This window comes from Maniola jurtina, chromosome 27, assembly GCF_905333055.1.
Source record: "Maniola jurtina chromosome 27, ilManJurt1.1, whole genome shotgun sequence".
In the NCBI taxonomy this organism is placed as follows: domain Eukaryota; kingdom Metazoa; phylum Arthropoda; class Insecta; order Lepidoptera; family Nymphalidae; genus Maniola; species Maniola jurtina.
The window spans coordinates 2,645,710-2,781,164 of record NC_060055.1 but is presented as its reverse complement, the minus strand read 5'-3'; the positions used below and the strand labels follow the sequence as shown (position 1 = coordinate 2,781,164).

The 135,455-nt window shown below is 37.2% G+C and overlaps 3 protein-coding genes and 1 non-coding gene across 7 annotated transcripts; 1 reads left to right on the top strand and 3 right to left on the bottom strand.

Annotated features, from left to right (window-relative positions):
- Positions 1 to 21,732: 21,732 nt before the first annotated feature.
- LOC123878937 lies at positions 21,733 to 22,584 on the bottom strand. The gene has a single exon (XM_045926314.1). The coding sequence runs from the start codon at positions 22,582 to 22,584 to the stop codon at positions 21,733 to 21,735; it is 852 nt and encodes a 283-aa protein (XP_045782270.1).
- Positions 22,585 to 54,970: 32,386 nt separating this feature from the next.
- LOC123878992 (ephrin-B2a) lies at positions 54,971 to 60,771 on the bottom strand. The gene has a single exon (XM_045926447.1). It carries the CDS (start codon positions 60,127 to 60,129, stop codon positions 59,347 to 59,349), a length of 783 nt encoding a protein of 260 aa, XP_045782403.1. The 5' UTR covers positions 60,130 to 60,771; the 3' UTR covers positions 54,971 to 59,346.
- Positions 60,772 to 78,054: 17,283 nt separating this feature from the next.
- On the bottom strand, positions 78,055 to 127,220 carry LOC123878978 (V-type proton ATPase subunit D-like). Of its 4 annotated transcripts, XR_006798918.1 has the most exons (7): positions 126,956 to 127,220; positions 125,831 to 126,002; positions 123,831 to 123,942; positions 119,191 to 119,262; positions 117,988 to 118,148; positions 78,152 to 78,464; positions 78,061 to 78,095 (listed from the first exon to the last, which is right to left on the bottom strand). XR_006798918.1 is itself a non-coding variant. In XM_045926391.1 (6 exons), the coding sequence occupies exons 1-6, from the start codon at positions 126,972 to 126,974 to the stop codon at positions 78,203 to 78,205; spliced, it is 798 nt and encodes a 265-aa protein (XP_045782347.1). In that variant the 5' UTR covers positions 126,975 to 127,220; the 3' UTR covers positions 78,055 to 78,202. The 4 variants fall into 4 exon arrangements, 3 of the variants coding, with proteins under 3 accessions (XP_045782347.1, XP_045782344.1, XP_045782346.1); XM_045926391.1 differs by having other exon boundaries at positions 78,055 to 78,464; XM_045926388.1 differs by lacking the exons at positions 78,061 to 78,095; positions 78,152 to 78,464 and adding an exon at positions 110,951 to 113,891.
- On the top strand, positions 120,861 to 120,934 carry Trnan-guu. The gene has a single exon. It is a non-coding gene; the product is annotated as a tRNA-Asn (tRNA).
- Positions 127,221 to 135,455: the final 8,235 nt, after the last annotated feature.

Here is a 135,455-nt window from a genome sequence, read left to right as displayed (position 1 = left end):
AGGGTGTTTGGTAATTAGTATATAATGACGACACGTACCCATGCTACTTTTATCTGATAAACACAATGCTGACGTAAAATGACGAAATAAAATTATAAAAATTTCCATACAAAATTTTAATTTTTTTTTATGACCAAGTTTTCATGACCCAATGTGCCCTAACTCACTGAGATCGTTGGCCTCGGCCTATCTAAAGAAGAAAACGATCAGTGAGTTAGGGCACGTTAGGGTCATAAAAACTTTGACATAATTTTATTTTTTTAATTTTGTATGGAAATTTTTATAATTTTGTTTTGTCATTATACTTCAGCATTGTGTTTATCAGATCAAAGTAGCATGGGTACGTGTCGTCATTATATACTAATTACCAAACACCCTGTATATTGTTAGGTACATGCATTTATGTAGATTTTGCATTTGACATAACGTCCGTGACTTTCCAGCAAGCTGAGATTAGGATGGATGTGTAGATGTATAAAAAAACCGGCCAAGTGCGAGTCAGACTCGCGCACTGAGGGTTCCGTACTCGGGTATTTTTTCCGACATTTTACACGATAAATCAAAAACTATAACACATAAAAATAAATAAAAATCTGTTTTAGAATTAACAGGTAAACCCCTTTCATAATATGATACCCCACTTTGTATAGTTATCTTATTTGAAAATTGAAAATACTAATAATTAATTATCTGTTCATGAACACATTTTTTTGTGACGTAACCACAAATTCAAGTCAAGGTTTTCTTGACAGACACGACAGACGGACAGACAGACAAGAAAGTGATCCTATACCTAAGGGTTCCGTTTTTCCTTTTGAGATACGGATCCCTAAAAAGGCGAGTAGGTACTGCTAAAAATATTTGTTTGTTTTTATCTCCAAAAAACTCGGCAGGTGTGCATTGCACGTAATGAAGACAAACCTGTAAAATAATTAGGTTTGAGTTATGACAGGTGTTAAAAACAGTACCTACCCTTTCTATTCTTCACTATGAATAGTCATAAATTAAGTCAACTATACAAGTTACTACAATAGATGTACAATCTATTGTAGGTATACTGATCTGAATTGAGAAGAAAATAGAAATCACCAAAAAGGGGCACCAAACTGGTTACCTGCGTTGTGAATGATAAATGGTGACCCTTGAAAAAGGTGTAACTAAAAAAATTTAGTTTCTTAGTTCATGTATAGTACGCGACAAGTCGAGTTGGCAATCGGGATTCGGGCTAGGGACGCTCTGCACACCCGCACAGCCCTCGCGCTAACCCAGGGGTTCCCCCGCCTCCATAGATAAAAAATACGGATTTTTGTGCCCGCCTCATAGGTTCTAATAGGTTCGAAATAGATGATATAGTTTTTTAGGGTTTCGTACCTCAAAAGGAAAAAACGGAACCCTTATAGGATAACTTTGTTGTCTGTCTGTCTGCCTGTCTATCTGTCCGTCCGTCCGTCCGTCGTGTCTGTCAAGAAACCTATAGGGTACTTCCCGTTGACCTAGAATTATGAATTTTGGCAGGTAGGTAGGTCTTATAGCACAAGTACAGGAATAAATCCAAAAACCGTGAATTTGTGGTTACATCACAGAAAAAAAAATTAAAATGTGTTTCTGTTTTCAAAGTAAGATAACTAAGTATACCAAGTGGGTAAAGGGCTTCATCTGTACATTCTAAAACAGATTTTTATTTATTTTTTATGTATAATAGTTTTTGAGATATAACTAGTAAACTAAATTTTTGTAGGTATCGAGATGATTGAGAACATAACATTTCAAATACAAAATAACATTTCAAAACCCCATGCTCTGACCAAAGTGAATCAGCACATTCGGCGAGTCACGAACATCGATACGGGATGACCGAATCGAATCAGAATCGATTTCTCAGATATAATCGAGTACATTGCCGATTTTATTAATATTGCAGGATTTTATGGAAATTATCTAAATATTCTTACCTAGATGATGCCCGCGACTCCGTCCGCGAGGATTTAGGTTTTTTTAATCCCATGGGAACTCTGCTTTTTCGGGATAAAGAGTGGCTCAAGTCAATTTCCGGGGCGTTAGCTACCTCTGTGCCTTTCATATAAATCGGTTAAACGGGTAGATCCTGAATCCCGTAGGAACTCTTCGATTCTCCGGAATAAAAAGTAACCTTTGTCCAACTCTGGGATATAAGCTAACTCTGCATCTTTCATTAAAATCGGTTCAGCGGCCGTGAAAACGTAGCAGACAGGCAGACAGACACACTTTCGCATTTATAATATGGAGTACTAGCTGATGCCCGCGACTTCGTTCGCGTGGATGTAGTTTTTTGAATATCCCGTGGGAACTCTTTGATTTTCCGGGATAAAAAGTAGCCTATGTGCTAATCCAGAGTATAATCTATCTCCATTCCTAATTTCAGCCCAATCCGTCCAGTAGTTTTTGCGTGAAGGAGTAACAAACATACACACACACACACACACACACACACACACACACACATACAAACTTTCGCCTTTATAATATTAAGTGTGATGGAGGATAAGTAATCACAGTAAGTGGTGGATAGCCAAGTGAACAAGACATCCGTGTCCTAGTCGAAAGGTCCAGAATTCGAGACCAGTCACGCACCTCTAATCTTTCGGAGTTACGTGCATTTTAAGCAAATAAATATCACTTGTTTGTAAAGTAAAACATTGTGAGGAAACCTGCATGCCTGAGAGTTCTAAAAAAAATTCTCAAAAGTGTTTGAAGTGTGCCAATCCAATGCCAGCGTGGTAGTCTATGGCCATGGCCCCACACTCTCATTGCCGAAACGATCAAAGGTTTGCTAAAAATACAGTTGACAAGTGTAAATTAAAAATTTATAACACCCCCGACAATCCAAAGTATTTGAGTTTTCCAAAACATTATTTTCAAATAAATAATTATGTATTTAGGCAACGTCCATCTTGACAGCTTGACATTTGTCAATTGACATAATATTATGAACCTAACGGTTATCTAACCTTCTTTTCTACAAGAAAACTAGAAAAGAGCTGATAACTCTTAAACGGCTGAACCAATTTTTTTAGATTATAGCTAAGAACACTCTCGATCAAGCCACCTTTCAAACAAAAAAAACTAAATTAAAATCGGTTCATTCGTTTAGGCGCTACGATGCCACAGACAGATACACAGATACACAGATACACAAACACACAGATACACAGATACACACGTCAAACTTATAACACCCCTCTTTTTGGGTCGGGGGTTAAAAATACCAATATTCATGAAATTTATAATTTAGGCTTTAACCAGCAATGTATAGCATACTGTAAAGTGATATGGATTAATAAGAATAGGCTTCGTTAGATTTTTTGTTAAGAAAGCCATAGACCGAGATGGTGATTCTATGTATAGAGTGGGATCGGTACCTATTATCGCAACCAGTGATTCTGCCGGGCAAAATGATCAAGTGATCAACTAGTAGTTTTAATTTTATTCTTCATCCAGGGTACATAGTGCTTTGTTGCTTAATATGTTACTTCTGGATGAAAAAGCTTTGATGAAATAATGATTAAAAACAGTGAATCACACTAATATTATAAAGGCGAAAGTTTGTATGTGTGTGTGTGTGTTTGTTACTCCTTCACGCAAAAACTACTGGATGGATTTGGCTGAAATTCGGAATGGAGATAGATAATATCCTGGATTAGCACATAGGCTACTTTTTATCCCGGAAAACCAAAGAGTTCCCACGGGGTTTTGAAAAACCTAAATCCACGCAGACGAAGTCGCGGGCGTCAGCTAGTCAATCATAAATAAACAAATCTTTCCTTTTTGTAATATTAGTATAGATACGCATGTTATGACCTTTTTGTAGTCAAACATTCACATGCGAGTGAGAGACAAAAATTATCCTGGAAAATCAAAGAGGGATGGGATGATAATATGATTTTACGTGAAACTTACGTGGTTGAAGTTGCGTAATTTGTGATATAAAACAAAAATTCGGTCAAGTGCGAGTCGGACTCGCCTCGTTATAGCGGCAATAAACACACACATATTCTATCAAAGTTTCAACGATCTACCTATCACGGTTCACGAGATGCCACTTGCTGACAGACAAACGACCAGATGGACAGCGGAGGCTCCGTTGGCACTCTTACAGACAGAATCTAACAAACCTAGAACAGCATTTGACGATGCCTCTAGATGGGTTGAGCCACTATATTGATGCTTAAAGGGAGAGATGGCTCAAAGGCGCTTAGAAGATGACTCATCTCAAGATTATGATCGTTATTATCTTCACCCACTCTCACTTTTGCGATTGAAAGCATTGTTTATTGTTTCAAAGAATTTTTTAATTAATATTTTTTTGTACTGAATGATACGGGAAATTATTTTAATAACCAACTGATATTAGGTTATGATTACAGAGAATTATTGATATTTTCTTGGGTTTCTTTGTAGGGTTCCGTATACCCGAAAAGTGCCAACGGGACCCTAATGCCTTCTGCTATCCTAAGCCTCTGCTGGCCGTTCATCCGTTCGTCTGTCAGCAGGCTGTATCTCATGAACCGAAAGAGGTAGAAAGTTGAGGTTTTTACTGAATGTGTAATTCTTTTCCCGTAATAACACCAAAAAAAAAAAAAAGGCTGCCATGAAAATTTAAAAAGGTAAATAGCCTATTTCTTGTGAGATGCTACGGAACCCTTCGTGTTTGAGTCCGACTCGCATTTGGCCGCTTTTTTTTAATTCGTCAACAAGTAAGCTAGTTTTTTCGAAAAGCGGTGAGTAGACCCGGGGTTCGACTTCGGGCTCGGGTTCTCGCACCACTAACTTAACCTGCATGTTTAGTAGTGGAAGGGCGGGCGGTTGCACGTAATTGAAAATGATTGCCACGACTTCGTCCGCATGGATTTAAAACTCTATTTAATTAAAATAAAGATGATTTGTAAAAAAAAAAATAAGTCGCCCTAATTACCTAAATCCGTCGGTTTCCCATTGATACGGAGTTATTTCCGCTACATTTGATTTCAAAGGGAATTCGACTCCGTTCGAAATATGGCCGCCGCCTGATGCTAACCCATTTTATATAATTTATAAATAAACAGCGTTTTGTTCGGGGAAATTATATTTAATTTATTCTCTTGCGTCTTCGTGAAATGGTTTCTCTCCTTTCCCTGTGTATTCTGTACCTATTTCTAAATTCTCTCATATCTTTATTTCATAGTAATGCTCTTGTCAAGTCAAGACTAAAAGGTATGGACTACTAGTCAAATCAGCGACTTTTTATCAAACGTCAAAATCGCTCGCCTACTATTATAAGGGAGCCTGTATGATGCACAGATGTGACGTCATAAACATTTGACGTAATTTGACGTAGCCTATGTAACCCGGACCATAATATCGAATTGAGTGACATCTCATTCATCAAAATCGGCCTAGTAATTTAGGCGCTACGGTGGAACACACAGAATCTGATACATACATAGACTGCTAAAATTACAACCCTTCCTTTTAGCTTTGACGTAGTCGGGTAAAAAGACTTTGACTTTACGTTATGAAGAAAACCTGCACACGAAATATCAAGTTTTAAGAAGGCTCTCTCCGTCACTCGTTTCATACAAATGTAGTTCCAATTTCATTTGAATACTACGCAACCAAAGTCCATGAAATTTTGCAGACATATTCTAGAAACTAATATCTATGTCTGTGGTTTTCCAGATTTCTGTTAAAATATTCGGTTTCACAGTTACGCGGTCTTAAAAATTTACATACAATTTCTTTGAGCCCCTGTTTAAAACTACATATTTTTAGAAAAATCTAAAACACCACAGACACAGATATTAGTTTCTAGAATATGTCTGCAAAATTTCATGGACTTTGGTTGCTTAATATTCAAATGAAATTGGAACTGCGATTGTATGAAACGAGTGACGGAGAGAGCCCTGTTAAGTTCTAAAAACTTGGGAATTTACGTTTTAGCTGTTTGAGTTTTCCGTTGATATCTCAGTCAGTTTTTCGTTTTACATGTAAAGATGCGCGCCCGGGATCGAACCCCCGATCTCCCGAAAAGATGGTGGACGTTTTAACCACTAAGTTATCACTGCTTAACTCTAACATATCATGGTTTATTTATAAATTACCAGGGCATGAACAGAAAGCCATGTTTTGGAAGCGTCGGTGTGGAACCTCTTTGAAATCAAATGTATCGGAAGAAAATACCTACCTACATAAATACCTATCTACCTACCCTATCAATGCGAGGAAAGCTGCCAGATTTAGGCAATTAGGGGTGGTTTATTTCGAAAATATTTCCTTTGTGTCCCATTAGATTAGATACTTTGTGATATTTTTTTTGTAGAAAATAATGAAGACGCTTTCCAAGCAACTTATTTTTTAACCCCGACCCAAAAAGAGGGGTTGTTATAAGTTTGACGTGTGTATCTGTGTATCTGTCTGTGGCATCGTAGCTCCTAAACGAATGAACCGATTTTAATTTAGTTTTTTTGTTTGTAAGGTGGCTTGATCGCACAGACCACCAGGGGGTTTTCTATGCTTGATCGAGAGTGTTCTTAGTCTGCTATAATCGCAGAAAATCGGTTCAGCCGTTTGAAAGTTATCAGCTCTTTTCTAGTTTTCTTGTAGAGGTTTTTGTGTCGGGGTTTCTTTTTTAATTTTGAGTTATATTAATTAATAAAATGTAAAACGTCATACACTTACGAACAAAGTAATGTATCTACCCTAGCTGAGTATTCTTAAAGATGTAGATAACTTTATGGTTCATATTCTAAAATAGGAAAATATTTAAGTGTCTACCTATACTCATAAAACTGTAACTAGTTCCGACAGGTACATAGTTTATGATTTAGGCTATAATATTTTACATCTTAAGAGGGCTCTCTCCGTCACTCGCTCCATACAAACGTAGTTCCAATTTCATTTGAATATAAGCAACCAAAGTCCATGCTAAAAACTAATATTTATGCCTGTGGTTTTCCAGATTTCTGTTAAAATATTCGGTTTCAAAGTTACGCGGTCTTAAAAATTCACATACAAATCTTTGAGCCCCTGTAATTTTAAAACTACATATTTTTAGAAAAATCTAAAACACCACAGACACAGATATTAGTTTCTAGAATATGTCTGCAAAATTTCATGGACTTTGGTTGCTTAATATTCAAATGAAATTGGAACTACGATTGTATGAAACAAGTGACGGGGAGAGCCCTGTTAATATTAAACGTAAAGCTTAGCTTAGACCATAGGATTTAAGACTTGAGACCTAAGATTTGGAATCTATAATTTTCGCATCCATACAGTACTTAATTTACCTTATTTTTAATTTTTAAGGTTTTTAGTTTTACGTTCATTGTTTTAATTTTTTTTTTTTTAATTTAAGTATATAAATTAATAATAATAAATTAACATTACTAATTATCGTCGTCAAAAAGACCACCACTGGTTGCCCCCAGTTTTTAATAATTTAGATTTTAAATGTTATATTTTTTAAGGTTTTACATAATTTTTAATAATTTAGATGTTCTGAAATTAAATGACATTAAAAAAAGATACGAGGATGTGTTAAAGCAAATCGAATTTCAGTACCTAAATAGGTAGACCTTAAGGTGATTGTAAAATTTGCTATTATTAAATTAAAAGCTTTAATTTACCATAAGGTACATTAAAAAAACTTAAAATCAAATCAATTGTTTTCAAATGCATAAAAGATCACTTTGTTGTCTGTCTGTCTGTCTTTCTGTCTGTCTGTCTGTCTGTCCGTCCGTTCGTCCGTCATGTCTGTCAAGAAACCTATAGGGTAGTTCCCGTTGACCTAGAATCATAAAAGGCAGGTACGTAGGTATTATAGCACAAGTAAAGTAATAAATCTGAAAACCGTTTTCTGAGTACATGATTAAAAAAAAAATTAAAATGTGTTTTAAGATAACTATTAACTATACCAAGTGGGGTATCATATGAAAGGGATTTTTATTTATTTTTATGCATAACAGTTTTTGATTTATCGTGCAAAATGTTGAAAAAAAAACCCGAGGACGGAACCCTCAGTGCGCGAGTCTGACACGCACTTGGTCGGTTTTTGTATTTAAATAATCATATTAAGTCGTCGTTAATTTAGACTTATTTCCAGGTACTTCGACTGTACCACAGGGCCTGAACAAGGATGAAGCTAACCAACCGCGCACAATAAACGAAACAAGAAACATTGAAAAAATGGATTCATAAAGTTCATTTCGGATCCGTTTTACGCTAAGAACGGTCTACTGACATCATTTTTAACCCCCGACCCAAAAAGAGGGGTGATATAAGTTTGACGTGTGTATCTGTCTGTGGCATCGTAGCTCCTAAAATAATGAACCGATTTTAATTTAGTTCTTTTCGTTTGAAAGGTGGTGGTGATCGAGAGTGTTCTTAGCTACAATCCAAGAGAATCTGTTCAGCCGTTTGAAAGTTATCAGCTCTTTTCTAGTTATTGTAACGTTCACTTGTCGGGGTGTTATAAATTTTTAATTTACACTTGTTCATTCTCTGAAAATGAGAAGGGTTTAAGCCACTTCGAGCCATGGTTTACCATGTAGCTAAGTGTGGATTGGCAGGCCTCACACAACTTATATGCTACAACCACTTACATGCTAGGCCTAAGAATATCCTACGGAACTCTCGTAAAACAACTATACAAGTGAAAATAAAAATTTATAACATCCCCGACAAGTGAAGGTTACAGTAACTAGAAAAGAGCTGATAACTTTCAAACGGCTGAACCGATATTCTTGAATTATGTACAGCTAAGAACACTCGATCGTGCCACCTTTCAAACAAAATAAACTAATTTAAAATCGGTTGATTAGTTTAGGAGCTACGATGCCACAGACAGATACACAGATACACACGTCAAACTTATAACACCCTCTATTTGGGTCGGGGGTTAAAAACATGCATACTTTATTCGTCATATTATCATCGGTCATTATCGATCACTAAGTATGGGATTGTGCGGCTGCCAGACGGCCCCCCGCTGCCATCAAAGCCTTTTCGTATAGGTACCCCTACAGGCTACAACCCTACTAAATTAAAACGACACAACACATACATGGTCTCTTCAATCTGTTAGGTTTCTCTGATCTTCATACCAAAAACTTTTTGACTTGTATTTTTTTTATTAAGTACTTTTTAGCTGTTAGCACTTATTTATCAATAGATATTCACTGACAATCACAACTCATATTATAATAAAAACGGTTCAAAAATCTCGGAGATTTCGGTGTACAAAATTAGAAAAACTCAAATCCATCTTTATTTAAAGTCGGTTAAAAAATTAGCCTATGTTAGGTATCCTCGGTTAATCCTCTACTTGACTGTGAAAGTCTCGTCAAAATAGGCTCAGCCGTTCTGAAGAACTGTCAAGCAGACAGACATACAGACAAAAATTTTAAAAACGTGTGATTCAGATAAGGTACAGTTAAAATAACCATATGAGCGGTAGTTATTTCGAAATTACAGACAGACACTTTGTTTGTCTTTCTTATTGGTTTCTCGTTCAATCACGTCGAAACCGACGACCGACCGCCCGCAACTTCGTCTGCGTCGATTCAGGTTTACAAAAATCCGTGGCAGCTCTTTGATTTTCCGGGATAAAAGTAGCCTGTGTCAATCTCCAGTTCTTTAACTATATCCGTGGCAAAAACCACGTCGATCCTCCGTTCTGACGTCATTGAAGGACAAACTAACAAACCAATAAACCAACAAACAAACACACTTTCGCATATGGGTAGTGATTCTTAACGGATAGTCTGGTAAAAAATATCATTTTATATTATATATATATATATATATATATATATATATATATATATATATATATATATATATATATATATATATATTAATATAATATATATATATATATATATTATATTTATTTTTCATGTACCAAAATTGTAGTTACAAAGTTAAGATAAATTAAGCTATGTACATAGGAAATGCTTATCTCTAAACAGAGATTTCTTCCAGCTTCCCCGTTTTACCATTTTTTTTAAAGATTTTTCAATATAATTTAGGACTATACCTACCGAAGAACTTAGTATAAGTATACCTAATATAAAATACCGGCCAAGTGCGAGTCACTCTCGCGCACCGAGGGTTCCGTACTCGAGTATGTTTTTTAGATTTTGCTTGATAAATCAAAATCTATTCTGCATTAAAATAAATAAAAATCTGTTTTAGAATGTACAGGTAAAGCTCTTTCATATGATATCCCACTTGGTATAGTTACCATACTTTGAATATTTAAACACATTTTTAATTTTATATAAAATGATGTAACCACAAATTCACAGTTTTCGGATTTATTCCTGTATTTGTGCTATAAGACCTGCCTACCTACTAAATTTCATGATTCTAGGTCAACGTTCTCGTTGGTCAAACCCAACAAGACAGACAGACAAACAGACAGACAGACAACAAAGTGATCCTATAAGGGTTCCGTTTTTCCTTTTGAGGTACGGAACCCTAAAAACCAAAAAGAGTTTCTTGCAAAATACAGATATAAACGTTGATCGCAATCGTAAATTATAAACCTTTGCCCGAAAACAGTTAGCAATGTTTAACCTCCATTTATGCAGATCTGATTCGATTGTTTCGAGAAATCGATTCCGTTTATCAATTTGATATCGATTTGAATAAAAACCTAATGAGGGGCTACCTGTTTTAGAGAAATTCGTAATTGCAATGGGATTATAATTTTTCGGAATTTTAATTTAGATATATCTTTAACAGAGCTCTTTCCGTCACTTACTCCATACAATGGTAGTTCCAATTTCATTTGAATATTATTAAGCAACCCAAGTCCATGAAATTTTGCAGACATATTCTAGAAACTAATATCTGTGCCTGTGGTGTTTTAGATTTTTCTAAAAATATGTAGTTTCAAAATTACAGGAGCTCAAAGATTTGTATGTGAATTTTTAAGACCGCGTAATTTTGAAACCGAATATTTTAACAGAAATCTGGAAAACCACAGACATAGATATTAAGTTCCCGGAACGTTTCTACAAAATTCCATTGAGTATGATTGGTTAGTATTCCAATGAGTGACGAGCTACGTTTGTATGGAGCGAGTGACGGAGAGACCCCTCTTAACGGGCATTCTCTCCGTCACTCTCTCCATACGAACGTAGTTTGGTCTTCATTTGAATATTAATCAATCACACTCGATGAAATTTTGTAGACACGCTAAAGAAACTAATATATTATGTACCAGGTGCCTAACTATGTATGCCAGATTTCCGTAAATTAACTAGCTTTAAAGTTAGGGCGTTTGTGCACTCATTCGTTTTCAATTCGTATTCGTTTTCGTAAAAATACGAATATCTATCAAATACGAATTGTAAAGTTACGAATGAGTGTACAGGCGTACAAACTCGATGAAATTTTATGGACACACTCAAGAAACTAATATATGTACCAGGTACCTACTATGTATGCCAGATTTCCGTAAATTAACTAGCTTTAAAGTTACGGCGTTTGTGCACTCATTCGTTTTCAATTCGTATTCGTTTTCGTAAAAATACGAATCCATCTACCAAATACGAATCGTAAAACTACGAATGAGTGTACAGGCTTACGTACGTAATGTATGGCGGCCACTTTGAATCGTATTTTTACGAAACGAATATAAAATGCCCTTGATGCTTAAAGATTTGTATGTAAATTCTTGAAACTGAATATTCTAACGATACTCGTATGTTAACGATAATGTTCTAGATAGACAGACAGACAAACAGACAGACACACTTTCGCATTCATATTAATCACACATTCACACTAATATTATAAAGGCGAAAGTTTGTGTGTATGTGTATATGTGCGTGTGTGTGTACGTTTGTTACTCCTTCACGCAAAAACTACTGGACGGATTTGGCTGAAATTTGGAATGGAGATAGAAAATATCCTGGACTAGCATATAGGCTACTTTTTATCCCGGAAAATCAAAGAGTTCCCACGGGATTTCGAAAAACCTAAATCCACGCGGGTGAAGTCGCGGGCATCGGCTAGTAGTATGTATTGTGGAAAAACTAAAAATAGGTACTGGAATGTTATATGCGCAGGATTTGAATTTTGAACCCGTGACGGTTTGGGTTCTAACCAAAAAACCATAGTGGTTCTAAAACTAAACAACAATAACAGACATAGACGTATCATTTGATGGTTATGTCCGTTTTTGGAGCGAAGAAATTGATGGCATTCTTTATGTTTAGGTACACTAATAGTATGGTATTTGATATTCAATAGCAAGGAGCTATGAACTTTTAGACAGGTTATTTTATATCAGCTTTTTCTTACAACTCCATTGAAATGAAATGAAATGAATTGAAAAATTATTAATCAAAAACTTTTACATGGAATCTGATTAAGATTTTTGAAAATTTCTTTGGAATTACTTGAAATCCTTTCTTAGTGGAAGTGTTTGTTCTAGAGAAAATCAAAATTCAAAACAAGTTTCTTCACCCAGTAGTGTATCGAGTTGAAAGTTGATACGCCAGTCAGTCGGAAACTTTTTTTTATACACTCGTATGTACAGATTTTAAAATCAGGTTAGGTGGGTGCCTATTTGAACAGATTTTTGCAAATTCGTAGTTTTACAAGTATTAAGGGATGAGGAAGGATGCCTTTGTCTCGTCCTGTGAATTATAGTAGCTGCAGTGTAACGTGCTTCATATAGTTCCTTTACCAACAGATAAGTCTAACGCACCCATGTATGGCAAATTATTGTAAATTGAATACTTGAAAAGAGCAACCGTCGAGTTTCTTGCTGGTTCTTCTCGGTAGGAACGGCATTCCGAACCAGTGGTAGATTATTTTGACGATTCAAAAGCACTTGTAAAAGTTTAATTGAATAAAAATATTTTGAATTGAATTGAATCAAGACTTTAAATATGCCTGCTCTGATAGATTCACAAGCCTATAGCGTATACGATACAAAACGAAATGCCCTGCGGATACATTTTCGAAATGAAACTATAAAATTAAAGAACGCATTGTCAATTAGACCGGCAAATTATATTATCAACAATTTAGGGTTAAGCAATCGAAAAAAGCAATGATAGCCTAGTGGTTAATTTAATTTATTATTTTATGGAAACATACAGGTACTTAAATTATACGCAATACATATACAAAACACTTAAACCTTAATTGTCTCCAATGAAAGACTTACACTTATTACATAGTTATCACATATAAAGGCGAAAGTTTGTATGTGTGTGTGTGTGTGTATGTTTGTTACTCTTTCACGCAATAACTACTGAATGGATTTGGCTGAAATTTGGAATGGAGATACATAATATCCTTTTTATCCCGGAAAATCAAAGAGTTCCTACGGGATTGTAAAAAACCGAAATCCACGCGGGCGAAGCCGCGGGCATCTTCTAGTATTCATTATGCCTATAACTAAATGGGTATAGCACGCGTACCATTGCGAAAACTCAACTCATCATAGCGCGCAGAAAAAGAGGGGTGTTATAAGTTTGACGTGTGTATCTGTCTGTGGCGTCGTAGCTCCTAAACTAATGAACCGATTTTAATTTAGTTTTTTTTTTTTTAGTTTGTGGACGAGCCCAACTGTCAGTGTCCACGTTTCCGCACGTAACTCCAAAAAGTTAGAGTCTCGGGATAGAACACCTGACCTCCGAATAGAAGACCTCTAACCAATAAGCTATCATACTTTACTAAGCCAGAACATCGAAGTATACAATCAAATAATCATAAATAATAAAGATAGTATTTCAGTTCAATTGTTATTGTACTAAAATATGCTTCGCCCGAGAATCGAACCGGTTCTCTATTGCTAAACGCGTAACTGGGTCACCACTGATTCATTCCCACTAAGTATTGACCGACCATTGCGTGCCCTGTTGTGGAAACATACGGGATGAAAATATAACGAGCAACCTAGCGGAGAGATGTGTATATCATGTTGTATTAGCTGATGCCCGCGACTTCGTTCCCGTGGGTATAAGTTTTTGAAAATCTCGTGGGAACTCATTGATTTTCCGGGATATAAAGTAGCCTATGTGTTAATCCAGGGTATAATCTATCTCCATTCCATATCCAAATCCGTTCAGTAGTTTTTGTGTGAAAGAATAAAAAACATCCATACATACAAACTTTCGCGTTTATAATATTAGTAGGATAGATGTAAGCGTTACTTTGTTGAATTCCATGACATACGAGGAACCAAAAGCTTGATTTGGTATGGAGATGTAAACCTCACAAAGCATATTATTTTGCAATTATGCATTGTAAGGTCTACATCACCTGAGGATATGCTTTGTTGTCGGGGCGAAACGTGGGTTGAGTGGTTTTGGGATTTGTGTGGTGCTGCATGGTGGTGGTGCGTATTGCTTGCTTGGTGGCTGGCTTTTCCTGCATGTTTAGCAGTGGTAGGGCGGGTGGTGCATATCGCATGCTGCACTATACAGATTTGTCTGTTTCGGCGGATACATATAGCAAAACCTATATTATAAAAAGCAACCGCCGAGTTTATTGCTGGTTTTTCTCGGTAGGAAGGGCATTCCGAACCAGTGGCAGATGCTCATTTTTATGGAAATCTAACAAACTACAGACATACATATTTTTTTTTTTCTAGTACCTGTCTACTTTCATAGAGTCTATATGGAAAGCTCTGTTACTTCTCTTAATAATGCTAGACGTAATTCTAACCCGTATTTTTCATCCACGCTCTCCATAAATGAATCACAAACAGACCGATTGTTACCACGACCTTGTATATTGATAGTCCGTAGTTTTCTTTTGAGATTGCGTTGCATTTTGATGAAATGCCTACTGCTTTGTTTTCAGTTCGACATGCAAATTAGTGCACAATTTACGCCTTAGTTATTTTACCCCACTATCTCAGAATCAGGGTCAAAGTATAAGGTTTTTTACGGTTCCAACTTCCAACGGGGCCCTATCAATCAATCAATCAATCATTTATTTTAGCTCTAAATGTAGTTTAACAATGGTATTACAATTATTATTAACCCCCGACCCAAAAAGAGGGGTGTTATAAGTTTGACGTGTGTATCTGTGTAGCTCTTAACAGGGCTCTCTCCGTCACTCGTTTTCACTCTTTTCATACAATCGTAGTTCCAATTTCATTTGAATATTAAGCAACCAAAGTCCATGAAATTTTGCAGACATATTCTAGAAACTAATATCTATGTCTGTGGTTTTCCAGATTTCTGTTAAAATATTCGGTTTCAAAGTTACGCGGTCTTAAAAAATTTACATACAAATCGTTGAGCCCCTGTAATTTTAAAACTACATATTTTTAGAAAAATCTAAAACACCACAGACGCAGATATTAGTTTCTAGAATATGTCTGCGAAATTTCATGGACTTTGGTTGCTTAATATTCAAATTAAATTGGAACTACGATTGTATGAAACGAGTGACGGAGAGAGCCCTGTTAAATGTTGTTTAACAATGGTATTACAATTATTATTCATATAGTATCAAAAATGATACATTTGCCATGCAATGACGTGCAACATTTCACATAGATACCTGATATAAAATTCAAGTAAAATTTACTATCTACATTATACTACTAATAAATAAAATTGAAGTGACTGTCTGTTTGAACGGGCTAATCTTCGGAATGGCTGAACCTATTTCGACGGGACTTTCACAGACAAGTAGAGGATTAACCAAGGAGTAAGCTACTTTTTTAACCGACTTTAAAATGGAGGAGTTGAGTTTTTCTACCTATGCACTGATATCTCCGAGATTTCTGAACCGATTTGCGTAATTATTTTTTTTGTTTTAATCGATTTACTTTGCGAAATTGTACCATAAAAAATTTAGATTCCAACTCCTCAATCCTGATGCTGCAGGGGATCTGATCAGAGGGTAGTCAAATAAGCCTGCGTCAAAAAAACAAGTCAAAAAAAGTACGGATCGTTGTACAACAATTACATAATCAAAAACACGTTATAAATTAAGTTAAAATCACCCCCTGTCTAACAGCCCCTCTCTTTGTGGCGTAAAACTCGAAAACTCACCCCTATTGTGTAGATAATAAAGTATTTTGGGTTAACAGGGCTCTCTCCGTCACTTACTCCATACAATCGTAGCCCCAATTTCATCTGAATATTAAGCAACCAAATCTATGAAATTTTGTAGACATATTCTACTAAACTAATATCTGTGCCTGTAGTGTTTTAGATTTTTCTATAAATATGTAGTTTTAAAATTACAGGGGCTCAAAGATTTGTATGTGAATTTTTAAGACCGCGTAACTTTGAAACCGAATATTTCAACGAAAATCTGGATAACCACAGGCATAGATATAAGTTCTCGGAACGTTTCTACAAAATTTCATTGAATGATTGGTTAGTATTCCAATGAGAGACGAACTACGTTTGTATGGAGCGAGTGACGGAGAGACCCCTCTTAATAGTGGAGAATGGGCCAATCCGTAAAATTCGAATAATCGAATCTACCCTGCACGGATTTTCTGACATTTATACCTTTATACCCATAATATGTAGGGTTGTCGCACATCGATTTAAAAATATTAAAACTATTTTTTTATGTTCATAATTTATTTATTTCTCTACTTTCTACTAGATAATACCCACCGTTTTTAACCCCCGACCCAAAAAGAGGGTGTTATAAGTTTGATGTGTGTATCTGTGTATCTGTCTGTGGCATCGTAGCTCCTAAACTAATGAACCGATTTTAATTTGTTTTTTTTTTTTTGTTTGAAAGGTGGCTTGATCGAGGGTGTTCCTAGCTATAATCCAAAAAAATCGGTTCCGCCGTTTGAAAGTTATCAGCTATTTTCTAGTTACTGTAACCTTCACTTGTCGGGGGTGTTGTAAATTTTTAATTTACACTTGTGTCTGCGTGAATTTAGGTTTTAAAAATCCCGTCATAAATCTTGGATTTTTCAGGATAAAAAGTCTATGTCCATCTCCGGGATACAAACTATCTCCATACTATGTTTTTTTCAAAATTAGTTAAATGGATTGGTCTTATAAAGGTAATAGATAGACAAACAGACACACTGTCGCATATACGTATAATATTAGTATGGATTTAGTATTATTTCCGTGCCGACCTAAACCGACGAATAGGTATTGAGTTGTAACGCAGTGTATTTGTTTATTCAACAAATAAAAAAATTAAATGCAAAAATACCAAACAATATTGTATTTTTACTTCAAATTAATTGTTTTATGTTTTACTAATAAAATAACATAAAGTATTAGTTATTACAAAAATGAAATTTTACTTTAAAAACCAGTTAAAAATTGCATATTTTTTTAATTGGTGATGACATTTTAAAAAAATCATTAGGTTAATCCATAATTCAATTAATAGAGTTTTTTTCTTCTAACTTCATGATATTTCTAACATGTAATTAGATATTTCATATGTTATTGTTTAAAAAAAAACTAATACATCACTAAAACATAATATTTACTTCAAAAACAAATAAATATCAGTATTATAACCAAAAATGCAGGCGTGTGGGAGTCGCAAATCGCTCGCAGATTTAGTTTTATTGCGTTCCATAAACTAAAATAAAATTAAATAAGTTATGGATACGAATATTTATGATATTTGATTATTGCTTTAATCCATACGAGATACTACTTTATACCTGCGACTTTACATACTACATGATGTCTGCGACTTCGTTCGCGTTGATTTAGGTTTTGATTATATGAGTTAAAAAACTGGCTGAGTGCGAGTCAGACTCGGGCACCGAGGGTTCCAGACTCGGGTATTTTTCCGACATTTTGCACGATAAATCAAAAACTATTATGCATAAAAATACATAAAAATCTGTTTTAGAATGTACAAGTAAAACCCTTTCATATGATACCCCACTTGGTCTAGTTATCTTACTTTGATAATTAAAACACATTTTTATTTTTTGTCTGTGATTTATCCACAGATTCACGGTTTTTAGATTTACTCCTTTACTTGTGCTATAAGACCTACCTACCTGCCAAATTTCGTGATTCTAGGTCAACGGAAAGTACCCTATAGGTTTCTTGACAGACACGACGGACGGACGGACAGGCAGCCAGACAGACAGACAGATAGACAACAAAGGGATCCTATAAGGGTTCCCTTTTGAGGTACGGAACCCTAAAAAGTAGTACTTACTATAAAAGCTTTATCTATAGCAAACGCGAAAATCGATTACGCACATGGGCTATGAAAAGGAAACAGACAGATAAACATACTTTCTCGTTTAAATCTGTATGGACTAGCTTATGCCCGCAAATACATCCGCGTGGACTATACAAATTTCAGACTCCCATTTTACCCCCTTAGGGGTTGAATTTTCAAAAAAAAAAAGGACGCGAGAGCCAAAAATAAATACTTTAAAGGAATCCTCCGTGCGTCGATGATAAAATAATTAAACGACACGAGTTCCTTCGTAAAATTTTGTTTTAATTTTTCTCACAACATAAATAAACAATGATAACAAAACAGTCTTGACATATATAATAATGAGTGAAGATTTTTTCTTTTTCTTTTTTTAAACATTTATTTTTAAATAAGTATGTGTGTAACCTACATCACTCCCCTCCAGAGGCCGTGTCTACGGACGATAATAATCTGGAAATCGTACTCGTCTACCGGAACGCGTGGTTCGCAATCCGGCTTGTTGCTGGGGAACATCTGGAGGTTTAGGTTGGGAAGGATTTGGTGGTTTGGGTAAGGTAGTATCGTCAGACAATATGTAGGCTGGCTTTAGTCGGTCGATTGATACAGTCACGTCTCGGCCCTTAACTTTTAATCTAAAGGTTTTAGCGCCTCTCTTTAAAACCTCGTATGGCCCTGTATAAGCTGGCTGCAAGGCACCATGTAGCGTGTCTTCCCTAAGGAATACGTGGCTGCAGGTGCTCAGCTCTTTAAATACGAAAGTTTTAGGTTTAGAGTGGTGCTGAGTTGGTACTGGTTGTAGCTTCTCGGCAAAGGATCTCAAGCGAGCTGAGAAGTCAGTGATGTCGGTGGTGTAGCTTGCGATATTTTGGCCAAAAAATTCGCCAGGTAAGCGCAGTGGCTCACCGTACACCAGCTCGGCTGATGAGGCATTAAGGTCCTCTTTGATTGCGCTTCTTATGCCAAGAAGTACAAGTGGTAGGGACTCGGTCCAATTCTCGTCGGCGTGACAAGTTATAGCTGCTTTCAGCTGTCGATGAAAGCGCTCGACTAAACCGTTGCACTGTGGGTGGTAAGCGGTTGTGCTGCGGTGCTGAAATCCAATAGATTTGGCCAACTGCTGGAAAAGTGCCGATTGAAACTGCATTCCACGATCCGTTATGACATCCACTGGACTTCCGTAGCGCGACACCCAACAGGAAACAAAGGCTTTGGCAACCGTCTCGGCGGTTATGTCGGTGATTGGGGCAGCTTCCGGCCATCGCGTGAAGCGATCGACGGCTGTCAAGCAATACCGAAAACCGTTTGAATATGGTAGTGGCCCGACCAGGTCTATGTGGACATGTTTGAATCGCGCTGAAGGTAAAGGAAGCGTACCCAAAGGTGACGACACGTGTCGGCTTACCTTAGTGCGCTGACAGTCCAAACATGCCTTAGCCCATTCACGGCAGTTTTTGCGCAAGAGGCCAAACAAAACGTTGTGCAACGAGCTTAGCTGTAGCGTTAGGACCAGGATGGCTAAGGGAGTGGAGGCAGTTGAAGATTTGCCTACGACAGCTCTCGGGGACGAAAGGTCTGGGAGTCGGGGTACTGACGTCGCAGTACAATTCGGTACGACTGCCAGGGATTGTCATTTTGGTGAGGCGAAGAGATGTTTCACCTTTAAGGTAGTTTGCAAGCTCGGAGTCTGTGGTTTGAGATTTGGCAAGGACTTCTAGATCGACTGGCATCTGTAGTTCGTATATGCGGGAAAGAGTGTCGGCCACGACATTGTCTTTGCCCGCGATATGTTGGATGTCCGTCGTGAACTGTGAGATGAAGTCCAAGTGTCTATACTGCCGTGGTGAACAGTTACTTTTCCGCTCATGGAAAGCGTAACATAGCGGTTTGTGATCAGTATAGACAGTGAAGTGGTTGGCCTCTAGCATGTGACGAAAGTATTTAATTCCTTCGTATATTGCAAGGAGCTCACGATCATATGGCGAGTATTTAACCTGCGATGGGCTCAACTTACGCGAGAAGAATGCTAGGGGCTGCCAAGCTCCATCCACGTATTGTTGTAGAGCTGCTGCGATGGCTCTGTCTGAAGCGTCCGTGACGACACCTAGTTTAGCATCGGGATGAGGATGCGCGCAGCCAGGGCTGCATTGCACAGACTTTTCTTGCAGTCCTCGAAAGCTTGCAGTGATCTTCCTTCTATAACGACCGGATGGGAAGCTTTTACAGATCCGGTTAGCAGAGCGTTCAGAGGGGCCTGGATTTGGGCAGCGTTGGGCAAAAATCGTCTGTAAAAATTAATCATGCCCAAGAATCGCCTCAGCTCTCTGACGGTTTTGGGAGCAGGGATATCCGCGATAGCCTTGACTTTGCTATCTAAGGGTTTCGTACCTTTTTCAGAAATTTGGTAACCCAGGAATGTTACTTCAGGTGCGCCAAAGACGCATTTGGCCGTGTTCACAAGTACACCGTATTCTTGCATACGTGTGAAGAGTTGGCGCAAATGTTCTTCGTGTTGTTCCTGAGTCCTGGAAAATACCAAAAAGTCATCGAGGTATGTGTAGCAAAAGTCAAATCCACGTGTCAGCTCATCCACGAATCTTTGAAAAGTCTGCCCTGCGTTCCGCAATCCGAACGTCATAAAAGGAAATTCGTATAATCCGAAGGGAGTTGTAATGGCAGTCTTCGGAATGTCTTCCTCAGCAACAGGGATTTGGTTGTAAGCCTTGACCAAATCTATAACTGAAAAGTACTTACAACCAGTTAAGCTGTGGGAAAAGTCATGTATGTGACGTATTGGGTATTTGTCTGGTATCGTCCTTGCGTTGAGTAACCTGTAATCACCACAAGGACGCCAGCCATTATCTTTTTTGGTCGCAAGGTGGAGAGGTGATGACCACGGACTGTCAGAAGGACGAGCGGTGCCATTAGCCAGCATCGCGTCAAACTCCTGTCTGGCGATTTTCAGTTTATCTGGAGCCAGCCTTCGGGGTGAACACGACACTGGGGGTCCTGGTGTAGTGCGGATATGGTGTTGTGTGGTGTGTTTCACTATACCTGGTGTATCGGCGGGGCGAGTGATATCCGGAAATTCAGATAAAATATTGTGATATCTGCTGTTGCCGCCGGTTGGAACCTTTACACTGGTTACAAGCATATCAGAAGTAGATATATTCTTACAGTTAGCCAATGTAGCCGCAGTTGCTATAGAAGTGAGATTATCTATTAAACGCTTGTTGCGACAATCTACTACAAGGTTGTAATAATTTAGAAAATCTACGCCTATTATTGGTTTTGTAACATCTGCTACAACGAAACGCCACACAAAAGTCCTACGAAGTCCGAAATCTAAAGCTAAATTCACAAAACCGTAAGTAGCTATCACAGAACCGTTAGCTGCACTCAAAGTATATTCAGTCCGAGTACGACGGTCACGTAGCGCTGATCGGGGGAAAACACACAGATCGCTACCGGTGTCGATCAGAAATTGTGTCTTCGACGATCGATCAGTGACGAACAGGCGACCAGTAGTTGTTGAAGGACGATCGTTTGTCGCCGTTACCGACCGCCCATCGAGTTTTCCGGCTTGAAGTCACAGGGGCGAATGCATGTGCGGGCCTTATCTCCATACTTGCTATGATACCAACACAGCGGAAACTTCTTGTAGTTGGATTGTGTTCGTTGCCTTGAGGAATTACGCTTGCCTTGGGGTGTGCGAGAACGTGATCTGCTGTTCCTCTGCGTCGCCATTTGTCGAACCTGCTTCCGTAGCTCATCTACTTCCTTAGTGAGGTCGCTGATGAGTGAGCTAGGGACCTCGTTAGCTAGGGAAGCTACCTTGGGTGTTGAAGAAGCCAGGTCGTTCACTCTATCCGCCAAGTCGGCTAAGTCTTCTAGCGCTGTTCCTGCAGGCTGACCGGCGAGCACCGTTTGGATGCCATGCGGGAGTCGGCTGATCCAAATCGTCTTCAGAAAGTCGTCTGGGACGTCAGCGCCTGCTAAACCTGTAAGGTGGCGTAGAAAGGCGGAAGGTTTGCGATCACCGAGCTCTTCGTGCATCAACAATTGTTTTATTTTTTTCTCGTTCGATGCAGTCAGTCTCCTTATCAGTTCGCCTTTGAGTTTGTCATATTTGTTGCTAGCGGGAGGGTTAATTATAATATCCTTAACTTCCTTGGAGTGTTGATTTTCAAGATGACCAATGACGTAATTGAACTTTGTGGCATCGCTGGTTATTCCAGATATGGCGAATTGACCTTCAACCTGCGCGAACCAAATCTCTGGCTCCTCGGGCCAGAACGGCGGTACCCGTACTCCAACTTTAAAAACATTGTTGTGATTTGTCGACTCGTTCCCGTCGCTATCGCCGGGCGGCGATGATGCCGACGTGCCTTGAACGTCCTTATTCATGTTCGTATATAGAGGTCACCAGTAAAGGAATCCTCCGTGCGTCGATGATAAAATAATTAAACGACACGAGTTCCTTCGTAAAATTTTGTTTTAATTTTTCTCACAACATAAATAAACAATGATAACAAAACAGTCTTGACATATATAATAATGAGTGAAGATTTTTTCTTTTTCTTTTTTTAAACATTTATTTTTAAATAATTATGTGTGTAACCTACAACTTCGTATGGTAGGTATGTAATGTAAGTAAAGTAAATGTAATTAAGTACATTTAATTTATTACTTGTTCATTAATTTTTACAATAATAACTTATATTTTTGTTTATAATATTCGCCATACTAGAGTTATCATAAATACATAATAATTATATAGCCTTTAACGCAAAGAACACTAATACAAAGTTAAAGACACCTCACTTATCTAAATCTGAAGAGGAATTAGAAATTATGAGGGAACCAATTAAGCAATAAACACACACAAACATACATAATAAAGCATGCAAATATCTCACTAGCACATAAATCTAGGTATCTTAGTTTATATTTTTTCAACAAACAGACAATTTTTTTACTCTTTTACATATATCTGTAAATTTTATAGCGGTCGGCACCGCTAATAAAGATGCGATTAATTTTATTGATCAAGACATTTATGAAAAATCTTTATTCATTTTCAATTTTTCATTATTAAGGTTTTGAATATTTTATTTTTTGAACTAGCTTTTCCCTGATAATACTTACATGCAAAACCTCAAGGTAAGGAGAAACTGCAGCGGCGATAGCTTAGTGGTGTCAGTCTCCCATTCGGTAGGATGGGGATACGATTCCAGGAAGATAAAAATCACTTGTTTTAACGCTGAAGGAAAAGGCGTGCTTCAAATGGTGCCATCATCATCATCATCATCAGCCTATGGAGTCCACTGTTGGACATAGGCCTTCCCTATAGAGCGCCGCCACACCCGGTCCTCAGCCTTCCTCATCCAGCCACTTCCCGCCAGCTGCTTTATATCGTCGTTCCATCGTGCTGGAGGGCATCCCACACTACGCTTGCTTAAACGCGGTTTCCACTCAAGGACTTTCCGGCTCCAACGGCCATGCCAAACCGCACTTGGCCAGCGTGGCAGACCTAAGCTCTTCTTATTATGAGAAGAGGCCTGTTCTCAGTAGTGATCCGGCGATGTGTAGTGATGATGATAATGATAGTTAAATCAAAGAGTTCCTTCGGGATTTTCAAAAAACCCAAATCCACGCGGACGAAGTGGTAGGCAACAAATACTCTGGAATAAACAAGATTAGTAGATATCGTAATTTCGAAAAAAATATATAATTTTTTTTATTAGTGACAACCCTAAGTCCACCCCTCGAATGTAAAGATTGAATCACTCAAAATACGATATGTTCAAACTTGTAATCTGATGTTGTGCCGATATGCCCGTTATCTGCAACATGTACCCGACATGTGTTCGACATCACACTACTAATATTATAAAGGCGAAAGTTTGTGTGTATGTGTGTCGGTATGTTTGTTACTCTTTCACGCAAAAACTACTGGACGGATTAGACTGAAATTTGGAATGGAGATAGATAACATCCAGGATTAGCACATTGGTTCACATTCAATCAAAGAGTTCCCACGGGATTTCGAAAAACCTAAATCCACGCGGATGAATTTGCGGGCTTCATCTAGTCTCTATTAAAAACTAGCTGATGCCCGCGTCTCCTTCCACGTGGATGTAGGTTTTTAAAAATCCTGTGCGAACTCTTTCATTTTTCGATGAAAAATAAACTTATGTTAGCCTCCAAGACCTTTTAACTATATCCATGCCAAAAATCAGGCCGATCCGTTGCTCTGTCGCGACGTGATTAAAGGACAAACCAATAAACCAACCAAACAAACGATGACTTCATTGGCGTGGTAACGGCTGTGGAGGTCCCGGGTTCGATTCCAGACTGGAGTTTGGAATTTTATAATCTCTAAATCTCTGGTCTAGTCTAGTAGGAGGCTTCGGTCGTGGCTAGTACCACCCTACCGGCAAAGCAGTGCCGCCAAGCGATTTAGCGATGCCGTGTAGTAACCAAAGGGATATGGCTTTAATAAAAACTTATCCCTTTCAGGTTTGCCCGCTTCCATGTTAGACTGCATCATCACTTACCACCAGGTGAGATTGCAGTCCAGGACTAACTTGTAAAAGAATGTTAAGTAGCGTGTGAAAGTCTCTACAAGAAACCTATATCCAGTTGTGGACGTCTATTGATTGATAATGATGACTTTTTTAATATTTCCCTATTCAGATACAAGATGGGCTATCTGCAATTTCACCTGGTGGTAAGTGATGATGCAGTCTATTAGACGGGAATCGAACCCGGGACCTGCCTGATAAGACCACAGCGCTCACCACTGCGCGTCGTCTAAAGATATTGAATAATGTGATTTCATTTCACTGAAGTCGGTTTTTTTTTGTTAAAATTATAAAGAGACAAGACGCTATCATCGCCATCTCATCAACTCAAGAGATTCTTCAGCCGATACTACGTGACGCCCGCTTCTATCGCACGATTTAGGGTTCCTTAGGCAAGTTAACAAAACCGTGTAGGTATAATGCGTAAAAATTATTACGTACTAATGCGTATTAGTTCTCACGCGCCAATTTAACTTTATGAGTCGCAACAGCTGATGCCCGCGACTTAGTCCGCGTGGATTTAAGTTTTTTGAAATCCCGTGGCAACTCTTTGATTTTCCGGGATAAAAAGTAACCTATGTGCTAATCCAGGACATTATCTATCTCCATTCCTAATTTCAGCCAGACCCATTAAGTAGTTTTAGTGTGAAGGAGTAACAAACATACACACACACACATACACAACACACACAAACTTCCGCCTTTATAAACTTAGTGTGATTAACATGTCAAAAGTTCGGTTCACCTTTAAAATAAGCACTAAAATCATACTATTGAAATGACATTTGACACAGAGTGACATATAAAATGTAGCTTGAGAAATAATTTTTTTCGCATTATATACTACCTCCTCGGTTATGAAACTAGCCATACACAAAAGAACAGTGAATGACGAATATAAATAGCATTATAAAAGTTAAAATTATTATTGTTTATTGATTTTTTTTTGGTACGGAACCATTGAATATGAACGGAACTCGCGCTTACCCTGTTTCAAAGTGGTAACAGCGGGTCATCACGATGTCAAAGATTCTCCCAGGTCGATCGAGGTCACTGTCACGACCGTGCCCAAGTAGATTTTGGGTCACAAATATAATTTTATGGGAAAAATGTATTGGAATGTTATTTAGTCGGACTGGATTTTGATTTTGATTTAATAATAATAATATAAATAAATAAATAAATAAATTGTTTATTGCAGCCAAAATTTTACAAAACTTACAACTTATTCAAGACAAAATTACAACAAAAACAACTAAAATATAATTTAAAATAATTTAGTATAACCTAATAAAACTGACAAAACTAGCACAAATTGTATTGTTGATCCACTGTCCCTAAACTCGGTAGAACCTGTATCTTAGGCGACAGTGCTCTCCTTTACTAATTGAGTCATAGTTAATAGTTAATATGTCATACATAATTTAGATGGACTAGCTTATTCCTAAGACTTTGCCCGCGTGAATTTACGTTTTTTAACCGACTTCCAAAAAAGGAGGAGGTTCTGAATTCGTCGGGATCTTTTATTTTCTAATTTTTAACGAGCTTCACTCTTGGATTTCTAATTTTGTTTTATAATATGCTCGCTCGACTTCATACCTAGGTACATTACATGTGTAGCTAAACAAAAATTATTTTCTACTTTTTAGTATTTTTGGTTTTTGAAGTCGGTTTTATTTTTCTTTTGAAAATTTTTGTTTTAATATGCTCGCTCGACTTCATACCTAGGTACATTAGACGTGTAGCTAAACAAAAATTATTTTCTACTTTTTAGTGTTTTTGGTTTTTGAAGTCGTTTTATTTTTCTTTTGAAAATTTTTAGTTGCCTACAAAATACCTAGTTAAGTAAATTCTTAGAGAGAATCACCACCACCATCATGATCATCTCATTTGATATCCAACCCTATACAATAGAAAAAAAAATATTTTTGAGACCCTTTTTTTGGATGTAACATCCGTCAGGTCGAATTTTTTCGTATATTTTTATTTTATTTAGATACAGCCCTTGACTGCAATCTCACCTGGTGGTAAGTGATGATGCAGTCTAAGATGGAAGCGGGCTAACCTGGAAGGAGTATGGCAGTTTTCTTTACCCATACTTTTTAGATACAATAACAAAAAATCCGTCAGGTCGATATGTCCGCGTCATAATAACGAATCGATTGACACCTCATTCATCACAAGTGTAAATTAAAAATTTATAACACCCTCGACAAGTGAAGGTTACAGTAACTAGAAAAGAGCTGATAACTTTCAAACGGCTGAACCGATTTTCTTGAATTATAGCTAAGAACACTCTCGATCAAGCCACCTATCAAACAAAAAAAACTAAATTAAAATCGGTTCATTAGTTTAGGAGCTACGATGCCACAGACAGATACACACGTCAAACTTATAACACCCCTCTTTTTGGGTCGGGGGTTAAAAATCGGCTCTATTGTTGAGGCTCTAAGGTGGAACACACATAAATACAAACCTACATACATACACACTTCAATAAAATCATAACCCTTCCTTTTGGCTTTGACGTAGTTAGGTAATGAAAGTAAAGTCAATAGCTAGTATGTATAATTTTATATGCATATTGTGAGTGACCCCATACCTAGGTTTCTAGGTCGACCTTTATAGCGCTAATATACCTACGCCGAACGAGAGTGCCAATTAGTCGCTACTACAATAGTTAAGAGGGCTATCTCCGTCACTCGCTTCATACAAACGTAGTTCCAATTTCATTTGAATATTAAGCAACCAAAGTCCATGAAATTTTGCAGACATATTCTAGGAACTAATATCTATGTTTGTGGTTTTCCAGATTTCTGTTAAAATATTCAATTTCAAAGTTACGCGGTCTTAAAAATTTACATACAAATCTTTGAGCCCCTGTAATTTTAAAACTAAGTACATATTTTTAGAAAAATCTAAAACACCACAGACACAGATATTAGTTTCTAGAATATGTCTGCAAAATTTCATGGACTTTGGTTGCTTAATATTCAAATGAAATTGGAACTACGATTGTATGAAGCGAGAGACGGAGAGAGCCCTGTTAATACTACAAGACTACAAGTGTTAAAATATAAAAATACAGGTTTTTTAGCGTTCTACATATTTTTTATCGAAAGTAAAGTACACCACCACCTACAGCTACAGGCGTTGAAAATATATATAACTAGCCGATGCCCGCGACTTCACCCGCGTGGATTTAGGTTTTTCGAAATCCTGTGGGGACTTTTTGATTTTCCGGGATAAAAAGTAGCCTATGTGCTATTCCAGGATATTATCTATTTCCAATCCAAACAGCCAAATCCGTCTAGTAGTTTTTGCGTGAAGGAGTAACAAACATACACACACATACACACAAACTTTCGCCTTTATAATATTAGTGTGAAGTGTAATAAAGGTTTTATAGTGTTCTACATTTAAGGTTCCGTACCTCAAAAAGAAAAAGTGTAAATTAAAAATTTATAACACCCCCCACAAGTGAAGGTTACAATAACTAGAAAAGAGCTGATAACTTTCAAACGGCTGAACCGATTTTCTTGGATTATAGCTAAGAACACTCGATCAAGCCACCTTTCAAACAAAAAGAACTAAAATAAAATCAGTTCATTAGTTTAGGAGCTACGATGCCACAGACAGATACACACGTCAAACTTATAACACCCCTCTTTTTCGGTCGGGGGTTAAAAAGAACTCTTATAGGATCACTTCGTTGTCTGTCTGCTATCTGTCTGCCTGTCGTGTCTGTCAAGAAACCTATAGGGTACTTTCCGCTAACCAAGAATCACCGCTAACCAATCTCACCTGGTGGTCAGTGCTGATGCAGTCTGTGATGGAAGCGGGTTACCCTGGAAAGGGTACAGCAGTTTTAAACCCATACTCATTTGATTACTACACGGCATCGCACCGGAACGCTGAATCGCTTGGCGGCACGGCTTTGCCCGTAGGGTGGTAACCAGCCACGGCCGAAGCCTCCCACCAGACCAGACCAGAGATTTAGAAATCATAAAATTCTAAACCCCTGCCGGGAATCAAACCTGGGACCTCCCACTAATAACACCATAGCGCTTAACACTACGCCAAGGAGGTCGTCTTACATAAAAAGGTCAATGTACTAAGATCCTAAAGGCAACGCCCCCTTTTAAAACTTGAGACCTCGGAACAAAAAATTAAAAAAACTTGATTTCGATGACCGTGAAAACCTGTGAAGTGTTATTAATCATTTATTTTGACGTGCGATGAAAAAAAATGTTATTAGGTGTTAAAAGTGGCGCATTAATTTTTTATGGGCAGACTAGTTTATGCCCACGACTTTGACTGGACTACACAAATTATAAACTCCTGTTTCATTCTCTTAGGGGTTGATTTTTCAAAAATCCTTTCTTAGCTGATGTTTATATCAAACGTTTTGTTCGTCCGTCTTCGTGTTACAACCATTTTAACAGGAGTAAATTAATTTATAACACTCCCGACAAGTGAAGGTTACAGTAACTAGAAAAGAGCTGATAACTTTCAAACAGCTGAACCGATTTTCTTGGATTATAGCTAAGAACACTCTCGATCAAGCCACCTTTCAAACAAAATACACTAAATTAAAATCGGTTCATTAGTTTAGGAGCTACGTTGCCACAGACAGATACACACGTTAAACTTATAACACCCCTCTTTTATGGGTTGGGGGTTAAAAATAAACAATGAGATTTATTCCTTTTCGATTCGAACTATGTAAAGCAAAGCGAAGCAAAGCAAAGGTTGCCTGGTAGAGATTGCTCCAAGCAATAAGGCCGCCTTTGCACACAATTGTTTTTTCTATTTTCTTCTTTCTGTGTTGTGATCCTTTACATGTGTTTTTGTGTGCAATAAAGTGTTTCTATCTATCTATGTAATTAACTAACCATACCGCCCTTTATAGGTATAGTTGGGTTATAGAGGTTTGCGCGCAAAAATACCATGATAAATAAACAGTATGCATTGTTTTATAACCATACAGTTCGTCATACAGTATTAGTCAGAATTCCTAGAATGAATAAGGTGATGCTTTGTATTTGCTTTGCATGAATAAACATATTGTGTACTGTGTGGGTACAGTCGTCTAAAATAATTCATAGTTATACTAATACTAGATGATGCCCGCGACTTCGCCCGCGTGGATTTAGGTTTTTCGAAATCCCGTGGGAACTCTTTGATTTTCCGGGATAAAAAGTAGCCTATGTGCTAATCCAGGATATTATCTATCTCCATTCCAAATTTCAGCCAAATCCGTCTAGTGGTTTTTGCGTGAACGAGTAACAAACATACACACACACACACACACACACACATACAAACTTTCGCCTTTATAATATTAGTGTGAAGTGTGACTAGATGATGCCCGCAGCTTCGCCCGCGTGGATTGGTCAGATTGTCTGCAGCATCAGGGTCGAGGAGTTGGAATCCAAATTGTTATGGAACAATGTCTCCGATAAAAAAAATACGCAAATCGATTCAGAAATCTCGGAGATATCAGTGTACATAGGTAGGTACAACTCCTCCATTTTTCAAAGTCGGTTAAAAAGTAGCCTATGTTATTCCTTGGTTAATCCTATACTTGTCTGTGAAAGTCCTGTCAAAATAGGTTTAACCATTCCGGAGATTAGCCCGTTCAAACAGACACGACACTTCAATTTTATTTATTAGTAAGTATAGGATATACTAATATCCATACAAATATTATAAATGCGAAAGTGTGTCTGTCTGTATATTTGCTGTTTTCAAGGCCCATCGTTGTAACAATTTTTGACCTTTGGTACAGATTTAGCTTGCAATCAGGAACATGGTATGCTCTGCTATGAATGTTTTTTGAAAATATGTTTGTGATTGGTTGGTGACTCAAAATGGTTAACGCCCACCGAGATTATTGGCTCTATCATTTGTATTTTGTCATACCTATAGCTGGTATATAAAAAAATGAATAAATCTTTATTATCTTGACAAATAGTGTTTACAAACTATAGTGTGAAACCCTGCCTCCTGATGAAGGGGCCTTAAATTTTTAATATTATAAACTAGAGGATGCCCGCAGCTTCGCCCGCGTGGATTGGTCAGATCCCCTGCAGCATTCGGATTGGAAGTTGGAATCCAAATTTTTTATGGAACAATGTCGCAAAGTTCCTCTATCGACTAAAAAAAAACGCAAATAAGTTCCGAAATTTCGGATATATCAGTGTAAATAGGTAGAAAAACACTCCTCCACTTGTTAAAGTCGGTTTATATAGGTATAATATTATTAAAATTACACCTATAATTACCCACTTTATTAAATTATTATAGCCGACTGTACTTTCCTGTGGTTTATGTCAAAAATACCCATTCATCCTTTCGTCACTGTTTCAGTTAATATGTATAGTACATAAACTGTTATTGTACTTAAGTACCTGTCAAATTATCACCTCACAAAAATCCGCAAGATTTCCTGTCACGTATTGTTGCGAATTTTTAACAGACTAATAAACATGCCATAGGTACGAGTACCTACATTACAAACTACCGGAAAGGCACAATATAATATTTATTGTAGTTAGATATTTATACTTAACTAGGGGATGCCCGCGGCTTCGCCCGCGTGGATTTCGATTTTTTAAATCCCGTAGGAACTGTTGGATTTTCCGGGATAAAAAGTAGTCTATGTCCTTCCCCGGGATGTATCCCAAGACTGTACCAAATTTCATTAAAGTCGGTTCAGCGGTTGGGCCTTGAAAACGTAGCAGACAGACAGACAGACAAACAGACAGACAAACAGACAGACAGACAGACAGACAGACAGACAGACAGACAGACAGACAGACGGTCAGACAGACGGACAGACAGACACACTTTCGCATTTATAATATTAGTATGGATATGGATTGCATACACAAAATAAGTATGTCGACTTACATGGATCTTATCCAATAGCTGCAGCGTGCAGAGGCGGTTGAGGAGCGGACTGAATTCCGAAAGGTCGGTGGTTCAAACTCCACCCGTTGCACTATTGTCGTACCCACTCCTAGCGCAAGCTTTACGCTTAGTTGGAGGGGCTATATTAGTCGTGAGTAGCATCACTCATATTCTTATTATCAAAAAAGCAATAAGCTAGACAACTTTTGACGAGTTAAGCAAGGTTGGTGTGGCAATCGAAATAATATGAGACCTTAGGTATATAATCCGGTCAAGTAAGCTCGAAAAAATTGAAGCCAGTTTACAATAATTCACATAGAGCTAAAAATTGGTACGAATGTTGGGAATACTATTATAATTAATGAATTGTAAAAAGTCCCCATCGATCCCACATTTGCAAAAAAAAATTGGTTGTCTGTAAAGTCAGTTTACTGACGATAGTTGAACGTGACAACAAAGGCCGATTGTGCTTCTTTGTCGCTCGTTCCGCGCTCTCGCTTGCACTTCAAGCCTTACATGGAACGCCTCAGAGCGAGGTAACGCCGCATGAGTCATGTTTTTTCGTGTGTGCAGCCGGCTCTATCGAATTATAAGACGTTGTCACGTCAAAAAAAAAAATATTATCAAAGTTCAAAAAAATAGGTTTTTTGCATTTTTCAGCTAAACTGTATGTTTCCACAAACCACAGATCCACGGCTTTTGGATTTTTTCCGTTACCTGTGCTATAAGACCTACCAACCTGCCATATTTCATGATTCTAGGTCAACGGGTAGTACCCTATAGGTTTTCTTGATAGACACGACAGCGGACAGACAAGAAAGTGATTCTAAAAAGGGTTCCTTTTTCCTTTTGAGGTACGGAACCCAAAAAATGCCCAGGATTGAACTAGGAGACTGAATTCTTTACCACTGGACTATCACGGCTTTTACATATAAATTAGTATTATTAAAATTGTCTGTTACAGCTCTTCGCCTCATACTCAACATTGAAAAAAAAAACCGGCCAAGTGCGAGTCAGACTCGCGCACTGAGGGTTCCGTACTCGGGTATTTCTTCCACCATTTTGTACGATAAATCAAAAATTATTATACATGAAAATAAATAAAAATCTGTTTTAGAATGAACAAATAAAGCCCTTTCATATTATGATACCCCACTTGGTATAAGTAGTTATCTTACTTTGAAAATTGAAACACGTTTAAATTTTTTTTAAATGACGTAACCACAAATACGCGGTTTTCAGATTTATTCCTGTACTTATGCTATAAGACTTACCAATTTCATGATTCTAGGTCAACGGGAAGTACCCTATAGGTTTCTTGACAGAACCAACGGACGGACGGACAGACAGACAACAAAGTGATCATATTAGGGTTCCGTTTTTCCTTTTGAGGTACGGAACCCTAAAAATGAAAAAAGTATCAAAACATCAAAGTTTGTAGCAATGCATAACCCAGCGGGCCGCTGTCATTTAGCGTTTTATTTTACTAAAATAACAACCGACAATATGGCCGCCGACTAATTTATTATTCGACTCAAACAAGTAATGATATGACAAATACAATTACGAAAATAAAAAATTAAATGACCATTAATGTGTGTGTGGTCTTAAGATGCATGCTTGTAATGTGAAACGGGGTGTGCGCTATGCTTTATGTACTAACTATACACCCCAGCTTTGCTCGATTGAAATTTTGAAAGGGTGGAATTTCCAAACATCCTGAACGGGAACGAAGTCGCGGGCATCAGCTTGTATTAGAAAAGCATATTATACAATCGAAGATTATGTAAATGGTTAACAGGGCTCTCTCCGTCACTCGTTTCATACAATCGTAGTTCCAATTTCATTTGAATATTAAGCAACCAAAGTCCATGAAATTTTGCAGACATATTCTAGAAACTAATATCTGTGTCTGTGGTGTTTTAGATTTTTCTAAAAATATGTAGTTTTACAATTACAGGGCCTCAAAGATTTGTATGTAAATTTTTAAGACCGCGTAACTTTGAAACCGAAAACCATACATACGAACATAGAAATTAGTTTCTAGAATATGTCTGCAAAATTTCATGGACTTTGGTTGCTTAATATTCAAATGAAATTGGAACTACGATTGTATGAAACGAGTGACGGAGAGAGCCCTCTTAAAGAGCGTGGATTTGACCTGCAGCTCGCTCCAGCAATGCGCGGGACTTCAATTACTTTTATACATGGCATAATATTGTATATCAAATCTTTGAAAAGAGCAACCGCCGAGTTTCTTGCTGGTTCATCTCGGTAGGAAAGGCATTCCGAACCAGTGGTAGATGCTTTTGACGATTCAAAAGAACTTGTAAAAGTCTAATTGAATAAAAATATTTTGAATTTTGAATTATTATATTTTTGCAAGTTTTGCAACACAAAAGGTATTTAAATATGTAACGTAAGACAATAAGTTTAAATCATAATCATTCTAAGAAATCCCTCACGCTTGTACGTGCCTTCGTGTGTCATTTAGGAGTGACCAGCAAAGTACTCGCGTGTAGGTCGCTGTATTTGATACAAAAAACCACGAGCTAAGCTTTGCTCTACTAAGTGCTGATTTTTCAATCGTCAAATAAATATCTGAGGAACATTTGACGTATTGACAAACTGTCAAACCCTCAAATTTATTATATATATTTATGAAGGGCTCATTTTTCAATCGTCAAATAATGTTATTTTAAAACTTTATCTGCAATAAAATATTTATTACTATTGACACCAGCGAATTCGTTCGCGTGCAATTAGGATTTTCAAAAATCCCGTGACAACTCTTTGTACTGTACTGTAACTGTCAAATATTGAGTTATTTATTTATCAAATGTTCCGCCCATTTAAAAACACCGCTCTGTGGGAAATACTTCGATACCAACTTAAATTTTTTCCTTTACTTGTGCCTACCTACCTAATTGTGTGTTTAGTGATTCTAGGTCAACGGGAAATACCCTATAGGTTTTCTTGACAGACACGACAACGAAGATGAACAGACAGACAGACAGACAGACAACGAAGTGATCCTATAAGGCTTCCTTTTGAGGCACGGAACCCTAAAAAATGAAAATGAAGTATCAAATGCAATGACGATACCCAGACTCAATGTTTCTCATGTGGTCTTTCCACGATTGGTCCGCGACGCGTGTACGAGGCATATCCTGTCAAATATTGAGTTATTTATTCAAACAATGTTGCGCCCATTCAAAAACACCGCCCTGTGGGAAATACTTCGATACCTACTTTAACAGGGCTCTCTCCGTCACTCGCTTCATACAATCGTAGTTCCAATTTCATTTGAATATTAAGCAACCAAAGTCCATGAAATTTTGCAGACATATTCTAGAAACTATTAGCTGTGTCTGTGGTGTTTTAGATTTTCCTAAAAATATGTAGTTTTAAAATTACAGGGGCTCAAAGATTTGTATGTAAATTTTTAAGACCGCGTTACTTTGAAAATGAATATTTTAACAGAAATCTGGAAAACCACAAACATAGATATTAGTTTCTAGAATATGTCTGCAAAATTTCATGGACTTTGGTTGCTTAATATTCAAATGATATTGGAACTACGTTTGTATGAAGCGAGTGACGGAGAGACCCCTCTTAACTAACGAAATAATTTTGGTTTTGGTTTTAAAAACTTACAAAAATTGATTATTGAGAAACCAAATGTGAGTCGGATTTGCACATGAAGAGTTCCGATTATGCCCCAAGACTTTGCCCGCGTGGACCTATTTTACCCCTTTGGGGATTAAATTTTCAAAAATCTGAGAATAATGAGATTCACAGACTCATTTTCCTTCGATTTAACTAAAATCCACAAAAAAACCGACCCTAAGTACCTACGGCAAAATATAACAAGAGCTAAACTAAAAAAAAAGACACAGAAATAAAAATGTATATTTTCCATTATATCGAGAATTTTCAGCACTGAATTTCCACCACAAACTAAGGCAATTTGTATGAAGGGAAATAGGAAGCTACGCCATGTTTTTTTAGAGTTCCCTACTCGAAGGTTGCTAACGGGGCATAATTAGGGTCCCGTAGGTACTAAACCTCCGCCATCCATGCGTCTGTCTGTCTGTCAGCGAGCTGTATGTCATGAACCCTAATAGGTAGAGAGTTGAAATTTTCAGAGTGTGTACTATTATTTATTATTGCCGATGTAACAATAAATTATTAAAAAAATCAATATAAATGAAAAAGAAATATACACAACTAGAGAATGCCCACGATTTCGTCCGCGTGGTTTTAGGTTTTTAAAGATCCCGTGGGAACTGTTTGATTTTCCGGGATAAAAAGTAGCTTACGTCCGCTTCCGGGATAAAAGTTAATCCTGTGCCTTTCGTAAGAATCTGTTAAACTGTTGGGCCGTTGGTAGCCGGCAGACAGACAGACAGACACACTTTCGCATTTATAATATTAGTATGGATCTTGTACGGTACGGAACACTTCATGTGCGAGTCCGATTCGTACTTGACCGGTTTTTTCAGGAATCGTCACCATTTTATTCAGATGCTGTTATTTACATGGGAATTATTTCGGCAAGGCATAATTTGGGCATTCGATTGAATAAATAATGGATTCAATCAAGTATTTTTTCTTGCCTTACGTCATTTTTCTTCCTATTTTTTGGTTGCCTAATTTAGGCTGAATTTACTAGCTGTATAGATGTACTTACTATATTATTTCTATCCTCTTTCATCGTGACATCCAAATGCAAAAATCCTTGGCCAATTAGTGTAGATCGATATATTTCACACGCCTTTGAGAACATAATGGAGAACTCTCAGGCATGCAGGTTTCCTCACGATGTTTTCCTTCACCGTTAAACCAAGTGATATTGATAACCAGACAAACACTTACGCATTTACAATATTATAATGCAAACCCAACCTAACCTAACACAAACCTGACCAAAACCTAACCTAACACAAACACAAACCTAACCTAACACAAACCCAAACCTAACCTAACACAAACCTGACCAAAACCTAACCTAACACAAACCCAAACCTAACCTAACACAAACCTGACCAAAACTTAACCTAACACAAACCTGACCAAAACCTAACCTAACACAAACCCAAACCTAACCTAACACAAACCTGACCAAAACCTAACCTAACACAAACCCAAACCTAACCTAACACAAACCCAAACCTAACCTAACACAAACCTGACCAAAACCTAACCTAACACAAACCCAAACCTAACCTAACACAAACCTGACCAAAACCTAACCTAACACAAACCTGACCAAAACCTAACCTAACACAAACCCAAACCTAACCTAACACAAACCTGACCAAAACTTAACCTAACACAAACCCAAACCTAACCTAACACAAACCTGACCAAGACCTAACCTAACACAAACCCAAACCTAACCTAACACAAACCTGACCAAAACTTAACCTAACACAAACCTGACCAAAACCTAACCTAACACAAACCTGACCAAAACCTAACCTAACACAAACCTGACCAAAACCTAACCTAACACAAACCCAAACCTAACCTAACACAAACCTGACCAAAACCTAACCTAACACAAACCCAAACCTAACCTAACACAAACCTGACCAAAACTTAACCTAACACAAACCTGACCAAAACCTAACCTAACACAAACCCAAACCTAACCTAACACAAACCTGACCAAAACTTAACCTAACACAAACCCAAACCTAACCTAACACAAACCTGACCAAAACTTAACCTAACACAAACCTGACCAAAACCTAACCTAACACAAACCTGACCAAAACCTAACCTAACACAAACCCAAACCTAACCTAACACAAACCTGACCAAAACCTAACCTAACACAAACCCAAACCTAACCTAACACAAACCTGACCAAAACTTAACCTAACACAAACCTGACCAAAACCTAACCTAACACAAACCCAAACCTAACCTAACACAAACCTGACCAAAACTTAACCTAACACAAACCCAAACCTAACCTAACACAAACCTGACCAAGACCTAACCTAACACAAACCCAAACCTAACCTAACACAAACCTGACCAAAACTTAACCTAACACAAACCTGACCAAAACCTAACCTAACACAAACCTGACCAAAACCTAACCTAACACAAACCCAAACCTAACCTAACACAAACCTGACCAAAACCTAACCTAACACAAACCCAAACCTAACCTAACACAAACCTGACCAAAACTTAACCTAACACAAACCTGACCAAAACCTAACCTAACACAAACCTGACCAAAACCTAACCTAACACAAACCCAAACCTAACCTAACACAAACCTGACCAAAACCTAACCTAACACAAACCCAAACCTAACCTAACACAAACCTGACCAAAACCTAACCTAACACAAACCTAACCTAACACAAACCTGACCAAAACCTAACCTAACACAAACCCAAACCTAACCTAACACAAACCCAAACCTAACCTAACACAAACCTGATCAAAATCTAACCTAACACAAACCCAAACCTAACCTAACACAAACCCAAACGTAACCTAACACAAACCTGGCCAAAACCTAACCTAACACAGACCCAAACCTAACCTAACACAAACCCAAACCTAACCTAACACAAACCCAAACACAACCTAACACAAACCTGACCAAAACCTAACCTAACACAAACCTGACCAAAACCTAACCTAACATAAACCTGACCAAAACCTAACCTAACACAAACCTGACCAAAACCTAACCTAACATAAACCTGACCAAAACCTAACCTAACACAAACCTGACCAAAACCTAACCTAACATAAACCTGACCAAAACCTAACCTAACACAAACCTGACCAAAACTTAACCTAACACAAACCCAAACCTAACCTGACATAAATATAAAAAAAAACTCTTATGTTGATGTCAATGTCAAATAAATGTTATTTATGCACGTATTCACAGAAAATAAAATTATATATTAGTGTACATGAATGTAGATAAAAAATTAGTTATTTCTTTTTAAAATAGACGACATCCCTGACAAAACGTTGCAACGTTGGAAACTGAAACCGGTATCTGCATGGGTGACCATCGAGGTTTTTTTTAAAGAATATTAGTCATTTTAATCATGACTAACATTCCCGTTTCCCCTCCAACTAAGCGTAAAGCTTGTGCTAGGAGTAATCAGTGGATATAATCGGGGATATAATTTTTATCTACTGCCCATGCTAGCCGGGCAGGAGTGGGTACGACAATAGTGCAACGGGTGGGGTTCGAACCACCGACCTTTCGGATTTCAGTCCGCTCCTATAACCGTTGAGCTATTGAGGGTTATAGTTGTTATCTAGTGTTGCCTGCATTAGAACGTAATCTGTATAGAACTAGAAGCGGCGCGGATTCGAGCCGGCGATCGATAGCCGCATTCCCGAAACATCGGGTTCCTTTTTTGTCTGATTCGTTTCCATTTGCCCTTTTATTTGCGGATTTTGAGTTATTACTGTGCGGCGTGGAGATATAGACAAAGAATAGATGAGCTGTACTATACATATTATTTACATAGTTAGCAGCCAGCCCAGCGATCCCAACGCCATCCGACCCAACAGTTTAACCGATTTTAATGAAATTAAGTACAGAAATAGCTTACATCCCGGGGAGGGAAGGCTACTTTTTATCCCGGAAAATCAAAGAGTTCCCACGGGGTTCTTAAAAGTCCATCGGTTTAGCCGATTTAAATATGAATTTTTCTACAGAGGTACCTTGCGTCCCGAAAATTTACATGGACAACTTTTATCCCGGAAAATCAAAGAGTTCCCACGGGATTTAATTAAAATGAAATTCCACGCAGGTAAAGTCACGAGCATCATACATAAGAGAAAAACTAACTGATTAAGATATGTACTTGTACCTACTGGGTCTATAATTTTGATACATGTAATTTCTCTCTATAACTAAGAAAATATATTCGTTCACCCTAGCAAAAGCCCGGTCAGATAGCACTAGATATTGAACGAAAAGTAGCCAAATATCTAGCAAGTATTTCCAGATACTTCGTCCTTTCTTCCGTCCGTTCCGTGGCTTTCGTCCTTTTGTCCTATCTGTGACTAATATAACATTCAAATATCTTCGGTATGCAGTCTTTATGCGATTTTCTAAAAACATAGTCGCTTTCGCGTCGTAGATCCGAATTTTCCTCTATGAACTAGCCATGAACGTTGCATTTTCCGAAAACGGAAGTTTTTGCTTTTCCCCCATTGTTCCAAAAAAGTTTTGCTGAACAGGCTTGCAACAAAGTATTGAGATGCAGGTATATACTTACATATATTATGTAAACTAGAGGATGCCCGCGACTTCGTCCGCGTGGATTTAGGTTTTTAAAGATCTCGTGGGAACTGTTTGATTTTCCGGGATCAAAAGTTGCCTATGTCAATAACAGGGACGCAAGCTACCTTGGTGCCAAATTTCATACAAATCAGTTAAGCGGATGGGTTTTTAGGAATCCCGTGGGAACTCTTTGATTTTCCGGGATAAAAAGTACCCCATGTCCGTCCCCGGGATATAAGCTAACCCTGTACCTTTCGTCAGAATCGGTTAAGCTGTTGGGCCGTGAAAAGGTAGCAGACAGACACACTTTCGCATTTATAATATTAAAAAAAATAGTATGGATGGATGATAATCCATATGTGTAGAATATACACACTATAATATTATTACCTATTCTTACCAATATTATAAGTAAACAGGTAAAGTTTATAAGTTTATTTATGGGAAGTAACCTCTGGAACTACTGACCATTTTTGAAAATTCTTTCAGGAGAAATTTGCATATTCCTATTATTACATTAATCATGAGTGGTATAGGTATATAGTATATTTATTTATTTTTAAATTAGAGATCCCTACGGAAATTGTAAAATTTTGTACTTTTTATTATTTTTTGTTATACAGGTACGTCAATAGAAATACACATTTAGTGAAAATTTTAACCCTCTACTTATTATGGTTCAAACAAGATACAACCCGCTCAGACAGACAGACGGACGGACGGACGGACGGACGGAGACTTAGATAATAAGTTCCCGTTTTCACCTTTCGGGTACGGATCCCTAAAAATTCACAATTCTGTACAGACTTCACAGCATAAAAAGGTTATTCAGTACTTAGCGTACTAAAAAGGATTAACATTTGAAAGTGAAACAAATGAGAATCGGAACCTTAGTTTAAACTCTTCAATTGAATTATTAATGAAAAAAAAACAGCATACCTTATTAAAATCCGTGCCTAAATTGCGAAATTATTTCACATAAATATCAACACTATTACAAAGTGTTAAGTTTTAATATCGCTTGCTCACTATTTTCATTATGCAAGAAACAGTGACGTACCTTGATAAAATAAACACCCAATTTTGTACTTTATTTACAAATAGTTTAAAGTTTAAATTAGCTTGAATAGTTTGCGGGATAGTATTATGCATACGGTTTTAAAGAAATTTTCGGCAAAGTTAAAAATTTAAATGCAATTCAAAATAATTCGGCTGAGCAAAAAGTGATTGGGTCAGCGGGGGTTGAAATCGTTTGAGAGATTTAAGAGGGGTCTCTCCGTCACTCGCTCCATACAAACGTAGTTCGTCTCTCATTGGAAATACTAACCTATCATACTCAATGGAATTTTGTAGAAACGTTCCGGGAACTAATATCTATGCTTGTGGTTTTCCAGATTTGTTAAAATATTCGGTTTCAAAGTTACGCAGTCTTAAAAATTCACATACAAATTGAGCCCCTGTAATTTTAAAACTACATATATTTAGAAAAATCTAAAACACCACAGGCACAGATATTAGTTTCTAGAATATGTCTGCAAAATTTCATGGACTTTGGTTGCTTATTTGGTTGGTTGCTTTGAATATCAAATGAAATTGGGGCTACGATTGTATGGAGTAAGTGACGCAAAAAGCCCTGTTAAGAGTTATTAACATACCTACAACTACTATACCCATCAACCCATCGCTGGCTCACTACAGAGCACGGGTATCCTCTCAGAGTGAGAAGGGTTTTGGCCATAGTTTACCACGCTGGCCGAGTGCAGTTTGGCAGACTTCATATACCTTTGAGAACATTAGGAATTGAGAGCTATGCTGCGAAAATATGTAACCGTTTCCACCAATACTAAGCTATGTAACTGTGCGAGGAGGATGCGCTATGAAGATGCGCCGCCGCAAAGTAGCTGCGCGAGAAAGATGCGCATACTGTAGGTATTCTGCTCTGCACCACTGTCGACGGCCCATAGCAGGCATCCATAGCACGCATCCTTCCATATAAAAACATATCTCAGTTGAATCCGTTTCCACAAGTGCTAAGCTGTGCACCAATGAATATGATTGGTGGATATCAAACGCATCCGAAGCAACGTAGCATAGCTCATCTCTGGTGGAAAAGCAGCCTTATGGAGAACTCTCAGGCATGCAGGTTTCCTCAAGAATGGCTTAATTTCCTTCTTATTATATTCTTTTAAAATTTATAACTTGGGTATTTTTTCATAGTCCTTAGGTTAGTTATTATATTATATTTTAGATTTTACTGTACGACTTATGTTTATGTTAATGCACGCTGTGACTGCCCGTAAGTGGAGTTGCATAAGAGCCATAGAACGTAAGGAACAACATGTACAATTTAAATGTGTAACTCTGTGGGCGGTACAATAGTAAATAAATAAATAAATATATAAATAAATGGCATGCAGGGATCTATATGTTAGTTCTATCTGTCAACTGTGATGTCAAAAGTACCTACGGTTCACCCATTGATGTTGAAAGAGCCACCTTCGATTCCTGGCACGCACCTCTAACTTTTCGGAGTTACATGCATTTTTACCCCTGACCCAAAAAGAGGGGTGTTATAAGTTTGACGTGTGTGTACCCCCGACAAGTGAAGGTTACAGTAACTAGAAAAGAGCTGATAACTTTCAAACGGCTGAACCGATTTTCTTGGATTATAGCTAAGAACACTCTCGATCAAGTCACCTTTCAAACACAATAAAACTAAATTGAAATCGGTTCATTAGTTTAGGAGCTACGATGCCATGTCAAACTTATAACACCCCTCTTTTTGGGTCAGTGGTTAAAAAGTTAATGAACCTATAAAAAGCTGTACATTATAAAAGTAGGCTTTCCGCACTTAAAAAACAAAATAGGTTAACACCTAGGAGTTTAAAAACATTACCTAACTACAACGAAATGGGTAAATAAAGTATTGCCAATAAAAAAAAACTTAATCGCAGTAATCGAAATCGGGTTCGCGGTAAATCGATTATAATATTGCGAAATGGCGATAACGATTCAGCCTAGGCGAGAAAAAGCGATTAGGGTCATGGAACTGTTAGGAATTACAGAGATTTACCTGAAAATTAGACTGGCTACGGGGAAAAAATTGTGCGAAAATAATGCTGCGCTTTCGGGTACAAGATGGTCATTCTAGCGCCTTGGGGTCCCAACATCTATCGGTTTTTTCGGGTTCCGTACCTCATAAGGAAAAACGGAACCCTTATAGGATCACTTTGCTGTCTGTCTGTCTTTCCGTCTGTCGTGTCTGTCAAGAAAACATATAGAGTTACTTCCCGTTGACCTAGAATCATGAAATTTGGCAGGTAGGTAAGTCTTATAGCACAAAATAAAGAAAAAACCGGAAACCGCGAATTTGTAGTTACATCATTTAAAAAAAATGTGTTTAAATTTTCAATATGATAACTATACAAAGTGGGGTATCATATGAAAGGGCTTTACCTGTACATTCTAAAACAGATTTTCATTTATTTTCATGCATAATAGTTTTTGATTTATCGTGCAAAATGTCGAAAAAAATACCCGAGTACGGAATCCTCGGTTAGCGAGTCTGACTCGCACTTGGCCGGTTTTTTATAGTTTGCTTCACAAGAGGAACTAGCAAATGCGAAAATTATGATCATATACATAAAGTGAATAAATCATGATTTATAATGCAAAATGTGTAAAAGTAATTAATTCACTAATGATTAATTTATAGATCGATCAATCAATCAGCCTGTTTGCGTCCACTGCTGTGCTGGACATAGGCCTTCCCAGGGCCGCGCCACCACATACGATCCTCCGCCTTCCTCATCCGCCCACTTCCCGCTATCCTTTTAAGGTCATCAGTCTAGCGGGTCGGAGGTCGTCACACACTGCGCTTGCTGATACGCGGTCTCCACTCCATAACACGATAGATAGGTAGGATTAAAAATATTCAGCGGTCAAGATTCGACCGTCATCTTCAGCGGTCCAAGATTCGAACGGCCCGCCTGTTGCCGACCGCTTCCGTAGAGCATAGTGTGGCAGGGCTTTTTGTTTGTTAGTTATAGGTATTATTATATTATAGTTTACTCCATGAAGTCTTCGCCGACCTGGGTGGCCTGCCAGGAGTGAGCTTCGGCTGGCAGGAGTGATCCTGTAAACTGGACGATTTTGGTCGTGGATGGCCAGCATAATATTATAATAGTATGAAAGTATGGATAACATTAGTATGGACTCACTTTTTAACTCCCGACCCAAAAAGAGGAGTGTTATAAGTTTGACGAGCTACGATGCCACAGACGTATCTGGCTGTGGCATCGTAGCTCCTAAACTAATGAACCGATTTTAATTTAGTTTTCTTTGTTTGTAAGGTGACTTAATCGAGAGTGTTCTTAGCTATACCTAATCCAAGAAAATTGGTTCAGCCGTTTGAAAGTTATCAGCTCTTTTCTAGTTACTGTAACCTTCACTAGTCGGGGGTGTTATAAATTTTTAATTTACTCTTGTCTCTTCGGTAATTTTGGTCACTATAAAGGTTTTGTTTAATACTAGCTGATGCCCGCGACTTCGTCCACGTGGATTTAGGTTTTAAAAATCCCGTGGGAACTCATTGATTTTCCGGGGAAAAAAGTAGCTTGTGTTAATCCAGGGCATAAAATATATCTCCATCCAAATCCGTCCAGTAGTTTTTGCGTGAAAGACTAACAAACATACACACAAACTTTCGCCTTTATAATATTAGTGTGATGTGATTTTATTTAATACTAGCTGATGCCCGCGATTTCGTCCGCGTAGATTTAGGTTTTTAAAAATCCCGCGCGAACTCGTGATTTTCCGGATTAAAAAGTAGCCTATGCCACTCTCCATGTCTTTACCCATGCAAAAATCACATCGATCCGTGGTGTCGTGATTGAAAAACCAACCAATACACTGTCGCATTTATATGGGTAGTGAAAATGCAAATGACATAGGTTAGTGACCTAAGTAAAAGGCACTTCAGACCTTATAGCCACTTTTTCTTGGCTCAAGAGTCATGAGTTATCGCTTTATCCTATCTATCACAAGCGTAAAGGTGTAAATATCTTAGTTGGAAATCCTAATACCGCGACGTCTGATAGAGGTGCCGATAGCCTTTTTGGATGAAATCACTCCATACAAATACAAATCCATGTATTTAAGATTCGAAGTTGGATAAGCGTCATACAATCTCGACCCACCCATATTAATGTGAAAGTGTGTTTTTTTGTTGCTTTATTGGTTTGTCCTTCAATACCAGCACGGAATCGGTGTGATTTTTTGCATGAATATAGTTGAAGACTTAAGAGTTTGGTGACCTTCTTGACGCAATGGTAAGCGTTGTGATCTTAGTGGGAGGTTGCAAGTTCGATTCTCGGCATGGGTGTGGAATTTTATCTGGTCTGATCTGGTGGGAGGCTTTGGTCGTGGCTAGTTACCACTCTACCGGCAAAGGCGTGCCGCCAAGCGATTAAGCGTTCGTAGTCGAAACCAAATGGGTATGGGTTTAATGAAAACCGCCATTTCAGGTTAACCCGCTTCCATCTTAGATTGCATCATCACTTGCCACCAGGTGAGATTGCAGTCAGGGGATACCTTATATCTGAATAAATAAATAAAAAAGAGTGACATAGGCTACTTTATATTCCGGGAAAAAATCTGGATTTGTATAACATCTATGACAGAAACATGAATATCAAAAAAAAAACAACAGATAGTTCTCTCCAACATTTATTGGTCGAAAAATAAATTAAAAACTTTGGATTTCAACAAAGGCCCGAAATCGTAAAAATAAATACCTACAGGGTCTACTCTTAATAACAACATATTTACATTCTTACCGAATTACTTAGTAGGTACAATTATTTACTTTTTTACCCCCCATAACCCCCCTTCTATTTTACAAATCAATCTTACCCCCCCCAAAATTCAATAACAATTTCGCTTTTTATTTCTATTTCTTCCCTTAATTTAGTCGGGGCAGAGACATTTTTTTACAAAATCTTAATTTTTTTTACACAATAATAATAATAATTTGTACAAAATAATAAACCAAAATATACAATAAATACAGTCAAATTAATAAAATAATTTCAAAATATAAATAGTAATACAAATCCATGTCCAATTAATTGAATAAAAATGTAATTTTTACAATTGCGTATATAACAATTTTTGTTTTTATATTACAAATATTGCCTCATAAGTTATAATAACTAAAAAGTAAAATTATGTTATTATGCTCATTTTATTGCATTATGCACATATTTGTTATATGCAAACGACATTATTCGCAGTTGGAATATCATTCAATTTTTACCTCTTGATCTAAAACAATATTATTAGGAAACGTCTTAGCTAGAAATATATTGTTTCAATATATTTTCAATGGATTTTGCAGGACAAATAATTGTCAATGGATTCTGTAGGACAAAATCAAAATATATTTCTAGCTAATGGCGGACCCAATTTTCCGTTCTTAGTTTAGTTTCTTAGTTTACATACATACTTTTAATAGAGCATTGCATAAGTATTTATTACAACAAATTTCAATATTGCCAAATCGTATTGATTGGGTATAATAAGATCATTCGTGCATAACAAAAATGATTTACTTTATCCAATTATCAACACACCACTCAGGATGGTATGTCAAAGTTTCATACCAAATTAGATCATTATTATAATTGGCTTAGCTACCTGATACATTAATTATGCGAAACACAACAAATGTAGAGTACAATTTTAAGTACACACTTTGCAAAAATTAGGTCAACTGTGAACAAGCTATTTATAATACAAATTAAAAACATTATTGGTAGCAATTGTACTAAAATGGCAAAGCTTTAAATGCAAATCGTATTGTCTAAAAATTATATATTAATTATGATTATGTATATTTCACGATAGCAAATCCCGATAACATAGAAATAATTTATATTGATGAATTTCAAATGAAAGGACTGTTTTTTTTTACTTTATACAAAACCAATAGATAATATGCAACTGTCCCGGATTTCACAATAATTTTGCATTTAAAACTTAATATAGAATAAACATTATTTTGAATAAATATTGTTAAATATTACGCGTTACTTAATTGTTATATAGAGGCAATACTTGTTATATTACAATTGGTCTCATATGATGGCATGTCTCCGCCCGCACACAGATTTCATTCCAAAATCAAAAACCGGAAATAAAATATGGCCGCGCAGTATTACAGCATTAATAATAATATAGCTGCAAAAATATAAGTTTCATATGCTAAATGGATGTTAATCGTAACCTACGTGCTATTAAGATTATTTTAAATCGTTTTTTTTTTTTTGTAATAACCAACAATTGTTTTAGGAAAATTGAGGATCTGAATATTTTTTTTAGGAAAGCATCCATGACCGCTTTAGTATCGCAAGGCGTTGAGTGTTTTTTTTTAATTCTAAGTTAAATTTATAAATATAAAAATAGTTTTAGAAATTTATAAGAGGTAGCTGAAGCATTTCGCAATATTTCTAATACTTTAAAAAACTTAAGTACATAAAAGCGTCATTAAATAAAAAATTAACATCAGTCAGGAAAAATAAACTAAGTACTTTTTAATAAGTAATTAAATATCTCAAAAGTGCTTAAACAATAAGAAGTTTGCGATAGTCTTTCATTTAGCACCAACGTATTCTTTAACGTTATAGAACCTCTTTATTTTATAAACCTTCTTTTTTAAGAGCAGCAATCTGGTACAGATAATAAAGATCCATTAAAGACCTCACGGTTGTCGGGTTGTCGATAATTTCTGAACGATCATTAATCACTTTTTATCGAATCTTAATTCTCTATAATTAACATAATTTAATGAGCCCGAGCCAAAATAATAGGAGCATTACATATTTTTTATTGTATAAATTATTAAACAAGATGACATGATTTAAACAAGAAAAGAACATGTCATTTCTTTTTAAATTTAGTTTTCACATATCAATTTTATGTTTGCTCTATACTACCTCCTATTACACGAAGTTTGCCTCGCAGGTTTTGAGTAACTTGATAGAAAGAAAACTGTTTGTTTCATTTTTAATTTAACTTTCTGGCTACTAAAAACATATGGAAGTCCGTTTAGAGTTTAGACTTTAGAGTTAGACCACGGTCTCTTCACTCTTTATTTAAATAAAATCTTTTTTATAACCTTGTCATTCCCAGTATTTAATCAGGATTTATATCAACTAACGGCCGAAATTATTAATCAATCCTATCTGTTTCTATATGTTTCTATCCTTAGCAACGTTGTCATTTGTCAAAAATGGTATGACATTTTTTGACAAATAAAGCAATGTTGCTAAGTAACTTATCGACAGATTTTAGATAGATCATCGATATTAATTTCGGCCTAAGACATTCAACTATGTCAAACTTCTTGTGTCAAGAAGTGTCAAATTCGTTACAATATGGATTTACAAGCGTAGGATTTTAACATCAGAGAAAATCAAAGTTATTCTAAACCGGTTTTAGAAGTTACATATACATTACACATATATAACCTTCAACATAGATCAATACCGCTAAAATACTATCGTAACTTTCTAAATTCGTAAAACAATAAACGCCCGAAGTGCAAAACCATCAAGGCGGACCATTAATTCGTGATTTGAGCATTAAACATGTCGGAATTACTGGACGTAAAGACAAGGCGTTAACAAATAAATTGACTTTTTGCTCATTAACACGTAGCTTTGCATGCTAATTAACGATCATTTCGACGATGCTAATAAAAAATGTAATTTAATTACTATAGTAGAGACATACTTTATCTACTCTGTTGAGAAACATGATTTACATGAGAACATGACATGAGAACTATGATGATTTGGAAGAAGTTTCTTCCAAGAGTAGGGTGGAGTTGAAATCAGTACCTATCACAATTTTTCTTGTATTTTTTTGTTACATGGAGCCACTGAATTCAGTAGCACGATTGTGGTAGAATGACAGCTATAATGTGACAATCGCAATCACCTCTGATTGGTTGACGCTCGTTTACTATTGGCTACAATGCATTGTTGCAACAATAATACCATAAATCCAGCCAATCACAGCAATTGCGATTGTAATAATGATTGATGCAGGTTTTTCAGAATCTACCTACAGGTGGTGTGTGGAAGTCCATACAAAAGACCTATGCCCAGCAGTGGATTGTAAAATAGTAATTTCAGCCAATCTTTGCTCAAAACAGTAGACTAACGAAACACCAGTGAGGTACTGAGATAAAAATAAAAGAAACATATGGAAACTCTGAAACGTAGCTTATTCATAGCAAAGAGAAAGTTTAAACATATAAAAGGATACTAAAATGAATTATGATTCAATGAAACATGGCTATTACGAGCTAGAAACTTTTAATGTAAATATAAAAATTTGATAAAGATAAGGAATTTCCATAAAAACACTATAAACAACTGGTAGAAACTTGCTTTCCCAGTAATAATACGTATGGTTAGTAATCAAGAAACATAATTAAATTGTAATTAACTAAAACTCGTAGACTTTTCAGAGTGCTAAATCGAATTTGTATAGACAATTTCATCGCGCCTATTGTGTTTCTAATTAAATTCTAAGAAAAAGCTCATCTAACCTTTTGCGGTATTGTCTATTTAGATTTTTCGACAGTGATTGATTAATTATTTTACTTAACAGGGCTCTCTCCTCGTCACTCGCTTCATACAATCGTAGTTCCAATTTCATTTGAATATTAAGCAACCAAAGTCCATGAAATTTTGCAGACATATTCTAGAAACTAATATCTGTGTCTATGGTGTTTTAGATTTTTTTTAAAATATGTAGTTTTAAAATTACAGGGGCTCAAAGATTTGTATGTAAATTTTTAAGACCGCGTAACTTTTAAACCAAAATATTTTAACAGAAATCTGGAAAACCACAGACATAGATATTAGTTTCTAGAATATGTCTGTAAAATTTCATGGACTTTGGTTGCTTAATATTCAAATTAAATTGGAACTACGTTTGTATGAAGCGAGTGACGTAGAGACCCCTCTTAATGGTTTTTTCTTTGATGCATCATCATCGTGTTTTTAATTTTCATCCGTACCACGAAAAACACTTAAACATAATTAAAAATTCATGGTACCTACCGATTCAATATTATTCCATGCTTTTAAAATATTTTAAGTGTCAGCCAAGTCTGCCAACTATTTAGAGTTCTAGACTCTACGTTCAATATTGACCAATACAAAACCAATAATTAATATCAAATAGTTGATGATTTTGATTAGACCGTCACGGTCAACTGTCTTTATGTTGCGATTCAAGTCATGAATTGCATCACAGTGAACGCAAAACTTTGAACTTAGATCGTTTGCGATGAGCTCAACACCTTACAATAATTGTGTGAGTCACATTTTAAACGTTTTTCGTGTAGTTAATGATTCTGATAATGCTATTAACGCAAATTACTTATTAATGTCAATCATCATTCATCATTGATTACAAAATTTCGGAGAATTAACTTTTCACTTGAGAATTGGTGATTACTTGGTTGTACATATAAACTTAACCGAATTGAACATGAATAAACAACCTATTGCATACGTTTTTTCTTCTTGTATACTTGTACGTTGTTGTCTATTTATATTTTGATGTACAATAAAGTATATTCACATTTTTATTTCATTAAAACCATATTGTTCTTCAGAACAGAATAATATTGCGAAAAATACAAACCATATATTAGAACAATATTGGAAAAATGCTGCATTTTCAGCCCTATCAATTTTCGATTTAATACCATCTTGAACAGAATTAGAATCAATGGTACTGATTCGGAGCTCAACTAAATTTTAGAGTATTCGCACCCTCTTCTTACTTATGTTATATGAAAAGGACAGACACAGTTTGACAGTTTTAAGATTAACTTAGAGCTGTCAAACCACGTGACTTTTGCTGCCAATAGTGAGTCTATTGTATTTTGTAGCGTGCACTATTTAGAGTATATAAATGTAAAATTCACGTTCCCTCCTTTTTTGCCAATATTAAAAAGAAAGAGATACTAATAGGTACTCTATTATTTAGTTTAGAGAAAGAAAAAGAATCGGCGCTATTATCATTTGTCATTACCTGAATTACGAGTAAGTACCTAGTTCTAAAGTATTAATAATAAAAAGTCTTAGTAATAATCATGGGATCATTAGTACCTGTACCAGATCATTGCTCTCCAATGGACGTACAAAGGAACAAAACGTAATAATACAATTATCATAATAAATAAAATATACAAGTCCTCAAATAATAAAGAAGCCCTTAATTTCGGGAGCCACTTTAAAATTACGTTACAACCTCCGCTGAGCAAAGAAATTAACTTTACCAAGTATCCGTGAAGGCTTTACTTGAGTATTATTAGAAATATTACAAAGGAGATGGACGTGGTTTCGTACAGCCTTGGACTCAAGATGAACAGGGTTGAAACAGATTTTATTGAAGAGAAACTTCTTTATAACCGTTGCGATTCGAAAGTCGATAAAACGAAAAAGCAGCACTAAAAAGAGACCACCATACACAATACAGGATTTAGCCTGCGAAAGAATGAGATAGAATCATACAGTGTTTTCTATTATTTCATACCTTAGTTACCATAAGCATCTCGTGTCATTTGTTGAAATTGAAAATTTGGAGTTTGTATAACATGTGCCTATTTAGAATAGAATGTATCCGGGAGCTTTTTACATTTATGTTCAGTTTTTTTTATTATTATTGCTCTACTCTCGGTACTCTTCATCTCATTCTTTCGAAGTTTAGTTTTCTACCTCGCATCACAACTTTTTTTTTGTTTAGCTGCTTACTATTATAAATCAATATTAGTACGGATTCTGAGCACAACTAGATTTTAGAGTATTCGCATCCTCTTCTTACTAATGTAATATGAAAAGGACAGACACAGTTTGACAGTTTTAAATTTAGATTACAGTTGTCAAACCTCGTGACTCTAGCTGCCAGCTGCGAGATTGTTTTTTGTAGCGTGCACTAAAATTTAGAGTCTTTAAATGTGAAATTCCTGTTCCGTCCTTTTTTAGCAATATTAAAAAGAAAAAGATGCACAAATGCCATTTTCGTTAAACTGTTGATGTAAATGTAAATGTAATTCGTATTTTAAGAGACTTTTGACATAGTTCATGTTTTAAGAGGGTTTTATTCGTAGTGCGCCCCAAACAAACGTAATTTGGCTCTCATTTGAATGAATCAAACTCAATATTTTTTTGTAGATATGGACCGTAGATAGAAATGTTCTTAATACGAACTAATATCTATTTCCCGATTTCCGTTAAGAAATTCAGTTTCAAAGTTACACAGTTTAAATAATTAACATACAAAGCTTTGAACTCATGTAACTTTTAAACTATTTATTTTTACGGAAACCTGAAAACTACAGACAGATATTAGTTTCTACAACTTGTCTACAAAATAGCATCTAGTTTGATTGGTTAATATTCAAATGACAACCAAAATACTTTTGTATAGAGCAAGTGAAAGAGATACCCCTTTATTATCGTTAAATATACAAATATGCATATTGAATAAATAAATATTATCGTATTACATATTATTTATGTCATAATCTATTCATTTCTTTATTATATTACAGCTATTATAAAGGATCGTTAGACCCAATTTCGTCCATCTCCTTTTCAAGGTGCCCATTGAAATCTGTTTCGTACGGTTCAGGAAGCACAATAAAGCCTCCACAGAAAATGATAAAATCAGGCACAATTTTGAGGATATCCCAAATATGCCTTGCGATACAAAAACGGTTTGGTCAATTTTTTTAATAACTACACCATCGTTACTTCAAACGAAATTCACATTATCCTTAAAAATTATCAATTAAGTAGGATTTCCAACAGACACAAAGTTTATTTTATGTTAATCCGATGAATGTGCAACTGCAACTTCTTCAAGTTGTAACTTGTGACTTGTATATTAGAATTTTATTGGTCATATATTTTATAGCTTTTAATTACTTTTTTTAACACCTGGATGTGAAATTCCCGGCCCTTTTGAACTTTTTAATTGGCTATTCCATCTATACTAGCCCACACTTGCATTTTTACATAATAAATGAATTAATAAGTAAATGTCATAAGTTTCTAATATAAAAAAATCTTTCAAATATTGAAACTGTTTTTAATTAAAAAGCAATATATATTGCTGAATGTTTTAGACAGTTCAATTAGCTAGTAAATTCAATATTTTTTCAACGCAATTTATGTTATATTGTTATATAACAGTTTTTGCAATATTTAATACATTTTTCGGTAACTAAATACGCAAAACGGTTAAACAATGTCCTCAAAATTGTTTTCTTTTGCATTATCTCAAAAAGGTTTTATTTTAACTTGAAATAAATCCTTCCATTGGATAAGTGTTGAGATAAGAACTGTAACCGACACCATTGTTTAAACGTGATTAAATCAAAACAGTGTGTCATCCATGTCTTTATGGCCGGTTCATATTATTTCAGTCACTGGATAATTCCTTTTTAGAACTGGACTGGGATGGATGAACTTTTGCATTATTCTAGTCATTAGCGCAAAATGAATTATCTAAACGCTTTATTCAGTATAGTATGTATATGACGCGCTTTCAGTCACACTGGCTTAGTAAGTAGAGTTATTATATGGAATCCAATTACTGATCCATACTAACTAACTGACCAAACTAGCTAACTAAATCCATAACACTGTCGTAGAATTATACGGTATGGATTGATGGAATGCTACCAGAACTATATGAACCGGTCGTTATAAAAGACGACAATAAAAATTTATTGATATTGCAAAAATACCAAAAACTTAATCCCATGTCCAGTTTTTTTAAATTAATGTGACTGTTATTCGAATTAACATCGGCTACTGTGGGTTTTCTACTAGATTTAGTATAATCAATAAATTGAGTTATCAAGATGTCAAAAATGTTTCTTGCATCTTATTTATCACGATATATTATATAGGCCTAATATCCATAATTTTTGGGATTTTCAGAATTAGTGTTTAGTTTAAATTATGTGTATGATAATAACATCGGTAATATTACGACAAAAACCATTTTTACGGACGATAAATTTGATTCAAACCTCACTTTAAGTATGACATATAAATATTGTTGTAAGTATTGTTTTTTTGTGATGTTTTGTTTTCATATGTCACAGTAGAATCCAATCAAAAAGTTTTACGGACCATGAATTTGACTTATAGTTTTTTTTTATGTATAATTTCGTTTTCAATTTTTTTTGTTACAGTTAGTAGAAATTAGCGTGACCAATTTCATTGTCTATTTGAGTTGAAATGACTACATTGTTATGTATATTTTGTTACGGAATGACTCACTTTGTGTCTGGTTGGAAATCACCCAAGATTTAAATATAAAAATTATCATTTCCATCATTATAACTAGCGGACTGATTTTCTTTTGAGATTCAAAAAATGAGGTCGTCATTTTTTTTCATTAATAGGCAATTAAGTAATTATTCTAAGTACACAGCACAACTAACCGAAAACTAATATGAGAGAGAAATACTAAGAGAAAAATGTTGGTTACGCATACGGGTTTAACAATGCATTGCAATTTTTAACCGACTTCAAAAAAAGGAGTAGGTTCTTTTTTTTTACACGACTGTCCAAAAATAGGAGTGTAATTTTTTCAGGGTCTATGTATAGTTCGCGACAGGTCGACATGATAATCAGGGTATAAGGCGGGGGAACGTCCCGCACACCCGCACGTTATCCGCGCTGTCCCGTACCGGGTTAGCACGGGGGCTATTACGGGTGTACGGGGCGCCCCCAACCCGATTGCCATGTCGGCTTGTCGCAAACTATATGTATATGAGTTTATTTATTCCACCATAACTTCTCAATTCCCAAACAGATTTGAATGTATGGGGTATAGCTTAGCTCCTTACATTATTCCAAGGCTATTTTTTTTTAATTTAGCAGTGCAGTCGTGTTTTAAAAAAAAATTATGATAAGACTTGTTTAACCAACTATAACAGTTTCAACAGTTTTACTTAAATCTGTATCTTCTGAACTCCCAAACCACTCAGTAGATTTTGATAAATGAGGCGTCATCTTAGCGCTCCACCTTTCTGACCGCACGTCAAATCTAATATCCTGGCATCAGGTTTGGTATCAAATGAAAAGTATCATTGTAGTTTTTCAGCATATTATCCAAATTATTCCTTTATTGTAATTTTAATAGAAGTTAAAGTTTGACTTCTGAACTTCCGTAACTATTGTTTAAATCTCTAGATTTTTGTCGACTTATAGATCTTAATTCCCATTCAAGGATTTATTCTGCACTAACTTTTACTTTATGACAGAAGCTGTATGTAATCTTAACCATAAAAACGAAAGTGTTACACAATTTTTGTAGCTTTTGTTTAATTTCTCAGAAGGTCTTTAGTCAACAAATCTTTGCATACTGTCTAGTGTTCACGTTTTTTTTTATAAAATCGTTTTAGTCTCTCAACTCATCCTTCTAGGAAATATTGGAATGGTTTACAAATACTTATGCCAAGACGTGATTAAAAATAATACGTACGTACTCACAGACTGTGGTTTTAACTAATGTGATGTCATCAATTAATTCCGAAACATTCTTTGATGTCGCATGTGTTTACTGCTACGGGATTTCTCGGTGATGTAATAACTTTGAATTATCTCTCCTGATTTTTTTTTTGTATTGTCTCGGTTAAGAATTTTTTGTATAAATCAGATTCGAGTCATTTCTCACGTCTTTATTAGTGGCAGAAATTTATTGCCCTCTTTTATTTTATGTCCTAACTGTTTAGTTATTCAATTCATGAGAATAAAACAGTGTAATACAAATGAAAAGTTATGATATTACTTCTTAGATAATCCTTTGCCTTCCACTTTGCAAGAATTTGAGTAAAATTTTATGTCTCGTTCTAGTTAAGACTTCACTAATGAACTCTTTCTTTCAATCATTTTAGTAGTTTTTGAGTTATGTACTTCACATAACACACATTAAGATCTTATAACATTAAAGACCAACAAGTGCATTTTCGAAGAATTGGCATCAAGCAGCGTCTATGCTTGCATTCCCACTTTCTTTAGTCACACAAAGATGTTTCCATTGAACTTCCAGCAGTCCAAGGATGAGTAAAGTGCACGAGGTAGATGGATAGACCAGTTGCGATGGATGTAACCTTACAAGAGTGCAGTGCATTCTAGCCATCAGAGAGGAATGGAGGCGCATTGTTAGGCATATCATAGCACTGCAATGATGCCCACGACTGTTCTGACAAGAGCGTAACATCAAAGATGAAGAAAAACAGTAAAGGATCAAACTAGAAGTCAGGTTTTTTTACTATCCAGTCATGACTTTTGATCCAACCATCCATACCATTACGTTTGAGAGTAATCATCCCTTTTCACATTCTGTCTGCATTTCCAACATTAAACATGTTATAAACTAATCGTTACATTTCACGCACGTTGTATATTATTTTAATCTCCGCCTGGCGGGGCAAGGAAACACGTTCCAAAGTTATTACAAACAGGTTAGGCTGATTATCCCTTCACAATCCCTTCAGGGTCGTAATCTTAAAATAACCAAAAGACAGCATTAAACACAGACTGTACCACGAAACGCTTAGGCATATCCAAACTGTTTAGTTTTAATAAAAATAGATGCACTCAGCATATGGCAGTGAACTAACACCGAACTTTAATAGGTACCAGAGATAAAATGTTGTATTTTTAAATCCGTTGTTTAGAAAACAATGCATTAGCCATCCAGTCATTTACAGCTGACACGTTTTCGTATGTTTACGATCTGTCTTTTTCATTTTCCAAACGTGTGTTCTTTAATTCTTTATGTAATTATCTCATTTCGGTAAATTTACGATACGTGGAGCGTGTAAACGTTAAAACTCTTCAATTGTAGCAACGTCCATTTCTTTCATCCGTTTCTCGTTCTGGGGTAAACGACTCATTAAGTATCTATTTTTAAAAGTGGAATTCATTTCCATAATGTTTCTCGGCTTATGTCTTTTGTCTGCAAGGTTAGGTCATTACCGGTATTTTACAAATGAATCCAACATTTTACTCTGATGTCTGTTTGCTATATGGTAAATATTTTTCGCTAATTAGTTACGCTTTCTATTTTGATTATCCTCTAACGTTATATTACTTTATTGCTGATAATTAGGATAAAGTATTATCGTTCCATCCACTCAGTCGATTGATTTATTATGGACTGTTTAATTATTATACATACGACCTCTTAATATCTACTTATCATCATTCAATAAGTATCTAATTATGAATCCTATTATGTTTTTTTTACTTTTTACGTGTTCATATTTCAATAAAGACGCCTGAATTCAACAAAATTACTATCAAGTCCAAGGGACTTTAAATATTCGCATTATTCAATTGAGTTTAAGATTTTCTTGGGATATATGAATTTGTGCAATGCAGTGTTAAACCCGAATGTTTTCTTAAGCACTATTTTAAAAATATATTGACTGCCACTAAATGCGTATGTCTAACTGAAAACCGGTCTATTTCAACTACTATTTAACTATTTGACTATTTCATAATGTGAACTGTTGTTATTTCACATATTTCTCACATGGCACGTTCGTGCTTGGTGGGATGTTTACACATGAAACCAGAAGTGCCAAGAATCCTAATCCTTGCACATTATATATTTCAACAGGCTTAGTTTTAGTGAAAATGAGAATAGTGTTCATTCGGTTGCACGCAAAACAAAACAAACAAAATTTACAAGCCTTAATTTCGTGCCCTCTTTTTCTGTAGCGAACATTATGAAAAGGATGACATTACTTTTAGTATTTTTATTTTGTGTGCAATCGAAATGGCATAAATCAACAGATTTTAGTTGGAAACACTAATCGGACGTTTCGAAACGAATTTTCAACGTCTGCTGTATATTAATGACTGAAATCTGTTAAACATATTTTATACCTCATCTTTATGGATGTCTGTTTTATCCAGATCTGAAGTCATGGCTGAGATTCAGAGAATTTGAACATAATTGGCATGTGTCTAATACTTTACGGGGAATAGTAAAATTACATCTAAATTTGTTTAAATATTTGAAGCCAATTTTGTTCTGGGCGGATATTTTAGGCAGTAGACTTTCTCAACTAAGTCAATGATTCAAGCTGTAGATATATTATTCTGGTTTCAAGTGTAAATTCATCATTTTGAAGTGATTAATAGTACTTAATCAAGATGTTTAGCTTAATATAAATTAAGTAAAAGGCTAGATCTGAGGTGTTTATGCCAGTTTTGAGCAATTACTCAAATACAAATTGTCTGTGACCCAAAAGTCACTGAAAGCTGTGATTCTTTTAAATATTATAATGCATAAAATAATAAATAGTGAAGCTTCAAATCAGTCAAGAGTAAAACAATATTATGAGGTTAAATGCATTACTTTTTAAATACAAATAAATTTCATATCACATAATGAAAGCATAGATAAAAATTACACCCTAAATAAAACCAAAATCACAGTGTTTTTGGACAAGATTCTCAACTTGCCACAGTTTTTTTCGTATAAATAAATTCTAAGCGTTAGGTCATATGGAAATAAACAAAAAAAAATGTCTTTTGAACTAAATTAAAATCTACCTAACTCGATCTATATAAGATTTCTTCTATTTCAGTATTTGAATCCTAATTCTTAATCAAATATCCTTCATTGCATTAGTGAAAATATAAAAATTTAATTCCTAATGGTTTAAGAAACCTATATTACCATTATACATGTTAACGTTTTTTTATATTTATAATATATATGTATATTTTAATGACTTCGTAACTACAGTCGCCGCTTCTGCTATCCGATCTTCTTGTATAATAATAATAGTTCGATTATTCAGTAGGCCAGATATATACTTTAGTTACAATAGTAAAATTAGGCTCACAAAGTTCCCTTACAGACTAAAAAATTTGTCATTGGAACTTTCTGGAAATAACTAGGAATTTTGCACAACTCTAAAAAAACCGGTCAGTAATCCTTTTCGGCACCAATCTCGATAACCAAACCACCGCACTCGGCACTCACTACGTACTTACAAAATATCCAAAATCGTAATCCACTTAGCACATAACTCCACAAACATTCCAAAGAACCGTATTAAGCACTAGAGTTTTTTTTTTGTTATTCGTTTTGCGACTTGCGTCCATCACATTGTTTTAGCACACAGATTCACGTAAAGACCAGAGAGTCTGGGTAGTTTAGGGACTGTAGAGACTGTAGTGTTTGTGTGGTGTGTGCCGAACAGGGTTTCGCCAAGAGGTCGGGACGCGGTGGCCGCGCCGCTTTAGCGCACATTCACCGAGCCAGAGGCGCTAAAACGGCGCTCGCAGCCAAAGCCAACGCGAGAGACGAGGCGAGCGCTGCCCCACGGGAGTACGACAGTTCCTCACTCTTCACAACCTCATTCGGGGTCTTATCATACTTGTGCGTCTTTTTCGTGACCGGTTTCACTGTGGTGGTGCTCGTTGTGGTCGTTGGAGTTGTGGGAGGGGGAGGCGGCGGCGGCGGTGTCGGCTGAGGAGCAGGCGCCGGCGACTGGTCCTCAGGCTTACAGCACACCCGAAACACGAGCTTCATATTGTTACTCAAACAACGCCCCCCGATGCGTCTATGCAAGTCGTCCTTACTGGACGTGGATATAAAATAGTAGTCTTTCCCGGGCAGGAATTCCAGCCCGCCGGGCTGAGGCGTGAACGGTCTGAAGGTAATCGTGAAGAACATCAGTTTGTGCGGCTTATCGCATATCGCTATAATGCGCGGGTTAGGATTCGTTATCCTACACGTATCGTACTCTTCTTTGCTTACGTTATAAATTATATACTTTTCCGTGTCCTCTTCGTAAGTCCCCGGAGCGTACACTGGACATATTATATTCACTTGGTCGTACTCGAACTGAGCGTTGCCTTTATTCAGATCGAATACATGGTCGGTATTGTCTATTCTGAATATACTGTTGGTTGTGTTCCAGTGGATGTAAAACGACTTAGCGTAGTTCCCCATGACGCTTTCGATGAAGAAAATGAGGACTAGCAGGGTCCAGGGAGCTTGTCGCATACCAAAGTGAGCGTAGGACACCATTCTGTATGTTTATCGTTCACGAGCTCTCATTATCCGATCGAAGACGCGAGCAACTTTTTCTATGCTCTCGTGTTCGCATACCAATCCATATTCAGTCACAAACTTTATTTCCAACGGGACACATTATAAAACGGCCGTTTCACACAACAACACGAACAATTTCACTCATCGCACCGTACAGTCCACCATGTTCCGTCTACACACTAGATTCTATTCATCGATAAATGCGGAATTTCATGGGACGTGGCCCGCTCGAAGGGTAGGAATAATCACTTAAAACGTTGTTGTTTTAGTTCGAAACGCGTACAGCTTTGTCCGGCGGCGTATTTTGTGTTTGGAAAACGTTGGAATTAATCAATACATCACAGATTTTTTACAATGGTGAGGCGTTCTTTGTATAGGAGCGTGCGTCGCGGACCGAGGCAACGTAGCGCCGCGCGGCGTCGGGGCGAACTACTGGAATGCTGCCCCGGCCGTCCGTACGCATGCGGCCCGCACTCCGCACCCCGCGCTTCACACCCCCTACCGGCGCGTTCAAGCTTACGGCGAACTTTCGACGCCATTACGAGAGACCGAAACAGCCTTATGTCATTACGAAAGACCTAATTTAGAGCTTTTTTATATCATTTATTAAAATAACATATTTAAGCCCTACAATTTACATTAAAACATCAAAAAATTGATTTAAACTTAAATTTAAGTGTGTCAAAGTATGAAAAAGGTAGGTTAATTTTAGCTTTTTTTAAGTTTAATATGAACGCAGCCGACGCGTCATTAAAAAAGTGCATTGCCACAAACAAGCTTTTAAGCTCGCGAAGCCCAAGCAAAGGCTTTATGGGGTTTTACGGAGCAATATGGGCTAAATATTTAAATAGAGAACGCAATATGCTGTAATAGAAAACATAATCTATACTAATTAACATTCCAAAATTATGCTAAAATCTTGTTCTTATTTTGAATGAAATCATATCGAATTAATTCGATATTTAAATTTTAACAAAAAAAAATCATATGAATGACACAAATGTTCCAGTAATTGTTATATAGACGCATTCATTGTTATATAGACGCATTAATAATTGTTATATAACTAAAATATGTTTTTTCATGTCAAAACGTTTTAATTAAAGTAAGGTGCAGCTTTTTGCGTTAGGGTGGCGCACGCATGCCATGTACCTACTAGGTACCTACACCATGGATAAGTGACCTAAGCCCTGCTCGTTTAGAAATGTCCTATTATGCAAACGAGCGTTTTTCCTATAATTTCTCATGATTGACATTTTACTAGAAAGAATAATAAATAATAATAATACTTAAAACTCATTAAAAATTTGTTACGTTTGTTTAAGTTTTACTTATAAGTAGCTAGTAGTTTTTTTTACAAAAAGTTTTTTTTTTGATTTGCAGTGAGTCCAAGTACATTTCAGGGTATAATATCTTCCATAAGAACTAATTTTTAAATATATTTTTACACACAAAATTAAACAATAAATTAAGAATTCACATTATATGATTACTTTTTAAAAAGTAGTAAAAGTTGTTCATAAATATTATATATAAAATATGGGAATAAATTCTTAACAATATATTTTTTCACGCGACTCTACATGACTTTAGGACATACTTAACCCTATTTTGGTAATCAGGGTTTTGACTCACACAAATGTAATGAAAATATTAATGTTACATAAACAGAGTCAGTTTAAATATAGGGGTTTCATCTTATTTACCTACCGATAAATTGAAAAAATAGACAAAACCGACCAAGTGCGAGTCAGGCCTTACTCTTTTGGGGTTCCGTACGTAGAGTTTGTCGTGGGCTCTTCTCAGACCTGGGCGCGTTTGGAACCCAAGTAGCTTTAGTTTTAAGTTAATGAATTACCTAAATGATCCCCCAACCCCCAATTAGGGTATTTTTGGCTCTGTTAAAAAAAACCTCATTAGTCTTTAACAAAATATATGTATTATAGTAATATAAACAGTCTATAACAATGGTGCCTAAAATTATACGTATCTATCGCCATTCATCTAATTACGAAATAAATCCGCCCGCGGGTGTCCTGTACGGTTTCTACTGCGACCATGAGTTCTAATTTTGTAAGATATAAGTAAAAAAATAAAATATAAAAAGATATAAGTTATCTTTTTTAGCGTTCCGTATGTACCTACCTACTAAAAAGTAAAAAAACTGACCAAGTGCGGATCAGACTCACGCACTGAGGGTTCTGTATAACCTATAGGTTTCCACTATGTATAACCTATAGTATTCCATTACAAGCTTGCCTTAATTTTGATCTCACTTGCTGGTAAGTGATTATAATATAGTGAAAGCTGGTGCAGGTTTCCTCACGATGTTTTCCTTCACCGTTAAAGCAAGTGATATTTAATTGCTTAAAACGCACATAGCTGAAAAGTTAGAGGTGCGTGCCCGGGATCTAACCCCCGACCTCCAATTATAAGCTTGACGTTCTAACCATTAGGCTATCACAGCTTTTTATTGACTACTAGAAGATGCCCGCGGCTTCGCCCGCGTGGATTTCGGTTTTTTAAAATCCCGTGGGAACTCTTAGATTTTCCGGGATAAAAAGTAGTCTATGTGCTAATCCAGGATATTATCTATCTCCATTCCAAATTTCAGCCAAATCCGTCCAGTAGTTTTTCGTGAAGGAGTAACAAACATACACACACACACACACACTCACACACACACACACACACACACACACATACAAACTTTCGCCTTTATAATATTAGTGTGATTTTTTGGTAATTTAGAGCCTCAATAGCTCAACCGGTAAAGGAGTGGACTGAAAACCGAAAGGTCGACGGTTCAAACCCCGCCCGTTGCACTATTGTCGTACCTACTCCTAGCACAAGCCTGACGCTTAGTTGGAGAGGAAAGGGGAATATTAGTCATTTAACATGGCTAATATTCTTTATAAAAAAAAAAAAACCGAAATCGTTGTCACCCCAAAATCTATCATGCTCTATTTCAAGTGACCGTGTCACGTTAAATCGTTTTATGTCACTAATTCCATTATGACAAAAATGACAATTAACTTAATCCTACTAATATTATAAACGTGAATGTTTGTATGTATGGATGTTTGTTACTCTTTCACGCAAGCGGATTTGGCTGAAATTTGGAATAGAGATAGATTATACCCTGGATTAACACATAGGGTACTTTTTATCCCAGAAAATGAAAGAGTTCCCACGGGATTCTTAAAGTCCTATCCATTCAACCAATTTACATGGATTAAAAAAACCTAAATCCTTGTAAAATATACTTATATAATAAATGTAAAATAAACTAAACCTTGTACAAGTGTAAATTAAAAATTTATAACACCCCCGACAAGTGACGGTTACAGTAACTAGAAAAGAGCTGATAACTTTCAAACGGCTGAACCGATTTTCTTGGATTATAGCTAAGAACACTCTCGATCAAGCCACCATTCAAACAAAAAAAAAACTAAATTAAAATCGGTTCATTAGTTTAGGAGCTACGATGCCACAGACAGATACACAGATACACACGTCAAACTCATAACACCCCTCTTTTTTGGTGAGTGGTTAAAAATAAATGTACTACTTAACGATAGAAATTGAAACTAAATAAATAAATATTTAACCATCTTGTAGGACATGTAGGTTCAGTGATAAAACACCCTAACATATTTACTTACACGTTTATCAACGACCAAACATGACAGTATGACAATTCGGTTGATATTTATATACACTGATTAGTTTTATTTAGAGATCCGCATTCAAATCGATCCTATTTCCATAATTATACCTCTACTAATTGATCCCCGAGAAGAACCAGCAAGAAACTGGACTTTTGCTATAAGACCTGCCTACCTAGTTCGTGATTCTAGGTCAACGGAAGTACACTAAAGGTTTCCTTGACAGACACAACGGACGGACGGACAGACAGACAGACAACAAAGTGATCCTATGGTTCCGTTTTTCCTTTTGAGGTACGGAACCATATATTAATTTAAAGTATATTTCCTGTGTGATGGTACGGAACCATTCGTTTGCGACTCCGACTCGCACTTTACCGAGTTTCATGTGTAATCTCGGTTCGATAGTCTTAAAAATATTATTGTTGAAAACAACATCCATTCCAAAGTCATAAATTCGATTCCCGGTAGACGCAAGGCTTCATAATGCATTAGTAACATAAAACCTGCGTGTTTGTTTGTTTGCTTTATTGATAGCTCCGACGGCATGGTTAGGGTGGGGGTGCAACGAGTTCAAAAAAATATTGTTTTATTTTCTCTCTCGTCTGGCTTTCCACTGATTAGCCAATGTCAAGTTTGTAGTTATTTACAAGTTAGGGAAACTATATGTATAAGTATGGACTTCGTCTGTGCCGGCGCCCGTTGACATACACGCGGCGCCACTTTAGAGCGCTTCCCAGTCAGTTTCACCACCAATAAACACCAGCAGAACAAAAAAAACTGGCCACTTCTAACAAAAAAACATTCCAAAAAGTCACAACACGCGCGCCAGCAAACGCCACCACAGACGAAGTCCAAAATATTGTTTAGGTTTTAAGTATTTTCTTTTTCAAATTCCATTACAAGCTAACCCTTAACTGCGAGCTCACCTGGTGGTAAGTGATGATGCAGTCTAAGAAGGAAGCGGGCTAACTTGGAATGGCAAGGGTACTTATTTCAAAAATCAAAATGTTTTGATCTTGACCACCATTCTATACACTCAATTAGGTACTACCGCATTATTATCCACTAGCTTATGCTCGCGACTTCGTCCGCGTGGACAACACAAATTTCAAACCCCTATTTTGACCCTTTAGGAGTTGAATTTTCAAAAATCCTTTCTTAGCGGATGTCTACATTATAAAAGCTATCTGCATGCCAAATTTCAGCGATCCGTCCAGTAGTTTGAGCAGTGCGTTGATAGATCAGTCAGGTAGATAGGCAGCAAAACCGTACCGCCAAGCGATTTAGCGTTCCGTGAAGAAACCAAAGTAGTATGGGTTTAATGAAAACTGCCATATCCCTTCCAGGTTAGCTTGCTTCCATCTTAGACTGCATCATCACTTACCACCAGGTGAGATGGCAGTCGAGGGCTAACTTGTGTCTGAAAAAAAATATAAAAATGTGTTAAGTATTTTTTTTCGACATTTTGCACGATAAGTCAAAAACTATTATGCATAAAAATAAATAAAAATCTGTTTTAGAATGTACAGGAAACCCCTTTCATATGATACCCCACTCGGTATAGTTAACTTACTTTGAAAATTTAAACACATTTTAATTTTTTTTTTAATTACGTAACCACAAATACATGGTTTTTAGATTTATTCCTTTACTTGTGCTATAAGACCTACCTATCTGCCATATTTCATGATTCTAGGTCAACGGAAAGTACCCTATAGGTTTCTTGACAGACACGACGGGCGGACGGACAGACAGACAACAAAGTGATCCTATAAGGGTTCCGTTTTTCCTTTTGAGGTACGGAACCCTAAAAAAAGAAAGCACTTTTGACTCGGTGTGTCCCCAGCGTTGCAGCTCACGATGCTTTTAGCGCTTTTTAGCGTGAAATTATCCGTGTTTGGTTATCCGTGGACGTGCGAACTTCTGCCGTCTCACAGAACCCTTACATAGGTATAATAGCTATAGAATTAGATTTTGAAGTTCTACTTTAGCCCTATATTGTATCTTGATTACAAATTGAAAGGTAAAGGTTACCAACTAACCAGCAAGTCGAGTCAAAATCTTTTTTTTCATGAAAAGATTCGGTTAAGTCACGGATTAACCCCCACCACCCATCCCGAAACTAATTTCTGACTGCGGCCATAATTATAACCTCAAAGTCAAAACTAGTGCCAAAAATTTTGAATAAACGCTCAAAATAGAGAATAAAAAAAGAAAGCAGTTCTGCCTCGGTGTGTCCCCAGCGTTGCAGCTCACGATGCTTTTAGCGCTTTTTAGCGTGAAATTATCCGTGTTTGGTTATCCGCGGACGTGCGAACTTCTGCCGTCTCGACGAACCCTTAAGTATAATAGCTATAGAATTAGCTTTACTTTAGCCCTATCCATACTAATATTATAAATGCGAAAGTGTGTCTGTCTGTCTGTCTGTCTGCTACATTTTCACGGTCCAACAGTTTAACCGATTGTGACGTTTGGTACAAAGTTAGCATATATCCCGGGGACGGACATAGGCTACTCTTTATCCCGGAAAATCAAAGAGTTCCCACGGGATTCCTAAAGACCTAACCGCTCAACCGATTTGTATGAAATTTGGTACCGAGGTAGCTTGCGTCCATGTTATTGAGATAGACAACTTTTTATCCCCGAAAACGGCCAGGATTATAACCTCAAAAGTCAAAATTTTTGAAAAAACACTCAAAATAGTTCTTTACACAATATTGGACAGTAGTAATAAAATTATGTAATCTTTTGTATATGGTAGTTTATGAGGCTGAAATTAATTGTGAAGATAATAATTTAAAAAAAAAGATTTTTAGAAATTCTTAACATAATATGTAATTATTAACGACACACGTACGGAACGCGATCAATTACGTCAAAAGGCGATAAACGACAAATATTTTTCGATATTTTAACATAGAAATTATTTCCCGCAAGAATTACTCTATTTTTAACCCCCGACCCAAAAAGAGGGGTGTTATAAGTTTGACGTGTGTATCTGTGTATCTGTCTGTGGCATTGTAGCTCCTGAACTAATGAACCGATTTTAATTTAATTTTTTTTGGGGGCTTGATCGATAGTGTTCTTAGCTACAATCCAAGGAAATCGGTTCAGCCGTTTGAAAGTTATCAGCTCTTTTCTAGTTACTGTAACCTTCACTTGTCGGGGGTGTTATAAATTTTTATTTTTCACTTGTCTTATAGAGGTTTTTTTTTGGCGGGGGTTTTTTAAATTTTGAGTTATTACTCTATACACTGCCCTATATGTAGATAAGGACACGGTATACCTAAGCCTAATTCCTTTATCCTAATAAAAAAAAACTATTTATAATATCAGTATAGATTACTGCTTAGGTAGGTAGGTACGGTACGGTATTTTTTGATGGTAAGTGATTATGCAGTCTTTATAGAAACGTGGTAACCCAGAAGGAGTTCTTATTATCCTATATCACGTAGATTTCTTTAATCCCATACAGATCCGATATGACAAATTATCACCTTGAAATGATTTCAAAATAGCTTACCATTTTACACTAGGGTTGCCACTTTCAAAAAAACATTCTACTTAAATCCTAATCGCCTGATGGTGAAATATCACAGGCTTGAGAAAGCCTCGCGAACAGTGTTTGGCATGGGTCCCGAGGTATATATTAATCGGATCCCCCACGTCATAAAAAATGCGCAAAACATTGACATTTTTAAACGAAAAATGAAAAGCTGGCTTGTCGAGGAGTCTTTCGATAGTTGTAATGAATTCCTACGTAGAAAGATTGAAGACAAAATTGATTATTAATATTTAATATTGTATCTTATTCTATATTTTTAAGAAAAATTATTGTGACATTTTATTATATAAAAATAATTTGAATTATTGGATTGACGTATAATGTATATTATCAAGAATAAATGACTATGACTATGACTATGACTAAATTTTGAATTTTTGAATAGTCTACCACGCTGGCCAGTGTAGATCGGCACACTTCACACACCTTTGAGAACATTATGGAGAACTCTCAGGCATGTAGGTTTTCTCATGATGTTTTCGTGATGAAAAGTTGCATGTGCGTGCTCTGGATCCAGAGGTCTGTGTCTGGATCAAACCCCCGACTTCCGAGTAGGAGGCGGCATCCTAACCACTAGGCTATCACAGCTTATTTACTTAAATATTGAAGACTAGATGATGCCCGCGGCTTCGTCCGCGTGGATTTTTTTTTTTTTGAGGTGACACCAATGAGGTGCCGATGTGGAGTCACAAACAACAGATATGAAGAGTAGACGGTTTATGCGGCTTAGCACCGGTTCCAAAATATGTTATTAAAGAACTACAATATTAACCCTTGTATACATAATACATTCAGTAATAAATCAAATTATTTTTACTTTTTATTGTTTGTGGTTATCGGTTTTTTTTAATTCTTTTGTTTACTTTTATTTCATCCTCAATAGGTATGTGTAACTTTAAGTTCTTGTCAAGCTTAGTAGATTCATAACGCTGCTAAATCAAAGTTTATTCTGTTAAGTTTAATACCTGTGGTAGATGCTTTTTCAAGATTCAAAAGTACTTGTAAAAGTTTAATTGAATAAATATATTTTCAATTTTTTTGGCAACCCTAATTGGCAGACATTTTCAAATACACCTTGCGATCAGAGATCGGTTTACGCAAGCCTGGCAAATTATTTCGAAAAGCTATCACGTGCGGTGCGGAATCGAATATCGTGAGAATGGGCGGCTCAGATTTAACCACTGAGTAATGAGTATGTAGTGGCTTGCTATATACGCAAAGGCATTGCTTACCATATTATAGTAATACTAGCCGATGCCCGCGACTTCGCCCGCGTGGATTTAGTTTTTTTGAAATCCCGTGGGAACTCTTTGATTTTCCGGGATAAAAAGTAGCCTATGTGCTAATCCAGGATATTATCTATCTCCATTCCAAATTTCAGCCAAATCCGTCAAGTAGTTTTTGCGTGAAGGAGTAACAAACATACACACACACACACACACATACAAACTTTCGCCTTTATAATATTAGTGTGATTTTCAAAATCCTGTATTTTTAAGATTCCGTACCTCAAAAGGAAAAACGGAACCCTTATAGGATCACTTTGTTGTCTGTCTGTCTGTCCGTCCGTCCGTCCGTCGTGTCTGTCAAGAAACCTATAGGGTACTTCCCGTTGACCTAGAATCATGAAAGGCAGGTAGGTAGGTCTTATAGCACAAGTACAGGAATAAATCTGAAAACGAATTTGTGGTTACATAATTAAAAAAAATTAAAATGTGTTTCAATTTTCAAAGTAAGATAACTATACCAAGTTGGGTATCATTATGAAAGGGCTTTACTTGTACATTCTAAAACAGATTTTTATTTATTTTCATGTATGATAGTTTTTGATTTATCGTGCAAAATGTTGGAAAAAAAATTTCAAAAGAAAAATAAAACCGACTTCAAAAACGACAAACACTAAAAAGTAAAAAATAACTTTTGTTTAGCTACACGTGTAATGCACCTAGGTATGAAGTCGAGCGAGCATATTAAAACAAAATTAGAAATCCAAGAGTGAAGCTCGCCCGACTTCATACCTAGGTGCATTACACGTGTAGCTAAACAAAAGTTATTTTTTACTTTTTAGTGTTTGTCGTTTTTGAAGTCGGTTTTATTTTTCTTTTGAAAATTTTTTATTTCACAATTTTTAGTGGCTATAATATGCTGTGCCCAGTTAAAACCCTACTGTTTACTAAGCTATTACACTGATCGCGAGCAATTTGCTCCTATCCATTGAGGAGTTCTGTTCTCCATCTCCGAAGATATTCATCAGATCTTCACCAAATTTATATGGGACCACCTGCACAGTATACCCTTTCAAACAAAAAAAAAATTTTCCAAATCGGTCCAGGGGTCTTTGAGTAATCGGGGAACATACATAAAAAAAAAAAAAAAAAAGATCCCGACGAATTGAGAACCTCCTCCTTTTTTGGAAGTCGGTTAAAAATACCCGAGTACGGAACCCTCAGTGCGCGAGACTGCTCGCACTTGGCCGGTTTTTGTTTTGTTTTAAAAGACTTTTCAAACGTATTCCTTCGCTTCGCTGTAATCGGATAAAACATACTCTAACGCTGACTAATACTGCTGATAAACAAAAAAAAAATCTCTCCTAATTGCCTTTAATGAGCAAGTCATACAAAAAAAGGGTAAACTTTCCAAAAATACCTTGATTCCCACAAACAAACTGTTTTTGGCGACGAAAACATTTCAAAAGACTTTCTCTAACAGTTAACAGGGCTCTCTCCGTGAGGGCTCTCTCCGTCATTCGTTTCATACAATCGTAGTTCCAATTTCATTTGAATGTTAAGTAACCAAAGTCCATGAAATTTTGCAGACATATTCTAGAAACTAATATCTATGTCTGTGGTTTTCCAGATTTCTGTTAAAATATTCGGTTTCAAAGTTACGCGGTCTTAAAAATTTCATACAAATCTTTGAGCCCCTGTAACTTTAAAACTACGTATTTTTAGAAAAATCTAAAACACCACAGACACAGATATTAGTTTCTAGAATATGTCTGCAAAATTTCATGGACTTTGGTTGCTTAATATTCAAATGAAATTGGAACTACGATTGTATGAAACGAGTGACGGAGAGAGCCCTGTTAAGCAACCAAATTCCATGAAATGCAGACATATTCTAGAAACTAATATATGTGTCTGTGGTGTTTTAGATTTTTGTAAAAATACGTAGTTTTAAAATTACAGGAGCCCAAAGATTTGTATGTGAATTTTGAGGCCGCGTAACTTTTAAACGGAATATTTCAACAGAAATCTGGAAAACCACAGGCATAGATATTAGTTTCTAGAATATGTCTGCAAAATTTCATGGACTTTGGTTGCTTAATATTCAAAAGAAATTGGAGCTACGATTGTATGGAGTAAGTGACGGAGAGAGCCCTGTTAAATAATAGAGTCATAAAATGTTTGTTTGCCTGTAACCCGTTACGTGAAAGGATGTTAACTAAACAAAAGGTTATAAAGGACAGTTAAAATTGACTGTACGTAGATACAATACGCACTGTTTATAATGCTTGTAATTTTAACCCGACTTTAGCCGTTGTTTTACGTCCCGTTTTATTTTCCTTTTACAATTTGAAGTTTAGCGCGTTGTATCTTACAACTATTTTATTGTTCTGTTCTTACAGGTACTGCAATACGGTTGTTACTTACCATCAGGTGAGATGTAAGGCTCATAAAGACTTGTGAGATCGCAATCAAATTCAAATTCTTCTTTTTAGGGTTCCGTCTCCGTATCTCAAAAGGAAAAACGGAACCCTTATAGGATCACTTTGTTGTCTGTCTGTCTATCTGTCTGTCTGTCCGTCCGTCCGTCCGTCCGTCGTGAGCAGTTCACCTGATGTTAAGTGATTACCGCCGTCCATGAATTTGCACCACCAGAGGAACCACCAATACGTTTAACCAGCCTTTCACGAATTAGTTGGTCCGGCTCTACTTTCTGAGTTCTTCAGTGGTTCAGTGTTGAAATCAAAATCGCTACCTTATTCTTTGAAATCGGTTAAAACATGTCACTACCACATGTAGTAGCATAATATATTTAACACAGACTTCAACACAATGGCCGCCAGTGTTAATATATTATAATAATACATTGTTACGGCGCGTTAACTTCGCAACACCAAGTTGGTTGTCGTAAAATAATATTGTATAGGACTTTGGTTGCGATCACGCTCTGTGAAGGGTGACAATGATGTTAAACAATCTATAATATTCACTGTTTTATAATACAACATGGGGTTATTCAAGGGGCGGACCAACAAATCCCTGAAAGGCCAGCAAAGCATTAGCGGTTCCTCTGGTGCTGCAAATGTTCTTTCTTTCCTTCTTCTCTCTGGGCTGGTTTCCGCAACGTTTCCGTCTGTTGTGCGTGCGTTGCCCCTCCCCGCCGAAGTCTTCATTCCAGCCATCCAAGCTCGCTCTAGAAGCCGAGTAGACGCTGCAAATGTTCATGGGCGGTGGTAATCACTTAACATCAGGTGACCCGCCTGCTCGTTTGCTCGTTATTTGTATTAAATAAAACAACTTTATGAGCTACTGTGTTTAATTAGGTTAGTTTATGTAATTTAGGAGTTACGTGCGTTTTAAACAGTTAAATATCACTTGGTTTAACGGCGAGGAAACCTGAATGCCAGAGAGTTCTTCACAATGTTTTCAAATCTGCATTGGCCCAGTGTAGCAGACCATGGCCCGTCCCATTATGAGAAGATACCTTGAAGAGACCCATGCTACAAGTGGGCCGATAGCGGGTTGATAATAATTATGATGATCATCATGCTAGATAGGGCCAATTTCTCGAAATTCCGCGTCCCATCTTAGACCACATCATCACTTTCCATCAGGTGTGATTGTGGTCAAGCGCTTACCTATATAGAATAAAAAAATAGCCCTATCTAGCTGGATTGTATGACTTATAACATTATGTACCTATAGACTAGTAGCTGAAGTGGCAATGGGGCAGGTAATGTCTATCGTAACGACCAATGGGGCAGAAGTGTTCTGGAGTGGAGACCGCGTACGGGTAAGCGCAGTGTGGGACGACCTCCAGCCCGCTGGACCGATGACCTGAAGTACATGGTGGAAAGCGGGTGGATGAGGAAGGCGGAGGACGAGTTTGGTGGCGCGCTCTTGGAAAGGCCTATTTCCAGCATTGGACGCATACAGGCTGATGGAATTGAATAGACTACTATTGCTTTATCTCATCATGGCCACCCTACGAATCGGCGTCAAAACATAATAATCTCGCAAACAACAGCCATGATTGTTAGCACGTCTGTTCCACCGTGACACTTTAAGTAACAATAATATATTTAAACACAACTTGTGATAGATTTTCGGATTTTATTAGGGTTCCGTACCTCAAAAGGAAAAACGGAACCCTTTTAGGAACACTTCGTTGTCTGTCTGTCTGTCAAGAAAATCTATAGGGTGCTTCCCGTTGACCTAGAATTATGAAAGGTAGATAACCTTACTAATTTCGTAATTCAGACTGTAATCACTTACCACCAGATGAGATTGCAGTCAAGGGCTAACTTGTATCTGAATAAAATATCGTCTAGTAGTAGTGCGCGAGTCTGACTCGCACTCGCGAATTCTATAATGGTGCTACCATGCGGTGATAAACTAGTAGTTAAGACTATAATATAGGATAAGATTATAGGGAATATAGTCTATACAGGACGACCTTCTGGTCTGGTTCCGTGGGAGGCTTTGGCCGTGGCTAGTTACCACCCTACTGGCAAAGCGTGCCGCCAAACAATTTAGCGTTCCAGTACGATGCCGTGTAGAAACCAAAGGGGTGTCTGTTTAATTAAAACTGCCATAACCTTTCCACGTTAGCCCTCTTCCATCTTAGACTGCATCATCACTTACCACCAGGTGAGATAGCAGTCAAGGGCTAACTTGTATCTGAATGAAATAAAAAACATACCCTTGATCGGTTTGTATGCGATGTCATACCGGAACACTATATTATACACGCTAGATTACATCTCTTTGGCCTTTGTCGGTAAAGTTGAAGCCTAGGCCAATTTTCTCGGCTAGGCCAATTTTCTCGGCTGGGCCAATTTTCTCGGCTAGGCCAATTTTCTCGGCTAAGCAAATTTTCTCTTTTTTCGTCTGGTAGGAACCAGACAAAACCAGAGAAAATTGGCCTAGCCGGGAATCGAACACGGAATCTCATACTTATAAGACCACATTCACCATTGCGCCAGAGAAGTTGCTTTAGCCCCTAAAAATCCTGTATTAAATATTCAACTATTCACTCATACTTAAGTTATAAGCATATTTTGTTCTTTAGTTTTCCCCTTACCAACTAAACAGTGATTGATCGTCCTTATTTATATACTAATAAATAAAATTGGAGTGTCTGTCTGTAATTTCGAAATAACTACCTCATATTAAGGTCATACGGTTATTTGAACGATACTATAACTGAATCACACGTTTTTAAAATTTTTGTCTGTCTGTCTGTCTGTCTGTCTGTTTGAAAAGGCTAATCTTGGGAACGGCTGAACCGATTTTGACGGGATTTTCACAGACAAGTAGAGAATTGACCAGGGAGTAACATAGGCTACTTTTTTAACCGACTTTCAAAAAGGGAGTTGTGTTTTTCTACCTATGTACACCGAAATCTCCGAGATTTCTGAACCTATTTGCGTCATTTCTTTTTTAATCGATAGAGGAACTTTGCTACATTGTTTCATAAAAAATTTGGAGTCCAACTCCTCAATCCTGATGCTGCAGGGGATCTAACCAATCCACGCGGGCGAAGCTGCGGGCATCAGCTAGTTTCATAATAAACACTCGGATTTTCTTTTATCTGGATACCTATTTACATTTTTCTCCCCGTAAATGTAGTCCAATTTTCATAATTTTTAACCCCCGACCCAAAAAGAGGGGTGTTATAAGTTTGACGTATGTATCTGTGTATCTATCTGTGGCATCGTAGCTCCTAAACTAATGAACCGATTTTAATTTAGTTTTTTTTTGTTTGAAAGGTGGCTTGATCGAGAGTGTTCTTAGCTATAATCCAAGAAAATCGGTTCAGCCGTTTGAAAGTTATCAGGTCTTTTTTAGTTACTGTAACCTTCACTTGTCGGGGGTGTTATAAATTTTTAATTTACACTTGTTGGAAATGTTGTAGATTATATTGAAGAACTATACTCGTACGTTTTAATTTTTAAGAAATATAATTGCTTATGTTAAAAGTTACTAGCGTCTAAATATCCATATTTTTGACCTAATTTTTTTTTTAAATTCAACTAAACTAAAATACTAAAAAAAGAAACGTACGAGCCTAGATTAAGGTGTACTGAATCTAATGAGACCAAAATTGTCTAACTTTGCTCTCATTAGATGATGGTTTTAATCACTGAATAGGTTAAAATCCAGTGGTTCTAATTTTGGACAACAAAGTGATCCTGTAAGGGTTTCTTTTTTCCTTTTCAGGTACGGAATCCTAAAATTAGTCGCTGTTTTAACAACTAAGTTATCACTTAGAATTTAAGGAGATCTTAAAATTTAAGAATCCCTTTAGTATTCAAACTCAAACTCAAACTCAAATCATTTATTCAAAGTAGGTACTATTGTACACCCTTTGATGGAGAATCACACTTAATATTATAAAGGAGAAAGTTTGTATGTGTGTGTGTGTGTTTGTTACTCCTTCACGCAAAAACTACTGGACGGATTGGGCTGAAATTTGGAATGGAGATAGATTATACCCTGGATTAGCACATAGGCTACTTTTTATCCCGGAAAATCAAAGAGTTCCCACGGGAATTCAAAAAGCCTACATCCACGCGAACGAAGTCGCGGGTATCAGCTAGTTTTTAGATATTTTGTAAAATGATAATATAATGGTGATATTTAATTACGTAAACTTAAAACTAAAGCTACGTGGGTTCCAAACGCGCCCCGTTCTCATTTGAAGTTTATCCGCCTATTTGTTTCTCCGTTTCCAACTAAACAGTGATTGATCGTTCGTATTCCATGGCCACTCGGAGTTTTCTTTTATCCGGATATTCTCGATACTCGGACAAAGGTTGATTATGATTGATGCGAGTTGACAGCGCCGCAACATGCCTAATGGCTGCCTTGTAGGGACGGGACACAATATCGATGCTTTATTAATCGATAATACTAAAACTAATACAAAAATCCTACAAGAAATATAAAGAAAGTCATCCTTGTCCTAAATAGGTGATGAGACTCAAATATCGATATTTTTCTGATCGATATATAACTGAAATCATGAAAAGCAAGTGATCCTCCAATAGTTAGAAGCCTAGTGTCCTAGAAACTCTTTACTAAGGGTTTATAGGACACTAATCGTATTTCCTAACGTTTTATTATTCCAAAAATCTATATATTATCATCCATCTACAAAGATGGATCAAGTCTTTCTATTGTTATTACTTAACTAACTATTTTGTCATAAAATTATAATTTTAAAATATCTTAGCTATCTGACATTATATTTATTGATTTGACTTGATGTGATTCTACTTGTCCGGAATTAGGTCTCTCTTATATTATCACCTGAAGAAATACATTTATATTTCTATATTTAAATTTTTGACTTGTAACATTGTGACATATATTTATTTTATAATTGTGACTCCAGAAGTACCTACCTATTAATGTTTAATTTTCTATTGATTAAGAATGATATTTTATGTACTTATTGAAAATGTGTGTAAAGATAGTAAATTTTGCACGCCATGTCATGGCAGATTGTGATACGTACCTACTTAAAATTTATGTAACATCTTTTTTACTTACAATCTTGCAATAAATGAAATGAAATGAAAAGAAAAGAGAGAGGTTCCTTTACAATGAAGATAAGGAATAAGGCCAGATTTTTCGGAATTCCCACAGGATATTGAACAAAGAGTAGGTACCCCTGTTTTCGCCAAGCGAAGCTAATACATCGTATTAATTTAGGATTTTTGCTTGTTCTTTGTATCCATTATTAAAATTCAGTTTTATATTTGATACTGAAAATTACGGGTCTATCAATCGACAGAATTTATCGATAATAAAGCTCACATCACTAGACAGTTTTCCCTGCCCACAAAAAAGAAATTGAGCAATTTCTTAATAGCACAATGACAATTCAATATTATTGTTGAAGCGCTGCTTTTAAATATTTTCATGCTATTGATACCTTTTCAAAAGATTTCCTCATCACAATATTACCTAAGATGAAAAATTGAAATATTTTAAATTAGAGGATGCCCGCGACTTCGTCCGCGTGGATTTAGGATTTTAAAGATCCCGTAGATTTTCCGGAATAAAAAGTTGCCTATAATATGTCAATAACAGGGACGCAAGCTACCTCGGTACCCATACAAATCGATTAAGCGAATAGGTCTTTAAGAATCCCGCGAGAACTGTTTGATTTTCCGGGATAAAAAGTAGCCTATATCCGTCTCCGGGATATAAGCTAACTCTGCACCGAAATTTCGTCAGAATCGGTTAAACTGTTGGGCCGTGAAAAGGTAGCAGGCAGACAGACAGACAGACGGACAGACACACTCTCGCATTTATAATATTAGTAAGTATGGATTAAAACTGCGCGTCCTGGCAAAATCTTTTAAATCCATACTAATATTATAAATGCGAAAGTGTGTCTGTCTGTCTGTCTGTCTGTCTGTCTGCTACGTTTTCACGGCCCAACCGCTGAACCAATTTTGATGAAATTTGGTACAGACATGGGCTACATCCCGCCTTCCCCTACTTTTTATCCCGGAAAATCAAAGAGTTTCTGCGGGATTTAAAAAACCGAAATCCAGGCGGGCGAAGCCGCGGGCATCCTCTAGTAATATATAAGGAAAAGGGTCACTGACTGACTGACTGACCGATCTATATCAAAAGATTTTCAGAATTTCCATTGGCTCCAAGCCAGGGTAATTCAGCCAGTTGTACGTACATACTTAATTATCAAGTAAATCATTAACAACACATTTTGTAAGAAGATAGTTTAATAAGTATACAAGTCGTGTTTTAGCTTAATTTCTATTTTTTAGGGTTCAATATCTCCATAGATCACTACCACTTCGTTGTCTGTCTGTCTGTCTGTCGTGTCTGTCAAGACCCGTCTAGGGAACCAAAACCTATAGGGTACTTCCAACTTTCCGTTATTTCCATCTACAAATTTTTCTTCCAGCATATCCTTAGTAAAGGATTATCTTTGGTTATATCAATTAATAGTTCTTTTGCTTTAATTTTTTTAGGGTTCCGTACCTCAAAAGGAAAAACGGAACCGTTATAGGATCACTTTGTTGTCTGTCTGTCTGTCCGTCGTGTCTGTCAAGAAACCTATAGGGTACTTCCCGTTGACCTACAATCATGAAATTTGTCAGGTAGGTAGGTCTTATAGCACAAGTACAGGAATAAATCTGAAAACCGCGAATTTACGGTTACATCATTAAAAAAAAAATTAAAATGTGTTTCAATTTTCAAAGTTAGATAACTATACCAAGTGGGGTATCATATGAAAGGGCTTTACCTGTACATTCTAAAGCAGATTTTTATTTATTTTTATGCATAATAGTTTTTGATTTATCGTGCAAAATGGTGGGAAAATACCCGAATACGGAACCCTCAGTGCGCGCGTCTGACTCGCACTTGGCCGGTTTTCTTGAATCACACAGACAGACAATAATTAAGTGTCAGCGTATTATTTGTAGCGGCTGAATCTATCTATTATTCTATATCTATTTATTATTTATATATCTATTATTTATATATCTATTTACTATCTATTATTTTGTTCATCATCTTTCAATGAAGTCATCATGTCATGCCTCTTAATCTGCTTTATCTTGCGCTGGCTGTCGCTCCTCACTCTTAAGAACCACCAGTCCCTCCGATTTAGCTTCATTTTTAACCTTTGGATCTTCATCTGCCATTCGTTTCAATTCATCCATATGCTTTTCAGAGTCCTTCTTCTGTTTCACTCTTTTCAGGCGAAACACCTCTTCCCTCTCTTTCTCTTCTAGTTCAGAGGTAATATAGTGTGCCGTCGCGTTCAGCCTTGGTATAACAATCTTGGCGAGGACGTTTGATTTTCTGTAACCAAAGGAATTACTTATTATATCCGAGACTACAAAGTCAAAGTCAAAGTCAAAATCATTTATTCAAAGTAGGGTACAATTGTACTCCTTTTGATGTTCGGAATTGTTACATTTGTACGATATAGTGGTGAAAATTTAGAGCCTCAATAACTCAACCGGTAAAGGAGTGGACTGGAAACCGAAAGGTCGACGGTTCAAACCCCGCCCGTTGCACTATTGTCGTACCTACTCCTAGCACAAGCCTGACGCTTAGTTGGAGAGGAAAGGGGAATATTAGTCATTTAACATGGCTAATATTCTTTTATATAAAATAAAATAAAATTACGTAACTTAAAACTAAAGCTACGAGGTTTCCAAACGCGCCCAACTCTGAGAAGAGCCCACAACAAACTCAGCTACACTACCCGAATAGCTAGCTGTATTTCATGAGAAAAGAACTTTTGCTTGAGTTGATATTGTAAGTTAGTGTACCTTTCAATTTGACAGTAAGATAGAATCACTACCCATATTATAAATGCGAAAGTGTGTTTGTTTGTTGGTTAATTGGTTTGTCCTTCAATCACGTTGCAACGAAGCAACGGATAGACGCGAGTTTTTGCATGGTTATAGTTAAACCTGGAGAATGACATAGCTTATTTTTATCCCGGAAAAACAACGAGTTCCTACGGGATTTTAAAATCTAAATCTACGTCGTGGACATCAGCTGGTACAGCAATAAACAAGAATACGAGCGCAGCGAGTGCAAATTTTTTCAAAAGGGGAATGGGCAAAAATGTATGATGTTTGTCACTTGTCACTCGGGATGATGTAAGGATTCTAACTATAAATAAGTATCCCAAACAAAATCGATTCAGGCAGACAGAAGTTATGATGGAATAAAGAACTCACATACATACACATATGAACCCTGAAAACATTAAAGTCCTTTTTTGCGCAGTCGCGTAAAAAACTAATCTAAAACCGTTCTAAAGAAACATTTGGGTATACATATACATATTTGGTTTCAAAAGTGTTTTAAAATCACAGAAATCTAAAACAGTGCAAATTGTTAGAGGATATGTACTATGTAGGTATCCCGTAAAGTTTTTAGTGCAAGGGATGACACTAGGCAAATTGACAGTAACAAGGCAGGACCAAATTTTTTTCAGACTTGCTAATACAGGTGTCTCGACTAACTAAAATAATATTAGCTGTGAGGCCCAGTTGCATATCGTAAGATTAAACTCATGTTAACGTTAAAGTTTATAACCAATAATAATATAATAGCAAAGTGGTAGAGGTACCACTCAATCTAGTTAAGGTTAAGGGTAAAATTTTTGTCAAAAGTAAATGCGTAATCTATTTCGCTTTTTTGATTTTGAAGACTTGATTCGGTCGATTTAAAATAATGATTTAACTACAGATTTATATAATTTGGTTACTTATTTCACTATTATGGTCCAAAAAGGTTCAAGGCATCGCATAGTTTACATGGAACTCAGAACTTTAAACTCTAAACTCAAGACCTCTGGCAGTGGAATCGACATCTTAAATTACAAATATGTACTTCTGATTTTAATTTTAGTAATTAGTCGCAGTGGCAGCCCTAATGTAAACTTCAGTGGTTAAATAACAGGGTTGTCACTCTTATAGTCAATTAGTGGAGACAAGTCGGGCTATTTCAGTGTCGCTTTAATATTTAAAATGCACATTTCCAAACTTTGCGGTCTGCCGACCAAAGCGTATCGAGCTCTAGGTTGATATATCTAAGTTATAGTATATCTATGGTGCAGGGCTATTGCGTAATGCAGTCGCAATCTGCATAGTCTGACTATACTCTATTCACGGAAAAAAATTACACTATTATTATAAAGGCGAAAGTTTGTATGTGTGTGTGTGAGTGTGTGTGTGTATGTTTGTTACTCCTTCACGCAAAAACTACTGGACGGATTTGTCTGAAATTTGGAATGGAATGCACATAGGCTACGCGAACGAAGTCGCGGGCATCAGCTAGTAGCACTTATAAATGGAGTAAAGGTGCCCACGCACTCGAACTGAACTGCAGCTGAACTGCGCGCGTACGTCGTCACTGCCGCGCGGCGCGGCTGGAGAGAATATCGTGCGGGGCGCTGACGCGACGCGCAGTTCCGATGCAGTTCAGTTCGAGTGCGTGGGCACCTTTACTCCATTTATAAGTTCTTTAGTAAGGCACCTTAATCGTCAGGTTTCGGTTTTATCTTGTTGTATGACTAATCATAGAAACAGAAACAGACAATTTCGGGAACAATATCTTCCAGCAATGAGCCATGACTTTGATACCATTTTTACAACGTCAAGCGTAATCAATTTTATGTTTGTGAGGCATAGAGCTGGTATATTATTTAGAGTAGCAAACCTCACGCATTAAGCGTCAAAAAAACGCTCCCTATTAATTATATTAGACCTATTTCTAAATGGGTACCCACTACTCATGTAAGCTTGGAAAATTTAACATTTTAAATACTAGCCTTGTAATATCAACGCAAAGTAAATAGGTATATTATATAAAGTACTTACATATAAAAATATTTAAATGTATCTAAATAAAATAAAACCATGCTTACATTATTGCTACAAACGTCAAATACTATGAGCTTTACCGAATAAAAGCAATTGTTTTATGGTATTTATTAAGATTTTTTTAATTGTGCGATGAATTGTGCTCCTCCTTAAGTTTATTCGGTAATAATTTATCTAAATAATCACGGTCACTAAATAGTCGTGAAAATTGTGTCACAGTTATGATGAAAACCCTTACTTATAAAATTTACACAATGACTTATACACAAATGAGCCTCGATAGCTCAACGGTTGAGAAGCGGACTGAATTCCGAAAGGTCGGCGGTTCAAACCCCACCCGTTGCACTATTGTCGTACCCGCTCCTGGCACAAGCTTTACGCCTAATTGGAGGGGAAAAGGGGAGTATTAGTCATGATAAGCATGGCTAATATTCTTTTTATAAAAAAACATTTTAGGCATACATTTGCCTTGCATAAATCATGCATACGCACTACGCAATGACGTATTTTTTATTAGTAAGGGTATATAGTCTTACTTTATAGCTAATCCACTCGCACTGAACGACAAAAATCATAACTGGCGTCTTGAAAACAGCTTGAACTCCTAGTTTCTAGTTAGTAGTTCTGTTTTCGGGACACTGCGCGCTCTAGTGATATCACAGTTCTATGTCGCGTAAGCTCATTATGTAAATCCAATATGGCGGAACGATAAGTATTTATTGCGAACTGTAAATAAAGGAAGAGGCGTGGCGACTTGGCCTGGGCGGGAAACGACAATAAAATACTGATGAAGGAAAAAATGAACTAAACTTCTTAATAAAAAAACTAAAAATAATTTCAACGAAAATAAAATCTTCTTTTCCGCCATGTTCGCAGTATAATAATATCTCATGACTCATCATCATAATTTAATCCGGGCATGATTTGTATAGTAATTAGATAAGGCTAGCTTTAAGTTTTATTGTAATATTTTCATTAAAGGCAATAAAAAAAATAAAAAAAATAAAAAAAAAATTAATCCATCGCTAGCCCGCTGCAGAACCCAGGGTTCCAGGGTACTAACCCACCCAGGGTCAAAAAGTGCGAATTGGCAGACCTCACACATCTTTGAGAACATTATGGAGAACTCTTAGGCCTTTTTTTTTTTAAATTAAGAATATTAGTCATGCTAATCATGATTAATACTCCCCTTTCCCCTCCAATTAAGCGTAAAGCTTGTGCCAGGAGTGGGTACGACAATAGTCCAACGGGTGGGGTTTGAACCACTGACCTTTCGGAATTCAGTCCACTCCTCAACCGTTGAGCTATCGATAGCTCAACGGTAGTTTGGATTTCAACTCCTCAATCCTGATGCTGCAGGGGATCTGACCACCAAAGCTGATGGGATTTAGAAAATGTCGGTTATAAATTGATATTGAAGATATCATTGACCAAGTAAAGACTTTGTCGTTCACCTCGAGGACCCAACTCCTCAATCCTGATGCTGTAAGGAATTGCATTCTTGGTGATCCCACGGGATTCTGTCCCACCTATGTCCAGCAGTGGGCGTCTATCGATTGACGACTACGAAAACCAACGAGGCATAGATAAAGCAATACCAAAACTCCAATTTCCTACAAAACGCTACTAAATATTACAACAATTAATGCAACTGCATCGTATAATACGATATTCTATCCGATTCGAAAATCGATATCGCCACCGAATAATATAATATTCATAATCGAATCGCCCAGATTTTAGAACCAAAGAGAATCATAAACTATTTAAGCCTTTTACATTTTGCGATACGATATCAATCTGATACGATCTCAGAACTAATGTAATTACAAAATTGGCATGTTTGTATCTCTTGATTTCATTGAGATCCAAAGATATTATAATAAGCAAAACGATTCGTATTTTGATTAAAAGTACTTGGGAACAATGTTACTTAATTTTTACAAGGAACCAAAAGCTTTTGTGCATTGTAAGGTCTACATCTCCTGAGGATGCTCCGGTGTCGGGGCGAAACGTGCGTCGTATTGCTTGCTTGATGGTTGGCTTTTCCTACATGTTTAGCAGTGGGAGGGCGGGCGGTGCATATCGCATGCTGCATGTTGCACCATACAGATTCATATATTAGCGCATTATAGCAAATTAAGGTTTTGGTTCCTTGTATATCACGGACTTTCGCAAAGTTACGTCTGCTTCTATACAATATTTACTTTTTGTTTTTGATTTGTAGTTGTCTCTCACTGTAGACATTTTCAGAGTGGTGAAGGTAAATCGTGAGGAAATCTGCATTTTTGAGACTTCTTCATAGTATTTTCAAATGTTTCAAACTCGGGCTCAACAACAAGTGTAAATTAAAAATTTATAGCGCCCCCGACAAGTGAAGGTTACAGTAATAACTAGAAAAGAGCTGATAACTTTCAAACGGCTGAACCAATTTTCTTGGATTACAGCTAAGAACACTCTCAATCAAGCCACCTTTCAAACAAAAACAACTAAATTAAAATCGGTTCATTAGTTTAGGAGCTACGATGCCACGGACAGATACACAGATACACACGTCAAACTTATAACACCCCTCTTTTTGGGTCGGGGGTTAAAAATAGAAATAAATTATCGTTCAGTATAAAAGACGACATGATGCATTTGTAAAGTATGGATCGAGGATCGAAAGAACGAGTTATAGTGGCAATAAATAATTCCTTCCTCAGAGCGAAACGTCTGTCATTACGGAACTTTTTAATTGCATAGTGTCATATTGTGGAGTTTATCCGTCGTGCGTTTTATACAAACGTAGTTTCGCTCTCGTTTGAATATCAAACTCAATGAAGTTTTGTAAATACCAGAAATTTTGTGGGTTTTTAACCCCCGACCCAATTTTCTTGGCTAAGAACACTCTCGATCAAGCCACTTTTCAAACAAAAAAAAAACTAAATTTAAATCGGTTCATTCGTTTAGGAGCTACGATGCCACAGACAGATACACAGATACACACGTCAAACTTATAACATCCCTCTTTTTGGGTTGGGGGTTAAAAACGTGTCTACAAAATTACATCGAGTTTGATTTGTTAATATTCAATGAGATCCAAACTACGTTTGTATGGAGCTAGTTGCGGAGAGTACGACTTCATGCATTTGCATGGATGGAGGATCGGAAGAGAAACGTTTGTCATTACGGAACTTTTTAATTGTATAGTGTCATTTAATGATAAAGGAAATAATAGCTAAATGACAGGTTAAGACATACTTCAGATCACAAGTAGATACATTTTAGTACTTTATGAGGCGTAAGAAGCCAAAGAAAACAATGTATATAGAAATCCCCTTGATTTACTGAAAAATATTTGTATGAATTCACATCATTATTAACCCCCGACCCAAAAAGAGGGGTGTTATAAGTTTGACATGTGTATCTGTGTTTCAGTGTATCTGTGTATCTGTCTGTAGCATCGTAGCTCCAAAACTAATGAACCGATTTTAATTTAGTATTTTTTGTTTGAAAGGTGGCTTGATCGAGAGTGTTCTTAGCTATAATCCAAGAAAATCGGTACAGCCGTTTGAAAGTTATCAGCTCTTGTTCTTCTAGTTACTGTAACCTTCACTTTTCGAGGGTGTTATAAATTTTTAATTTACACTTTTAATTAAAACTCAAAAAGCGACGAAAGCGATGAAGATCGATGAGGTTAGACGTCGGCTTTTTATTCCGAGGGTTCGATGCCGGGCACGCACTTCTAATTTTTTTTTAAATCCAGGTATAATTCAGCCCTTGACTGCAATCTCACCTGGTGGTAAGTGATGATGCAGTCTAAGATGGAAGCGGGCTAACCTGGAAGGGGTATGGCAGTTTTCATTAAGCCCATTTGGTACTCCTTTGGTTTCTACACGGCACCGGAACGCTAAATCGCTTGGCGGCAAGGCTTTGCCGGTAGGGTGGTAACTGGTAATTAGCTAAGGCCGAAATCTCCCATCAGACCAGACCAGAAGTTAACGAGGTCTGTAACAAGGCTAGAGGTGACCAGGATCGAATTCAGACCCTTCTAATAGAAGGCTGAAGTCTTTAACCACTAGGCTATATCAGCGAGCCAGATAATTAAAATTAAAGTTGAAAAAATGTAAAAATCACACTTCACACTAATATTATAAAGGCGAAAGTTTGTGTGTATGTGTATGTGTGTGTGTGTGTGTGTTCGTTACTCCTTCTCGCAAAAACTACTTGATGGATTTGGCTGAAAGGAGATTATTCTAGCTCCATACATTTTTGGGCCTTTTCTGAAAGTGCCGGCCAACGAAAAAAAATGGTACGGATCGTTAGAACTAGCCATTTGGAGTAATAGTTAATATGGCAGAAAAGTTGTAGGATTGTTCTGAACCAAGATATACAGGGTCGAAGATTCGTCATTTTCATACATTTTATTGATTTCTAAAAGTGCTGAGAAACATAAAATAATGTTAGATATTGCTAGAACTAATGATTTGAAGCAATTGTCATTATGACGCGAAGGCTGTGGGGCCATTATATGTCGTGTTATACAAGGTATACAAAAAATGAATATACTTTGTATAATTAATTGTAACCGATTTTATGATTTTGTTACCGTTTTGATTGTTTTATACGAATATGAATACACGTACAATTATTTTGACTCCCACGAAGTGCTGGATCAGCTGCAATGTGGACAAAATTCGTTTATACATACCTGGATTGTATGCGGCCTTGTAATACTAGGTGATCTCATCCAGCCATCTCCCAAACTCCTGCCACTGGGAATTGGGATATCTCCGGCGAGCTCTGTGATGAATGCACCATTTGGTTATACGTACTGTTCACCATAGTAACTACGGGCTTGCTTCAGTCGATAGCTGCCCAAAGCAACCTGCGTCAATTCTTCTGTGAATCTAGGAAAGTCATTGAATGGAGGATGTTGGCTTCCATAGCCTGGAAATGAGCTCTCCTTCTATTATAATTACATATTGTTTGTGATAACAAGTTCTGCTGAACTGTTTTGCTCACTGACCGTTCATGGATTACGTCAAGAAAATCACGTGCATGCACGTTGTTGTCTATCAGAACATGATAGCCGTTCAGCAATGCTGACAAAATCCTGAAATTATCGATCATGTTACTTAATGTCCGGTTACAAATCCTGAATAACCCTGAGTAAACAAAAATCTCTTCCAAAGCGGTCGTTAATCATTTACATTATCCAGCAGCAAATGGTAAAAAGTCTAGATTTATTGGCTTGGTCAGTAGTTAGCTGGGTTTTTTACTGATGTTTTGTTACTGGCATTTGTGCCACATAACCGCACACCTTAGGAAAGAAAGATTACCTCAAGATTATTTATGGTATCTCTAAAACCATGGATTAAGATAAAAATCCAGTAAAAATCTTCACAAACAAATATAAAGGCTTTTAGTGGTTTCGGAACTTGTGGTTAGGGTATGATTTTCACTGGAAAAAGTAATTAGTGCTTTTCTGAAGATATATGTACATGCCTGTATCTGTCTGTACATGCCCTTTATAGATAGCCTTTCTTTCTTGAGGCATGCGGTTATGTGACACAAATGCTAGAAACAAAACATTTAAATGAAACCCAGCTAATTACTGACCAAACCAATAAATCTAAGCTTGTTCACATTTGCCGCTGGATTGTGGAAGTGATGAACAATTGCTTTAAAAGAGATTTCCGTTTGCTCAGGATTGATCAGAGTGACCGGGCATTAAGTAACGTGATCGATTATTTCAGGATTTTGTCAGCATTGCTGAACGGCTATCATGTTCTGATAGACAACAACGTGCATGCACGTGATTTTCTTGACGTAATCCATGAACGGTCAGTGAGCAAAACAGTTCAGCAGAACTTGTTATCACAAACAATATGTAATTATAATAGAAGGAGAGCTCATTTCCAGGCTATGGAAGCCAACATCCTCCATTCAATGACTTTCCTAGATTCACAGAAGAATTGACGCAGGTTGCTTTGGGCAGCTATCGACTGAAGCAAGCCCGTAGTTACTATGGTGAACAGTACGTATAACCAAATGGTGCATTCATCACAGAGCTCGCCGGAGATATCCCAATTCCCAGTGGCAGGAGTTTGGGAGATGGCTGGATGAGATCACCTAGTATTACAAGGCCGCATACAATCCAGGTATGTATAAACGAATTTTGTCCACATTGCAGCTGATCCAGCACTTCGTGGGAGTCAAAATAATTGTACGTGTATTCATATTCGTATAAAACAATCAAAACGGTAACAAAATCATAAAATCGGTTACAGTTAATTATACAAAGTATATTCATTTTTTGTATACCTTGTATAACACGACATATAATGGCCCCACAGCCTTCGCGTCATAATGAAAATTGCTTCAAATCATTAGTTCTAGCAATATCTAACATTATTTTATGTTTCTCAGCACTTTTAGAAATCAATAAAATGTATGAAAATGACGAATCTTCGACCCTGTATATCTTGGTTCAGAACAATCCTACAACTTTTCTGCCATATTAACTATTACTCCAAATGGCTAGTTCTAACGATCTGTACCATTTTTTTTCGTTGGCCGGCACTTTCAGAAAAGGCCCAAAAATAATGATCTCCTTTGGAATGGAGATAAGTAATATCCTGGATTAGCACATAGGCTACTTTTTATCCCGGAAAATCAAAGAGTTCCCACGGCATTTCGAAGAACCTAAATCCACGCGGGCGAAGTAGCGAGTATCAGCTAGTTATTTATAGGTCGATATAGTTTCCATTAATGGTAGAATTCTGAAGATAGCAAAAATACCTTGAACAGAATTAATTATTTAATGAAGCATGTCATCGATCGCGCCAATTGTCACAAAATGGCCGCCACATAGGGTTGCCACTCTAAGAAAAAATATAATCGTTTTATTTTTTGTATCCGCGTGCTTTTCCTATACCGAGGTTCTGACTATCTATCATTTCCTCAATTTTTTTCTTGGCGGTTGGCCACGTTACCTTTCTTTTCTATTTTCCAGTTTAATTTGTACATACTGAGATAGGTATTCACAGGATCAAGACCTAAAATAAGTGTAATTTCTCTAGGTATTTCTTAATTTGCAAAACGTTGAAAAAACACTTTGTTTTTTTCGATTTCCCGACAAATGCGTGCAATTTTTAGTTTGTTTTTGTACTAAAAACCCTTTCTCATTTTGAAATATAATTTCATAGTTTTAAAAATATATGGCAACAAACCAGCCCTCCCAATTGTATCACATCACACTAATGTTATAAAGGAGAAAGTTTGTATGTGTGTGTGTGTGTGTGTGTGTGTGTGTATGTTTGTTACTCCTTCACGCTAAAACTACTGGACGGATTGAGCTGAAATTTAGAATGGAGATAGATTATACTCTGGATTAGCACATAGGCTACTTTTTATCCCGGAAAATCAAAGAGTTCCCACGGGATTTTTAAAAAACTACATCCACGCGAACGAAGTCGCGGGCATCAGCTAGTAAGAAAATATATTCATCGTCACTGTAATCGGTAACAATTTCTGCCTTTTGATTGGCTGTGAAATAAAGGTAAACAATCAACCAATCAAGGGGCAGAATTTGCAGTCGATTACGACTAATACGCACAATACAGCAAGCAGCATAAAACCGTAGTGTGGAAATCCCTACAAGAATTCTACCACCACCACACCAACAACCTCCTCCATCAAGAGCGCCACCTCGCCAACAAACTGGCCCACCAGTTTGGCGAGCTATAATATTAAAGATCCATGGTAAATTATTTTGATTAAATAAATTTAAAAAAAATTGGTTGTCGGTAAAGTCGGTTTACTGACGATAGTTGAACGTGACAACAAAGGCCGATTGTGCTTCTTTGTCGCTCGTTCCGCGCTCTCGCTTGCACTTCAAGCCTTACATGGAACGCCTCAGAGCGAGGTAACGCCGCATGAGTCATGTTTTTTCGTGCGTGCAGTCGGCTCTATCGAATTATAAGACGTTGTCACGTCAAAAAAAATGCCTAGTTCTAGACATCTCTATGGGTTAGTAACTGGTAAGGAAGCAACCCTAGCCACGTGCAATTTCGCCGCCATCTTGTCCACACGTAAGCGTCGTGTGGTCAATTTGATGATGAATATTAGAAAAGGATCAAATTACGGCCGTTCTTGCTGGAAAATCATTCCTTTTTCCACCTACTACGTCTGACTGGCTTTTGGCATAGAAAAAAAAGAAGAAAAGCAAAGAAATTGTATCCAGTGGGTTTTTATTTCATGACGGATTTAGATTGAAGTTGAAAACGCAAATCCATATTATAAATGCGATCGTGTGTCTGTCCGTCTGTCTATCTGTCTGTCTGCTACCTTTTCACGGCCCAGCAGTTTAACCGATTTTGACGAAATTGGGTACAGAGTTAGCTTATATCCCAGGGATGTGCATAGGCTACTTTTTATCCCGGAAAATCAAAGAGTTCCCACGGGATTCCTAAATACCCATCCGCTTAACCGATTTGCATGAAAGGAACCGAGGTAGCTTGCGTCCCTGCAATTATTGACATGGGCAACTTTTTATCCCGGAAAATCAAGTAGTTCCCACGGGATTTCGAACAACCTAAATCCACGCGGGCGAAGTCGCGGGCATTGGCTAGTATTCAAATAATTAGTAAAGTTATTAATTATTAGCTGACTAGCTGATGCCCACGACTTGGATTAAGCTTATTCAAAATCCTGTGGGAACTCTTTGATTTTGCGGGATAAAAAGCAGCCTATGGATCCAGGGTATAATGATCTATCGCCATTCCAAACAGCTAAATCCGTCCAGTTTACACTAACTTATATCTTATTGACTTCTTCTGGGTCTTGCTGCAGTCGGGTAAAAAACTTGACAAAAGCTTGAGAACTTTACACACCATAGGGGTGATAACTGATACATTGCTCTACATTTCCGTAATATTCCATTTTTTACGAAGACAGTAAGACATACTGAAAGGCTTTTTTCTATATACGGATTACGGAAGAACAATAAAAGAGAAAATAGTATTGTATAATGGCACACAATTGCTTGCGAATTACCAGTCTTTCAAGAGATCGATGGCCTGTTTTACTTTCTTAGTAGGTAAACTGATGGGCCCCCACTTTGCATGAATATTTACACAGAATTGATATAGAAACAAGCTTTTTTTTTCATATACAAGTTAGCCCTTGACTGCAATCTGCCTTGGTAGTGTGATGATGTCTTATGTCATCATAATGTTCGCAAAGGTGTGTGAAATCTGCCAATCCGCACATGACCAGCGTGGCCACTATGGCCTTAACCCTTTTAAGAGGGTAGCCTAAATTCCTGGGCGCAAGTCACCACTGTACCAAACTCATGAATCGGGTAAACGCATGGGCCTCGAAGAGTCCCGTGGGAACTCTTTGATTTTCCGGGATAAAAAGTAGCCTATGTCAGTCCTCGGGATGTAAACAACAGTGTACCAAATTTCATCAAAATCGGTCAGACTGTTGGACCGTGAAAAGCTAGCAGACAGATAGACAGACAGATCTTCGTATTTATAATATTAAGTATGGATTTATAGGTTTCAGCTCTGCTGGTGTGCGTTGCACTTAAGACTGCACCCGCACAATAAATAGATAGGTAAATAAAGAAAATACAGTTAAGCGTACAAAGTGCCTTAACAAGGAAGTACGTCACATTTAATGTAACTCCGCAAAATTCAATTTCCGGAATGAAGGTAGTCTGAGAAAGTTCGCGCGCCTTGTTTGTTACCAGTGAATGCCTAGACACCAGACTAAAGATGAGTCTAGACTTAGTCTAGATACGAGTATAAATCCATACTCATTGTAAATGTATCTGTCTATCTGTCTGCTTACTTTTCCCATCCGCTTAACCGATTTTGAGGAAAGGTACAGAAATGCTACAGAAATAGCTTGTATTCGTGGGGAAGGACATATGTTACCTAATTATTTGCCGGCATGGCACCATCTCGTCTATATCATACTATATACTCGTATCCATACTAATATTATAAATGCGAAAATGTGTCTGCCTGTCGGTCTGCCTGTCTGTCTGTCTACTACCTTTTCACGGCCCAACCGTTTAACCGATTCTGACGAAAGGTACAGGGTTAGCTTATATAGCCGGGGACGGACATAGGCTACTTTTTATCACGGAAAATCAAAGAGTTCCCACGAGATTCCTAAAGACCCATTCGCTCAACCGATTTGTATGTGGTGCCTAGGTAGATTGCGTCCCTGTAATTGACATAGACAACTTTTTATTCCGGAAAATCAAACAGTTCCCACGGGATCTCACTCACACACAGACACACTTTCGCATTTATAATATAGGTATGGATTAGACAATCTTCAAAAACAACCCTTCTTGTACCTTTATGCAGTCGGGCAAAATGTCCCAGTCAAAATGTATAAAGTCGTCGACCGTGCGGACAGGCAGGGGGCGTGGTCACAGACGAGACGCGCAAAAGTGTTATTTATAAAACACCATCGATCCGGCCGGACGTATGTAGTACAAGAGGCAGTGGTGAAAGAACAACTGTTAAAAACACATAATATATTCTTGATTCGAATTAAAGGCTCGTAGCTTTAGTTTTAAGTTTACGTAAAGCAGGCGTTATTTTGCGGAAATCCATGATATACAAGGAACCAAAAGCTTAATTTGCTACAATCCTTCAACCGATTATAATTATAATTTAACCAATTATAATTTGGCTGGCGTATTATAAAGGCAAGGCAAATTAAGGTTTTGATTCCTTGTATATTTGAGTTTTTATTCACTTTTCTGTTTTTTTTTTGTAGTGTACAATAAAAGCACTAGATGCGCTTTCATGCATTCACTCATTAATAAATAATTAATCAATTCTTAGATCCATTCGTTCTCATACCCACCTCTTCTATACTATCAGGGCCCAAATAAAATTTGTGTTAGATCTATCTTATTTGGACTCTGTAATGATTTATTTACTTAAAAGGCAACTAACTAACATAAGTATTGCTTGATTCTTTAAATTTTTTAGTTTTTTTTTTAAAATTAACTTTTGGCACAGGCTTGACCACAGTTATACTTGATGGAAAGTGATGATGTTCAAATTTCAAATTCAAATTCAAAATGTTTTTATTCAATTAAACTTTTACAAGTGCTTTTGAATCGTCAAAAAAACCTACCACTGGTTCGGAATGCTGTTCCTACCGAGAAGAACCAGCAAGAAACTCGGCGGTTGCTCTTTTCAAGTACATATTCAATTTACAATAATATGCCATACTGTATACAAGCAATTGCAGCGCCGTGTATTGCTGGAGCGATGGATGTGGCCTAAGATGGGTCGTGTTTACCTAGAAGATGCCTTATCCCTCCTGTTTTAAAGATACCCGCACTAAGCACTGCTTCTTAGCTTAATTATAAAGTGCAAGCCATTAAGTTACCTTTACCTATGTATTAATTGCCTCAATAAAATCTAGTCCGGCTCTTACACTATAATGTTTAGCGTGCTAATTGCTCTGAATCTATCCCGTTTGAACTTGGTAATGATTTATTTACCTTAAAAGGTAAAAAATATCAAAGGTGTAGACTGTAGGCCGCCTTTGAACGTTTTAATTGTCCGTTGATGTGTTTATGTAGAGAAAAGCGATCGCGTTTAACTTGCAAACTCTTTTTACCCTCGTTTATTATTATATCGAAAAACTTTTTACAACCAAGACAAGCAAGGCAAGTACCTATATAATTTGGCGTCTTTTAATGTTTTTTTAACCCCCGACCCAAAAAGAGGGGTGTTATAAGTTTGACGTGTGTATCTGTGTATGGGTGTATCTGGGTATCTGTCTGTGGCATCGTAGGTAGCTCCTAAACTATTGAACTGATTTTAATTTAGTTTTTTTTTTTGTTTGAAAGGTGGATTGATCGAGAGTGTTCTTAGCTATAATCCAAGAAAATCGGTTCAGCCGTTTGAAAGTTATCAACTCTTTTCTAATTACTGTAACTTTCACTTGTCGGGGGTGTTATAAATTTTTAATTTACACTTGTTAAACAAAATAATTTAAGGTACCAGAAGGACGAGTGGTTTGTCTGGTTTAGCGGATTATAGCAAATTAAGCTTTTGGTTCCTTGATCATGGACTTCCGCAAAATAACGCCTGCTTCTATACAAAAATAATAGAATAGAATAGATTTTTATTCAAATAAACTTTTACAAGTGCTTTTGAATCGTCAAAATAATTTACCACTTGTTCGGAATGCCGTTCCTACCGCGAAGAACCAGCAAGAAACTCGGCGGTTATTCTTTTCAACTGTTCAATCACACTAATATTATAAAGGCGAAAGTTTGTATGTGTGTGTGTGTGTGTGTGTGTGTGTGTGTGTGTGTATGTTTGTTACTCTTTCACGCAAAAAACTACTGAACGGATTTGGATGAAATTCGGAATGGAGAAAGGTAATATCCTGGATTACATAGGCTACTTTTATCCCGGAAAACCATGAGTTCCCACGGGATTTCGAAAAACCTAAATCTACCCGGACGAAGTCGCGGGTGTCAGCTAGTTTACCATATATGCCATACTATACAAGCAATTGCAGCCCCGCGCATTGCTGGAGCGAGTCAAAACCATGCTTTTGCATCATTTACATAATCTTCGATTGTATAATATACTTTTTCCGGGAGCATACTTTTAATAGATTTTTTAAACTTTTGTAAAGGTAAGTCTAATATTGACTAAGCATTGACTATGGGATTTTGTTATAAAAAATATTACACTCATTCCCACAAATGACTTTCCCACTTTCCTGAGGCGGAACGTAGGAGCTTAGTACGGTTTTTAGTTTGCCTGTCGTGGAAGTGGTCCAGCTGTGGACGCAAACGCAAAGAAACTATGACAATCGCAAGTCCAGCGTGTAATGTAAAGGTCAGTGGCACCACAGGAGTCGTGTCACATGTCGTCATCTCTCGTAACTCGATAGCGGGACGCAGCGGCGCGTGGTACATCGACACGCGATATTTAATCGCTACTAGCGACTACCGAATGATACCTGGCAGCCGCCTACTGCGTCTGCAGCATGCATGGGAATCTTTATGTCAATCGCTAGATATACCTACCGGCTAGAATAATTCGCATATAAATAGTAGAATTTGCCGCTTACAACACAGTCGGCTTTTCACAAACGCTCGTTAGATTGCAATTTTTTTCCAATTTTAAAAGAATATTAGCCAAGTTTATGATGATGAGTGATGACTAATATCCCCCCAAACAAGCGTAAAGCTTGTGCTAGGAGTGGGTACGACGGGGTACCAGCCAGGTAACCTCCCCGTGTGCCTGAGTGTTGTGGGTAACAGCAGCGCTTGGGCCGGTGTACCCTGGTAACATGGTTAACGATTTCTCTTCATGGGATATTGTTAGCCATGGCTAATTAACCTGGCAGGGAGGGGGGTGTTGTCCGCGCGTCCCTCTGAGTATCCCTAGCAGAGGGCGCAGTAGACGCACCCATGGGGCATAAGCCCCAGGAGCGGAGGGTGTGGCTGTGATGGGTGGTTGGTGATGACTGATGAGGTTTCATCACCCATCCAGTCACTGACTGCCCCACCCGTCTCTCTCCTGTCCAGTTTAGTGACGGGCCTCTGTGTTTGGGGGCACGAAGTGTCCCAGTGGTGGGTCTGCTGCGGCGGACGTCCGCTGGCGGAGTGACGAGGTGTTTACGGTCCCTTGTGCTCCGACGTCAGCGGTGGGATGGAATTCCGTGAGGTTTTTAGTCGGTAGGAATCCGACATAACCACTGTGTTCCACCGTGGCAGGTGGTATCCATGACGGATTTTCCTCACAATAAAAAAAGGAGTAGGTTCGGCAATAGTGCAACGGATGGAGTTTGAACCAGCGACCTTTGTTACTAAATGCAATTATGCAACAACACTAGACATTAGATGATGGTAAATGCTTTTGACGATTCAAAAGAACTTGTACCTAAAAGTCTAATTGAATAAAAATATTTTGAATTTGAATTACAGAGGTGTTTTCAATAAAACAATTAATTGAAAAGATTTCTCAGAAGTTATGAGTTTATTAAGCCAAAAATATCTATGTAAATAGTCTGTAATTTTGGATTCTTTTTTTAATAAAAAGTAGGTCAAGTGAACAGTTTAGCACGTAATATAAACGATAAATTTGAGATATTGTGGTAGGCGGGACCGCGGACGATCCTCGCGCTTCTTAATGCCTGTACAGGGTGTTTTAAAACCGCTAAAATTCTTCTTTTTAAACTCATACCGCAAGACATCGGGCAAGTTTCTATCCTATTGTCGTCAACAAGTTTAAAAAATGTATGCTCTTCAGAAAAGCATAAGTACATAATATTATACAATCGAAGATTATGTAAATGATAAAAGAGCGTGGATTTGACCTGCCGCTCACTCCAGCAATGCGAATGACTTCAATTACTTTTATACATGGCAATAATATTGTAGAGCAACCGCAGAGTTTCTTGCTGGTTCTTCTCGGAAGGAAAGGCATTCCAAACCAGTGGTAGATGCTTTTGACGAATCAAAAGTACTTGAAAAAGTCTAATTGAATAAAAATATTTTGGATTTGAATTTGACATTTCATCTACACGCCTAAAACGTTTTGAGTCATCATTGCTCGCACACGCATGGCTAAAGTTTGGAATATTCTTCCGCGATTTCCACGGTGTTTCCTGGCAATTACATTCGGGTATCTTTAAACAAGAGTGAATGGGAATCTTCTAGGCACACGCGTCCCATCTTAAGCCACATGTACACTGTTTATCAAGTTTGATTGTGGTCAGGTAGTGTTACTATTTTGAATAAAAACTTTACGAAACTTAACTTTATGAAATCCACAAGTAAAGAGGTGCTTTGCGTCCACGTTCCGGAAATAATAATAATTAATTAATTATTTTTGGAAACAAGTAAGATTTTAGATCACCCTCTATGGCATATTGAGGTTCACATTTTAATCATGTCTTGGAAAATTCTTTGGCAAGGCCTCCACGAACATTAAAGTTACATTTCTATATACAATACCTATATAGTGTTTTTTTTTGTTTTTTTTAACTGGGACGATTTGGAGAAATGCAAATTATTACGAGATACAGAGAAACTGTCTTAGGAACTACCTATTTAAGGATAATGAATCTGAAGCTGAGATCTACAGAGCACACTTTGACTTTGCTTAGACTTAAGAAACTGTTAAAACGAGACAGCGTTATACTGCTGGCATAAATCTGTCTCGTTTTAGCTGAAAAAGTCAAAGTAAAGTCAAAGTGCGTTGTTCCATAGTACTCAACCTTAGATAAGAATGGTTTGGCCATAGCCTACCACATTTTCCAAGTGTGGATAGGCAGAGAGACACCCACCTTTTAGTATATTATGGAGAACACTCAGGCATGCATATTTCCTCCACATAACTTCAAATACTTACGTCACCCGAATCTTTACAACGAATCTCATTCATCAAAATCGGCCCAGTAGTTTAGGCACTACGGTGGAACACACAGAATCTGAATACAAACATACATACATACATAAAACTGCTAAAATCATAACCCTTCCATTTGGCTTTGCCGCAGTCGGGTAAATATACATCATTCTTTATCCCTTCCTTGAGTTCACGCTCTGTCAAACCAACGATTTATACCGAACGCTAGCCTACTTCGTAAAACGAGCTCTGATTTCGTTTCCAAAAACCGAGTAACGGGTTATTGGGAAGAATAAAGAGCTGTACACACTACACACAGAAATCACTTTCACAGTTCGCTACAGTTAGGAAACTTATAACAAAACTAGCCGAAACCCCCGACTTCGTCCGCGTGGATTTAGGTTTTTCGAAATCCCGTGGGAACTCTTTGAATTTCCGGGATAAAAAGTAGCCTATGTGCTAATCCTGGATATTATCTATCTCCATTCTGAATTTCAGCCAAACCGTCCAGTGGTTTTTGCGTGAAAGAGCAACAAACATACACACACACACACACACACATACACACAAATTTTCGCCTTTATAATATGGCTTAGTGTGACGTCTAGACTTCAGCGTCACTTGCAGGCGTCAAATGTGTAAGAACATTTGAGCGTGGTTTTTTTAAAAAAAAGGATATTAGCCATGCTAATCATGACTAATACTCCCCTTTCCCCTCCAATTAAACGTAAAGCTTGCGCCAGGAGTGGGTACGACAATAGTGCAACGGGTTTGAACCGCCGACCTTTCGGAATTCAGTCCACTCCTCAACCGTTGAGCTATCGAGGCTCTATTGACCTGCAGCTCGCTCCAGCAATGCGCAGGACTACAATTACTTTTATACATGGCTTAATATTGTAAGTATATAAATCTTTGAAAAGAGCAACCGCCGAGTTTCTTGCTGGTTCTTCTCAGTAGGAAGGGCATTCCGAACCAGTGGCAGATGTTTTTGATGATTCAAAAGAACTTGAAGAAAAGTCTAATTGAATAAAATAATTTTGAATTTGAATTTGAAATCCAAAAAGTTTGCGGTGCGTGTTTGGCATCAAACCCCCGACCTTTCAAATAAAAGACGGCACTCTTTACAACTAGACTAATAATAACCGGTTTATGGCTTTTTCTGTGTTTCTGTTATACTTTCTGTGTTTCTGTTATTTTTCTGTGATTCTGTTATTTTTAACCCCCGACCCAAAAAGTTATAAGTTTGACGTGTGTATCTGTGTATCGGTGTATCTGTATATCTGTCTGGGGCATCTAGCTCCTAAACTAATGAACCGATTAGAATTTGGTTTTTTTTGTTTGAAAAGTGGCTTGATCGAGAGTGTTCTTAGCTATAATACAAGAAAATCGGTTCAGCCGTTTGAAAGTTATCAGCTATTTACTAGCTACTGTAACCTTCACTTGTCGGGGGTGTTATAAATTTTTAATTTACACTTGTTTCTGTTGTTTTTGTTATTTTATTGTTTGTTGTTTCTGTTATTTAATTTTTTGTTATTTCTGTTATTCTAGTTTTATAAACATTTTTTTTTAAATAAGAGTAAAATGAGAAAAATAAATAAATGAGAGATTAAACCGGTTTATAATTATTTCCCTGTAATATTGCATTATTTTCGTATTATTTTAATAACTTTATACAACTTTTTCCGGCCGAGTAGCCCGCGCGCCGTCCGGTTTCGGGTTACCACTGCAACTCGAGTGCAAGTCACGCAACGTTCGATTAACTCGTCAACGAATCGAGCGAAAAATCGATAGCGACTCGAAAATATTTACTGAGCAATGCGAACGTCTTTTATTGTTTACTAGACGATGCCCGCGACTTCGTCCGCGTGGATTTAGGTCCTTGAATATTCCGTGGGAACTCTTTGATTTTCCGGGACAAAAAGTAGGTAGCCTATATTACTCTCCACTCCTTTCAACTATCTCCAGTGTAAACATAATAATCCATATATCCATATCCATATTCCATATTCATCCATATCCATACTAATATTATGAATGCGAAAGTGTGTCTGTCTGTCTGTCTACTACCTTTTCACGGCCCAACAGTTTAACCGATTCTGACGAAATTTGGTACAGAGTCAGCTTATATCCCGGGGACGGACATAGGCAACTTTGTCCCGGAAGGGTTTTGTCCCGGAAAATCAAAGAGTTCCCTCGGGAATATCATACGATGGTGCGGAACCTTAGGACTATCTCCAAAAATCAAGTCGATTGGTTGCTTAGTTAGGACGTTAGGGCGTGAAAGAAGGACAAACCAACAAACACACTTTCGCATTTATGGAATTAGTATAGATGCTCCGGCTTCGCCCGCGTTGCTATAGATTTTATAAATCCCATGGAAACTCTTTGCCCAGGATGTAAATATCTCTGTAATTTCTTTAAAATTGGTTAAACAGATGGGCCGTAAAAACTAGCAGACAGACAGACACACGTGTTTTTTAAATTTTACGTTTTCTGGTAGGAACACGCTATTTTCCTGGGATAAACAAGTGTAAATCAAAAATTTATAACACCCCCGACAAGTGAAGGTTACAGTAACTAGAAAAGAGCTGATATCTTTCAAACGGTTGAACCGATTTTCTTGGATTATAGCTAAGAACACTCTCGATCAAGCCACCTTTCAAACAAAAAAAAATAAATTAAAATCGGTTCACTAGTTTAGGAGCTACGATGCCACAGACAGATACACAGATACACACGTCAAACTTATAACACCCCTCTTTTTGGGTCGGGGGTTAAAAAGTAACCTATGTCCGTCCCCGGATGTAAGCTAACTCTGTACCTTTCATCAAAATCGGGCAATCTGCTGGGCTGTGAAAAGCTAGCAAACAGACAGACAGACATACTTTCGCATTTATAATATTAGTATGGATAATAATGTATTTTAAATAGTATACCTATAGTACCTAGAGTATGGATTAATATTAAAATAGGTACCTGTAATTTTAGACGTTAATCTGTGTAATTATTTAAGCTACTTTAATTGCGGCCTATTTAATACTAGACGATGCCCGCGACTGCGCCCGCGTGGATTTAGGTTTTTCGAAATCCCGTGGAAACTCTTTGATTTTCCGGGATAAAAAGTAGCCTATATGTTAATCCAGAGTATAATCTATCTCCATTCTAAATTTCAGCCCAATCCGTCCAGTAGTTTTAGCGTGAAGGAGTAACAAACATACACACACACACACACACACACACACACACACACACATACAAACTTTCGCCTTTATAATATTAGTGTGATTATCAGATATCGGGCGAAAATCAGATAAAAAGACGAGTTTCGGTATGGATGAACGAACTGGTAGCAGAAGAAAAATAATAAAGTGATGCACGCGTAAGCCTAGGAGTTTTGTTTTCCTATTAACGCATCGTTAAGAGGGCTCTCTCCGTCACTCGTTTCATACAATCGTAGTTCCAATTTCATTTGAATATTAAGCAACCAAAGTCCATGAAATTTTGCAGACATATTCTAGAAACTAATATCTATGTCTGTGGTTTTCCAGATTTCTGTTAAAATATTCGGTTTCAAAGTTACGCGGTCTTAACAATTCACATACAAATCGTTGAGCCCCTGTAATTTTAAAACTACATATTTTTAGAAAAATCTAAAACACCACAGACACAGATATTAGTTTCTAGAATATGTCTGCAAAATTTCATGGACTTTGGTTGCTTAATATTCAAATGAAATTGGAACTACGATTGTATGAAACGACTGACGGAGAGAGCCCTGTTAAGCCAATTTTTTTCTGTCATAGTACCTACGTATAATAAGCTCACATACAGGTTTAACGAGAACGCTAGCAAATACGAAGACAAATGATAGTACTGATAAGGTACCACTGAAAGTTTCTTGACAGACACGACAGACGGACAGACAGGCAACAAAGTGATCCTATAAGGGTTCCATTTTCCTTTTTTTTTAACCCCCGACCAAAAAGAGGAGTGTTATAAGTTTGACGTGTGTATCTGTGTATCTGTCTGTGGCATCGTAGCTCCTAAACCAATGTACCGATTTTAATTTAGTTTTTTTTTGTTTGAAAGGTGGCTTGATCTAGAGTGTTCTTAGCTATAACCCAAGAGAATCGGTTCAGTCGTTTGAAAGTTATAAGCTCTTTTCTAGTTACTGTGACCTTCACGTGTCGGAGGTGTTATAAATTTTTAATTTACACTTGTTAAAACGAGAATATTACTCTCCTTTCCCCTCCAATTAAGCGTAAAGCTTGTGCCAGGAGTGGGCACGATAATAGTACAACGGGTGGGGTTTGAACCGCCGACCTTTCGAAATTCAGTCCGCTCCTCAACCGTTGAGCTATCGAGGCTCTAAATAGGTTTTATAGAGGGTTAATAGAGGTTTTGAGGTACGGAACCCTAAAATCTGTATAATTTACATTATAAAGCGTAATTAAACAGACTAGAATGATCGTTAATGACGTCCAGCTTCTTAAAGATAGACGTAAAAAGCGGCGTGGCAAGAAAAAGTTGACAAATGGCAAGTGACAGGCGCGTTCAGGGGTAACGGGGGAACACACAACACGCGAACGGGGTAAGTCAGCTGTGAACGTTGTATCAGGGGTTCTCGATCGAGATTTAAGAATAGCTCTGTATATAGTGAAGTGAGTTCGAGTTGAGAATAGTACATTGGTACAAAATATTAGATACTAAGGGATGCCCGCGACTTCATCCGCGTGGATTTAGGTTTTTGAAGATCCCGTGGGAACTGTTTGATTTTCCGGGATAAAAAGTTGTCTATTTCGATTACAGGAAAGCAAGCTAATTCGGTACCAAATTTCATACAAATCGGTTAAGTGGATGGGTCTTAAGAAATCTCACGAGAACTCTTTGATTTTCCGGGATAAAAAGTAGCCTATTTCCGTCCCCGGGATATAAACTGACCCTGTACCAAATTTCGTCAGAATCGGTTAAACTGTTGGGCCGTGAAAAGGTAGCAGATCGACAGACAGACAGATAGACAGACAGACAGACACACTTTCGCATTTATAATATTAAGTATGGAAGTATGGAAGTATGGATAATTAGCACCCCTAATAACTATAAGTGTAAATTAAAAATTTAGAACACCCCCGACCAGTGAAGGTTACAGTAATAACTAGAAAAGAGCTGATAACTTGCTTTCAAACGGCTGACCGCTGAACCGATTTTTTTGGATTATAGCTATTCTCAGCTATAAACCAAGAAAATTGTTTCAGCCGTGTGAAAGTTGACTCTCTTGATCAAGCTACCTTTCAAACAAAAAAACTAATTTAAAATCGGTTCATTGGTTTAGGAGCTACGATGCCACAGACAGATACATACGTCAAACTTATAACACTCCTCTTTTTGGGTCGGGGGTTAAAAATTCGAACGAAAGAATCGTTCGACTTTTTCCATTTTTTCAATGGTAGAGGTCACATAGCCGTGAGTTCATGCGTGGCACAAAAAAAAAGCCTACTTCGGTAGCCAGATGCCGAATCAGCTAGAAACCTGCAACAGACATTCCGAACGTGATAACGCTATGCTTTTGACGGCGGGTATGTACTGTTACTAGCTATCAATTAGTTTAATTATTAAGTTAAGAACTAGATGAAGTTAAGAGGGCTCTCTCCGTCACTCGCTCCATACAAACGTAGTTCCAATTTCATTTGAATATTAAGCAACCAAAGTTCATGAAATTTTGCAGACATATTCTAGAAAAACTAATATCTATGTTTGTGGTTTTCCAGATTTCTGTTAAAATATTCGGTTTCAAAGTTACGCGGTCTTAAAAATTTACATAAGTGTACAAATCTTTGAGCCCCTGTAATTTTAAAACTACGCATTTTTAGAAAAATCTAAAACACCACAGACACAGATATTAGTTTCTAGAATACGTCTGCAAAATTTCATAGACTTTGGTTGCTTAATATTCAAATGGAATTGGAAATACGATTGTATGGAGTAAGTGACGGAGAGAGCCCTGTTAAGAACTAGATGAAGTTAAGAGGCATGAGACGGGTCTGCCCGCGAAATTCAAATTTAATTTGGTTTTTTCGCAATTTGTAAACTAATACGACAAAGTAGGCTTATGGCATTCTAATTGCACCAATGGCAGTATCGTCCTCACAGGTTTATAAAAAATCTTTACCTACTTTGAAGGGTCCAGTTTAAAAAATTAGCTCTAGTATCGACTAATTTGTGAGTTATAGTCGATACTCAAGAGTTTAAGAAAATAGCTATTATTAGGTATAGATAGCTAAGAACACTCTCGATCAAGCCACTTTTTAAACAAAAACAAACTAAATTAAAACCGGTACATTAGTTAAGGAGCTACGATGCCACAGACAGATCCACAGATACACACGTCAAACTTATAACACCCCTTTTTTGGGTCGGGGGTTAAAAAAAACGAAGGGCTGACCCTCGCTGGTTGTTTCTCTACTAGAAGGAGAATCTTTGATTGGATCATTGATTTGGGGGTGTAGGCTTGTCAAAACTCGACCTTCGAGAGCCTCGATAGCTCAACGGTTGAGGAGCGGACTGAATTCCGAAAGGTCGGCGGTTCAAACCCCACCCGTTGCACTATTGTCGTATCCACTCCTGGCACAAGCTTTACGCTTAATTGGAGGGGAAAGGGGAGTATTAATCATGATTAGTATGGCTATTCTTTTTTTAAAAAAAACTGCCATACTCCTTTCCTGGTAAACCCTTTCATATCTAATCCTGCATCATTTCACATTGGTGACATCGTAGTCAAAGGCTAACTAGTAGTCGATAAAAAAAAGTTAGCCAGTGTTTTAGACAGAAGTATTGTCTGTTGGTTGTTACCAGTTCAGTTCGTTAGTTACAAACGAAACGAGTCCGTGTTTTGCAAGTCCTATTCCGATACAAGCGCTCCGCGAACGCAGACCTTGTATCGTGTTAAGGCCGATATTATGAAAGGTCTCATTTAATCTTACCCCCACTAGTAAACCGGGTAATGGATAGGTTCTGGCTAACGTCAGGGAAAATTCTAATTTGGTTGATTTGTATTGTGCAGTTTGCTACTGAATATCCCGAGTTTACAACCTTGAGCGACCAGCGGTCGCAGTAATTTCCATATTGGAAATGCCACCTTAGACAAGCATAGTTAATACAAAAATTATAGAACATAACTATTTCTGCAACTTTTGAAAGATATATTTTTCAACCAGATGTTCATAAGTAATAATAGAGCAAGCATAGTCAATATTTTTTCCAATAGAATGGCGCGAATGGTGGTGGCACACATACATACATAGACTGCTAAAATAAATAATTATATTATAACCCTTCCTTTTGGCTTTGCCGCAGTCGGGTAAAAAAGACACCTACGAGTCTACCAAATTAGCATGCATTGACCTTTTCCATTTGGCTAGCTTGTTTCAATCTAGTACAAAAAGTACAAATTATATATTTTTCGAATCTGCACAATTTACATCCCCGCTTCCCCCGCGCGCCCCGCTAGGTTAGAGGGTAAATGAAAAGATTTTTTTATACAATAGCGAGCAAATGGGCAGGCGGGTCACCTGGTGTTAAGTGATTACCGCCGCCCATGAACATTTGAAGCACCAGAGGTACTGCCGATGCGTTGCCGGCCTTTCAGGAATTTGTTGGCCGCCCCGCCCCCCCTTGAATAACCCCACGTTGTAATCCAGTGGGAACACCGCCGGTGGGAGTTGATTCCACAGTTTGCATGTGTGTGGAAAAAGGACCTGGCACAGCGGGATTTTTCTGTTACTTTAAAAAAAAAATTTTTTCTTTAATATCTAAAAGGGGCTTCCCCTTAACGGTCAATGCAATAATCAAGTCCACAATAAGATTGTTGTCTCAACAGATAACTATTGGGTACTACCTAACGATGGACAGTTCTGAAACTGCGAACTTTCGACTAACTTATACTGTAACTAGTTTATGCCTACGACATTGTCCGCGTGGTTTACACAAATTTCAAACCCCTATTGCACCGCCTTAGGGGATTCATTTCAAAAATCCATTCTTAGCGGATTAAATTCAGATACAAGTTAACCCTTGACTGCATTCTCGCCTGGTGGTAAGTGATTATGCAGTCTAAGATGGAAGCAGGCTAACTTGGGACGTCTATGGCAGTTTTTATTTAACCCACACCCCTTTGGTATCTACGTGGCATCGTACCAGAACGCTAAATTGCTTGGCGGTACGGCTTTGCCGGTAGGGTGAAAGCACTAATTGAACTTGTATCAACTCAAAAGTTTAGGTGGTGCCGCATAATTGACGGGTCAGCTCTTATACTACTGTATTAGTCACTAACTTAGGTACCACTTATTTATTTATATATCATAATCTTCTAATCCATACTTAATATTATAAATGCGAAAGTGTGTCTGTCTGTCTGTCTGTCTGCTACGCTTTCACGGCTCAACCGCTGAACCGATTTTAATGAAATTTTGTACAGACTTAGGATACATTCCGAGGAAGGACATAGGCTACTTTTTATCCCGGAAAAACAAATATTTCCCGCGGGATTCCTAAATACTCATCCGCTTGATCGATTTGTATGTTTGGTACCGAGGTAGCTTGCATCCCTGTAATTGTCAAAGGCAACTTTTTATCCCGGAATATCAAACAGTTCCCACGGGATCTTCGAACACCTAAATCCACGCGGACGAAGTCGCGGGCATCCTCTAGGGCTCCATAATTATCAAATCTACATTGTTCTAAACTTCAGGCATTTAGAAGTTATGCTAAAATAAAGGAATCCATTAAAATTTAAACCGTCCTTCATAAACCTTGAAAACATTACACTCCTTTTTTTTGGCAGAGCGATAAATTTTAAAGAATAATTCAAAATTGTATCAACTCAAAAGTTAAGGTGGTGCCACATAATTGACCTATAACAATAGAGCCGGTAATAGTTGCGACACATTCCCAAACAGCGGGTCAGCTCTTACACTACTGTGTTAGTCACCCTAGTCTCTATGTGCCAGTGAGTTGCCATATTACTAGAGCAAATAATGTCCTGTACAAGTGTAAATTAAAAACCTATAACACCCTAGTAACTAGAAAAGACCGATTTTCTTGGATTATAAGTTATAACTAAGAACATTATCGATCAAGCCACCTTTCAAACAAAAAAAAAAAAACTAAATTGAAATCGGTTCAATAGTTTAGGAGCTACGATGCCACAGACAGATAGATACACAGATACACACGTCAAACTTATAACACCTCTCTTTTTATTGTTTGAGTGGCTTGATCGAGAGAGTTCTTAGCTATAATCCAAGAAAATCGTTTCAGCCGTTTGAAAGTTATCAGCTCTTTTCTAGTTACTGTAACCTTCACTTGTCGGGGGTGTTATAAATTTTTAATTTACTGGGTAAGGTTGGTCCCTCCATGGTCTATTTAACTCTACAACTTTGCACTTAGAGATTTTAATCTCGTAATAATTTTTGCACGACAACGTATACAAATGGAATGTGACGTCATAAATCCATACTAATATTATAAATGCGAAAGTGTGTCTGTCTGTCTGTCTTTCTGTCTGTCTGCTACCTTTTCACGGCCCAACAGTTTAACCGATTTTTACGAAATTTGGTAGAGGCTAACTAGCTTATATCCCGGGGACGGAAATAGGCTACTTTTATCCCGGAAAATCAAAGGGTTCCCCCGGGATTCCTAAAGACCCATCCGCTTAACCGATTTGTATGAAAGGAAGGTAGCTTGCGGCCATGTCATTGATATAGAGTTCCCATGGGATCTTCAAAAACCTAAATCCACGCGGACGAAGTCGCGGGCATCCTCTAGTTCTATATATTTTTTAAACCTTATTGCAAAACAGATAGATCAGTACCTTCCTATCTGTTTTGCAATACGGTAATAGCCACAGAACCCGGTATTTTACGCCCATTCGTTTGACAATTTTTTGACGAAGAACAGAGATACTCGTAGCTTGCATTCCAGGGTAGGCCATTTTCCATTCCAAGCTAGGCTACTTTTTGTCCTAAAATAAAAGCTATTTCTGTAACAAGCACCTGAATCAGTCAAACGAATGAGCCGTAAAAATTTAGCAGACAGACACTTCGCATTTATAATATTAGTGATATTAATAGTATGTAAGCATGGATTTAAATTTCTGGCTGTGACACAGAATAGACGGACAGATGGACTAGACATCCTAGAACGTTCCTTGTCGTTTGGTTTTAATTTATTTACCTACTTGATTCATGTAAGAATAGCCTGTGCCAGTTATGATACCTATGTCAAGACTATACCACCGGTTCGGAAAATAAATTCTACTGAGAAGAGCCGGCAAGAAACTCACCAGTTCAATATCACTATGGCACCCTAAAAATGCAGCGTCTTTTGTGCCACATATTCTAGTCGGATTTAGAACCGGGTGACTATGGTATGGTACGCACGACGCTACGGAACGCTGTGACGTCACGTCTGCGTACTACGAGCCATGGCGGCCTGCCAGCAACAGGGTTGACACAAGCATATTCCATATTTACTCGACTGCGGCAAAGCCAAAAGGAAGGATTATGATTTTAGCAGTCTATGTATGTATGTTTGTAACTAGATTCTCCGTAGCGCCTAAACTACTGGGCCGATTTTGATGAATGAGGTATCAATCGATTCGTCGTAAGGGTCCGGGTAGCATAGGCTATATTTTATACGAAAAAATTGGTTGTCTGTAAAGTCGGTTTACTGACGATAGTTGAACGTGACAACAAAGGCCGATTGTGCTTCTTTGTCGCTCGTTCCGCGCTCTCGCTTGCACTTCAAGCCTTACATGGAACGCCTCAGAGCGAGGTAACGCCGCATGAGTCATGTTTTTTCGTGCGTGCAGCCGGCTCTATCGAATTATAAGACGTTGTCACGTCAAAAATTTGACCTAACGGATGTTACATCAAAAAAAGTGGGGGATTCCAAAAATTTTTGTGCTATTATCGAGTGGGATGTCAAATGAAAGAGGAAAAAATTCTGAGTTCATGAATATAAATGCACTACAACATTAAAATAAAACAAGCGACAGAAAAACAAATTTACTATAATATTACAGCGTTTATTAAGACGATCGCAGTCGGGTTTTAGTTTTCAACTTTATCTTGTGCTGACTCTGGTCCTCACTTTGCTAGTAGATGTCTTCTGCGCTATGTATCTTCTATGTTAAGCCTACATATAGAATCTCAAGTTTCTAGAGGCAATGGCTTACCTTTTATTATATACGGATTATTATCAGCCCTGTACACATTAGCCCAACTATTCGGCCAATGCACTCAGCGAAGTATATGTTGCTACTACTAGCAACTTGGTGAATGAATATTGGCACTTCACAACACAATGAACCGATTTTAATTTAGTTTTTTTTTTGTTTGAAAGGTGGCTCGATCGAGAGTGATCTTAGCTATAATCCAAGAAAATCGGTTCAGCCGTTTAAAAGTTATCAGCTCTTTTCTAATATTCTCATAGTGGTTTTTGTGTTTTTGTATATTTTGAGTTATTGAATCAGTACTACAGTATTAATGTTGGCAGCCCTGTAGAGACCGCACGCAATATTACCAATACAACGAAACAAAACGAATGTATCGGTGCACCGTTTTGTCGCTAATTGCCTCGTTCGGTATGAGTGCCGCGCTAATTATTCACCGCGTTTATTATCAGACGCCGTCTAGACGCCGGTCTGACAACACACGACGAAAGAAAAGGTCTCTTATACCACCTTAAGTTGCCTTCAAACTACGGAAATATAATCACACTAATATTATAAAGGAGAAAGTTTGTATGTGTGTGTGCGTGTGTGTATGTTTGTTACTCCTTCACGCAAAAAATGCTGGACGGATTGGGCTGAAATTTAGAATGGAGATAGATTATACCCTGGATTAGCACATAGGCTACTTTTTATCCCGAAAAAATCAAAGAGTTCCAACGGGAATTTAAAAAAACCTACATCCACGCGAACGAAATCGCGGGCATCAGCTAGTATAATATATACATATCGCTCACCCTACTTTGAAATGTCACTGTTCAAACTGAGATGTAATATTAATATAATTAATATTTAAAGTTTCAACCGAACATGAATCTATTACGAGTTCTGTAAAATTTTGAATATTATTTCGTTTTTTAGGTTTCCGTACCTCAAAAGGAAAAACGGAACCCTTATAGGATCACTTCTATCTGTCTGTCTGTCTGTCCGTCCGTCCATCCGTCGTGTCTGTTAAGAAAACCTATAACGTACTTCGCGTAAAGGAATAAATCTGAAACTACTGAATTTGTGGTTACATCATTAAAAAAAAGTATACCAATTTTCAAAGTAAGATAACTATACCAAGTGGGGTATCATATGAAAGGGCTTTACCTGTAGGTACATTCTAAAACAGTTTATTTTTTCATGCATAATATTTTTTGATTAATCGTGCAAAATGTCGGAAAAAATACCCTAGTACGGAACCTTCGGTCTGCGAGTCTGACTCGCACTTGGCCGGTTTTTTTAAGTAATTTGTTTGGGTGCGTTTGGCGATTTTGCGAGGATGAAAACATCAAAGTCACGTCATTGACACGCTAATAATATTTCTGTAGCTATAAGTATGACGTACGTATGATATGCGCGTTTGATTATCAATTCAATTCAATTCAATTTATTTATTCAAGCTTATTGTTTCGCAAAGTAACGCCTGCTTCTATCCAGCAGTTCGCAAGCGCTTGTTATATACACGTTGGTCTGCATTCGCCAAACGTATTAGGCCAATGTGTATTGGAACCATACTAATTCCTAAAACTTACAAATATAAACCAAATCCATATCAATCTAATCATCATCATGATTATCAATCTACAAGTGTAAATTAAAAATTTATAACACCCCCGACAAGTGAAGGTTACAGTAACTAGAAAAGAGCTGATAACTTTCAAACGGCTGAACCGATTTTCTTGGACTATAGCTAAGAACACTCTCAATCAAGCTACCTTTCAAACAAAAAAAAAACTAAATTAAAATCTGTTCATTCGTTTAGGAGGTACGATGCCACAGACAGATACACAAGGCAAACTTGTAACACCCCTCTTTTTGGGTCCGGGTTTAATAATAGACGTCCACTCCTGAACATAGGTCTTCAGGGACTTCCACAAACCATGGTTCCTATCTTTATATTGGATCTACCCACCTGGATTGTGATATACGTACGTCGTCGTCTACAAATTCAAGTGCAGAGCTCTCAACGATTACTGGATGGGGCGGGACATGAGGCTAATGTAGGGCTGCCATACGTCCCGGTCGGAGGCATTGTGTCCCGGTCTGAAGCGTTGTGTCCCGGTGTCCTTGGTCAGTAAGTTAGTTGTCCCGGTTTGGTGTAAAGGCGTTACCATCAACGAGATGATGATTTTCCAAGATGAAAAACATGAGAAAAGTATTAAAATATAAAATTGTGTTATGGCCGAGCTCGTTTCCTATTTCCTTTTGTACCTTACTACCAATACCTGGCTTCGGGCGCGTATGGATGGATGTCCCGATCGTCCTTTCAACATTTATGGCAGGCCTAGGCTAATGTGTACTGGAGCTATAATAGTTCCTGCAGCTTATAAACCAAGTCCGTATTAATTTCCTAGCCGTTAAAACAATGCGCCTAATGGCCCATCTAATTTATACCTCGACGGCATTTGTATGTGACTACGACGTACGCTAAGCTAGGAATAAACTCATTACTGATTTTTATTATTTGCATTCGTGCTTGGCATATTTAGACGTCACATGCTCAAGAAAAATAAAGACCCATGGTTTGGATTGATAACCCAGTGGTTGAGACGTCGGTCTCCTATTTCGGACGGGTCGGGGGTTCGTTTCCGAACACGTAATAATCAGTGGCGTAATAATCAGTGGCGTAGTATAGTGCGTTTCATCGAATAGTACCTATGGCGTTATGTTGGCTCCCCTGTCTGTTGGGTGGTCATTGGCACCATATTGGCATGAAAAGACGCAGATTTTATTTATTTTCATTTGATTTTCATTTCATTCATACAGGAAAATCAAATGAAAATAAACGAAATCTGCGTCTTCTTATGCAAATATGGTGCCAATGACTTGGACAGACAGGGGAGCCAACATAACGCCATAGGTACTATTCGATGAAACGTACATTAACTAGCCGATGCCCACAACTTCGTCCGCGTGGATTTAGGTGTTCGAAATCCCGTGGGAACTTTTTGATTTTCCGGGATAAAAAGCAGCCTATGTCCTGGATATTATCTATCTCCATTTCAAATTTCAGCCAAATCCGTCCAGTAGTTTTTGCGTGAAGGAGTAACAAACATACACACACATACACACATAGATACAAACTTTCGCCTTTATAATATTAGTTTGAAGTGTGATAATATTAGTGTGATTCGTATTCATTACCCACAATATGATTAATTAACTCTGACATTTGATTTGTTTATTCTTCTTCAAATATACATATTATATCTATCTTATCCAAACATTCTAATCAATATTTCTTTCTAACGATTGATAAAACACATCAAAATTGAAACTTCCTTTAATCACTTCTCCAAAATTATAAAATGACTAGTGATTACATCTAAAATTATATTTATCATTATCGTTACAGGAATGACACCTCTTTATCAGTTTATGACATGAATCCGGTTTTCTATATGCTCTCAAAATTACAGTATCAGATTTACATGAACTATCACATGTTTTTCTATCCATCAATAATCTCAGAGGTCTAACATCGTATTTATCGGATCTACGCGTAGACGTCGATGCATCTACTTTAGTTACAGAACATTTAGGACATATAAAATTTTGACTCTGGGAAGTTATGGTACCAGAAGATTTTGAGCTACATGACTTCAAAGAGTTATTTAATTTCTTTTGAGACAAACAGCTACAGGATTTAGTAGTTTTGGTTTGAAGGGAGTCAGAAAATCTGAGAGATTTTTTGTAAGAAGAACTACTTTCATTGCGTGAGGTGCTACATACTGATGTGCTGCTTGGTTGTTGATTACAATTTGGACAAATTTTATCGGACATTTTTATGTTACTTGAAGATTTACAAGAACATGTTTTATCTGGTTTATGCTTGGAACTCTCATTGGATCGTTTCTGTTTACTTTCATAAGATTTATCTTCTAATTTATAGTGTGCAGTGTTAGACTTAGATATGTTCTGAGCCTTGCTACATGAACATGATGGTAATGCTATACCACTTAACTCATATGCTTTAGGAGAGCTGGTTTTATTTCTCTGACAACTATATCCTTGTGGTTTTGTAAGTGGAGGTTTTTCTATTACATTTTTTCCACACGTACAGTTTCGGGTATTGATAGTCGGTAAACTTTGCGATTTATTACAATATTGATTAGTTTTCAACTCATTTGCTAGCATATCTTTAACTTTATCACAAGAACAACTTTGAGATACTGCTGGTACTTGTAATATCTCCTTCATGCTAGAACATTTGTGTTTTGCTGTTGGCTGTTGTGATATTAAATTGTTATATGTATCCTTACAATTGCATGTGGTGATGCCAGAAGATGGTTGCGCAGTGTCAGCTTTTGACGAACATAAACAGTTTTTTTGAGGCAAGTCTTTGGTTTTCATTGAATCATAATTGAATTTTGCACTTCTCGTAATTCCTTCCTGTTTCATTTCACTAGATTTGTTGGAAATCTCTGATTTACTTAACCCCAATAATATTAGCTTGATTATGTTTAAAGTACTCGGTGTAAGCTCGATTTTGGTTTCATCATTTTGTTTCGTTTCATCGTCAGATTTGGCAACAATTTTCACTTTTAGGCTGTCACTACCCGGTTTAAATCTGCTATTGCATTTAATATCACTCGTACAGCTACTACTTGTAGATTTTGTACTTTCACAGCTTTCGAATTGACTTGTACTACTCCCTGTACTCTTATTAGAACAAGTAGAAGATTTGCCACCTGTATTTAAATTAACATCTTGAACTAATGATTCACTTTCGGACACAGGCTGACTTAGATCAATTGAAGCTAATGAAATGGCTTTAGATTTTGTAAGAATGCTGGAATCCTTCTCACAAGGTTTTGCGGCTACGTCACTAGAATATGGTATTGCAGTACTAGGTGTTTTTGAAACCTGTTTTAAACTTTTTTTGGAAGTAATTGGATTACCAATTATCCTCTTTTCGGTTTTCACTGTCTTTGTTCTATGTTTTTCACATATATTACCATTTTTATCTGGTTTCTTAGTTATCTTTACAGTTTCTTTAAACGTCCGCATATATTTACCACCTTCTTCTGAACTTCCAATCTTTTCTTTAGTTGGCAATAAACAAGCCGACGATTTACTTTGGGAAGGAAAATTACTTTGAGATTTAGTTTGTATTTCTTTATCTTGAAAAGAAACTTTATTTTGTGATTTTACTGGTGTACAACTAATAGATTTATCACTTTTATTTTCAGTTATCGGTTTGGTGTATCTAATTTGATCAGATTTAGAGGTTCTTGTACTTCTTTCGTTGCCTGGTGATTTATTGCAACAAATCCCAGATTCTTCACTACCAATTGCTTTTGCTTGCGGCGATAAATCACTACGAATACCTTTAACTCTTTTTTTATTAGAAGAAAATATATGATCGTTCCTATTATCATCTTTGATATAATGTGCAGAACAACCACAAATAGGATCTGTTGAATATACTGTTTGCGTTGGTTTGTCATCAAATGAAGCTTTATTTTGCATCTTTGGGGGTTGACTGCTAATAGTGGATTTATCACGATCATCGTGAAATCTAACAGCAACTTTAGTCGACAGAGGACTTTCATTTTCTTCCTGAGATAACGGATGACTATAAGAGTATTTGAGATTATCAGTCTGTATTTTTCTATCAGCAACAGATACTTTAGATTCTTTTTCAACAGGCTTTTTCAACTGTTCGCAGCTACAGACAGATTCTACGTTATCCGGTATCGACAGTGCTTTACAGCTACATACAGGCTCTAAAGTAACAGGTTTTTCCATTGGGGTGCAACTGCAAAAGGGTTCTGGTTTTTCCAAGGGTTCACAATCACAAACAGGCTCTTCAATGATAGTTGGTTTTATTACTTCGCAACTACAAATTTTATCTACTTCGTAAACAGGTGGGCTAGCACAAGGTATTTTGGATTGATTATATTTAAGACATTGACTACTACAAGAAGATTTAACGGTTTTCTGACATGAATCAATAATATTATCACGTATTTTTCTGTTTTCTGTGAGAGGTTCTATTGCATTGCAACAAACTTTTGCTGGAACTTCCATTTTACTATCTTTTTTAATTACTCCTTCCTTCTCTTTATTCTTTTTAATTTTTAATTCCTTAAATCTTTTCAATCTAAAGTTATCCTCCCTTTCAATCTCTTCTAATTCAGAAGTAATGTATTGACAGCTCACTTTTATCCTGGGAATGACAAGTTTTGATAGAACATTCCATTTCCTGTGGACAGAAATTCTCGACTTAGGATCGGTACCATTTAAATAATTTGTAGCTGCGGATAACCACCCTTCCAGTACTCTTGGTTTGATTATGGTAAACATGGTATTGATCCAATACGAAGCAAAAATGATCCATAATAATATACATATATGCGTGATAAAGGAGGTTTGAATATTTTAAGAAGAGGTCCTCTCGTTTTTTGGTTTTCATATTAGTTAACTGATAACGAATATATTATATTTTAATCCTGATTCCTAAAACTCTTATATTATTGTCCTAAAATAAGCAAGATTTTTTTATAGTTGTATGTTTCCAATAATAAAATAACCATGGTTTAAATATAAATTTTATTCATAGGTATTATCAAGCGTAAGTTGAATCAATCTAATTATTGATCGTAAATTACGGCAAAATCAACTAACTCTCTAAAGTAAAATTCATTATCATGTAAAACGCATTGCTTTAAGAGGGGTCTCTCCGTCACTCGCTATATACAAACGTAGTTCCTATTTCATTTGAATATTAAGCAACCAAAGTCCATGAAATTTTGCAGACATATTCTAGAAACTAATATGTATGCCAGCGGTTTACCAGATTTCTGTTAAAATATTCGGTTTCAAAGTTACACGGTAGTAAAAATTCACATAAAAATCTTAGAGCCCCTGTAATTTTAAAACTACATATTTTTAGAAAAATCTAAAACACCACAGGCACAGATATTAGTTTCTAGAATATGTCTGCAAAATTTCATGGACTTTGGTTGCTTAATATTCAAATGAAATTGGAACTACGATTGTATGGAGTAAGTGACGGAGAGAGCCCTGTTAAATGTGGTTCTGTAACAGTTATTTTTTTAACAGCTACGTCTGATTGCGAATTTTTTACAAAACGACTAAAATCAATGTTGCAATGCAATAAAACTATTACATTACTGTTTCTATCAATTAACTTTATATGAAATGAGATATTAGTTGCTTGCGAGATAGAAGATTTGTTTTCACTGTCCTTATCAAAAATATCGTTGCTTTTCTCTCATCTTGGCTTAATTACCTACATATTGAAATAATGCAGTTGCGGCTCCCTCATCAACAAATACCGTGTCTAAATAATTAACAATATTCCAATACTTGTACTATTTTTTTTCTGGTGTTGATGAGTGATTAAATTCATGACTGAGAAGATGTTGTTCCAAAAAAGAATTTGAATATTTCAAAGTTAAGCACACTGGTAAATTATTGTAACTAGATGTAGTTAAGTTACAATCTAAATCTGTAAACAATAATGTGGTGGAAGATATACAAAATCTTTCTATAGGATCTGACAGCGGTGAAAATGTATTAATATCTTCCAATGATTTTACACGACGTCTTTCTTGTAACGGATTAATATGCTTTGACTGTTTAACTGTAACTACACCTATGGTCTTCGAGCGAGAATAAGGGTTAGATTTGTCAGAAGAGCTTGAAGCCTGCCTTGAAACATTTCCTGATCGGTTACTTGAACTTGATTGACTTGGAAGAGGCGTTTTTCCTCTAACGGGGACCTTTTCTATTTTAATCTCCTTCTTCTGGATACTAATCGAACCATCTTCATTTTTAACTATAGTTATTTTTGTGATTTCTTTAACTGATTCCCGATTTTCAATTGCATCCAATTCCTTATCAACGCTGCTCCCGTAGCTGTCAATTGTTTGTTTTGAGGGGTCAGTTTGTATAGATACTGTCGTTTCTCTAGAGTGTATTTTCATCACATGAGATTCCACTCTATCTTCTGTAATTGAATCAGTCTGTATATCGTCATCTTCATGTTTTCCATATTTCTCTTTACAAGTATCACACATTGCTCTACAATCTATATCATCTGGTAAAGTTGTTTTTGTTGAATCGTCATCTTTAAAAAGTGATATGATATCATCGTCACCACTTTTTGTTTGCTTAAATTTTACTTCTTTTTTAGCTTCCGACGTTAGTCCCAATTTCGCCTTTAGCTCTTCGGCGGTTTTTATTAATTCTTCGATATTCACCAATCCTTTTTTATCCATATTTTTAGATGCACGAACTATATTGTTTATGTGTTCTATCAATTTATTAATTTCATCCAAAATGAATTCGTTACTGCCTAATTCTGATTCAGATAACATAGGTGATTTGTTACACACACACTCAGGTTGACTGTCTTTGTATTGAGTCGATATTTGTAGATCTTTGTCACCAATTCCACAAATCGGACAACACATCGCTTCATCTTTATTTTTACTTTTGTCTTTGTTCTTATCCCCATACATTTTTCTTTTTATATCTAAAACTTTTTTCAATCTAAAGAATTCTTCCCTGGCTTGTTCTTCCAGTTCGTTATTAATGTATTGCATGGTGACATTAGTTCTAGGAATAACTATTTTCGATAAAACGTTCATTTTCCTGTCAACAATTGAGGATATTTTTTTTAGTTTGTTTTATCACTGCCGACAACTCTCACATAGTTTAAGGACGGACGTTTGGAGTTTTAGAAATTAGAAAAGGATAATATAACATTGTTAAATATTGTTTTGATCGTGCCAATTTCAAGTTTTTTCTGCTCTTGATATCTTTTATGTTCGCACTGACATTTGGGTACAATTTTTTATGTTGTTATTTATTAGTGATATGCTTTTTTATTTAAACCAATAACACTATACCATAGATATATTACATTCATAATATTCTAAATGAAAAAACAAAGATTCCGACGAATTGAGAACCTCCTCCTTATTTGAAGTCGGTTAATTAAAGGAACAGTTGACTGACTGACTGGTATATCAGCTGTGGCATGCAGATAGCGATTGTGACGTAGACACCCGCTAAGAAAAGATTTTTGAAAATTCAACCCCTAAGGGGGTAGCGTAGTCCACGTGGATGAAGTCGTGGGCAAAAGCTAGTAAGCCTTTTTCAGAAAACACTGACAACAGTAGGAACTTCTGTCTGTGTTTCCTCTTCTTTTATTTTGGTATTACAAATAAAGTGTATGAAAAATGACGTACAGCTCAAATATTATAAAGTTGAAAACTAAAACCCGACTGCGGCGTCTTAATAAACGCTGAAATATTATAGTAAAATTGTTTTTCTGTCGCTTTATTTTAATGTTGTAGTACATTTATATTCATGAACTCAGAATTTTCTCCTCTTTCATTTGACATTCCACTTAAGACAATAGCAAAAAAAAATCGAGACTTCCACTTTTTTCATGTAACATCCGTTAGGTCCAGTTTTTTTCGTATAAAATATAGCCTATGTCACCCGGAACTTTACAACGAATCAATTGACAGACAGCTCATACATCAAAATCGGCCTAGTAGTTTAGGCGCTACGGTGGAACACACAGAATCTGGATACAAACATACATGCAGCGTGGTTAGAGGACAAACCAACAAACAAACATACTTTCGCATTTATACAATAGGAGTCTAAAAGATGATAAAAATAGAAAAAAGAGGATAAAAGGAAGGTGCCAAAAAAGAGTATAAAAAGAGAATAAAAGAGGATAAAAGAAGCGTCCAGTCCTTAAGAGACGGAAGGGTGAGGTCATCGGCAGCTTAACCCTTGCAAAGGGTATGTCTAACTACTTATAGCTATCTACCTTAGGGTGCTTGTCCACTACAAACGGAGCGGAGCGGAGACTTGTTCAACAGACCGACTTTCCCTCCCTCATTGGTCTAGTAATTAGTATGTTCAATTGCGGACAATAATCTCTTGGGTTCGATTCTCGGGCCAAAAAAGTATTGGATTTTGTTAAAGAAATTCTCAATACTAGCGCGGAGTTAGGAAGTTGGCGTTGAGTCACCCCCGTGCCTGGGAGAGTGTTAACGCAGAACCATCGGTACCTATTGTACCTGATCTCTCTTTGGTCGTCTCGAATTTCCGTCCCATCTCGGGCATCGGTACCTACTGTACCTGATCTCTCTTTGGTCGTGTCGAATTTCCGTCCCATCTCGGGCTATGAGAGTGAGAGAATAGAGAGTGCACCTATGTTTGCGTACACGCGTCTTGTTCACTATAATATCTCTCGCACAGTTGGCTAATTTCTAAGGAGAATTGCAAATACCTAATCTACCTTCACTCACTTGGTAGCGTTCCTATTAGCCTCCTCCACCATCAGGAAGCTGGTTCTGAGCTGCATCATCAGGATGAGCCTCTTGAGCAGTTCCAGCCAGGCCTTCTTCGCCTCCTGGATAGTCTGACCGCCTTTTTCTAGGCCCAAATGCGCGTAGGCTGGATGTTCCGTCTATAAATTCCGCAATCAATTTTGGACTTGCCTTTACACAAGTTTAAAAAATCTATTAAAACTATGCTCCTGAGAAAAGCATAAACAATCGAAGATTATGTAAATGATAAAAGAGCGTGGATTTGACCTGCAGCGCGTTCCAGCCACGCGCGAGACTTCAATTACTTTTATACATGGCATAATATTGTACATCAAATCTTTGAATACAGTAACCGCCGAGTTTCTTGCTGGTTCTTCTCGATAGGAAAGGCATTCCGAACCAATGCTCTTGACGATTCAAAAGTACTTGTAAATGTCTAAGGGCCGGCGCACATATGGCGGAGCGCAGCGCAGAGCATTTTTCACAGTCAAAATATTATCGACATTGTCCTCATTGAAATAATATCTAAAATCAATTGTGCATCCGTGCGGATACTCGCACATCCGCGCGCAGTCCCGCGCGTGCTCGCGCATTATTATCTGGTACAAATTCACGCGATTAGAAAACTTCGCAGGCATCCTCTGCGCTGCGCTCCGTCATAATATTATGTGCGCCGGCCCTAATTGAATAAAAGCATTAATTTCACTAAAATTCTGTTGTAGTGTTGTGTGATAGTGGTACTTATTGCTTAGTTTAAAAAAAATACTTAGACAAGTTGACTGTAATCTTACCTGCCCCGGCTAGCATGGGCAGTAGATAAAAATTATATCCCCGATTATATCCACTGATTTCTATGACATCGGTGGATAAATGCAGTCTAAGATGGAAGCGGGCTAACCTGGAAGGGGTATGGCAGTTTTTATTAAACCCATACCCCTTTGGTTTCTACACGGCATCGTATCGGAACGCTAAATCGCTTGGCGGCGCGGCTTTGCCGGTAAAGTGATAAAACTAGCCACGGCCGAAACCTCCGACCAGATCAGACCAGAGATTTAGAAATTATAAAACTCCAAACCCCTGCCGGGAATCGAATCCGGGGCCTCCCACTAATAAGACCACAGCGCTTATCACTGTGCCAATGGGGTCAACAGGTTGAGATGATGATGATGATGATAGCCTTACTTCTACTATCTCAAACTGCGTAATCTTGACACTGGAGACCTGTTTAGTTGCCTGCCGGACCACAACTGCTGCCTGAAGAAAAAAAATTGGCTGTCTGTAAAGTCGGTTTACTGACGATAGTTGAACGTGACAACAAAGGCCGATTGTGCTTCTTTGTCGCTCGTTCCGCGCTCTCGCTTGCACTTCAAGCCTTACATGGAACGCCTCAGAGCGAGGTAACGCCGCATGAGTCATGTTTTTTCGTGCGTGCAGCCGGCTCTATCGAATTACAATCCGGGTATCTTTAAAACAAGAGTGAATAGGCACCTTCTAGGTAAACGCGTCCCATCTTAGACCACATCATCACTTTCCATCAGGTGTGATTGTGGTCAAGCGCTTGCCTATAGTGAATAAAAAAAATAAAAAAAATTATAAGACGTTGTCACGTCAAAAAAATTGGTCAAGCGTTAGGAGTTTCTCTCAAAACTACAACATAGGGTTATTCAAGAGGCGGCCCAACGAATTCCTGAAAGGAACAAGTTTTTGATTTATCGTGCAAAATGTCGGAAAAATTACCGGAGTACGGAACCCTCGGTGCGCGAGTCGCACATGGGTGGTTTATTTATTTTAGAAAAAAAGAACTGACGGGATCCGTAGGAGAACCAGAGTAGGTAACCACATTTTCAACGGATTGCGAAGCAGAAATTATTATTTATTAATAATAGCAATAAAACTATTAGTATTAATAATAGCACTTATGTATAATAGCATTAATAAATTGAACTGTTATCCATATTTATTTAATCCATACTAATATTATAAATGCGAAAGTGTGTCTGTCCGTCTGTCTGTCTGTCTGTCTGTCTGTCTGTCTGCTACGCTTTCACGGCTCAACCGCTGAACCGATTTTAATGAAATTTTGTACAGACTTAGGATACATTCCGGGGAAGGACATAGGCTACTTTTTATCACGGAAAAACCAACAGTTCCTGCGGGATTCCTAAATACTCATCCGCTTGATCGATTCGTATGAAAGGCACCGAGGTAGCTTGCGTCCCTGTAATTGACATAGGCAACTTTTCATCCCGGAAAATCAAACAGTTCCCACGGGATCTTTAAAACCTAAATCCACGCGGACGAAGTCGCGGGCATCCTCTAGTATTTAATATATTTAATCCATACTTAATAATATTATAAATGCGAAAGTGTGTCTGTCTGTCTGTCTGTCTGCTACCTTTTCACGGCCCAACAGCTAAACCGATTCTGACAAAATTTGGTACAGGGTTAGCTTATAGCCCGGGGACGGACGTAAACTACTTTTTATCCCGGAAAATCAAACAGTTTCCACGGGATCTATAAAAACCTAAATCCACGCGGACGAAGTCACGGGCATCCCCTAGTAATATTATAAATGCTAAAGTGTGTCTGTCTGTCTATCTGTCTGTCTGTCTGCTACGTTTTCACGACCCAACCACTGAACCGATTTCAATGAAATTTGGTACAGACTTGGGATACATCCCGGGGAAGGACATAGGCTCCTTTTATAACGGAAAATTGATGAGTTCCTATGGGACTCCACGCGGGCGAAGCCGCGGGCATCCTGTAGTTCATCAATAATAGCAATAAAAATTGATATCATGTTAAATATAGCTATAATAAATAGATAAGTAATTTCGCTCGGGCACCCATCTGCCTCCGTGGCGCAATTGGCTAGCGCGTTCGGCTGTTAACCGAAAGGTTGGTGGTTCGAGCCCACCCGGGGGCGAAAATCATTTTTGGGTCCAAAAAGATTATTTTTTAGTTTTTCTTCAAAAACCGGTCAAGTAGAAATCGGATTCGCACGCTGAGGGTTCCGTAATTTTTAAAAAAAATTCTGATACAAGTTAGCTCCTGACTGCAATCTCACCTGGTGGTAAGTGATAATGCAGTCTAAGAAGGAAGTGAACTAGTTTTCGGATTTTTAACCCCCGAGCCAAAAAGAGGGGTGTTATAAGTTTGACGTGTGTATCTGTGTGTTTGTGTATCTGTCTGTGGCATCGTAGCTCCTAAACGAATGAATCGATTTTGATTTAGTTTTTTGTTTGAAAGGTGGCTTGATTTGATTGAAAGAGTGTTCTTAGCTATTAATCCAAGAAAATCGGTTCAGCCGTTTGAAAGTTATTTACTTTTTAGAGAGTTTTGTGTCAGGGGTTTTTAAATTTTGAATTTATACTTGTTCCTTGACAAGTGTAAATATAAATTCCTTGATAGATACACAGATACGCACGTCAAACTTATAACACCCCTCTTTTTGGGTCGGGGGTTAAAAATACCTATGTGATTCCAGTATCTTGTACTGCATTTTTTGAATCGGTTTTTGAATAAGTTGTGCCTCTCCCTATTTATAAAACAAGTCTTCTAGTTTGATAACAGTAGTGTAGTATTTAATTGGAGGGGAAGTAAGAATAGACTATAGAGTACCTAGTGCTTAAGAGGAGTCTCTCCGTCACTCGCTTCATACAAACGTAGTTCCAATTTCATTTGAATATTAAGCAAACAAAGTCCATGAAATTTTGCAGACATATTCTAGAAACTAATATCTGTGCCTGTGGTTTTCCAGATTTCTGTTAAAATATTCGGTTTCAAAGTTACGCAGTCTACATACAAATCTTTTAGCCCCTGTAATTTTAAATGTACATATTTTTAGAAAAATCTAAAACACCACAGACACAGATCTAGAATATGTCTGCAAAATTTCATGGACTTTGGTTGCTTAGTATTCAAATGAAATTGGAACTACGATTGTATGAAGCGAGTGACGGAGAGAGCCCTGTTAATAATAGAAGGGGAGGTAAGTCTATATCTGTCTAGTGTAAAAAATGCCCAATGGGTAGGAGCCGTGCATAGGTATAGGAACTTAGTACTTACATGGTTTGAAAGACTAGGTTGTGGCTCAATAATGTCCCGGCCACATTCCCGGCCCAAAACGCGATGTTAAACGGCGTTTCTCGTTAATCGTAGATGTAACCACGATCAACGTAGACGGTATTTGGCGTTAGACGATTTTAGCCCCAATTCAATTTTTTTTTAAAGAATATTAGCCATTTTAATCATGACTAACATTCCCCTTTCCCCTCCAGCTAAACGTAAAGCTTGTGCTAAGAGTGGGTTACGACAATAGTGCAACGGCTGGGGTTTGAACCGCCGACCTTTCGGAATTCAGTCCGCTCCTATAACCGTTGAGCTATTGAGGCTTTTCTTGGCATAAGACGTAAACTGTTCAAGTGTGGCCACTCAGTTTAACGCGTTATTATTATCGCGATAATTATGGCGTTGCTGTAAAATGCAAAACACCCATTTTTGTGAACTTTGACCTTGAATTTTATTTTTTTGGAAATGTTGGATCGATGGAAACTTTTCACAATTCATTTATTAACCCCCGACCCAAAAAAGAGGGGTGTTATAAGTTTGACATGTGTATCTGTGTATCCGTGTATCTGTGTATCTGTCTGTGGCATCGTAGCTCCTAAACTAATGAACCGATTTTATTTTATTTAGTTTTTTTTCGTTTGAAAGGAGGCTTGATCGAGAGTGTTCTTAGCTATAATCCAAGAAAATCGGTTCAACCGTTTGAAAGTTATCAGCTCTTTTCTAGTTACTGTAACCTTCACTTGTCGGGGGTGTTATAAATTTTTAATTTACACTTGTATTGGTGTTCCCAACATTCGTACCAATTTTTAGCTCTATGCGGATTCCTGTAACCTTGAATGTCTATTTTGACCGTACTAGAATATAATTTATATCCCACTAGCCGATGCCCGCGACTTCGCCCGCGTGGATTTAGGTTTTTCGAAATCCCGTGGGAACTCTTTGATTTTCCGGGATAAAAAGTAGCCTATGTGCTAATCCAGGATTATCTATCTCCATTCCGAATTTCAGCCAAATCCGTCCAGTAGTTTTTGCGTAAAGGAGTAACAAACATACACACACACACACACACACACACACACACACACACACACACACACACACACATACAAACTTTCACCTTTATAATATGCGCTACAGGGGTATGGCAGTTACCGTGCAGCTCATAGATAAAAGTACTGCCTAGTCTAGTTGTAATAAATCAACACTTATTTTCCACTAGCTGATGCCCGCAGCTTCGCCCGCGTGGATTGGTCAGATCCCCTGCAGCATCAGGATTGAGGAGTTGGACTCCAATTTTTTTATGAAACAATGTCGCGAAGTTCCTCTATCGATTAAAAAAGAAATGACGCAAATCGGTTCAGAAATCTCGGAGATTTCGGTGTACATAGGTAGAAAAACACAACTCCCTTTTTGAAAGTCGGTTAAAAAGTAGCCTATGTTACTCCCTGGTCAATTCTCTACTTGTCTGTGAAAACCCCGTCAAAATCGGTCCAGCCGTTCCGAAGATTAGCCTTTTCAAACAGACAGACAGACAGACAGACAGACAGACAGACAAAAATTTTAAAAACGTGTGATTCAGTGTTGGTATCGTTCAAATAACCATATGAGCTTAATATGAGGTAGTTATTTCGAAATTACAGACAGACACTCCAATTTTATTTATTAGTATAGATTATAACCTGCCGGAAAATACTTAGCCTGGCTTTAAACTTCCAGTGGCATGCCACTGGTTGTCATGAAATGCAAGTTACCTGTTCAGCAATATCCTCGGTGACAATGTGATTCAGCTGTGGATAGAAGTACCGACTCCGAGCGAGGAGGATGAACGCGTTCCGCACGTCCACGCTGAAGCCATCGTATACCCTGGACAAACAGAAAAGATAACTTCCCTGACGCAGTTGTGCTGTGGATTTTTAACCCCCGACCCAATAAGAGGGGTGTTATAAGTTTGACGTGTGTATCTGTGTATCTGTCTGTTGCATCGTTGCTCATACTAATGAACCGATTTTAATTTAGTTTTTTTTTTGTCTGAAAGGTGCCTTGATCGAGAGTGTTCTAAACTATAATCCAAGAAAATCGGTTCAGCCGTTTGAAAGTTATCAGCTCTTTTCTAGTTACTGTAACCTTCACTTGTCAGAGGTGTTGTAAATTTTTAGTTTACACTTGTTTACAGGTTGTATTTTATTTACGTTATCATTATATTACCTTAAAACAATCTAATGCCAATAATAACCATTTACCTTATCTTGTAGTTTTAGTGATTTAGTATTTTTCAAACCCGCAGTGTACAGCATGCAAAACTCGGGGCAATGCCTCACCTACGACACGGCATTGGCTTCGAGTGACCTATTTACGAACCGTTCTTCTAGCGTCAGTCAGATGTTTTATGTGCAATATATTGTAAACTTAAAAAAAAATACAGAATTTTTAAATTTATTTTCGTACTTTTTTAATGGTGTCTTATTAGTAATCATCAGTACTAATAACCTGTCCTCGTTTTTGCTAGAGTTCTGGTTACACTCTGTATAAGTGTGAGTGGGTTTGATCCTGGCAAGAATTTCGATGAGTGGTAGCAACACTATGGCAACCCTTAAGATGGATCCACATCTACGCAGTACGCATGTGCACGAACCGTGCACTGCGCGCATCCATCACCTATGGACGCGTCATTCTCTCTGTGCGTACGTTTTTTAACCCCCGACCCAAAAAGAGGGGTGTTATAAGTTTGACGTGTGTATCTGTGTGTCTGTGTATCTGTGTATCTGTGTATCTGTGTATCTGTCTGTGGCATCGTAGCGCCTAAACGAATGAACCGATTTTAATTTACTTTTTTTTGTTTGAAAGGTGGCTTGATCGAGAGTGTTCTTAGCTATAATCCAAAAAAATTGGTGCAGCCGTTTAAGAGTTATCAGCTCTTTTCTAGTTTTCTTGTAGAAAAGAAGGTTATATAACCGTTAGGTTCATAATATTATGTCAATTGACAAAATATGTCAAGCTGTCAAGATGGACGTTGCCTTGATACATAATTATTTATTTGAAAATGATGTTTTGGAAAACTCAGATACTTTGTCGGGGGTGTTATAAATTTTTAATTTACACTTGTTTATTCCATTATAAGTTGGCCCTTGACTGCGATCTCACCTGATTGTGAGTGATAGTGCAGTCTAAGATGGTAGCGTGCTAACTTGGAAGGGAAGACCAAGAAAAGACAAAAAGAGTGTTCTTCTGTATAATATACTCCTTAGGACCCTGTATAATATACATCTCTTACTTGTATAATTCAGCGGTGATGTGCTTCAGCTAGAGAGCTGAAGCACATCAGTGGCCAAAGCGGTCCATTTAATCAGTTTTTTGCCAAAGAAAACAAGATGGAGCCTGTTCCTCATCTGATGTATAATATACTCTCTAGAAACCTGTATAGTTTATATTATACAACTCTTACTTGTATAATTCAGCAGCGATGTGCCTCATGTGTGGCTAAGGCAGTCCATTTCATCAGCTTTTTGTCAAGGAAAACAAAGTGGAGTCTGTTCTTCATCTAATATATAATATACTCCTTAGGGCCCTGTATAGTGAATATTATACAAGTCTTACTTGTATAATTCAGCAGCGATGTGCCTCATGTGTGGCTAAGGCAGTCCATTTCATCAGCTTTTTGCCAAGGAAAACAAAGTGGAGTCTGTTCTTCATCTAATATATTATAATAAATACTCCTTAGGGCCCTGTATAGTAAATATTATACAACTCTTACTTGTATAATTCAGCGGCGATGTGCCTCAGCTCTCTGCCAGTGGCCAAGGCGGTCCATTTCATCAGTTTTTTGCCAAGGAAAGCAAGGTGGAGTCGGTTTCTCATCTGTTGTAAGGCAACCAGCGAAGGCATACACGGGTAACGCTGTACGCCAAAGGTGTTATCAGCCTCCTCTGAAATTGGCAGATTAGAAAGAAGAAACGTTTATTTTAGGGTTCCATACCTCAAAAGGAACCATTATAGGATCATTTCGTTGTCTGTCTGTCTGTCTGTCGTATCTGTCAAGAAACCTATAGGGTAGGTACTTCCCTTTGACATAGAATCATGAAATCTTATAGTACACTTAAAGGGAAAATCTGAAAACCATATATTTGTCGTTACATCGCAAAAAAAATAATTAAAATGTGTTTATGAACAAATAATTAATTAGTATTTCCAATTTTCAAAGTAAGATTACTGTACCAAGTGAGGTATCATATGAAAGGGCTTTACCTGTACATTCTAAAACAGATTTTCATTTATTTTTATGCATAACTAGCCGATACCCGCGGCTTCGCCCGCGTGGATTTAGGTTTTTCAAAATCCCGTGGAAACTCTTTGATTTTCCGGAATAAAAAGTAGCCTATGTGCTAATCCAGGTTATTATTCGTAATATTAGTAGTTTTTGCGTGAAGGAGTAACAAACATACACACACACACACACACACACACACACATACAAACTTTTGGCTTTATAATATTAGTGTGAAGTGTGAAGTGTGATAGTTTTTGATTTATCGTGCAAAATGTCGGAAAAATACCCTAGTACGGAATTCTCGGTGCGCGAGTCTGACTCGCACTTGGCCGGTTTTTAACCCCCAACCAAAAAGAGGGGTATTATAAGTTTCACGTGTGTATCTGTGTATCTGTCTGTGGCATCGTAGCTCCTAAACTAATGAACCGATTTTAATTTAGTTTTTTTTTTTGATTGAAAGGTTGCTTGATCGAGAGTGTTCTTAGCAGTAATCCAAGAAAATCGGTTCAGCCGTTGGAAAGTTATCAGCTCTTTTCTAGTTACTGTAACCTTCACTTGTCGGGGGTGTTATAAATTTTTAATTTACACTTATATAATAAACATATTACATACCATCGTCATCGTCCTTCATTCTGTCTGTTTATTTTATTAAGAATAAAGCTAATAAAGGCTAATTTTGATTTTCAAAAGCGTTACACTGCATATCCATTCCCATTTTCTGTTTATCAAAGATTTTGATATTGATAAAGATTTTTTTTTAAATTACACTAGATTTTGGTCAAAAGACTCAATGTTATCTGTTATTTTCAACATTTTTGAATGGGTTCCTTTACATTTTACAATTTAATTGTTGGTCTTTCATCTTGGAAATTTTCTTTCTGACAGAAGACATTTTTGATTATTTCTTTCTACCTATGGTTTTTTAACTCGTCGACAGTGCTTTATGAAAACTTCTTAAATAGGCGTTAAAATTTACTTGCCTCGAGTCCTTTTTAACCCTCGACCCAAAAAGAGGGGTGTTATAAGTTTGACGTGTGTATCTGTGTATCTGTGGCATCGTAGCTCCTAAACTAATGAACCGATTTTAATTTAGTTTTTTTATTTGAAAGGCGGCTTGATCGAGAGTGTTTTAGCTATACTTAATCCAAGAAAATCGGTTCAGCCATTTGAAAGTTATCAGCTCCTTTAGCTAGTTACTGTAACCTTCACTTGTCGGGGGTGTCATAAATTTTTAATTTAAACTTGTGCCTGTTTAATCCACAGATCGCGGTAGTTAAGCAACTTTGACCCAATCGATAACTGGATGGAATCCTCCGGATCTCCTCATGTCTGATTTCCAAGCTCATATTTTATTCAATGTAGGTACCTACTATAATTGTACACCTTTCGATGGTCAGAATTGTTAGATTTGTAATATGATAATATAGTGGTGATAATTAATTACGTAAACTTAAAACTAAAGCTACGAGGGTTCCAAACGCGCCCAGATCTGAGAAGAGTTGACTTCACAAACGGGTCTCCTCTCAGAATGAGAAGGGTTTAGGCCATAGTCTGCCACGCTGGTCCAATGCGGATTGGCAGACTTCACACACTTTTGAGTGCATTATGGAGAACTGTCAGGCATGCAGGTTTCCTCACGATGTTTTCCTTCACCGTTAAAGCAGCACAATCTCTGTTATTTTTGCGGCAGATTGTAGTTACTGTACCCATAAGCATAACATATACCTATTGTACTCAATCTATGCAAATAAATGAAATGAAAAGTTAGGGGCGTGCCCAGGTACGAACCACCGACCTTTCGAATAGAAGGTGGACGTTTTAACCACTCGGCTATCAAGGCTAACACTGCTGTAAACGTAAACCTTAATTTGAAATACGGAACCCACCACATCAAATCTAATTCGCACTTACCTTAAAATTTAAACCATGGAGTCTTTAACCACGGTAGAACAATTAACCTAATTCATAATTGGATTGTAATAAGACCCTGTTCACACGGGTGGGTTTCTTTTGAGCAGGTTCTTTCTCATTCGGTTTCAATTAATGTGAACACATCCTGTTTTCAAGTTCGAAGATAGGTTAGGTGTGAATACAGACTTGGGTATTTGCATAGAAATGGCTTAAAATATTTTTATAAAATGGTTATAATACAAGTGTAAATCAAAAAATTATAACACCCCCGACAGGTTAAGGTTACAGTAACTAGAAAAGAGCTGATAACTTTCAAACGGCTGAACCGATTTTCTTGGATTATAGCTAAGAACACTCTCGATCAAGCCACCTTTCAAACCAAAAAAACTAAATTAAAATCGGTTCATTAGTTTAGGCGCTACGGTGCCACAGGCAGATACACAGATACAAACGTCAAACTTATAACACCCCTCTTTTTGGGTTGGGGGTTAAAAAGCTGTGGAAAAAAACGTGTTCCATCTTTCCTGTAACACACTCTTGTAATGTAAGTACAAGATAATGATGCATAATCTTCTTTAGCATGTCTTTGTGCTATAATTATGCATGTATGCATGCGGGGGAGTCTTAAGGGGTGGGATCATGCCTAGAATTCACGAAAGCCGTTAGCCGTGGCATGCATTAAAATAATCTCTTTATTAAAGTAAAAGTACGGCTTTGAAATATCTTATTTTTAACCCCCGACTCAAAACGAGGGGTGTTATAAGTTTGACGTGTGTATCTGTGGCATCGTAGCTCCTAAACTAATGAACCGATTTTAATTTAGTTTTTTTGTTTGAAAGGTGACTTGATCGAGAGTGTTCTAAGCTATGATCCAAGAAAATCGGCTCAGCCGTTTGAAAGTTATCAGCTCTTTTCCAGTTACTGTAACCTTCACTTGTCGGGGGTGTTATAAATTTTTAATTTACACTTGTCAATCCAGCTAAAAGTTATTTTGATTCAGCTTCTTAAGTTATTTAAATTCAATACCTTGTAAGATGAAAAGAAATCGCGTAGGTAAACCAATACATAAGTATTTGAAGTCATTGCTCTTACGTCTCTATACCTTTTTGTCTAGCCCTTTGCATTATTCGACTCAAAGGAGTAGACTAGACGAGAAAAAAAAATCATAAAACCAAAACCAATTGAAAAGCTACGTACGTGAGTAAAAATCGAATAATATTTACACCTGTGGGTATAAAAAAAAAAAACAGCTAAGTGCGAGTCAGACTCGCGCACTGAGGGTTCCGTGCTCGGGTATTTCTTCCAACATTTTGCACGATAAATCAAAAACTATTATATTACATAAAAATAAATAAAAATCTGTTTTAGAATGTACAAGTAAAGCCCTTTCATATGATACCCCATTTGGTATAGTTGTCTTACTTTGAAAATTGAATTAATTTTTTTTAATGATGTAACCACAAATTCGCGGTTTTCAGATTTATTCCTGTACTTGTGCTGTAAGACCTACCTACCTGCCAAATTTCATGATGGAAGTACCCTATAGGTTTCTTGACAGACACAGGACGGACGAACAGACGGACAGACAGACAACAAAGTGATCCTATAAGGGTTCCGTTTTTTCTTTTAAGGTATGGAACCCTAAAAACATTACAAAACCATAACCAATTGAAAAGCTACAAACGTGAGAAAACATCGAATAATATTTACACCTGAGCGTATAAAAATTTAAATATGTCTGACGACCTCCCTGGCGCAATGTTCAAGAATTTATACATGGGGACTGTAGGTTTTATTCTCTGAAGGGGCTCTCCGTCACTCGCTCCATACAAACGTAGTTCGTCTCTCATTGGAATACTAACCAATCATACTCAATGGAATTTTGTAGAAACGTTCCGGGAACTAATATCTATGCCTGTGGTTTTCCAGATCTCCGTTAAAATATTCGGTTTCGAAGTTACGCGGTCTTAAAAATTCACATACAAATCTTTGACCCCCTGTAATTTTAAAACTACATATTTTTAGAAAAATCTAAAACACCACAGGCACAGATATTAGTTTCTAGAATATGTCTGCAAAATTTCATGGACTTTGGTTGCTTAATATTCAAATGAAATTGGGGCTACGATTGTATGAAGCGAGTGACGGAGAGAGCCCTGTTAAAGGTGAAGGAAAAACATCGTGAAAAAAAACCTGTGATGTCTCAGAGTTCTCCATAATGCTCAGTTCTCCGTGCCACCCAGAGATGCATAAGAGAAACTTTTTATTCCCAGAAAATCAAGAAGTTCCCCCGAATTAAAAAAAAAAAAACAAAATCCACGTGGAAGTGTTTTTATTCCAAGAAAATCAAAAAGTCCCCTCGGGTTAAAAAAACAAAATCCACGTGTTAAGATGATTTTATTGAAAAAAAATAACGAATAATATTTACGGCTCTATCAAATTTAATATCAATCGAATAGAAATCAAAAGCTGAGAGGTGTTAAGAAGGGTTCCGCACTCCTTTGTTCGATATAATAGGCATTGTAGAGTTTTAACACGTACGCTCCGGCGTCCATCTTGTTTGAGCTGCGATCCGCCATTTTGTGATGTGACTGACGTTCTTGTAGGCTGTAATCAGATTGGAGACATTTTGTTTCAAACCCTCGCCACTATCTTTAACTACCATGAGGATGCGACAAATGAAGACCTTCGTCAGCAGTTTTATGACAGAAAACTCAACAATAAGACTCAACAATTGTGAATTGCTTAATTTATAGTATTCTTGCTGCAATAGTGAGTTTAAGACAATATTGAGAGAATTTAATGGTGATTTTGTACATGCTTAAAAGAATGGAATTCTATTATTGGATTGAGTTGGCTAAGAAAAATTGACTAAAGTTGGCAATTGGATCAAAATGCCTTTATAATCACGCTACCATTAAGTGATTAACAGAAGAGGTAACGACGATAACAAACGTTATGAACTATAAAAGATATTCTTCTTCTTGGGAGTAGTGACTATCCAGGGCTCTGCAGACTCAATTACACGGCTGATGTTATGTGTTCGCCACCTTCTACAGATCTCGTCCAATACTACGTACTACGTAGCTACTACTACTACGTAGGTACAACAACCTCTTCTTGGCCGGGATATTCCTCGCCTCCTCCGTGTACACTATGCATTTCCTTATATTAACAGGGGTTTATAGATAAATCCATACTTAATATTATAAATGCGAAAGTGTGTCTGTCTGTCTGTCCGTCTGTCTGTCTGCTACGTTTTCACAGCCCAACCGCTGAACCGATTTTAATGTTTGGTATACACTTGGGATACATCCCGGGGAAGGACATAGACTACTTTTATCCCGGAAAATCAAAGAGTTCCTACGGGAATTAAAAAAAACCGAAATCCACGCGGGCGAAGCCGCGGGCATTCTCTAGTAAATAAATATTTTTTAAAATAAATCATCTTTATTTTTCGTACATTCATTTTACATTAATAAACTTATATCTTTGTTACTTCATTTGAACTTACTATTGATTGAGAAGGAGTCCTTAGTAGGTGCTTCATATGTTACTAAAGCAACATTTTGTCGCACGAAAAGTCGTTAACGTGGCCCTCCATTCCCAACTCGGCAAAGGGGAAGTTTCTTATTATATTGGTGGTAATTTTTTTTATAATTTACACCCGGGAGTTATTTATTATTGTAGAATGCAAGGGGTTTTTGTTTTACAAGTGGTGGGGTGTCGAAATGATTTGGTTTTGAATGAGATGAGAGTGATGTGCGTGTGCTATCAAACTTTATTGTGCGTTAAGTATTTTTATACTTTCTAATGTCTTAATGTCTAGTCTATATTGGACTGTAATAATAAAATGATGTGATGTTTTGTATAGCGGTAGTTTATGGGGTTAGAATTCATTATTAAAGCGAATTTAATTACCTGCCAAATTTCAAGATTCTAGGTCAACGGGAAGTCCCTATAGGTTCTCTTGACAGACACGACGGACGGAGACAAACAGACAGACAACAAAGTGATCCTATAAGGGTTCCGTTTTTCCTTTTGAGGTATGGAACCCTAGAAACCCATGATTTTTATTTCTTTTATACTTACATAATATTAATAACGTCCCCTGTAAGTATAGAAAACGATTACGTTACCAGGCGTAAACGACAAAATACGTTTTTAAATTTTTAACATGAAAAATATTTTCCCGCAAAAATTAGTCTATTTTTAACCCCCGACCCAAAAAGAGGGGTGTTATAAGTTTGACGTGTGTATCTGTGTTTCTGTCCGTGGCATCGTAGTTCCTAAACTAATGAACCGATTTTAATTTAGTTTTTTTTTTTGGTTTGGAAGGTGGCTTGATCGAAAGTATTCTTAGTTATAATCCAAGAATATCGGTTAAGCCGTTAGAAAGTTATCAGCTCTTTTCTAGTTACTGTAACCTTCACTTGTCGGGGGTGTTATAAATTTTTAATTTACACTTGTTATGTTAAAAATAAGTCTATAAAATCATTCTTAATCCATCACACTTCACACTAATATTATAAAGGCGAAAGTTTGAATGTGTGTGTGTGTGTGTGTGTGTATGTTTCTTACTCCTTCACGCAAAAACCACTGGACGGATTTGGATGAAATTCGAAATGGAGATAGATAATATCCTGGATTAACACATAGGCTACTTTTTATCCCGGAAAACCGTAGAGTTCCCACGGGATTTCGGAAAACCTAAATCCACGCGGACGAAGTCGCGGGCGTCAGCTAGTAAAATATATAGCTACAACTAGTCAGACAGATCAATTATTTGCATTAGCTAGAAAAATATTAGTTTTTCTAATCGAGTCGCATTGCCATCAGTTGCAATACGGTCGCAATCAATGTGTACATAGCGACATCTGGTTGGCGACAATTTTTATGATTTTAGCTAATGCAAGCATTTGCAGACATTTTGGATGAATTTTTTATCGTGTTTTTTTATTTATTTTTACGTTTGTTTACGTTCTGTCTAGTTTGGATTGGTGCTATGATATACCTAACGAGATGATGCCCTCGATATCATATAGTTAGGTATATTATATGATTTTTTTTAAATACCGTGGGACCTCTTTCATTTTCCGAAATAAAAAGGTGCCCATGTCAATTTCCGGGATGCAAGCTACCTCTGTACCAAATTTCGTGTAATAATCCCGTGGGAACTCTTTGATTTTCCGGGATAAAAAGAAGCCTATATGTTAATCCAGGATATTATCTATCTCCATTCCGAATTTCAGCCAAATCAGTCCAGTGGTTTTTGCGTGAAGGAGTAACAAACATACACACACACACACACATTCAAACTTTCGCCTTTATAATATTTGTGTGAAGTGCTAATTTTTAACATAACAAGTGTAAATTAAAAACTGTATATATTTTTAGCCTATATATTTTTCCCTCGGGATGTAAGCTAACTCTGTACGAAATTCCATCAAAATCGGTTAAACTGTTGGGCCGTAAAAATCTAGCAGATAGACAAACAGACACATTTTCGCCTTTATAATATTAGTAATTAGTATGAATGATATATAGCCTCTATCAATAAATCTAATATTTTGTCAATTATACTTAGATTCGATTAGATTTTATTTCGCCTCATACCCCAATTGCCATCTTGACCTGTCGTGTACTATAATATGAAGTGAATAATATAATATGAAGTGAATAATAATATAATATGAAGTGAATAATAAAATCATCTCACTCGCGTTTAATAAAACTGCAATTTTGTGCAAAATTTTCACTTCTCTTTCACCTTTATAAAGGCAAAAGTGAATGCACGATGAAATTAGTTTTCATTTCTTTTTCATCTTTATGAAGGCAAAATTAAAAAAAAATGAATATAAGAATCCCCTTACGAAACGAGAGGCATATTAAAATTCAAGAAACTTGCGCGAGACCTACCTCAATGTGTTTGCGACACGCACTCTGCTGATTTTTGGGGTTCCGTGTGTGAAATAATAAAACCCTATTTGATTTTACTAGTTAGCTAGCCCCGGCTTTGTTGGGATCGACTTAAAACCCTTATCCAACAGATACATTATTTTTTTCACACTAGCCATACTAGATGATACCCGCGAATACGTCCGCGTAGATTCAGGTTTTTTTAAAATCTCGCGGGAACTCTGCTTGTCGGGATAAAAACTTGCCTATGTCAATTTCCGAGACGCAAGTTACATCTGTACCAAAATTCACATAAATCCGTTAAACGGATGGGTCTTTGAGAATCCCGTGGGAACTCTTCGATTTTCCTAGATAAAAAGTAGCCTTTGTCCTTCCCTAAGATGTAAGCCAACTCTGTACCTAATTTCATCAAAATCAGTTAAACTGTTGGGCCGTGAACAGCTAGCAAACAGACAGACACACTTTCGCATTTATAATATAAGTAAAAGTATCGATTTTGAAATTAGTACCTACTTTCAAAGGACCGACAGGAGGTACTACTATTGATTGGTTTTATGCCATGTAGTCAAAATTTTTATGGAGTATTTCGGAGTAGTATCGAATCCTAACACTTTTCATACAAACGTAGTTTGGTTCTCATTTGATAACCAACCAACACAATGTTTTGTATCCACGTGCTCGTATAGAGTGCGCGGGGGTATCACAACAACGAGAGCGCCGTTTGAAATCCCCTACCCCACTCCACGAAGCCCTCGGCAACCTGGGCGGTCTACTCGGCTTCTGGAGCGAGCTTGGATGGCTGGAGTGAACACTTTTGCGGGGAGAGGCAACGCACGCACAACAGACGGAAACGTTTAAGTGCGGAAACCAGCCCAGAGAGAAAAAAGAAAGAAAAGTGCCGCTGAGTTTTTTTGTGGTGGAAAAAGGCTCGTACGGAACCCCTCATGCGTAACCGACTCCAGCCTGCCCTCCACACGTCACACGCACCATCTCGACAGCGGTGAAGGGAAGGGTTGTAGGGGCGTGGTCTAAACAGGTAGGGACGGTTATAAGGCTGCATGTTATCTAGGAAAAATCAATATTTTGACGTGAACCCACTGCATAAGAAAGGGGTATTGTATTTTACCCGTGATCAACCCATCGCCGGGGCACTACTGAGCACGGGTCTCAAAATGAGAAGGGTATGGCCATAGTTCGAATTGAATCGACTTGGATACCCGGCTGAGTTTGTTGTGGACTCTTCTCAGACTTGGGCGCGTTTGGAACCCTCGAAGATTTAGTT

What these genes read in the sequence shown, in the direction of transcription:
- LOC123878937 (XM_045926314.1), bottom strand. Translation starts at nt 22,584, where the DNA reads ATGAATAAGGACGTTCAAGGCACGTCGGCATCATCGCCGCCCGGCGAT.
- LOC123878992 (XM_045926447.1), bottom strand. Translation starts at nt 60,129, where the DNA reads ATGGTGTCCTACGCTCACTTTGGTATGCGACAAGCTCCCTGGACCCTG.
- LOC123878978 (XM_045926388.1), bottom strand. An exon ending in ATCGCCGCTGAATTATACAA is followed by an intron (nt 123,943 to 125,830) that starts GTAAGAGTTGTA and finishes CTGTTTGTCCAG; the next exon opens with GGTATACGATGGCTTCAGCG. An exon ending in CCGAGGATATTGCTGAACAG is followed by an intron (nt 119,263 to 123,830) that starts GTAACTTGCATT and finishes TTTTTTCTTCAG; the next exon opens with GCAGCAGTTGTGGTCCGGCA.